The 144,179-nt window shown below is 40.0% G+C and overlaps 2 protein-coding genes across 3 annotated transcripts; one reads left to right on the top strand and one right to left on the bottom strand.

The window, feature by feature from the left end:
• The first annotated feature begins 37,569 nt into the window (after positions 1–37,569).
• LOC134533312 (tetratricopeptide repeat protein 5-like) lies at positions 37,570–130,364 on the top strand. 2 transcript variants are annotated; one of them, XR_010075306.1, is made up of 10 exons: positions 37,595–38,051; positions 41,790–41,922; positions 47,612–47,829; positions 49,894–50,133; positions 61,334–61,387; positions 67,945–68,130; positions 81,499–81,620; positions 115,143–115,287; positions 129,117–129,289; positions 129,371–130,364. XR_010075306.1 is itself a non-coding variant. In XM_063370797.1 (9 exons), exons 1-9 carry the CDS (start codon positions 37,986–37,988, stop codon positions 129,234–129,236), a joined length of 1,284 nt encoding a protein of 427 aa, XP_063226867.1. In that variant the 5' UTR covers positions 37,570–37,985; the 3' UTR covers positions 129,237–130,364. The 2 variants fall into 2 exon arrangements, 1 of the variants encoding a protein (XP_063226867.1); XM_063370797.1 differs by having other exon boundaries at positions 37,570–38,051; positions 129,117–130,364.
• Positions 74,698–77,670, bottom strand: LOC134533313 (uncharacterized). The gene has a single exon (XM_063370798.1). The coding sequence runs from the start codon at positions 76,294–76,296 to the stop codon at positions 75,343–75,345; it is 954 nt and encodes a 317-aa protein (XP_063226868.1). The 5' UTR covers positions 76,297–77,670; the 3' UTR covers positions 74,698–75,342.
• Positions 130,365–144,179: the final 13,815 nt, after the last annotated feature.

Here is a 144,179-nt window from a genome sequence, read left to right as displayed (position 1 = left end):
AAACCATAAAATTACAATTTACGATTCAAAACCGTGTGTTTTCAACTTTACTCTTGTATTGGAACTCATGATTTTGTTAGGTTATATATTAAGCCAAAACTAACGAAGTAATTCTATACCAACAAATAAATAGGGATGACATTTTTGCTAGAGAACACTTATTTCTTTCATAAATTTATTTCATAATCAAATAATATAGACCCCGTTTCGGGAAAATACTTGTCAATTTTCATTTCACTGGTGTAGGTTTCATTTTTGTACTAATAGTTTCGTATCACGTATCCAAATAAATCCGATCCTGATGGAATTAGTTTGTGGTATAGGATGTTTGCTGTTTTAATTTAGTAGGTCGAGAGATCCTAGATATATTCACTGGGGAAATAATTATGATTGTAAAATGTATACGAAAGAAATATATTTTTACAAGACCTGACATAATTTGTTTGCATCGTGATATGTTAGGTATTTTGTGTTGTGTACAGGATTTTTCAACATTCTAAATTAAAACAGCAAGTATAATGTAAAACAAGACCAACATATAAAGGGTCATGCCGATAGGATCAAGGGATAAACTTGGATACGGTAAACAGAATAATTCCAGTGCTGTTTTCGTTTTTCACTTGCGTGGCAGGTAGATAATAAGTACCTAATAGTTTGTAAAATAGGGAAGGGATAATTGGGTAACATTTATTTTCACATTCAATTGCATTCATTGAATTATAACCACGTCTGAAGTCGTATGAAGTGCATTTCATTCCCGGCATATGTCCACTGTATTACGAATAAAAATTCACAGATACAACTTCCACGAAAACACGCATTTTATAGGTACCTACCGGTAATAATAACCCTCGTTTTGCAATTTTAAAATTCACTTATTTACACATATTCTTAAGCAGGAACATTTAAATTTATATACTTAGCATACGTTTATGTACTTCGTGATCAATTAAAGTCAAATAATAATACACGACTCGACGAGAATAGAAAAGCGTGACTACACTTTCATGCCATGTAATTTTTAATAAAACTTTGACGAAAGCGAAGCATTTTACATTTAGTAATAAATTATTCCATCGCATCCTGCAAATATTCAATAGAATTCCTCAAATAGTCATCATCACTAACAACAACTAACCTCGCCTGATACATCGCCATTTTATTTTCTGTTGCTTAGCCTCCGGTTAAGCAGCTAGCGGCCGGTTCATCCACCCGCTAGGTTAGCCGGGACTTTAACTGGAAGGTAGACGTTAACAGGGAGTCATAAAACCGAAATAAGAGCTAGCCTGCGGTTAAATTTTAGCCGGAACTTTAGCCGGAGGTCATAAAACCGGCCCTTAATGCAATGGCAAAATTAGCACCTACAAACATTAATTAAAAAAAAAAACTACTACTGCTTATAAATACAAATGGTAACAAAAGTTAACAGCACTTAGCTCTTAATGTTTCTCAGGTAGATGTATAGAATATAAACGTGTGGTGATTGTAGTAGTGACTGCATTTTGCGATACTGTATGCAGCAAAACTAAGTGAGATTAATGGCAGAACAGTAAATATTTTTTGTGTAAACTTAAGACAAGCAGCCAGAAAAGTAGGTGGTTTATTTTTATGATTTTATAAAATGTTATAGTAATTAAGTAGTAATGTTTTGTGTTCATTGTAATTTTACAGTTTATCAGATTTTTTGCAAACAAGAAAATAAAAATTACAAAATACCTTTTGCTTCCTGAAATGCTTTGGAATCATTTTGTAAGACAGCACTGTGTTACATCAAGCAGTCTACCAATAGTTTTATAGTTTTAACATTCATGATTGCGATATCGCAAGCGCCGCCATGTGCGAGTCCCTGCTGTGCTTGCAAAAAGCTTGCTTCAATAAAAACAAGGGCCTCATAATCATATTTTGTCCCATATGGAGTTATGTGTTTCTTGCTGCAAGTATTGCTCTCTTGGGTAATGACTGAAAAACATATCAGGAAGTAAAAAAAAAAGTTATAATTTTTACTCTTCTTACTTTTGTTGATTAAAACAAACTTAATAAAATCTTGTGCAGTTTTAAAAACGATAAACAACTTAAAGTACCTCAACATTCTCTTGGGAAATATTTCGATACATGTCAGGATGTGAGAAAAAGTTTTTCAGAATTTTTTCTTTATTCATTTAAAAGCCGCAAAACAATACAATTACTCTGTGCATTTTATTTGCTGTTAGGAGAGAGGTGGGTAATAATCTTACGTTGTGGCTTTTCCACAAACTAAAAAAAAATTAGACAAAAACTTTTTTTGACACTAGTCATAGCCCTGAATTTATCCTGAAAACAGACTTTAAATTTCTACAGGTTAGCAAGTAATCAAAGTTTAAAGCTTACATTATAATACCTGTGCATTCACACATACCTGTACGTTCTTAAAGTACAAACACTGGGAAAAAAACTTTTGGACGGAGGACATTCATATGCTTCTGTTACATCAGATATATATCTTGAGAAATAATAATGAAATGTAATATATCTTCAGTATGGTGTTCTATTATACTAGTACAGGTAGGGCTTGTTCTTAAGTATAGAATATGATACCACAGGTAAAATATATACTGTAGTAGGTATGTTCTAAATCTAGAATAAGCATGGCCATAGCATAAAATATGTTACCAGAAAGCTAGTTTAATACACAAACATATTTTGTGCAAAACAAGCATTAGAATACTCCCAAACTAAAACCCCCATATAATCATACTAGTGACATAATAATGCAGAAATGGTAATGACATAAATGTGCCATGTTAATGTCATCATTAATGTGATAATGATATTGTGATACATACTTGTCCCGAAAGTGAAATTGGTAAAAGTTCCGTATAACATATTCAAATTCATCCCTTGATCCAGAAGGCATGATCTTGTATACATTGTTCCTGTGGTACATTTTGCTTGATGTATTGATTTGGTACATTGAAAGAACATGGGCATACTAACTTGTGTTATTACAATTTATATATGAATGTAAAACAGTTACAAAAGAAATTATTTCACAACACCTGAGATAATTTGTTTGTCTTGTGATGTTCTAGTATTTGTTATGTCCATACTCTTTCGACGTAACAAATTAAAACAGCAAGCATCTTGTACCACAAAACCAAGGGATCAATTTGGACACGTGATACGAAAAAAATTACATCAACCTAGGCTAAACTTTAAAACCTGCAGAGAGAAAATATGAACTAAATGATGATACATATCTCTTAATTTACACGCAAATCTGAAAGTTAGTTAAAGTTCAGTATCTCATATCCAAGTTTTTCACTTGATCCCGAGGTACATGATGCTTGCTGTTTTAATTTAGTGCGTTGAAAGATCCTGAACATAACGAATACTTGTAATATAACAGTGAATAATAATCTTAAGATTATTACTAAATATGCACTTTCTTTCTATGAATTAAACACTTAACCTCACAATTATTATTAATAAGTGTTTTTGATATCCACCAACATGGTCGTGCTGTTATGAAAATAAAAACAAAGTCACGAAGTTGTCCGAAGGTGAAGTCTTCGGGCATGTTCGGGTTGGTCCTCAACCCTTTGTGAAATGTAGGCTTCCCAGCACAAACAGCCCTTTTTCCAGCACCTTGACGCCATGTTTTCTTAAGCCAAATTCATTCTTGTGGGAGTTTGTGATTTTCAACATGCATTAAGCATCTTTAAACCGCACTAAGTGGTAAGTTTTGTAGTATTTTTTATTAAGAACGTCTAGTAATGTTTGTAGCGCCGGGCGTGTTAATATTCTTTGATTATTATGTATGTTATTAGCGGTCCACGCTACCGGCCATGCGGTTTGCTTGATCCTCCTTGTGCTGTGGTGTTGAGACCTGTCCTCAGAGGCCCTGAAGCAAATGAAGTGACCGCACCAAATCAGGAAAGCCGATGGCTATTTTTCATTTTTTGGGACATGAATTACTAACCTTTTTACTACGTTACCCTAAGTGGAAAATTTTTTGTGGACTTAATCTCATCGGACTTTTCGTCGACAATGTTTTCTCCTCTTTTTAATTAACCTTTTTTGGACCAACGAAACGTTTTATCTAATTTATAATTTTTGAAACAAAGAAACAGCTGAACGACTTGGACTAAAAATATGTTGATATATTTATAAACAAAGAAAAATGTAATAATTAATTTATAAAATTAATCATGTAGTAGAAATTAATATTTTTGTTTTAAAAAGTTGTCTTAATAATTATGTGAAAAATTTTGCTAGTGGGGCCCCTGGTTAAAAAGAAAAAAGAAAAGAAAATATAAGTATGTCTAAACAACTACTATGTTAAGGTGTTAACAACAACAAAAAATGAATCATGAATGATATTCAACTTTTGAGATTATTGAAATAGTCAAGGTGTAAAAAATTTTTTTTTAATAATTATTCAATAAATTATTTATCTGAAATTTTTTTAATCATTAATTAATACCTCAATTGTATATTGTAAGTGTGCATGATCAGTCAACCTTATTTACACTCAAACTAACCTCTCACCACATCAAAACACTTCATGAACCTTGGTCCACGATCTTTCAGCATTCTCCTACCTCCATTCTTAACCTAACTTAGAGTTGTGAAGAGAGGTAGAGAGTGGTGCAGTGCCCATGGCGACGTCAGCCACCCTGCTCTCCCCGGGAAATGCCAAGTTTTTCCTGTACAAGAGCTCGGCAGGGGAATGACCGGTGACGGCGGTGCGGCGCCGGAGAGAATAGAGCAGCTTTGGCAGGTGGATGTCCCACTTGGAGTGGTCGTCTCCCAACCTCAGCCGCAGCTGCGCCATGACCTCCTGGTTTCTCCTTTCAGTGGGGTTGGCCTGGGGATGGTAGATGGGAGTGGTGTGGTGGTCGAGGCCCCATCGGCGTCAGTCAGCTCGCCAGCACCTCCTGATGAACTGACAGCCGTTGTACGTCAACAGCACGCGCGCGAAACCATACCGCGGGAAGATTTCATGGTCCAGCAGGACGGCTATGGTCCCGGCACGCTCGTTGGACACCAGGAAGGCCTCGACCCACCGGGTGAAAATGTCAGTAATGACGACCAAGAATCTCTTTCCCCAAGAGGTCCGCGGGTAGGGCCCCATTATGTCCAGGGCCAGGGTTTGAAATGGGTCGCGGGGCCGGCGGGGACGCTGCTGCTCCACTCCGTCAGACCGCCTCGTCTTCCTCTGCTAACACTGCTGGCAGCGCCGCACCAGGTCCCTAACGTCCTGCGTACCCCTGGCCAATGGAAGGTCTTACGGATGTCTAGTTGTGTCTGGTGTGTGCCCGGGTGGCCCGCCAGTTCGTGCGTGTGGTGGAAGCCCATGACCTGCTCACGGGCACCGAGCGGCACATGGAGGCACCAGGCGTCCATGTCCCCGGGTACCGGGTCTCCAACACCATGTCTATGCACCTGTGGTAGGGATAATACTGCTCCCCACATGACCGCACCTCGGCCTGTGTGGGGTCGTCGGTCCGCTGGGCCTGTTTCACGAACTCTATTAAGTCGCTCTGGGTCCCTACAGGCAAGGCTGCGGGATGGTCGGGGGCCCTTGGAATGTGAAACAAGGTTGCGGGAGCCTCCCCCAGAGTGACTGGCGGCGTGACTATCTGGTGGCAACAGGCCTTCCCAATCCTGGTCGTCCTGAAAGGTGATGTGCGGGTCGGGATGGCGCAGAATTTCGTCGGCGAACTGGTTGTCCCATCCAGGGACATGCCCGACCGCGAAGTCAAAGTTCTGGAGCATCAGCGCCCACCTCGTGAACTTTGACTTGCGACTCTGAGCGGAGTCCAGCCAGCGGAGACACTGGTCGTCCATCCGCAGCGTGAACCGGCGGCCCTCCAGGTGATGGCAGTAGCGGCGCATAGCCCAAATGACGGCCATGCACTCCTGCTCGTTCACATGGTACTGCTGTTCGGGCTGGCCGAACTTGGTGCTGGCGTACTCCACCACCCGGTGCCCACCTTTGTCCCCCACCTGGTACAGGATGGCCCCCATCCACTACTGACTGGTGTCCGTCTGAAGGTACAGGGGAAGGTTAGGCTGCAGACGGGCGAGCTGGTGGCACTCACGGAACTGCCGCTTTACCGCGGCCAGTGCAGCATCCGCCCCACTGGTCAACTGAAACCAGAGCTTGGGTGACAGCAAGTCTGTCATCGGGGCTGTGATACTGGCGAAATGAGGAATGAATGAGCGCAACAGTTGAGTAGGCTCATCAACTTCTGCAGCTGCTTGCGGGTTCGTGGGGTGGCTTTCGACTCTATCAGGTCCAGGTGCTTTTGCAGTGACCGGCAACCCTCGGCGTCCACTATGTGCCCCAAGTACTCCAGCTCGGCTGCGCCCACGTGGCACTTCTGTGGGGCGCACGTGAGGCCGTGTCTGGCCAGCCGCTCAAGGACCAGGCCAAGGTGCCGGGCGTGGTCCTCCCACGACGTGACCAAATGATGATGTCGTCCAAGTACTCAGTGGCAAACTCGCCTGCGTACCCGTCTAACACACGTACCATCCTGGGTTGAAAGGTCGCGGGGGCATCCATCAGCCCGTACAGCATGGCACAGAACTGAAAATGTCGGCCGTCAGGTGCAGTAAATGTGGTCTTCGGACGGTCCTCCGGACGTACGGGCACCTGCCAGTACCCGGACTTGAGGTCTAGGGACGTGAAAATGCGGGCGTCGCCCAGCCCTGCCAAAGCGTCCGTAATATTGATAAGCGGCGGTGGGGCAGGTATGGTTACGGAATTTACAGGTTTGAAATTAACACAAAAGCGCATGGCGCCATCTTTTTTGTTCGCCATGACAATCTGACAGTTGTAAGGGGATTCACTGGGTTCGATGACTCCATCGCATAGCATTTCTGTAATTTGGGTCTGGATGACGTGCCTCTCAGTTGGTCCGAACCTGTACGGCTTCATGAACTGGGGTTGGTGAGGTCGGGTGGGGATGGTGTGTTCTGTTGTTGTGGTAAGGTTGAGCATGTTCGTGGCTGTAAATACCTGAGGCTGTTGGGACAGGACACTATTTATGAGTGCTACATGGGTAGCTGGTACACCTTTTCTCAGGTCCGCGAGGTTGATAGGGGTTCCCAGTTCGGCGGGTGGCTGATAGCCCAGGCTGTAAACCGTACGCCGCTCGTGATGGCCAACGTGCAGTCTCCCCTCCCTGACCACCACAGTGGCATCCTCCTGTGCAGTCCCAGGATTAGAGTCTTTTATAGCCTCTCTACGACTAATACTGCTGTGTGGCTGACATGATCCCTGATGGAGAGGGTGATGTTCGCACGACCGACAATACGAGCTGTTGCCCCTTTCGTCGCTTAATGTACCTCCTCCGCACATGAGTCAATATCCAGTAAGCTCATTCACTGGTCTGACACACACGTATGGCTGGCAGCCGTGTTGACAAGGGCATGCACTGGCTGTCCATTCATCCTGACGGGAATCCTGAGTAACTGGCCAGCCACAGGTCCCAACTGCCCTAATTGGTACGACTCACCGCACTGCTCCAGGGGCGCTGTCACTGCTGTCAGGCGGTCCGCAGGTGCTGCTGGTGTCGCCGGGGCCACCTGGTCTCCGGTGCAGCTCGCCGACGACCCAGTGCAGGCTGCTGACGGGCCGGGTAAGCGGCATCCATCCATCCTGAAGGGGCGCGCTGATGCGTCAGTGGAGGCCGGACTATGGTTCCAGGGACAGTGGCCAGCCAGGGCACCACCCCCTAGTGGGCGTTTCCCGACATGGGCCCGCCATCCCGCGGGCTCGCCAGACAGCTGACCGCGTGGGGCAGACGTCGTGCCAGAGGTACCTCTCCTCGCGGCAGTACTTGCAGCCCGGGCCTCTCTGGTTTGGTGCCTTGGTGGTTCCCCTGGTTGCTGCATGTCGGTACGGGTTTTCCCCCTGTTGCCTCGGTGCTGGCGCCGCATACGGTACCAGGGCCCTGGAGTCCTCGGGTGCCGCTAACGCCGGTGGTGATGCCCCTGGCCATCGGTTAGGTGGCTCGCGTCCACTGCGAACGATATGCACGTCGCGTTCCACCTCGTTCGCCAGCCGCACGAACGTCTCCAGGCCCCTGTCAGTGGCAGCTCTGAGGAATGGCCGCAGTTCGGGCAGTATGAGCTGGACAGCTACCCCTAACATGCTGCTGCCATCCTCGCCTTCCGCCAGCCATCGGTGGAGCCGTGCCTTGGATCTGATGAAGGCTTCCGCACTCTCGCTGTGGCCCACCAGTCCAGGGCACACCCTCTCAGCTGGTCGCACACCTTCTCCGTCCACTCGTCTGTAGGAACCGAGTATCGGGACAGCCTGTCCCAGCATGTCCCTAGGAATTTTACAGGGTCCTCGTGCTCCTGCCCCGTGAACTCCGGTAGCTTGAGAATGCCGCCGGTGCGCAGTGTCATACGGGGCGCCGGTACTACTGACAGTCTGTCTAGCGCGAGCTCGCACGTGCGGCACATAAATAGCCCATCTCTGAAGTTGAGAAACTCACGTGCCTCTGTGCACTAGCGGTGTCTCACGGTACCGCATTGGTGACATAACGCCACCTCATCGGGCCGCCTATGGCACCCCACCGCGCTGCATTAAAGTGTCGACGTCGGCCCCGGGTTTTCCATCGTCAACATGTGTTTTGGGCTTCCTCTCCGTGTCAAGGTACAGATGGTGAATGTCCCTGCTGCGGCATGATTTACCGGCAAGCCTGGCAGTAGGCATGCATGGCATACCCCTTCCATGTCTATGCTCACGGCTCATGTCGATTCGCGCGGCAGTGACGCAGCTGCGTCACCCGATCTCTGTGTGAGGCGCGCGGACTTCCGCTCCCACAGCCATTATCATGCCTGGCGTGTAACTTGATGCGCACCTTTATCGCGCTTTGCGTTTAACTTTATGTGTGCCTATCGCCAGCGCCCGCTCCTTTGGCCATCTGTGTGTCGCGTCTGTTTACGCGCGATTCCTTTGTCCCTACACGAGCCCTTGATGCTACACTAATTTTGATGCAAAAAAGAAATTTGTAAGTTAATAAAAGCCACACTAGTTGAGCGATATTTTGACGCCGTTCCCACTACCTCTATTGAATTTACGTGATTTTAATACTGTTTGGGATCTCAGGGTAGGTTCGGCCTTGTGGCTAGATGTAGTGGTTCAACACAAAATAAATTTGAAAGTTAATAAAAGCCACACTAGTTGAGCGACATTTTGACGCTGTTCCCACTACCTCTATTGAATTTACGTGATTTTAATACTGTTCGGGATCTCAGGGTAGGTTCCGCCTTGTGGCTAGATGTAGTAGTTCAACACAGTAGGGCCCCCCGAGCTGTTATGGCCACTCGGGACGTCTGAAAGAGAACACGAAAATACTGATTAATGTCTGACGAATTTATTACGGCACAGCCCTATACATAGTGCTGACCGTCCTGACCGTAACAGTTGTCCCGAATTGAATAGTCTTACACGCGACCACTTCCTCAGTGGCGGCTCACAATATTATTGTGCGGTCATACACTTGGACACGATGCTGTGATTACAGAATAAACCCTAACATGACATACTATACCCTGACCAATAAAACACTTCACAATTACACGTTACGCATTACACTGAGCTAATAGCATGTAGGCCCGTAACTCCGGTGACTCTACCTGATTCTTAGACTTGTCCCAGATATTGACTCGTTAGTAAGCTTGCTTGCATGGCATGATGCGACAGTTACAGAATAAACCCTAATATGACATACTATACCCTGACTAATAAAACACTTCACAATTACAAATTACGTATATTACACTGGGCTAGTAACATGTAGGCCCGTAACTCCGGCGACTCTATCTGACTCTTACACTTGTCCCAGATATTGACTCGTTAGTAAGTTTGGTTGCACGTATCACCTACTGGTTGCCCCGTGCGGACTGAAAACTAGTTATCCGGTTGGCTAGGTTATTGTGTGAAGTGCCGACGTAACTTCTCGTAGAACACCCACAGTACTTACATATTACGCTGAACACTCATCTTGGAGCACTGAATTATTTAAGTGAAATACCACGTGGTAGGTCAGGCTGACCACGGAACTGTACGAAAAGGATTGCGAACATTATAACTATTCAAACTACATATCGGTGAAAAAACAAATTGCTGGTCCCGTGTTACGCGGAGGCTGCCGGCCTCTCAGAGCTCCGGAAGGATACTGCTGCTCTCACCGAACGCGACCCCCCTCTCCCGCCAACCCTCCCGCGGAAACGTGTGATTTTCGCAGGAATCTGAATCGGCCAGGTTCGGGACAAGGCGCACAGTGAAACATATTTTTGAAGGAATTAAAATATTAACTGATGAAAATAATGTCTAATAAAATCCTGTAAAAAATACATATATTACATTTGTTGTAGTTCGGCGGAGGGATATGCCACACCCGGCCGGATCCTTCCGCCAACGTAGCACTTGTTGCCTGGCGTTCACCTTCTTGCAAGATCTACACTTTGGTGCATGCACGAGCGCGTTCGGTGCACACGCCTTTGTGAGACGTTGATGAGGCATTGCAGTCTATGCGACATAGAGGAGAATTGGCGGTCGGTGTCATTATGTACTTTAATTAGTCTTAATGTTTTGTATGAATTTTATTTTTAGGTCGAGAGGGAGGTGTGGGTAAAAATTTTGTATTGTGTATCCAAGTCTATCCCTTGATACTAATAGCATGATCCTGAATACATTGATCCTGTGATAATAATGCTTGCTGTTTTAACATTAATTAAAACTGTAGCGATTAGGTCCGCCAAGTTTGAACTGCGCGCAACGCCGCGGGCCTCTGGCACTCCGCTCCCTTCCTATTTCTCCCTCTTTTCCCCTTCCTAGTGCTTGTTCAATTTTGACTTGTTCCCTCCCCCCCCCCCCCCCCTTTTTGATCGGCGCATGCACGCGCTGCAGCGCGATCTTATAAATTGAGCTGCAACCATGTGGGAAGCATTCTTCTGCTCGTTTGTTTCGTCAGGCTCGGTTGTCAGTGGTAGCTGATCTGTTGTACTTCTAGTAGCATGTAGTCCGTTAAGTTCTGTTTGAACTACGTGTGTGTGCGACCTCAGGGAAAAAATGTAAGTTGGTTTGAGTCGTGAGTGAGGCGGTGGCCCTTACCCTAATGTAAAGTCATTTATTCTTGAATTTGTTCTGTCTAAATTCCTTTTCGGCCACCACCAAGAAAAATATGTTTGGATTATTGCAATAAATTAACTTCACCTTCGATTCCATTTTTGTTTGTAACTGTCTCCCCCTGAGACGTCGTCGCACATATTTGTTTATTATGTAATAATGTAAATTCTTTCTTTAATTGTACCTGCTCTTTGCAGTAGTTTTGTAAAACTTATTGATGTGAATTTAACTTCATACTTGGCACTGCTTTTGCTTCGAGTCAACTGCGCATTGTCCCCTTTTGATGGTCCATTGTTTGGATTGCTTATGGTGTAGCCGGCTTACCTTTGAAATTTATTGATGTTAACACGCACGTTTTGTCGAAATCATTGTTCCCAATTTATGTATTCAGCCTTGCCTAATTTGTTTTCACTTAACATTATCAGTAATGTTAACGTAATGTTTTTTTTTAATTTGAATAAAATGTCTGTGTACCTGAAACTATTTACCTTGCATACCTGATATGCTCCATTCACGTATACCCCAGTCAATGCCATGTTCTGGCCTCCCATCTCGCCTCCAAAGCTTATTTAGGCTTTTCAACTGCGCAACTCTGCTGCAGGACTGTGAGTGTTAACATGTTTCTGTTTTATTTCATGAGCCATGGGGACTCCGGCAACTGGGTGGATATACCATTTACGGAGAGACGACCACCTCCAGGTTTTGACGGAGGAAGCCGTTCCATTCAAGAAGGAAGCAAATGTGGCGAACCTTCGTGGATTGCTCGTCAGGCATGTTCGCGGCGCCTGGGAGTTGTCAGACGAGGTACCGTCTCAGCAAGTCCCCACCCCCGCTAATCCTGTTGAGAATAATTCCAGATTTAACAAAAAGATTTTTTTTTTAATTTGAAACTTCTCCCACGTCTTGATAGTTGTGAACCGCGTGCGGTTCTAGATTTTCTGAGTGCCGCGGCATGTTTGGCTGGTTTAAAGTTAGTCAGTGAGGCTGAGTTTTTGAAAGCTCTTTTGAGCCTGTGTGGAGCGGCATTTTTGCCACTGCTCACTGACGTCATAAATCAGAATCTGACATTCGCACAGTTCAAGACGTCTGTGCTACAGTTTGCCTGTCCGCCACGTGTGCTGAAAATTGAGTGCAAGCAGCCCGCTGTGAGCCGCGAGCTGCGAAAAATTTTTCGTTGTAAGGCACTGGGCATTACAGAAATCAATGTCCGGGAAACGGGCCCTGACCGGGCGTGCGAGTAGTCGCCACCGTCGTCGCTTGAGGAAAGCCGCTCATTACTTGTACAATAATTTTGTACATGTTCGTCTGTTTGGAAATAATATTCCAGCTTTAATTGATTCCGGTGCTACTCATTCTTTGATTAGTTCTGAATTGTTCGATGCATGTTGCATCAAACATCCGCATTTGTTAAGCCTTGTATGTACCAGCTCTGACGTGAAAATTTGTGTCGCCAACGGCATGATTGTTACGTCAGATGTAGAAGTGGAAATGCATGTAAAGATCACGGGTTTATCTTGGAACTGGCACTTTAATGTTGTTCCCGGGTTATGTCACCCGCTTATTCTAGGTTCAGATTTTCTGGGGAAGACGCGATGTTTGTTAGAACTGGTTTTTGGTTTTCATCCTGCACGTAAAAGTAAACTTATTCATCAGGACTCTTCTCCTATCGTCATGTCGTGCGCCGACAAGTCTGACGTCATAAGTAGGGATGTGGTCATTGCTGACATCATGAACAGGTATTCTGATGTAATTTCCAACCGGATAGGCAGGTGTGACGTCATGCCCTTAAATTTTTATTTAAAGCACACGACTCCTGTTAGGGCTAAAGGACATAAAATTTCTTGTCCCAAATTTCAAAAGTTGAAAAACATTATCGATCGACTCCTAGAAGCAGGAGTTATTGCTCCGTCTGTTTCCGATTTTAGTTTGTCTTCCTTTTTAGTCCCTAAAAAGGAAGCGGGGGAATTTCGGCTGGTACACAATTACAAGGAACTGAATGATAAAATTAAGGAGGACAGCTACGAGTTGCCAACCGTAGAGAGCGCCCTCCAACATTTAGAGAATGCCGCCATATTTTCCATCATTGATTTAAATGCTAGTTTCCACCAATGTTTGTTGCATCCGGATTGTCGTAAATATACGGCATTTTCTACCCAGTGGGGGCAATTTCAGTTTAATCGTGTGTCTTTTGGTAGCCAGGCGATGAGTCGAGTGCTACAATCATATTCTAAGCGACTTAAAATTTCAATCAGTCTTCAATTACATTGATGATATTATCATCTACAGTGATAACCTGGAACAGCACAAGCAACATTTGTGTCAGGTGTTTGATCGTCTCAGAGCCACTAACTTGACAGTTAATACCGACAAAATTCATCTGGGAAAAGAGTACGTAAAATTTTTAGGTTACATTATTTCGCAAGGCAATCTCATAATGGATCCCGATAAAGTTTCCCCCATTGTAAACTTTCCTCCTCCTAGGAATGTCAGTGGAGTTCAGAGATTTCTCGGCATGGCGGGATATTATGCTCGTTTCATCCCCGATTACGCCACAGTATGTTGTCCGCTTAATAGGTTGCGTAGAAAGAATGTTGTTTTTGAGTGGGGCGACGCTCAACGGAAGGCCTTTGACGGTCTTAAGGCCTTGATCTCTTCTCCCCCTGTCTTGGTTCTACCAGATTTTCAACGTAGATTCGCCCTCCAGGCAGATGCATCAAGCATCGCAGTAGGTGCTGTATTGGGGCATATTGAAAACGATAGGTTGCGCCCTATTGCCTATGCCAGTAGAACACTTACTGATGGGGAACGACGTCTGGGTACCTACGAGAAGGAAGCTTTAGCATGTCTGTTTGGCGTCGAGAAATTCGTGTCTTATCTCGATTGTCACGAATTCGATCTGTTCACGGACAATCAAGCGCTCAGTTGGCTGTTTAACCATCCCAACCAGCTCGGTAAACTAGGGCGCTGGGTCTTAAGACTGTCCTGCTTCAAATTCAAACTGCATCATATTAAGGATAGTGACAACGTTGTGGCAAATGCACTTTCGCGAATGTTTTCGCCTGATAAGTTTGCGACTCGTGTTTCGTCTGCGGATGAAACACAGCCGATGTGTCCAGCTGTTTGTAAAGTATTTCCGGAATAATTTCTTAGTATTCATCAATGTCAACAGGAGGATCCTTTGTGTGTTCAAATCCGGAAGGATTTGAGTGCCGGTAAAGCTGTGCCATATGTTGAGGAACAGGGTGTTGTATACTATACCGGGACATCTGGGAGGCAAAGGAAGGCTGTTGTTCCTGCATCCCTCCACCCTATGGTTTTGAAATATTTTCACGATTCCTTATTGGGTGCACATTTGGGCATCGACAAAATGTTCCGTCGAATTAGTACTCATTTAGCTTGGCCTGAATTGCGAGCTGATGTTCAAAAACACATGCGAACTTGTCGAGATTGTCAAGTCTCGAAACCGTCGCAGTGTGCCAAAGTCGGCTTGTATTGTGCTGATGCTCCAGTTGCCCCCTGGCATGTGCTTCACATTGACATTTTTGGTCCCCTAACACGTTCTAAAAAAGGTAACAACTGTATTTTGGTTATTCTGGACATTTTTTTGAAATTTGTGTTGCTCATCCCCTTAAAGAACATGAAAGCAAATAGCATTGTTAAAGCCTTACGAGATCAGGTGTGGAAATTTTTTGGTGCGCCTGCCTTGATCACATGTGATAACGCACGTTACTTCCGCTCTGTACTGTTCAAAGACATGTGTTTTCAATGGGCCATTAAGCCTATTTACAGTAGTCCTTACTGCCCCCAGGGAAATCAATCAGATCGAGTCAACAAAGTGCTTAAGAGCATTCTTACTGCTTTCTACAGGGATGATCAGTCACTATGGGACAGCGACCTGGATTTTATCAATGTAGGGCTTAATTCTGCTGTGCATCCGCTACTCGATTCCCTCCTTCAATTCCGTTTCTAGGTAGGGAGCTGACCCACCCTCTCCTTAACCTGTGGGGACTGCCGCCCCTGGTGGCTGCCTCGGATGACGAGTCACTGGAGGCCATGCTGGATAGTGTGGCTTGTAATCTCACGAAGGCTCATCAAGCAGTGGCTAGTTCATATAACGCTTCCCGGAGGCCTCATGGTTTTTCTGTTGGACAGCTGGTCCTAGTAAAGAATTTTGTGCTGCCTAATTTAGCTGAAAAGATTAATGTTAAATTAATACCGCCATTTGTTGGGCCATATGTAATTAATTGATTCCTTGGTGAGAATACTGTGTTGATGCATAGTACATCTGGTTATAAAAAATTCAGAAAGGCCCATGTCGGGCAGTTAAAAAAGTTTAATACATAATTAAAGGGTTTGCTGTTGTTTTGGCATGCGCGTCTGGTTTTGTGTCCTTTTTTTCAGTTTGGTTTGGTTATCGTTCCTCCTCCTTCCTGGTCGTGGATGCCGTGCCCTCAAGAGGATCTGCGCCGCTACGGACCTGACGCTCCTTGGCCTGCCCGCTCCGTCGTGGTCACTGGTGCCTGCCCGCTTTTCGCTGCGTCAACGAGGCCACCCGCCTCTTTCACTGTCTGAGTCCATGCGACTCCGTCATTCGGAGTTCCGCATCAGCATGCTGCTGTGCGGCTCTTCCCTGGCTCACCCTGAGGTGCCTACTTGAGTCCCCGCGGTAGATGGATGCTGTCCCTGGTTGAGCAAGCGGCCGGCTGCTCTGCCGTGCTGGCGAGATTCCGTTCCGCCAGTCTGGAGCCATGATGCATGCCGCATGCATGCCGCATGCGAGCCTGCTCGATGCACGCAATTGCATCTGGAAGTCCTCGCCCCTGTGAGCATGCAACCCGCTTGACAGGGGTGCGAGGTGAAGAGTCGAGCCTGCCAGGCGCCATCGGCGTCAGCTGCCTTGGGGACGCCTGCGGCAGTTGCGTCCAGAGATGCGTCTGTCTGTCGACGTACGAGCTATGGAGCTCGTCGCAACTAATTGTTTGAAAAATGAACTTACCTGGGATGTCCCTCAAGATCAAGAAAAGTCTTCAGCGCTGAAGATGCTCCCTTTGGTCTTTGTATTTGACCTATGTAATCCTTCAAGAATCCTTGGCCATTATATATGGCGTATTAATCTTGCACTGGCAGTTAAGTTTCTAATAATTGTGTGTTCGTCTTAAAATTGAACATTGACATTGACATTGTCATGAAGCTGGAGAAGGCGGCGGGTACCGTGGTTTAAGGGCAGGGGAGTTGTAGTGGTTAGGTCCGCCACATTTGATCTGCGCACGCCGCTGCGGGCCTCCGGCACTCCGCTCCCCTCCTATTACTCCCTCCTTTTCCCCCTCCTAGTGCTTGTTCAATTTTTAATCGTCCCCCCCCCCCCTTTTTGATCGGCGCATGCGCGCGCTGCGGGCGCGATCTTATAAATTGAGCTGCAACCATGTGGGGAGCCTTCTTCTGCTGGTTTGTTTAGTCAGGCTCAGTTGTCAGCGGTAGCTGATCTGTTGTACTTCTACTAGCATGTAGTCCATTAAGTTCTGTTTGAACTACGTGCGTGTGCGACCTCAGGGGAAAAATGTAAGTTGGTTTGAGTCGTGAGTGAGGCGGTGGCCCTTACCCTAATGTAAAGTCATTTATTCTTGAATTTGTTCTGTCTAAATTCCTTTTCGGCCACCACCAAGAAAAATATGTTTGGATTATTGCAATAAATTAACTTCACCTTCGATTCCGTTTTTGTTTGTAACTGTCTCCCCCTGAGACGTCGTCGCACATATTTGTTTATTATGTAATAATGTAAATTCTTTCTTTAATTGTACCTGCTCTTTGCAGTAGTTTTGTAAAACTTATTGATGTGAATTTAACTTCATACTTGGCACTGCTTTTGCTTCGAGTCAACTGCGCATTGTCCCCTTTTGATGGTCCATTGTTTGGATTGCTTATGGTGTAGCCGGCTTACCTTTGAAATTTATTGATGTTAACAAGCACGTTTTGTCGAAATCATTGTTCCCAATTTATGTATTCAGCCTTGCCTAATTTGTTTTCACTTAACATTATCAGTAATGTTAACGTAATGTTTTCATTTGAATTTGAATAAAATGTCTGTGTACCTGAAACCATTTACCTTGCATACCTGATGTGCTCCATTCACATATACCCCAGTCCATGCCAGGTTCTGGCCTCCCATCTCGCCTCCAAAGCTTAGTTAGGCTTTTTAAAACAGCAAGCATCATGTGCCACCGGATAAATCATACATGATCATGCAACAGGATCAAATGATAAACTTGGATACGTGATACGGAACAAATACCGAGGTGAGGGTTGCGATAAAATGAAGTGTCTTTTAAATTTTTATGTTGAAATTAAGATTTTTTTTCCCCCTTAACAATTGCTATACACCTGTCTTCAAGAAGTGAAGATACGAGAAAGATTTATACTTGCACCTAATCCATAAAGAATTAGATGCCATTGGTAACAGCTTCATTTCAGTTTTTGTGGAAAAATTGTACATCTTAGGCAGTTAAATTTGCCAGAAATACACATTGCCTGTGTTAATGATTAAATACTTCTTCACGTTTTTATGCATTAGTTTTGTTTGCGATTTGTAATGCAATTCGGTAGGTACCATAACCTGGGGTGAATAGGGACAAAAACTGGGAAAAACTATATTTATAATATATTTTGCTTAAACTAATGAGTATTAAATTTATATATAGTAGACTACGTTAAAAAATTGTTTGTTTATCTAAAATAGCAAGTGCAATTGTATTTTGCAGCTTTTATTTCATGTTGGCAGCCCTAGTTAACAGCTGTTGAATTGGAAGGCCATATTGTGCCATCACAAATGTTGTTTGCTACAAGCTTATTTCAGCTTCTATGTTTTCTTGAAGTAAATGTCAGCTTTTAGTGTAGTCTGGTAAGTTTTTACACAAAAAATATTAAAGATCCTCCTATTTTTAAAAAAATGATCAGTTGATTTTTATCAAGCTTGTAATTTCTTCATAAAAATGGGGTGAATGGGTTCATAAAATCAACTTGTACAAATCACTTACAAAAATTTTGTTGTTATAGTTTTTGTTATTAGTCATATTATTAAATTAAATTTATTATTATAGTTAACATTATTCAGTTCTATATTTTGTTTTGTAAGTTGTAATTTAGGACTTTACTTTCTTTTTCAGTGATTAAAATGCCTAGAAAATACAAAAGGGATCCTCGTTCAAAAGAGCATCGTCCTATAGACAGGAAAAAGGTGAATCTGGCAGTGCAAGCAGTTAAAAACTGGCATGACTATTAGGAAGGCTGAAGAAAAATTTGGAGTTTCAAAGTCTGCCCTGCATTATTTGAAGCAGTTTAGAGACAATGAAGGTAAACATATTTATTTCCAAGAGTAAAGGTGGTCAAACTTTGCTCCCTTCAGATTTTGAGAAGGATATTGTTGAGTGCCTCCAAACTTGTGCTGGATGGGGATATCCTCTAGGTGCGTTCTACTTACGCTGTTTTGTCAAATACCACTTAGACAGAGAGGGCAAGACCATAGCAAAATTCAAAAACAACATGCCTGGCTATGAGTGGGCACTTCGCTTCTTAACTCGACACAAAACTGACCTCTCTCAAAGATTATGTCAAAACATTAAAAGGAGCAGAGCAGAAGTCTCACCTCCTGTCATCAATAAGTTCTTTGATGAACTAGAAGCGACTGCAGATGGCATACCATCACATTTAATAATTAATTATGATGAGACAGCACTCTTCGACGACCCAGGCCGGCGGAAACTCATTTTCAAAAGAGGCTGCAAGTACCCCGAACGAGTAATGAATCAGAGTAAAGCATGTGTATCTGTCATGTTTGCTGCAACTGCTTCTGGGAAGATGTTGTCTCCATAAGTGATTTACAAGTCCACATATTTGTACGATTTGTGGAGTGAAGGTGGACCTCCTGGAACCTTTTACAATCGTAGTAAGTCCGGTTGGATGGATGGCAACTGCTTTCTCGACTGGTTCAAACGAGTTATCATCCCATACTGTCATCGATTCAAAAGAAAGAAACTTCTCATAGGTGACAACTTAAGCTCACACTTATCTCCTACAGTAGTCAGATTATGCGAGGAAAATGAAATCTTGTTTGTTTTCCTTCCTCCAAACTCGACACATCTGACACAGCCTTTGGATGTCAATCTATTCAGGCCTCTCAAGATGAGCTGGAGAAAAGTTCTAGAAGAAACGAAGGCCAAGGCTCAAGGAAAACACAAGCCATTTGATAAGAAATATTTCCCTTCCCTCCTGAAAAAGATCATGAATTTGATGGAGAGGGAACTTGAGCATAACATCCAGGCTGGATTTGCTAAGGCAGGCATTTTTCCTCTCAACAGGAAAAGAGTGCTCGACAAGCTACCTTCTGGACATAATAAGGATGAACAAAAAGAACAGACTGTAGACAGCAGCCTAACAGAATTCCTAAAAACTATGAGGTATGGAACTTCTGATGAAGAAGTAACAAGGGGCAGAAAAAAGAGACTAAATGTCCCTGCAGGGCGTAGTGTGACAGTTGCAGATTAAGAGGGATCTGATACAAGTGATTCTGAATCAGAACATGTGATGTCAGAACATGATGAATTGGTTTTAAATAGACACGCATCCAGTGAATGTGAGATACCTAACGGCAAGGAAGGAGAAAAAGATCCAACAGAAGTGGACTGGGTAAAAGTCAGATTCGCATACGATCGGGGCATCAAGATTTTCATAGGAAGGATAGTGAAGAAATTTGAGACGGATGAGCACCGGTACATTGGAACATTTCTGCGGCAATCAACCAAGTGCTTAAACATATTTGTTTTTCCCAATGTGCCAGATGAAAGTGACTTCTCAAAGACTGACATTTTAGCTGTCCTGAATGAACCAACTGTGCGCAGGGGACGTTACTCATTCACTCCAAATTCACTTTTGACTTGAACTCAGTGTAAATTTGAGAGCAGTTTCATGATTCTTATAATTATTGACATGTGTTCTAAATATTATTAGTGTGCATTGATCATTGCTATAAAGATTTTTTTTTGTAAACAGAACAATATTTTCAACATTTCGTTAGGAGCCTCCTTTCATTAAATAAAATAGAAAATACCATGTAAAATTAAATAATTGCTATTTCCTTATTTGGTACAAATGTAAATGTCTGCTTAATGCTTTGTAAATTATGTCCCTATAGACCCCAGTGATTAAAAATAGGGACTACCATTAATGATACACTATTGTCCCTATTAACCCCGACATTGGGGTGAATAGGGACACCAATAAAAAAATTAATATATGTTAAATGACCACAGGTAGCAAACATTTATAACAGGCTATGAATAGCTTAAGGGTAGTGCAAGAAGGAAAAAATACTGCCTGTTCACAAAAAAATTACATTTAAAAGTTACTTGTAAAAACAATTAAAAACTGTCCCTATTCACCCCAGTTTACGGTACCTACGAAAATCCTAACCTTAACTTCAATCAACGTGATTCTACTAGAACAGAAATTATTCTTGGACATAAAAAAAGGCAACAATTTATTATAATCCGAAAATATTTTACATGTTATGCATTTTAATTAACAAATGTTATGCTACGTAAACAAAACATTTTTAACCGAAATGAGGTTAAGGCAAACACTGTCCCGAAGGTAAGAAATTTACTTATTGTTTTAAAAATATGGCTCTCCTAAATCATTATAGGTTACGTTTACCGATATTTAGTTAAATTATTTGCTTATAAGTGAAAAAAATAAAATCAATATTTTTATAAATATTAATGCATGCACGAAACAAGTCACAAGCTCGCCAACATTCAGTTGAAGCTGCAAATTTCCCTACTATTCAAATTACGTGTTTTAAGCATATTAACTGCAAATTGTACTTTCTAGGATCAATGTTGTATTTAAATTAAAATTTACTTATAATTTGAAACGTAAATCTTACTCCAGAAGGTACTTTATCTCGGTTTCAAGCCATTGCAACTTCGTTTTAATGTTTGTCAAGTTTGCATTTTTGTTTAGCAACTAGGGCATTTCTGAATTTAAAAAAACGTAGAACTCCAATAGAATTGAGTGTCCACTCTGTACTAGTACTTTATTTACTCTATGGATCGGTCATCATGTTTATTTTCTTGCCATCACCAGGTTAAAACCGAGGCCTCCATAATGTAAGTGTGTTTTTAAAATAACATATTAAGAAAATTTGATTAATTAAATTTTTTTATAAATTTTAAAAATTTTCCTGATTTTCTGGCATAAAAAATACACATCTTCAAGATGTCAGCTGTAACGAAAATTGCAGTGTTTACATATTAAATCAATATTTCAGGTGTGAAGTCATAAATCTATATTAAATTTGTTAAGATATTTAAAAAAATTAATCACTTGTTTACTTTTGCCGAGTATCGAACCAAGAAAGAATTTTGATTAAGTAACTAACCATTTGAATTAAGCAATTTTTTTTTTAAATTTTGGAATTTTTCCAGAATTTATAGGTCAAAATTTAAAGATATGGATTTTACAGTCAAGGTCATCCCAGATAGCCGTCAGATGCTTAAAGTGTGGTCATTTTAAGATTTTCAAATTCCAAATTTTTGAATTTACAAAGAAAAAAATGGGAAATTTTTCTCTCGAAATAGGGACATTTTAAGTAATTTTCGGTTAATTTTAGTCCAGTATTGCCATCTTATAGTCATAATACAAGATAGCTCAACTGACTCATATCCATGAAGCCAAGCTTTAGAACTCCTATTATAGGCCTACACTACTCCTGAGTTATGGCACTGCTCGGTAGTAAAATGTTTATTTTGTAGTTGCAACATCTTTATAATAAACTAAGATTATTAGCAAAACTTTTGGTGTACAAATTTAAACGAAACACATAAATTTTCTTGAGTCAGTAAAGTCAAAATTCCCTCAGCTAGATCAGATCGTAGAGCAAATCTAATTATGTAACTAGTATCTACTGTGGTATCCCGTGGGTATATATTGAGTTAGTAAGCACATACAGTTATTGTGTAAAATAGTGACAAGACAAAAATATGTAGCAAAACTATAATCAAATATAACAATCAGAATTATCACTGACAACGCTCTGGCTGTATTCTTGTCAGGGCCGGCCCTACACATTTTTTAAGTGTAAGCGAACAACATTTTGGCGCCCCCCTCCCCAAAAAAAAATTTCAAAAACATCGAAAATGATAACTTTATTAAAAGCGCTTTTGATAATTTTGGTTTACAAAGCAGTACCACGTGGTTATCTGTAATATTATTTATAGATAAAATAATTTAAAAACTTGCATCAATTTTTACAAGAATAAAAAACGCACATATGTTATAACTGTACATAAAATAGAGAATGTAAATGAATATAACTACACTCATATTATAAGAACGTATGGCAAAAATAAAAATAAATCATTAAAAAGAGATTTTTCTGGCTTTCATTTTTGCGAATTCATTGAGTATGAAATCGGTGTCCATTTCATTAAGCAACTCATTTTCAATGGCCATTGTTGCCATCCCACTCAAACACTCTTGAGACAAAGTTGATCTTAAATAAGTTTTTATCAGTTTTAACTTAGAAAAACTTCTTTCACCACTGGCCACTGAAACCGGAAGAGTCAGAAGAATTCTCAGCGCAACAAAAATGTTTGGGAAGGTGTCCATATAACCATTTTTGGTTATGAACGACAACACTTTAGCTGGAGAACTTTTAGATGGCAGCATAAGTCCAAAAATTTGTAGCTCGTCAAACAGTTCAACTTCGTTTATATCACGATCTGCTCCATCACTGAGAACACTGTCTAGAAAATTACAAGCATCCTTCAACTCATTTCTATCCCAAGTGTGTAAATTTGTAATATCATAAAGAAATTTGAAACTCTTACTTTGGTTCTCCATAAGTTCAAATCTCTCTTTAAGTGAAGATATTGCTGTGTCAAGTACTACAAAGAAGAAGTTCACTTTGAACGATGTCCTCCCAGCCTGAATAGGTTCATCTCCAGTCTCGTAGGAGAATTGCTTTATTGTTTTCCTTGGACGGACTTGAGTTTCTTTTTAAAAGTCAGCAGCAATACCGACTTTTTCTGCAAGCTGTTTTGCAGGCCTTTATCAGATCTCATTTGCTCTAGAAATCTCTGTACACTTTTGACGAGATCCATTGAGCTTTGCAGGTCAGTTGTAACCTTTTGCAAGACCTAACTTACCATGTTTATTTTGAACAGAATCTCATACCAAGTTACTAAACAACACAGAAACTTGAAACTTTGCAGTTTTCTTGCGATTCCTAAAGCAGCATTTCTGCCAAATGCATCGAGTTTCTGGTCTTGAGAGGCTTCATACACAGCATCGTATATTTCCTCAATATGATATCTTAGAGGCAATAAGGCCTCAATCCTACTCTCCCATCGAGTGTTGCAGAGAGCTTTTACAGTAAGATTTGGCGTGTGTTTCATCAAAATACTCCATCGATGAGTTCAACATGGGAAGAAATTAAAAATTTCTTGAATAATGCTAAAACTGTCAACTGCATTAGGGCAAGACAGAGCGGCATCGTTAACCACTAAATTAAGGGAGTGGTTTCCACATGGCACAAAAAATGCTCGAGAATTCAAATCAAGTATCCTTTTCTGAACTCCAACAGGCTTTTCTTTCATATTGGAGCCATTATCATATCCCTGGCCTCTCATGTTCTTTAAAGGAATGTTCCGTGTAGATAGCTCATTGAGTAAAGTTTCTGTGAGGCCTTCGCCTGTAGAATGTGTGACAGGTACGAAACCTAAGAAATGTTCCTTAATTGACACTTCTTCATTTTCTACAAATTTAACAAACCTTACCACTAATGTCATTTGTCCAGTGTGACTTACATCGGGTGTACAGTCCAGTATTATGGAATAATATGTAGCCTGTGTTATCTCATTTAAAATACGATCTTGGATTTTAGCGGACAAGAGACCAATAAACTCATTTTGAATATTTTTGCTTAAGTAATGAGCATGTATCTTTTCAGAAGTAACTCTCCTAACGTGTTCAGCCATGACAACATCAAATTTGGCAATGTATTCTACAAGTTTCAAAAAATTTCCATTTTTGGGACTGAAAAGAGTTTCTTTTGTTCCTCGAATGGCCAGTCCTTCTTTCGCATGTTGTAACTTCCTTTAGGGGTTAAATGTTTTTTTACTAGGTACTCGACATTATGTTATTAAAAATAATTACAAGAACAACAACACGAAAACCACAGCTGCACAGCATTATTAGTTTATAGGCAACAAAATAAAATATAACATTCACACAACCAATTCGTACAACTATGTTGACACAACTAATTTGGGAATGGCATTTCCATTTCACGTCAATATCATCCTATTCCCACACTGCCGGGCCGAGGTATTAAATACGGACGAGTTCATATTACCTAACAGACGGGTTGGAAAAGGGGTTTGGCGCCTGGCGGTGTGTGTGTACATGTGTGAGAAAGAGAGATATTGTCTGCTCTACAGTGCTCTGCTGCATCATGCGTCTTGCGTGATGTGAAGTTGGGCCCATCAAATTCGTTCCGACGAGACGTCACACTTTAGAGGCCGTGGTACATAAGTCAATGATAAACACCTTCACAGTATGTCACGAGAATGTGCAAACTAAGCAAGAAAAAATAAGTAATGCCATGAAGAAACACTCTACTCTAACTGCTTGTTTATTAACAAATATTCTCTTCTCTTTGATATTAGTGCTTATTATTTTTTATTTTCGCCGCAGCGGCCGAGCGGTTAGATCGATCGCCTTCCACCAAGGCAATCCGGGTTCAATTCCCGGCCGGGTCACCTAAACTAGGTACTAATATGTACCATGGACAAGGCCGGGGGTTTGACACCTTCGGCGGCTCGGCGCCCCCCTTTGACTAGCGCCCTACGTGGCCGCATAGCTTGCTTATACCTAGGACCGGCCCTGATTCCTGTAGAAATTGTGAGTCCTTAAGGAAATAAGTAGATCCCAGGTTTTGGTCCTACCATGTACCAAAAGCAGAGGCATGCTAACTGAAGGACTCCCTGGGACATTCAGGCTAACCAGAATGACATTTCAAATGAACAGACGAATACACAGATAACTTATAGTGGTTTATTAACACTGACATGAGGTACATGGTGCTATCGTACTCCTGATACTTTCTGTTATAGGATCGACGTCTATGCACTAACGTGGTCCTTCCCGGTGGACTCTCACATTATAAAATTTCAACTTCCATGTAGAACTCATGTCACCTCTGGGGTCTATATGAATTTGAATTTAAGTGACAGCAAGTCGGTCTTTGAGGCTGTCACTATGGCAAAGTTCGGTATGAAGCTCGTGAGCCAGTTCAGCAGGCCCACTAGTTGCTGGAGATGTTTTCGGGTACGTTGGGCAGGGATGGATTCTTTTAAGTCAAGCTGGGTTAGCAGGCCATGCGCATTTACCATGTGCCCCAGGAACTCCAGTTCCACCATGCCGACATGGCACTTGTGGGGCGCGCAGGCCAATCCGTGTCTCCTTGCTGCTCGAGGACTAAGTCAAGGTATTGCGCATCTCCTCCCAAGTCCGCGACCAGGCGATCACAGCAGAGATATAGGCATGGCAAACCGGCCCATGAACCTATGTAGCACACGCACCATCATGGCCTGAAAGGTCGTGGGAGCGTCCATCAGCCCGAACAGCATGATGCAGAACTGGAACCTGTGGCAATCAGGAATGGTGAAAGTGGTCTTTGGTTGGTCCTTGGGGCAGATAGGCACCTGCCAGTACCCAGACTTGAGGTCCAGGGAGGAGAAAATGTAGGCATCTCCCAACTCTGCCAGCACATCTGTGATGTGATGAGTGGTAGAGGGGCGGGGATGGTGATTGAATATGATTGGCCCAAAATTTACACAGAACCAGAGCGAGCAGCTCTTCTTTACCATCACCATAAATGCGTTGTATGGCAACTCGCTCGGCTCGATTATTCCTTAGCGAAGCATTTCTGCGATCTGTGTTTGGATCGCCTATCGCTCATCAGGTCCGAAACTGAACTGCCTGACGAAGCGAGGCTTATGAGGAGTTGTTGGTATAATGTGTTGGGTCACTGTGGTGAGCTGCAGCCTTTCTGTGGCATCAAATACATGTGGCTGCTGTGCCAAGGAATCATTGAACACGTTGGTGTATTCTGGCAAACATCATTGTAAAGGTCATCTAACCTGACATCAGGTGTGGGTTGGGGCATCACCCTTCGGCTGTTGCTGTACATCATCTTGCGAACCTGGTGTAACACATGCAGCTTACCTTCACTAACATCTATAAATGCATCCTCTCTAATGAGCCAGGGTAGGCCCAGGGTTAGGTTGTCCCTAAGGTCATGTAATACCAAGGCTTTGATCTGACTGGACATGTCTCAAACAGTGATCGTAACCTGAGCATGCCCAGACGTGAGCACGCAAGTCTTCTGGGTGGCCAGCTGGACGACTTCCTCGCCGCACTCCAGGTCGGCCTCCAGCACCAGGTGGATCGCGACATAGGTGTGAAATGCCATGGTGTCCACCAGGTCATGGACTGGTCGGCCTTTCGACATGACTGGAACCTGGATCAGCAGTCCCACATTGTTGCCCACCTGTCCCAGCCGAGAGGGTCATTCGCCTGGTCCCACAGGTGGTGCCAGGGTCGTCGGTGACACCTGGCAATTGGTGTCACTCGTTGACAACCCAGTGCAGGGCTCGGATGGGCGGTAAATGTCACCACCATCTAGTCTGATGGACTGGAGTAGTGCTTGGTCCAGCCCCGCAGGTGGTGCCAGGGTCGTTGGTGATACCTGGTGCTCGGCATCGCTTGCCAACGACCTGGTGCGGGACTGGAATGGATGGTGTATGGCACCACTGCCTGAGCTGATAGGTGGGTGGCTCTGCAGGTGTTTCTGGTGCTGTGATCCAGGAAACCTAGCCCAATGGTATTTGTCTCCCTAGTTGATATTTCCCACCAGAGGTCCTCCTTGACGGTGTGTCTGCCACAGCATGGCCCAAGTTGAGCATACATCATGCCAGTGGTACATCTCCCTGCAGTACCTGCAGTGTGGGGCTATGTCTCGCTTTCCTTTGGAGTGAGGGTTTCCGCACTCATCCCTCTGGGCTCTCTGACTTGGCTGAATCGTGTGCCCTGGTGCTGTGGCACCGCAGCCTTGGGTCTCTCCTGCCTATCTGGTGGTGCCTAAGGCTGCGGACACTACATATGGTACCACTACCAGCTGCCTAAACCTGTGTGGGCGACATCTCATGACATCGGGTTGGGGCATCTTGTGGTTGAGGAGACAGGTGGAAGTATCGTTCGACCTTCTTGGCCAGCTGGACAAAGTCCTCGAGGCCTCTGTCCACAGCCCCTCGCCGGTTCGGGCGCAGCTCCCATCGCATCAGCTCCACCACAATGCCCAGGGTGATGCTGATGTCTTCTCTGGGGGCCAGGCTTCGGTGTAGTAGAACCTTGGTTCTTATGAAGGTCTCCACATATTTGTCTGCCCTCTGTGTCTCTCAGAATGGGGAGCATTGACATTGTGCATGTGCGCGCGCATCATTGAATCGCCCCTCGAGGCATGTGGCTAAGTCGTCCCCCTCTATGATGCATTCGCCAATCATGACCCACCAGATTTGTGCACTTCCATTGAGCTGGTCACTGACACACTCTATGTATTTGTCCAATGGAATTGCTTATCTGGCCAGGGAGTCACAACACATCCTCGTGAATTCCTCGGGTGCTCATGCACATGCCTTGCGAATTGATGTAGCTTGACATTAGTGCTAACTCACCAAGGATCACACACGATGGTCATTTGTGCTATTTCTGCCACTCTTTCCTCTCATGGAGTATACATGAACATACCATCCCAACCCCTATGCCTAGTTCGGTGGAAGCATTTGTCACAACTGGTGGAGCGATATGGCCAATGTGGCCAGTAGCAGCGCTGTCTTTGTAGCACTGCTCACACCTACACTATGCTGCGCGCACGGGCGCGTTCGTCACACACGCTTCTGGACAGGTGTTGATGATGAATAACGGCCTGTTCGATGAGAGGAGCACCGAGGAGTGGCATCACTATGATGATTTTGACGTCGACCCAAATGTCGACCCAGCTCTCACAGCCCGTTATGCCACGCCAACGCCTTCTCCTGCCCGGTGTTGCATGTGCGCCGAATAATGCAGTGCGGCTCGGGCAGGGGGGGGGGGAGACAGATTCGTGCGCCAAGGGAATAATACATAAGGACTGGACGCTGTGTTACAGCTTGACTAATTATTGTAAATATTCATTAACATTCTTTTATTGTAAATAGTTTATTATATTATTTGAAGTGTTTATGTTTTCCTATCATGTTCACCGGGCGACGACGTCCCACCCACCTGCGACACGTCAGGGGTGGCGCGGGACGCGAGAGAGGGGAAGGGATGAGCAGCCGCGCGCCGTGCCACAGCGCGGAGGGGAAGTCAGTTGAGATCAGGCCGGCACGAGGAGCGGTCGCATCGCTGAGGAGTCGTGCCTCGAGACAGTCTGTGAGGAGTCGTGCCTCGAGACGGTCAGTGGAATCAGAGTCGTTGCCAGGCAGGCGCGAGGAGCGGTCGTGTCACGAGAGAGTCGTGCCTCGAGATGGTCGCTGAGCTGTAAGCCAAAGAGGAGTAAGTGCATCGCGACGCAGACATAGGGGCAGCTAGGCGTCAGCTTCCTGATTATAGATTGTTTTTTACATGGTGGAGAGTAGTAACTTCTACAGTGCATATAAGACCTCGCGGGACATTAGGCTTTCATACAGTAGCTCGTGACATAGTGTGTTAGTGTCGCGCCACCTTTCCGGGTGCCTCTGAATTGCCGGACTTAGCACGGTGCAGGTTAGCCAGAGCGTTACGTGTAGCATTCAGTCAGGGGATAAACCTTCGCGTCGCCACGCGCCAACCAGACTGTCACAGGCGGTGTGGGGACAGCCCCATGTAAAGGGCCCTGTAACAATAAATCGGGTGTTCGTCGCGGACTGGTGGATATTAATTCTACATCCTAGCTTGTCCCTCCCGGGCCACACTGGCCGAACCCCAATCTACCTAGTACAACTGAGCAACCGGGCGTCGAGCGACGAAGGGAGGGCGAGCGGAGCGACGACAATTTAAAGTCAGGATGCTAATAATTGTCAAATATACATGCACATTTTCATACATGAATTACCCCTTTACATATATTTTGGTTTATAGATAATATTAAACCTTTAGGAGTCTGATTTATCAGTTTATCATACAAATGTTAATTTGAATTGTAATTGTTCTCTGGACAATAGTTCCGGAAATGCAGTAGTTGAAGTAGTCCTAGTTTTATGAACCAATGTTTCTAATAGTCGTAGTACATAAATCACCAATATTCTATCTATATTCCACAATATAACTGAAGTTTCTGGAGTTTATTTAGTGGTTCTTGATATATCTACTATTTTATACATATATCTTTATCAAGATCTTCTCACAGTCGTCACAATTTTGTTTTTCTTGATATAACATTCGTCAATATATTTGAAATAGTCCATTTCTAAAATAATTCTTGTCGATTCAGCACTTATATATACATCACAATTGAAACCAGTTCAAGTCCGCCAGAAAATTGAAAATTATTTCAATATGAAGGATCACTTAACACATCATTCTGAAAATAATTTTCCACTTCGATGTTTATCTTGACAATATTAATATAAATTCAATATTAAGGATGTTAGTCTAAATAGTAATTCTTCGTTTGAAGAATACTATAGACTATATATGTATTTTCAATTATAGATGACTTAATAATCATATCTTGACGTCCCCAGGGCCCTTAGCCCCTTCCCGGTCCCCGATTTAAGTCTAAAATTTGGATTATTAACCAATTGCTCGACTAATTCAGCGAGAGCATTGGGGTTCAGGCCCGCTGTGGCCGGGACCAGGAGCTGAGGAAAGTGGGGTTTAGACAGACTGGAGGAGTACGATGTTGGGTCAAAAATTAGGAAATGTCCGCTAATTGTTCACACACTGATTTATTTTGCAGCTAGTCCATTTAAGCCCTGACTGCAACTGTTCCGTGGCAACGGAAACACACACGTCCCGCTGCACCGCGAAAAGAATCTCCCTCCGATAATCTTGTTCGTCCACGAAGATGAACGAATACTTTAAACTCACGAAGACTATGAGACGACTCAGCCTGTGCGTGGCTGCGGACTTCGGAAACTCGCGGAGCGTGGAGTCGCAGGTCCGCACTGCTCGATAGCCAAGCTGCGACTGACTCTCCCATCCCGCCTCGCGCGCTCCCTGCGTAGCGCAGGGGTTTGAGAAGGGGGGGGGGGAGTCTGTGCGGAGATACTGCGTGTTCACTGCGAGCCAGGTGCGGCCCCTACATAACTACACATAAACCCTATTGAACTGTAACCAATCCTCTACTGAAAGGATTGACTACACATGTTGCGTAGCAGGAGAAAACACGAATTATCTAAGATATTAAGGCAACAGTCAGAAGTGTTACTATGAGAAGTGTAACTGGCTACAAAAAAAACATAAGGCTAGGTAACGATAGCGTAATATATTTTCTTTATATGAAATTTACAATCATCACAGCTGAAGTACAATAAAGAACGAACATACGACATCAGAAAGGTATCTTTATAAAAGATTAACTGCCATCTTTTACTATATATCAATGCTTAACAAATGAAGGCAAGAGACTAACATCACAATTTTTCCTAGTGATACATCCCACGTATATACATAACCGTAACGCTTCAATATACGTAAGAAATTACGTGTACACTAAAAGTCTAATAAATGTGCCTCCTGAAATAACGTAAGGCTATACCAAATTCACGACTGCTTGTTCTAGGCTTCACGATAATCATACATGAGTATATAAACAGGGACAAACACATATATTTAAACTAGAGCTCTCAAAAAGTGTTCTAAGACCACCAGCTCTTAACAAGAATATATATATATATATATATATATATTTACGCCCACACTAAAGCCAACCGCCTCCAAGCAGGATCACTAGTACATAAAATATGTTTACTCGCGAGTAATAGGGCAGCTCTACCAGTAAGTTAACTTTCATCATACGGATTAAAATGTGTAGTAGTGTAAGCCGTACGTCGAACACGCGCAAATGTCACCTATGCTAACACGGAATATTAAATGAATCAAGTAACATGCGCCCAGTGTAACAGCGCCGCACAAGAACCACCACAAGCGACTGATGAATCGCCCTGAACTTATAGCACCAAGACTGAGGAAGTAGTTACACTGACTATTACCACTCGGCTGCGGGCAAATCTACGTGAACATAACGTAAGAATGAGCATGAGCAAGACTAAGTTCGTTCACTGACATATTCATGCGACGCGAGACTAAGACCGAAGGTTTAGCGACCACCCAGGGTGAGTAGAGACCATATCTACAGCCTATCGACAATAGTAATCGCGCCGAGAAAAGGAGGGGAGGACCTGGAGAGGGAAGAGGGGGGATCAAGGGGAGGGAGCGCCGTACCAGGGGCCATGCTGACTAGCGGTGCAGAACATATAATTATTATTTAAGAAATATTTACAATATATACAAGTGACACGAAGCCCTCTTCCTCCATGCGAATTTAGTAGTATTATGTTCTGTCCGGAATCTCGGGGTAGGTTCAGACTTGTGGCGGGAGGCAGAGGTTCGACGCAGCAGGGCCCCCCGAGCTGTTTAGGCCACTCGGGATGCCTGATAAGTCCAAGAAAACACCGTGTTATAACTTATAAATTTAATCCGGCACAGCCCTTTACATGGTGCTACCCCTCCTGGCCGTAACGGTTGTCCCGAAACGAATCTTACACGCGCGGCCACTCTCTATAGTGGCGACACATGATTTTATTACACAGTGATGTCATTCAGTTCTGACACGACAAGATGATTACATATACGAACCCTAAACATAACACGACTAGAACCCTAAGCAAGATCACACTTCAAAATAACATTTACGTATTACACTAGGCTAGGGACATATAGGTCCGCTGTTCCGGTGTCGCTACATGAGTCCTAAAACTGTCCCAGATATTGATGCTTTAGGAAGTTGGTTACGTAGTGCCTACTGGCTGCCTCATGCAGGCTAAAACTAAATAGCCGACTGGCTAAGAAAACGCGTGAGGTGCCGACGGACCATTTTCCAGTCCTTACACAGTACTAACATATGACGTAGCATGCTTGTCTTGGAGCACTAAATTTTTTAAGTTACATACCACACCGTAAATCAAGGCTGACCACGGGACTGAAGGAAAAGGTTTGAAGAATTGATTAATTATGGTAAACTACACGTCGGTGAAAATAAAGAAAATGCTGGTCCCGTGACGCGTGGAGGCTGCCGGCCTCTGTGAGCTCGGGAAGGATACTGCCGCCCTCACCGCTTGCGACCCCCCTTCCCACCAACCCTCCCGCGGAAAACGCGTGATTTTCGCAGGAAACTGAACCGGCCAGGTTCGGGACAAGGCGCACAGTGGAACATAAATTTAAAAGATATAAAGTGTTAAACAATGAAAATAAAGTCTAATATGTTCCTGTGGTAAAAATACATAAACACTCTTGTAGTTCGGCGGAGGGATATGCCACACCCAGCCGGTCTCCTCCGCCAACATGGCACTAATTCCGTGGCGTTCGCCCCGTTTCACTTCCTACACTCCGGTGCGCACCCAAGCGCGTTCGGTGCACACGCTTTCGTGAGACGTTAATGAGGCATAGCGATCTATGCGACATAGATGAGCATTGGCGGTAGGCATCACAAGAAATATCCGTCTTTGAGCAGTTCTTATTGTCGTAGCCCCGGATATCACACCCGTGATGCGCGTTGCGTAGCATGCTCAGGTAGGGTTCAGGCCTCGTGGCGAGGGAAATTATCACTATCCAAGCTACAATGATGTTACGACAGTTTGACTTTATGCATTTATTCAGCCCTTCACGTATGCTAAGTACATGGGCAATCTGCGGCACAACACCCGTCCCTCCGCGGAGTGAAGCTCGGCTGCACGTGTTTGGGGTTGAGCAGACGCCAAGTGCAAACTACACCCTCTGGTACTTTATGCGAATGATGAACGGTCTCTCTGCCCCTTCCCTAAGGTAGTGAGAGCCGATTAAGTTAAGATGCCGTCGCTGGCGACGCGAAGTCCGGCCCGTGGCGACACGCACGTGTCCGCCGATGCGCGAAAGTCCCGACTCACCAAAACCAACAAAATATTTAATTATAGTTTGAACTAGATTCGATGACGGCTGAAAGCGTAATGCCTGCAAACACGGCAGTCCCGATCGCCCGGTTACAGTCTCACCCGTTCTGGCCCACGTCTCGCTGCCGCACTCGTCTTTCCGTGCGACCGCCTTCCTCGGCCGCCAGATGACTACTGCCATGTTGCCCAGCGACCCTAGTCCCGAGACACGTCTGTCCTCTGCGGCCGCCAGACTCCGACTCCCCCCTCTCCTGCCGCACGTCTGCCTATCCGCCCGACCACCCCCCACCACCGCGACACGTGCAGCGCTCGGAGAGATTCTGGGTGTTGGCCTCGGCTTCGTTGCCCAGTGACAACAATTAAAAATAATATTTGGAAAGACATTTAACACAAATAAAATTACAAAAAATAGTGAAAAATAATACATAAAACAATACATGACCCTTATTAAATAAAAAGTGCGTTCTTAATATCTATAAATTAAAATGTCATACTGCACGGGCAGGTGTGGTTCAGGAGTTGGCGCAACATAACGGACTTTATGAGCAGGGGAGACACCTGGGTCAATGTCAAATGCCCCCCCCAACGAGGCCGTTATGTGCACCAAAGCCCCTCATCTACTCGTATGGACGTGATGCACTGGAGCCGCCGCACTGGAGCACTAACCTGGTGTGTCCGGCGACGTCGTGGTGTCCGTGCGGACCGTACCGGTCACTCTGGGGCGAACGAGGTGGGCGACGTCGGCATCGCGGCGCCTTCAGCCACAGGCAGCGGCATTTTCCAGGTGGCTCATGTGGCGGGCGGCGGTGGTGTGGTGGTCCCTTCAGCGGCATGCGGAGGTGTGCCCCAGGTGGCACGCGTGGCAGGCGGCGGTGTGCCCCAGGTGGCACGCGTGGCAGGCAGCAGTGTGCCCCAGGCGGCACGCATGGCAGGCGGCGGTGGTGTGGCAGCGCCTTCAGCGGCATGTGGCTGTGTGCCCCAGGTGGCACTCATGGCAGGCAGTGGCAGTGTGGCAGCGCCTTCAGCGGCAAGTGTGGTGGGTGGCAGTGATGCGCCCTCCATGGCAGGCGGTGGCGTGTCGCCTTCGGCGGTGTGCATAACGTGCGTAGGTAGCACGCCCGCAGTGGCGTACATGGCAGCGGTGCATCCTTGGTGACGTGTGTGGCTGGTGCGAGTGTCATGCCTTTGGTGACGTGTGTGACTGGTGCGAGTGTCACGTCCTTGGTAATGTGCGTGACTGGCGCGCGTGTCACGCCCTTGCTGACGTGCGTGGCTGGTGCGAGTGTAACGCCCTTGGTGACATGCATGACTGGCGCGAGTGTCACATCCTTGGTGACATGTGTGACTGGCGCGCGTGTCACGCCCTTGCTGACGTGCGTGGCTGGTGCGAGTGTCACGCCTTGGTGACATGCGTAACTGGCACGAGTGTCATACCCTTGGAGACATGCGTGACTGGCACGAGTGTCACACCATTGGTGACGTACGTTGTGGGTGGCTGTGGCACGTCCTCAGTGATGTACATAGCGGGTGGCTGTGGCACGTCCTCGATGACGTACGTTGCGGATGGCTGTGGCATGTCCTCGGTGGCGTACGTTGCGGGTGGCTGTGGCACGTCCTCGATGACGTACGTTGCGGGTGGCTGTGGCATGTCCTCGATGACGTATGTTGCGGGTGGCTGTGGCACTTCCTCGGTGACGTACGTTGCGGGTGGTTGTGGCACGCTCTCGATGTGCGCGGCAGGTGGTTGTGGTAGCATCGGGGCGGCGTCTGAGGCGTCTGCGGCGTTGGTTGCAGCGGCATCGGGAGTATTATCGTCTCAAGCAGTGACATTGCGAGCAATGTGTCGGCGTCCGCACAGTGTGACCGCTCGGCATTCACGGTCGTCGTGACGATTGCGGTCAGCGTCTACACACAGCTTCGCTTGGCACCGGTGACACGTAAACCCAAACATCCACGCCTCTGCTAGATTGGTCGGATGTAAACACTGCGCATGCCATAGATTGCCGCACTTCTCGCAGAACCACCCATCAGGTGTCCCGCCGGGGCATGAACGTGCACCGCACATTGTCTTGCCATATGCCCGGTATTCGAAACAAAATCCACATTCATAATCTGAGAAGTGAACGAACTCTTTCCCAGCTCTGGAAAGTCCGCGCCAAATTGATCGCAGCTCTCGCCGGGCTCTGGAAAGTCCGCATCGGCACAGGATTCATACGCCTCTTGGAAGTCGTTCATGTTTGTCGCGACGTGTGGACTCTGTCTCGTGGTCGCGGCACCCCGAACTCAGTGACGAATCCGGCATCTCTCTAAGGCGCGCGTAGGATCCCGCTTCACGCTCGACTCCAATTCGTCCTGTCTCACGGTAATCCACACCACTCGTACACACTATCTTCCCGTGAATATCAGTCCCGTCGGCATCCGCTATCTTCCAGTTTCTATCTTCTCGGTGTCACCGCCCGGCTCCTCTTATGCGCCAGCGCCGTGGGATGCGTCGCAACTCGATCCGCTGCTATCTCGCAACGCCGCCCTGTCGCGCCGGCCTGTCGCGCCAGCTTCCGCACACAGCTGCGTCTCCCATGCTCAGCCCTGCCGCGCCGCGTCTCAGCCCGGCCCGCTCAGAATTTAATAAAAAGTTCGTAAAAATGTTCAGCATGAATTTCTTAAGAAATTAGCCACACAAATTGGGCGACACTTGTCGTAGCCCCGGATATCACCCCCGTGATGCGCATTGTGTAGCATGCTCAGGTAGGGTTCAGGCCTCGTGGCGAGGGAAATTATCACTATCCGAGCTACAATGATGTTACGACAGTTTGACTTTATGCATTTATTCAGCCCTTCACGTATGCTAAGTACATGGGCAATCCGTGGCACAACACCCGTCCCTCCGCGGAGTGAGGCTCGGCTGCACATGTTTGGGGTTGAGCAGACGTCAAGTGCAAACTACACCCCCTGGTACTTTATGCGAATGATGAACGGTCTCTTTGCCCCTTCCCTAAGGTAGTGAGAGCCGATTAAGCTGGCGACGCGAAGTCCGGCCCGTGGCGACACGCACGTGTCCGCCGATGCGCGAAAGTCCCGACTCACCAAAACCAACAAAATATTTAATTATAGTTTGAACTAGATTCGATGACGGCTGAAAGCGTAATGCCTGCGAACACGGCATTCCCGATCGCCTGGTTACAGTCTCACCCGTTCTGGCCCATGTCTTGCTGCTGCACTCGTCTTGCCGTGCGACCGCCTTCCTCGGCCGCCAGATGACTACTGCCTCGTTGCCCGGCGACCCTCGTCCCGAGACACGTCTGTCCTCTGCGGCCGCCAGACTCCGACTCCCCCTTCTCCTGCCGCGCGTCTGCCTATCCGCCCGACCACCCCCCACCACCGCGACACGTGCAGCGCTCGGAGAGATTCCGGGTGTTGGCCTCGGCTTTGTTGCCCAGTGACAACAATTAAAAATAATATTTGGAAAGACATATAACACAAATAAAATTACAAAAATTACTGAAAAATAATACATAAAAACAATACATGACCCTTATTAAATAAAAAGTGCGTTCTTAATATCTATAAATTAAAATGTCATACCGCACGGGGAGGTGTGGTTCAGGAGTTGGCGCAGCATAACGGACTTTATGAGCAGGGGAGACACCTGGGTCGACGTCAATATAAGATGCGTTAAGGCGCACGCGGGTGGGTCTCTAGTACATAGCACTGCACTGTATTGCACTGGGGGGGGGGGAAGGCGGTCCCCCCTCAGGTACCCGGCGATGGGCAGAAACGGCCTCTAAGCCTAGGAGGGCACGACGACTGTCGTCAATCTGTTTCAGATCAGGATCGAAAGCTTACTCAAAATGTCCTAAAAATGGAACAATTTGAAAACTGTAATATTTGCAATTTTGTTTTACAAATACAAAATTTTTTCACATCTTAAATTAAAAGATTTCAAAACAAATTGTCCTGAAACTATTCACATTAAATCATAGAGAAAACATAGTTATTACTTTTGTAAATGAAAATTTTATTACTATTTGGACTAAGTTAATATAAATATATTTTGATTTTAAAAATATACTTTACATTTAAAAAAAAGATCATTTTTATATAAAACTCTCTTTAAAATAATATTAAGACCGGGCTTCTGCTACTACTAGCGTCGTTAGTTCTCGTTCCAAACCAAGTTTTTTTCACTCCGTCGGAAAAAAAGAGGGAGATGCCAGACCTATCTATGGCCGTGTTTACAATTCATGAAAACAATAAACAAAACCCTTTATTGAAACATTTATTTGGCAGTGTGTATTCTCTGGCCTCAAGTTACTGCATTAGAAAATAGTGGCACTGTGGTGGCACATCGTAGCTCTGGATTGGGTGTTCAGGGCAAGGGGTGACGTCATTACACTCGGATAAGGACACGGACCCCCACAGTTTCGGACTGTGCTGACGGCGTGTAACTGTTGTGTTTCAGACTTGTCTCAAACCATATTGTTGTTTATGTTAAAATCTTAAAATCGAATTATTTCGAATCTGTGCTGGACACATTTATTTGACAAGGAGTATAGGAATGATTTTCTAAATTTAGGGCTGCGAGTAATGCTTTTGATGTCACGAGATAATTGTTAGGATTCGTTGAAATCATGTTCGAAAGTAATAAAACGTTTTCTGGTGAAAATAAGTCAGATGAAATTTTTTTGGTGTTGAAAGTGAGTATTACTGAAATTTTAAATTAAGTTATAATTGAACAATTTTTTGCTACTAAGTTCAAGTTCAAAATCTCCTTAAGTATTTTGAATTTCTTATCTCCACCGGGTTTAATGAAAAGAGGAAGTTAAAGAGCACAGAATAAATGTATTTTCGGAATTTAATTTTTTTTTTAACAAATATCGCCCAAATATAATTAAAAAATTCAATATCTCCTAAAGTAATTGGAATTTCTTATCTCCGCAGGCTGTAATGAAAAGAGGACGTAAAAGAGCATATAATGAAAGTTATTTCAGATTTTTAAAAAATGTTTGATGATAATCCGTACACTACATATTTACCATAGTTTCTACTCTACAAGCAAGTTGTTGCCGTCATTTGAGAACTTATTTAATAAATAGGAAGATGTGTCAACTAGATTGTGCCCAGTATTTTATTTTGTTTATTATTTCGGCATGTTGGAGTAAAGCTGTAAATATTGTGTACTCTACATCAAATTAGCACAGATATTCTACCTTACCCTCTTAGATTTAAATAATTTTTGATTTATAGCTTAAGTAATTGAAGTAAATGAAGTAGATTTATTAAGTTACCGTACTGTTTTTTTTTTTTCCCCAATTAAATTGCAAAACTTTCAAAAATTCTTCAGTTTTGCGTTTCTGACTCACAAAAATAATTATCACTCTGAAACAGTTGGTGTTTGAAAGTTCAGATTGGTCCCATTTGAAAGATATTTTTTTACTGCTAAGCTTTCATATGACATACAATTTGTTTGGGGTTGCTTAATTTAAAAAATGCCAAAAAATGTAATGGGATATTTCAAATTTGGTTTTCTCAAAAAGTTAAAGGTTTAAAAATTCTCAAAAATAGGTAGTATCATTCTTATTTCACCTATTAAGTATCATTGGGGAATCATGATGAGTTTTGAGACATGAGGCATAAAACAGTGGCATGAATTGAGAGCAGGGAATTTTCTTAGCGCCATTTTTACTAAACATTTATTAATTTTAATTACTCTGAGGTACAAATATTGTTTAAAGTACTTACTAAGCCATTTTTTAAGAACTTACATGTGTAATACTAGTATATACTTAGCCTACTAACCAATTTTAGCCTAGATATAATTTATATTAATGATAACAGTAGGATAACCTTGTGTTCTGTTATGAAGTGCCTTCATTGTGCATTGACTCGCTGAGACACTTGAGTGTCAGGAGGCAGAGCGACTGAGGACATCCAGAGAATATCAGATGGTGATGGTCCTGCAGTTTCACTTCGTCTGCCTCTTTGTGTTTCAAACAGCAGCCATCTGTCACTGTGTAACTAGCATATCAGTAGGTACTGTATGTCTCACAACACTAAACTGAACCCGGCCACACATCGGACTCCTGGGGTACTGCGAACCAGTGCTTGTTCCGCTCTGGCCATAGGAAAATCTTACTAATAATTTGGAAGAGTGAGGAGTCAGTATCCACCTCATCTCTCCATGAGTGAAGCCCTCCCAGTTAGGGGTTCTGTGCTGAATCATAATGTGAGAAACGTTATCCAAAATAATTTGCACTATCTCTTTCAGACCCAACTCCAGAACTTAAAAATATAACACCACATAATTTATAACTCTTAACAGTGGCTCATTCGTGTGCTAAAAATGGAAAAAAAAAATTCACGTCTACAGCACTCTAGGACCTGCGGGGGACGGATAAAATACAATACTCGCCTTTTAAACTGCACGAATGTAAGATTCTAGCAATGGCCTCTGTGCCTTACTGCACGTACTCATCTGTGTCTTCATCAACTCGATTTCTCCCACCGGATTGAGGTCTCGCGAGCACAGTTTCGGCTCATTGCTTTTGAGCCTTGGAAGCATTTTTAAATTCAAGGAAAATCATTTTGTGTTGGAACCAGCACCACCATGTTTACTGAGGCGCGGCTCTCGCAAGGCAGGCACGGTGCAGGTGTTGAGCCAGGCAGGATCTGTCTGCGTGGCCTTGTAACTCGACTCATTCTCCTCCACCAGTGTAGCGCAGACATCATGATGTATGTGAAACAAAAACAAACACCAGTAATTCCTTGCCTAGTAGAGTAGCGCAAGTTGAAGTGTACCGAGATCCATTTGCTTTCGACACCCTCCAATCTGGCTCTGCGATCTAACGGCAAACAGGCAGAAAACTTTGCTGTGTTTTGGGGAGACAGCAAGACCATTAATTGTTGAACAAAAACTTACTGAAAACAAAGAAACTGAGGTGACCAAAGAACTGACATTTTATTACAGACGTAAAAATATTCATTAACAATGTGGCAAAGCATCAATAGACATTTAGAAACTTGAACATAGCCTCAAGAGAGAGTTGATAGCACCAACTAGAGTAAACCATTTTAGGGTCAAAGAAATACTTTTACAAACATGAAACAGTACATCAAAACTGCAATAAGCTTAAATTTGTTCAAGCAGTCATGGCTGTGATACAAATAAAGAAAGACAAAAATACCTACATAAATTAACTGAAGGGCAGTAAATATACATTAACAATAATACAACGCTCTCTATGTTTAGAGTGAGAGTAAGTTAAACTAGACTGAAAGATCATTTCCACAAAATAATAAAAAATTAAGCTACTTTAATGGGAAGTAACCAACCTCAACAGAGAACACGAAGCTGAAGCAAATCTTTGACTATAAAAGTCATCGTGGAACCAGGACGCAGGACGCAGGTACAGGCAACAAGCAAGAACTAGCCAGTAGCAAACAATCGTGATGGCCACCTCTGCCACCAGCGCTGCGAGTCGACACGTCAGTAACTACGGCGAGGAAATACAGTTTATCTTTTTACCTAACTGAAACTTTTATGTTAACACACCAGTATGCGAAAAAAATTAATATTTACGAAAATATCTGTATTGTCTAAAAGTTCATAAATACAAAAATATAAATTACTCTACTCTCATAAATCACTAGATCATTCCAAAAAGTCTGTTAGAAAAGCCTTAAAAAAATTAAAGAATGGGAGGGGAAACAAGGCATGGTTTTGGGGGAAGAGGCACGAAGAGAGCCGCCGCAACGTCTTTAAAGGCCTTTAATAGTTAAATAGAATAAAATATAGTTTGACATAATGGTAAGAGATGCACTATACGTAGGTACCGAACCCTAGCAGTAGTCGAGATATAGGCCTAGTGTTGCGCAGTTACATGCTGACACAGTGGTGACACCAATAAGCTTTTGTACAAGTTGATTAATACAAAAACACTTTGTGTTTTGATGATTGTCCATGGGCCATGAATAAATAAAGAGTGGCTGATAAGCTCCGTGACACTCCGGATCTTGGAGCCGTGTCCTGATGCGATTGCATGCTGGGTTCTCCGTGGCAAGGAAGCATGCAGTTAACAGCCATGGAAAATGAATACCTAACATATTGTTAACTAATTAAAACTGAGTTGTTACACTTTCTTCTCCAAAGACGGTTAGCACGTGGTTCACATTGTCACATTGCGTGTGGCGACACAGAAGCGATGGCAGGATGGTGATTGGGCCGGGGGTGGGGCGGAGTGGGGGTAATGGCCTAGCCTGGGCCTGTTGTCAAAGTAATGGAATTACATCCAGTGAACCATTATTTGTGTCGTGTAGGAACTTTTTACCTTTTCATCCTGATATAAATACTGAAACCCTAATCTATTAAGCCTGTAGAATTGCAGTAGGCCTGCTGTATTGTGAATGGTAGGGCCTATGTCATGTCTCACTTGCAGGAGAAGGTGGAGCGGTTACACCACTACAGTGATCACTACTTTGAGCAGAATGCCGCTGCGGACGCCGCTCAGAAGACTGCTGATGTGGAGGCGATGTTGGCAGAGACCCTTCGCTTCTTAGACTCAAAGAAAGGTGGTGTTTTTTTGTTTGTTCCTTTCTACATTTTACATAGCTTAAAAGTGTCGAACTTAAAATAAAATAATAAAGTTCTATCAATTTTATCTTACAGTTATACTGTTCTTGTAAGCTTTATATAAATGTAATTATAAAATCTGTTTGATTTACAAAGAAGCATCATCAGATTTTAAAGAATTTATGACCTCAAATTTTCTTCGCAGACATTCAGAACTGATAATATAGAAGCCTCCAACAGTTCACTAGAAATATAATTGAAATGTTAAGAGATTTACATTTGTAGGGTAATGTTTTGAAGATTTATATGTGCCTGAGTTTTACCAACTATTTCAGGCCAATCGACATGCAGCTAGTCATAATAAAAACGTTTATAAATTTCTTTGCATTACAGACAGATTTATGCGTGCGTGCGTGTGTGTGTGTAATTTTTTGTCCAATTATTTTTTTATAATTTTATATTTATATCAGAAATAATTTTCATTTGCATGATCTTAAAAGAATTTTCTTTTTAATAAAAACTTTGTGTATATTAAATTAAAGTGTTTATTGTATATTATCATTTTTCGATGGGTGCCTTAGGTAACCTTACAACCCTCAGTTTCAGCATAGGCTAATCCTCCAATGTTTTTATAAACCGCATAGGGTTTTCATGCGCATGAGCTGAATGTACTGACATAGTCTCAGCCCACTGTCGAGTGTGATGTTGCACCTTGGTCACCTGGTCTCCTGGTCACCTGGTCTCCTGGTCACCTGGTCACCTGGTCACATGGTAACCTGGTCACATGGTCACCTGGTCACATGGTCACATGGTCACCTGGTCACCTTGTCACCTGGTCACCAGGTCACCTGGTCTGGTCACCTGGTCACATGGTCTCCTGGTCACCTGGTCACCTGGTCACCTGGTCACCTGGTCACATGGTCACCTGGTCACATGGTCTCCTGGTCACCTGGTCACCTTGTCACCTGGTCACCAGGTCGTCTGGTCACCTGGTCACATGGTAACCTGGTCACATGGTCTCCTGGTCACATGGTCACCTGGTCTCCTGATCACCTGGTCACCTGGTCACATGGTCACCTGGTCAATTGGTCACCTGTTCACATGGTCACCTGGGCACCTGGTCACCTGGTCACCTTGTCTCCTGGTCACCTTGTCACATGGTCACCTTGTCACATGGTCACCTTGTCACATGGCCACCTTGTCACCTGGTCTCCTGGTCACATGGTCACCTGATCACCTGGTCACCTTGTCACATGGTCACCTGGTCACATGGTCACATGGTCACCTTGTCACCTGGTCACCTGGTCAATTGGTCACCTGTTCACCTGGTCACCTGGTCACATGGTCACCTGGGCACTTGGTCACATGGTCACCTGGTCACCTGGGCACTTGGTCACATGGTCACCTGGGCACTTGGTCACCTGGTCACCTGGGCACTTGGTCACCTGGTCAACAATCGGGGCTGTGTCATAGCCATTGCAGGTTGCTCTGATTGTGTTCCAGAGGTAGTGGTGTGTGGATAATCAGTGTCTGACTTTCACTGACCTGCAACTCACTTATGCTAACTCGAGTTGTTGGTGTGCAACATGCTCAATCCGTTAGTCTACTCTATTGTCGACACCTGTTATTTCTTGAGTTATGGCCTCCTGCACTCTCTTGCATGTTTTGTACACTACTGTTTGTCAGTCATATGACGGTACTGGACTTCTAGCGGCTACCTCAAATTATTGTCTTTCGTTTTTATTTCAGTGCGCAGTGTGGCCTGTATAATAGTTTGCAAATCAACCTTCATCTGTTACTGTCCTTTGGTCAGCTCTTCTGCTAAATCCATCTTAATCTGATCCTGTCCCTTGGTGAGCTGTCCTGCTAAAAATGTTTGTTGTTTCATCTTCTGTTCCTGTAGTGTAGTGATAAATGCACTTAGATAATCATTTCCAACACTACTAGAAGTGGAGACAGTGCCTGGGTTTGAACTGGGGAAGTGTGGAACTGGTTGTACCTCTGACATTACCTTCTCAGGTGTTGGCATATTACTCCCTGCTCGCCTCTGTAGTCATTGTGCCGGTTCCCTAACCCTAACACAAGTGTCTGACCACATGTGTTGATTCTACCATTTCTGCTGACATGGCATCACTGTTAGATCATTCTGGATCACTAACACTCGCCTACCAGCCTGTGATCTTACTCTCTGCATGTACGGCCAGTCATCATCACCTTTAACGGTAAATGCACACAAAAAAAACACAACAAGCTATCTTTACAAACAAGACAAACAATACAAAAATATAACTCAGCAATAGTTTTAGCCTATCTTTTCCGTATGTTGTGGCACCGCTCTGAAGTTGTATATATGTATATGTATGTACCTAGTATGTCATGTAGCTATTTGTAGTAGTGATTGGACTCTACTATTACTATTTTTATTGTGTATGTTATATATTATTTATATAGTATGAAGTGTGTAGAAGGTAAGTATTGATACATGTACTTTAGTAACAGAAACACAAAAACTTATCATGTAGCGTACACTATTTATTCAATATCCTATGCATTTAGTTTAGGATTACATTTATTATTAATACTATTATAAATTTTTGTTATTATGAAAAACAATACTTTCCACATTCATGTAAAACAAGAAAATATTGACCTCCTAGCTAATGAAATTGTGTAGGTACTCATACCTCAAAAGTTCAAAACTTAGTTACAAATAGTTCATTAAATAATTAAGTAACTTTGGATGCTTGATATAAGTTCTAAATCCTCATTTTCTCGAGCAAAATAAAATTGAAATTGGCCTAGCTCAGTCAGTATGAGACAAAGGTCTCTTAAATCACAGTTTTTAACCACTGAATCTGGCTGTCTCTATTGCAGATCAATTTGCTTGCTGATTAAATTGTGTCAGTTCAAACAGCCAAAAATAATGATGCAAGTTCAATAGTGGAACAGTTAGACTCACCAGAAGATACATAAAATGGCTTTGCCATTCGTACAATCAAGCAATGATTTATATAACAAAATACCTTCTGAATTGCACTTTTAACTCACAATTTATAAGTCATAGATTCTTTAGGCTCTATTGGCTTCAATTGTATCCCCTTTTTCCAGGATATTTACCTGGAATATCGTTATAGGCTACAAAATATGCCAAGCCAACTTTTACTATTCCTTCCTTTATGATGGTGGAAGAGCCTTCTTTTGTTACTCTCCACCTCCTGGTTCACTGTCACAACAGTTACAACCACGCCAAACACACTAGCAACCAATCAGGTTGATTAAGTTAGCTGAAGGCCATATCACCTGAAACATATTAATTAATGCAGTTTTGATACTTACAATGAACAAAATGTATACAGATAAAATATGGGGAAAAAAATACACTAAAATAAAATGCATAGAAATTCAGTTCCAAAGAGGTAAGTATTATAAATTTAAAAACCAAAAATGTGTTCCTTTTTCTCTACACAGTTGAAGTAAGATATTAAAATAAATAAAGTTTCATTAAGTATCTGTACCTATGTAAAAGTACAGTAACATTTCTAATGGTGTAAGTGCTATAACTTGCAACATTATATTAGTAAATAAATTCAATCAAAAAAGGAAAAAAAAAAAATATCAAAGTAATCTATTGAATGAAAACTGTGTTATTGTAAAAAAAATAATTAGGCCATTATTTTCAAAAATTTAAATATAATGATTGTCTGAAAAACAAACACACAAAAAAATACTGTATCATTGGATAATTCAAATTTTTAGACAACCAGTTTTTTTATATAACTCCATAGTTCCTTGTTCTGTAGAAAGATAATTGTACCTTACTTCTTTCCCTGTGACCACAGTCTTAGGAAAAACATATTTGTAAGGTTCTTGAGTTTTACTCCCTTGTGGTAATAAACTTACAACAAGCGTTCCGAATCATTGAGGGTGTTTTGGATCTAATTTACACCTGGCTGCTTAGAAGTCACTCAAATCCACTGTACATTTGATATTTGTTGTATCTACTTGAAGTCCATGACATTGACCACAGAACGATTTTACTCTCGTTATTTTCAATCATCCGGCGTATAGCTATCATTAACTTTAATGTTTATAAAAAAAATAAAAAATCCTTGTGACAGTTGTAAAAGGAAAATTCAGCTACTAGAAATCAAAGTTCCACATCTTGGTGTAAATAAAGTAGATGCTTGGAAGTATAATTTTATTTTTAGTTAGTCTTCAGCAGTCCAGCCAGTTAAAGACTATCAGTTTAGCAGATTAAATAGCTGTGAAAACACACAATGCTTCTTTGTTGCCATCTCTTCCTGTCGGTTGTTTGTGTAGCAAAGTCACGAACATGGTCTTGAATGTTGTAGAGGGATTGCGTGTCGAACATTTGGCATGAGAAGATCACCCGCAGGTAGTTGACTACTGAGGAGGTGGTGTTACAGAGCAGGTGGCGTCAGAGAGGTGCCCGCAGTACCACTACCTGGTGGGCCGTGCCCTGAACGTGCGCCCTGCACTTCCCCTAGGCGCAGGCTGGTGTGTATATCATGAGATGGGGGGTGGTGTTACAGAGCAGGTGGCGTTGGAGAGGCGCGCGCAGTACCACTACCTGGTGGGCCGTGCCCTGAACGTGCGCCCTGCACTGCCCCTAGGCGCAGGCTGGTGTGTATATCATGAGATGGGGGGTGGTGTTACAGAGCAGGTGGCGTTGGAGAGGCGCGCGCAGTACCACTACCTGGTGGGCCGTGCCCTGAACGTGCGCCCTGCACTGCCCCTAGGCGCAGGCTGGTGTGTATATCATGAGATGGGGGGTGGTGTTACAGAGCAGGTGGCGTTGGAGAGGCGCGCGCAGTACCACTACCTGGTGGGCCGTGCCCTGAACGTGCGCCCTGCACTGCCCCTAGGCGCAGGCTGGTGTGTATATCATGAGCTGGGGGGTAGTGTTACAGAGCAGGTGGCGTCGGAGAGGCGCGCGCAGTACCACTACCTGGTGGGCCGTGCCCTGAACGTGCGCCCTGCACTGCCCCTAGGCGCAGGCTGGTGTGTATATCATGAGCAGGGGGGTGGTGTTACAGAGCAGGTGGCGTCGGAGAGGCGCGCGCAGTACCACTACCTGGTGGGCCGTGCCCTGAACGTGCGCCCAGCACTGCCCAGTAGCGCAGGCTGGTGTGTATATCATGAGATGGGGGGTGGTGTTACAGAGCAGGTGGCGTCGGAGAGGCGCGCGCAGTACCACTACCTGGTGGGCCGTGCCCTGAACGTGCACCCTGCACTGCCCCTAGGCGCAGGCTGGTGTGTATATCATGAGCTGGGGGGTGGTGTTACAGAGCAGGTGGCGTCGGAGAGGCGCGCGCAGTACCACTACCTGGTGGGCCGTGCCCTGAACGTGCGCCCTGCACTGCCCCTAGGCGCAGGCTGGTGTGTATATCATGAGCTGGGGGGTGGTGTTACAGAGCAGGTGGCGTCGGAGAGGCGCGCGCAGTACCACTACCTGGTGGGCCGTGCCCTGAACGTGCGCCCAGCACTGCCCCTAGGCGCAGGCTGGTGTGTATATCATGAGATGGGGGGTGGTGTTACAGAGCAGGTGGCGTCGGAGAGGCGCGCGCAGTACCACTACCTGGTGGGCCGTGCCCTGAACGTGCGCCCCCAGCACTGCCCAGTAGCGCAGGCTGGTTGTATATCATGAGCTGGGGGGTGGTGTTACAGAGCAGGTGGCGTCGGAGAGGCGCGCGCAGTACCACTACCTGGTGGGCCGTGCTCTGAACGTGCGCCCCCAGCACTGCCCCCAGGCGCAGGCCGCGCTGAGCCGCGCAGTGAAGCTGGACCGGGCGCTGGTGGCCGCCTGGAACGAGCTGGGCGACTGCTACTGGAAGAAGGATGACGTGAAGGAGGCGAGGGCCTGCTACGAGGGAGCGCTGCAGCAGGCGAGTGTTCATCACGCCAGTTTGCAGATATTCTTATCTTGAGTTACATATGCAAAAGCAAGTCTTGACTCAAGGCCCCAAGTATTAGTGTCTCAATTAAAATAGAAACTCTACTAATAATAATAATAATAACATAAAATATAATTTAGTGAGAATTATGTTTTAAGTTCAAACCTAGAAACAATGTTTAAGGGTGGTATTCCAATAAATTTTTATATAGTAGCTACTAAGCATTGCAAGTTAACCCCTTAGTTAGGACATAAACTTACACTTCATATTCCTGAATGTGTCCAAATCAAATCCAAATAAGGTGACAGATGGGCTGACATTAAAAACAGCCAGGAAAATAATGCCTGGTCCGTGGTAGACATTGTAGAGACTTGTTTATTTATGAGTGGGGTCTTGTAGTCCGGTGTACATGTTCCTGTTGCCCAGATGTCTAGCTAACTTACTACGACTGATGAAGTTACTGATATGTAAGCTGGCTCTCACCTCTTCAAGACTTGTATAATAGCACCGGGTGTTATTTCTGATCACCACTGCACCATCGACAACGATGGCCCGCGTGTGGCCTGGCTGCTGTCGGAGCAGTGAGGGGTCCCAGAGGTCAGAGCAGAGTTGTGAGGTGCGGACACGTGTCAAACCTCGAGTGTGTACAGCGAACAGCATCCCTGCAGGTGATGATGAACCGGTCCAGGATGCTGGAAATGTTCACTCCGTACCTCGTCCGTGTGCGCGTGGTCACCGGCCCGGGGTTGTGGAAGATGCCATGTCAGAGTGCCTGTAGTAGCTGTCGTGACTGACACGTCGCAAGTGGATTGTCTGCACACTCTTTCTCCGTTACTGCAGGTTTATTTAGTTTACAGGGTGGCCAGCCAACCGGGAAATCGGGAAATACGGGAAATAGCCAGAATTTCTTAAAAAAACCAGGAATACCTGGAATCAACCAGGAATTTTTATTAGAACCGGGAATTTTTTTTTATGAAGTAACGATCGCAAAAATATACGGCTGTTAAATGAGCACGTTCACCACCCGTCGAAGCACGACAGTGTGCTCGTGAGCTATATTTTGAGAAAGTTAATTTGTTCATATTGCATTTAAAAACTTTTGTAGTACGTAAGAAACCGTTAACAATTCAGACTTCCATACTTATTATGTTTCTGTATTCAAAAGCAACAGCATTTTGGCTGAAAATGTTGTTGTAGGGTGGTAGTAATTTCTCGCACGGCATGTTGGTAGCACTAGTTTTGTATGTATATTTGTTTTTACTTTGCGCTCATGTTGTTGCGTCACGGTATCACGGATACTTTTCTCGAGTTTTTTTAAAAGTTTAGTTGTGCGGGACGTTGTTTTGAATTTTTTAATATAACATGTAATTGGCGCAGACTATCAAAATGTCAACGAGTTCGGTCACCACATACAATGACAAATATACAGAAGAGTTTGAATGGGTGGAGAAAGATCCAAAGTGCAGGACAAATGCTATTTGCAATTTGTATAATGTTAAAATCAATATCGGTAGCATGGATGGGAAGAACAGCATTAGGCAGCCACGCAAGAGGGGCAAAACACGTGCGTTTGGTGTCAAGTAATTTTTGTGACGTGAGATTATAAATTTTTTTGTTGGTGGTAGGTTCTGTTTTAAGTAAGTTCATTGATTTAATTTTTAAGCCTATAGTTAAGTTGTCTATTGTTTAACGCCAATAAAACATCATATTGTGTGTGCTTTGTGTAACAAAAATACAAATTGTATGCAAATATTGATAAAAACAACCCTTGAAAAAACCTGGAAATAACCAGGAATTTTATTATCCCAGAAGAGTGGCCACCCTGAGTAATGTAATCCTCTGGTGTGGAACATTTCCAACAATCGTAGATGCTCAGTAAACACATCCATGTAGCCAAAAGTGCCATTGATGTTGACAATGATGTGCACTTCAACATTTTAGAATACACAATACACTTTTCGTATCGCCCTCTGCCAATTTTGGTTATGTCATTAAAAGGCATTTACGAGAACAGAGAAAACTAAAGGCAAACACTAGTTTATCTGTTGTTAATAGCAAAGAAACGAGGTGTCTCTGCGGAACCTGTCGATGGTGGCGCGGCAGGAGAAGCACCCGTCGGCCGAGAAGCGCGCGGAGAGCGTGGAACAGGGCGTGACGTACGCCAAGGAGGCCGTGCAGCTCAACCCCCGGGACGGCCTCTCCTGGCTCGTGCTGGGCAACGCGTACATCGCGCGCTACTTCACCGTGCAGAACCCAGACACGCTGAAGCTCTGCATGTCGGCGTACCAGCATGCCGTGAGTCCATCAACAATACCAAACATGTAATCACATCTACATTACTTTTTCCAGGTACAGTGAAGTTATTATATATATTCTGTTTCAATCACCTGAATATATCTTAAAAACATTCTCATCTGTTAAATATATATCTCAAGTTACTTTATAACAAATGTTTTGAGCCATAAGGTTTTAAATCTCTGAAAAATAACACAATATAGAATTACAGATAATGTCAAGGCTTTGGAGAGTTGAAGTACCTTTTAATTCTCTGAAACAAGTATGGCCACCGAGTAAACAGCCAGAAGGTGCAGAAAGTGTAAACGAGTGCAGAGAGAAAACAGACTACTATTATGAGCACCAAAAACTAACAAAAAAGTGTCAGAAAACATTAGTGAAATCTACACGTAACCTTATACAACAGTAACCATTTAGACTTAGAAAAATTCCCGCTCATTGAAGAAAATAAACACAAAACTTATATGTACTTAGCTCCCCTATAACCTCTCTCTCTGATGTCATGGTTCATGGTGGTCCCTGCCGCTCCATCGTGAACCACCTTAAACCCCGAGTACTGCCTCTCAACCTCTCTGGGATGAAATAGAATGTCAGGGACAGTTACAGTTCTTCACTGTCGTACAAACAATGGATACACAAGCAAGTCTTCTCGTTGTATTCTTCTTCTTGGTAAGATCTCATTTGGCACCCCTGAGTTTGAAGCTGTTGTGGAAGGAACCCACATGGTGTTGTTGTAAGGTTGAGTATTGAACAGCACACAGCTGGAAATGCAGCCCTACTGACAGTACCACAGATCCTGTACTTACCAGGGGCCTGGAGGTGCCCTGTAACTGCATGCTTGGAGTGTCAGATTCCGTGCTGACTTAAGTGTTTGAGATTGCAAACCAAAAATACCAAATTATTTGAGCAGTTGTTTGTGGGCATGGGGTGGGGTATTGTTTACAACCACGTTCAGCTGTTCTTCTGTTGGACGGTTCCTCGCTGCAATTACCATGAGTCCAAGAAATCACTTTCGGTGGTTCTCAGGTGATGTTTCGCAGTGTTGGTGAGACTGTGAGTTGCTAGTATCTCTAGAACCAGCGTGAGATGGTGAGCGTGTTGCGACCCGTATGTGGTGGCAAACTTTCCTGCACACTTGTCGTCATTGTTTGGAATGTTAGAGGGCATGGCACAGAATTGAAAGCACCGCCTGTCAGGTATGGTGAAATGATTTTTGTTCGGTCTTTAAGTTTAAATGGCACTTACCTACAGCCGGATTTCAAGTTCAAGGTTGAAACTATGTGTCTCCTAGCCCAGCTATGGTTTCGGAAATATTCAACAGAGTCCGGGATTGTGGCTCTGCGACTTTTTGGGTTACCGAAGGCTGGCAGTGCGGAGTGCTCTGTGGACGGTGGGTATGGGATCCCAGTAAGCTTGGCGACCTTGCTGGGGTGACTGAATAACCAATCCGGCTCGGTGGCAACGGACGGTGGATAAAGATCGGCGCGCCGCAGGATGTAGTTTCTTGGACGAAGGCCCCGCAGGGGATCTCAGTGTGGCCTGGATGCCAAGTGTAGCAGACTGCGGGCTGCGGAGTGCTGCGTGCGCATTGGAACTGATAATGTCGGAGCTCAGGAGGAAGACAGCCAGTGGTAGCCTCGAGCAGCAGGAGTGGGGGGACCCGAGGAGTTGCGTCCCTCCCCCGCCGTGGCACGTCCGTCGACTGCGAAGAAGGAAGACGGGCTTGCCGGATCCTCATACGCCCGTAGTTCCAGCCGGTTCACTGGCTCGTTTGCCCACCGCGCTAAGCACTCGTGCTCTCTGCCATCGGTGCCAGGCACGCTGGCGAATCAGTGGGTTTACCCGCAGCCTTCCCCGAACGAGGCTGTCTCGAGGCTTGGCTCGGCTCTGGTGCTAGGTGGAGGGAATACTTGCAGTACAGGCAGCCGACCCATCGCTTCCCTGAACTGGTTAACTTCAATGATGCTGGCTGGAAAGCCCAAGTTTCCAAACCCCTCATGGCAGCTTTTCTTCTGCCTCATGCAACTCTTCTATCTGGACCATTCTTCCTTGGCCAGTTGTGATCTTGATGCTTTATTGCATGATAGTTGATCCCCAGGGCTTTCCGTGTGTCTGTGCAGGTTTTACCTGGGCCGCAGTAGCTAGCGTTCAGAGGGGCATCAACTGCTGCAATGACTGACCAAACACTCCAGTAGCACCTGATGCAGATGACCTCTCAAGCATGGTCCCTTCCCACACACATTTACATTAACTATGCTAGGTTAAAAAGAAAAAGGGATGGGAACAAAATTGGAAAAGTAGTACAAAAGAAAAAAAAACAGATTGTTTGTGTAAGTACACCTAGTGAATCACCAGGACACTGCAGACTAGGTGTGGGGAGAGTACAAGGCTGACTGGTCAAGAAGGTGGCGCGATGCCGGGTTCACGGGACACTGGAAATACTAGGGACGGCACTGGTGAAACCAACGTTTAGTGATTGGTAAATGGTATGCTGATAGAAAACCTGTATATATTTTTCAGGCTGAGAAGCTTTAGAACAAAAATGTAAAACTCAAAATATTAAACTGCTCACTGAAAATTATAAATCCATAAAAGTAAACTGCATGAAAGAATTGAAATGTGATAAAGCACGGACCACGGACATGAGGGTTCGAACCCGGCCCCTCGGAGACCTGTACCTAGTGCCTTACTCCTTACTCTGCGCATCTTGCTGCGTTGTTTCAAGTAGAGTATTCTGGTAACCTGTGGTTTATGTTGTTGTTAGTGATGGGTCAAATCCCGATTTTCCCGAATCCAAATCTCAATGTTGAATCCCTTTGTAGGGAAATATATTAAAGTTAGAGTTGAAATTAGTACTTAGTATTTTAAGTTTTTAATATTGGGACAAGTTGATGTGGTGTATTGCCATACAACTGATACAACACCGCACAGCATGTCAGTATCACATAACACCAAAGTGCAACTTAATACACCATTTAGCACCGAAATTTAACCATAAACATGAAATCAAACGGCCTTTTGATAAATTGATTAAATTACAAAAAACTTAAATGTTTCATCATGGTAAAATTATTGAATTTAATTTATTTAGCATGATTGGATTGGAAAAAACATTAGTACCATTATATTGTTTGAACTTGCATGTCTGGTATTAGTAACACGTTTTTACATTATTGATGGCACATATTTCAAACACAATAATTTTTCTGAATAATTGTTATTTTTCTCAGTTTTGTGCTAGACATTCTTATTACTAATGATTTAACTGTATAAGTGCATCAGGTTTAAATTAAAATGAGACTATTTTGGTAAAATCAGTATTAAAAAATATTTTAGATTCATTTTGGTGAATAATACACTTTTTTAATAACTAAAGATATTGTATAAAAATAAAAACAATAACACAGAAAAGTCCTGTTTAAAAAAAACTAAATTGTCCTAGAAAAAACCATAACATCTTATTCCTATTAATATAATGACAGCTAACCATACCCCTCAAATCCGAATCTAGGTCTCAAAAGTTCACAATTATATACAGTAGAACCTCGATGATACGTTCCCGTTTCATACATTTTCCCGTGTCATACGCCGATTAATTTTGGTCCCGCCGAAACTACTATGTTTACAATGGTTTACTTTCCCGGAACATACACTTATAAAATCATTAATTTCCCGTTTCATACGTTTTTACGAAGCGTTAAAGCCCAAAATTCACAAATTTTTTTGTTATATTCCTCCTGATAAACTACGTTTTAATGCTTTTATTTTGAAAAACGTTCATTGTTTACATTTGCAAACGTAAGAAAATAACTTTATCCCACCATAGATATTGATAGTATCAGGAAGACTGTGCACTTCGCTAGTAGCATCTATGGCCAGCACCAAGCGAGACTAGTGGCGCAAACTAGCAATGATTATGAAAATGGTGCACGCGCTTTACCAAGGCACGGATCTCATATTTTGTGCATTCATTAATCTTTGAACTGAATATACCCGTTAGTGATGGGCAGAACGGATCTTTTGACCGAATCGGTTCTTTTGGATCAGTACCGTGAGATGATTCGTTCAGAACGATTCGTTCATCTCGGTCAATTCGTTCTTTTCTGTGTATGGGATCTGGCTCTTTTATCAGGTGTCGTAACTCGTTCATCCTTTAGAGTATTACGTACGTGTTTTTGTATTTGAATTTGAACATTGCTTTCCGTAGCCAGTGAATCACAGTTGCGTATATGAAACAAGATTATTTATATTTTATTACTTTTTAAGTTACAAATATTAATATATATGCTATTTACACTCTAGTGACAGTAAAGTGTTTACATGTAGACCAACACATTTAGAGAAAAAAGACAAAAATTTAATACTACTGCAATTCAGTATGAAGAGAAACAAATGAAGTACATTAATTAACCCAAAAATGGTAAGTGTGAACATTTGTAGTTACTTTCCCTGTTATTTTTTAATTCATACGGGTTTTTTTTTGTTTTTTTAGTTTTTTATTTCCAAATTTGTGTATGTGAATGTGAAAAAGCAATTTTAAACCACTACTTAACAGTTGACATTTTCAGGTATAGATACTTTTCATGTTACCCTATTTTATTTGATCAGTTATCGTTTGCTCTTGTGAACATGCGCACGCTGTGATTACTAATTCTTCAGACTCCTGACGTCATGAATCATTTTACGAACGAATCAAACCGGGCGCGTGACCAGTTCTCTCATCTCGTTCTCTCGTTCTCTCCGCGTTTTCGTTCTTCCGAATCTTTCAAGGTACCGGCTCTCAAAGAGCCGGTTCTTTACATCGCGAACGAATCGCAAGATTTCGTTCTCTCAAAGATTCGTTCTTTTTGAACGAATCGTTAACGAACGACCCATCACTAATACCCGTTTGTTATTGTTTTCTTACGATCGGAGTGTTTTCTATTTTACGTTTCTCAAGTTAAAAATATTATTGAAAATTGTTCTGTTGCATACAGTTGTTTGTAAAAAGAAACAAACAAGCATAAATTCCTGATTTTCTTTTTACAATAGCCTAATTTTTTAAATTTCTAATTTAGGCTTGGTGACTTTTCCTGCCCTCCAAGAAAGGACTTCATAACATTTTGTAAGGCCACTGTTTCTCATGTCAGCTTTACTTGATTATGGACTGTATTTTACATTTCTGGTGGTTTTATTATAGGTATATATAATTATGAATTCCTATCTTTCTTATAATGCAATTATTTACACATTATGTATTTGAGTTTAATCTGACATTGTGCTTGTATGCTAGATTGAAAAAAAAAAATATTATTGCCATTCCCTTTTCATACACTTTCCCGCATCATACACCATTTTTGTGCCCTCCGTTGAAAAGTGTATGACAGGGGTTCTACTGTACATAATGTACAAAAAATGAAAAATATTAACAATGGTGTTGAAACATTTAATCCTTTAAATTTTTTATTCCTTGACTAAGTTTCCAGAATCAATATACATTGTAATTATGTTTGGGTCATTCCATGTCAGTTCATCCAACAAAAGTTGAAAATGTAACCATTGTTTTTTAATTTTGATAAAAATGGGTCATTTGTTTGGTGACATAAGGCCACTTAAAATCCAAAATTTCAGATTTTTATCTCAAATACTTCCTGAGAAATCGAAGGTTTCGTTGTGACCATTTTTGGCCTAAAACAGGTTGTAATGACAGCATAAATTTGTCAGTATCTGTGTTTCCTTGCTTTGTATTTCACTGTAATACCACTATTTCAGAATAAGAACTTTTTTCCTTGTGTAAAATTCTCTAGAGAATTCAAATTAGCCACCAAATTGCTATATCTAGAATGGTTTGTAAGTTATAACAGAATTATTAACATGACTTATGTTTCATGTATCATCTGCATCCTTTATTAGAAAATAGACTGTATCTCAAAAGGCAGTCCTCACAAAAAAATGAGCTTGGTACTATGTGAAAGAAAAGGAAATTTCCTATAAGATACATTAAAAAAAATATTGGCTTTCTGCTGGCAACATGTAATGTACTCGATAATCGCTTACTAATGCTATATGTACACATAAAAATATTTCCTACTTACACAATGCCAATGAATTAGAATCTACAGACACAATCCTCCAATTTTTGCAATTAGCAAACTGCATTGCTTTTCTGATAAAGCTGCCATTCTATTTCACACTTGCACAAGTCTTCTTTCTGCCAGAGCTGCTTGTTGATGGTGCCTGCAAAAGGAACCCAGCACACATCGTCTCGAGGTGAAGGCCAGTAAAAGGAAGCACTTGGACCGGCAGGGTGCATGAAGGTTACTTGAGCATCTTCTTCTGACCTATCAATGTTGTTTACAACACCAACAAACCATTTTTTGTCATACACACAAGACACATAGCAACCAGTATACAGTTTTGATATCGTACCACCAGGGTCTTTGCTAGCAGCTGTAGCGAAATTTAAAACTAAGGAATATGCATTATCCTGACTTGTTTTCTTCATTCCTATTTCATACTGGAATATTGGTGAAGCATTGTGAAACCCTCTTGTGCCTGGAATTGTCTTTGCCATAGTATACCGTTGTTGTAGAGTCGAACGAACGTCATCCACATCATTCTTGTCAATGTAATGAAAGATAATACCTGTTATGTGTTCATTGCAGTAGGTAAACATCTTAGACACTGATGTAATTTGGTCTTGGAATGATAGTTGAAGACTAGCTTTTGATGTCAGTCGCTTAACAGTTCCCCCAATTCCATCGCAAGATGATTTATGATTTGCCATGGCTTGTGGCAAAGAATGACCAAGAAGCTGTGAGCTGAAAATCTTGTGTGTGGTGGCACAAATTGAGGATATTCTTGCAGTTCTTGTACTGAGCAGCACAACCATCACTGAAATAATGTATGTGTTTTACATGAGGCAGGTGTCTTTTAACATATGTGACTATTTCTGACTGTGTTTTATACACCATGGAAACATCATGATCCAAATCATTTGACAAAAAACAATGACTGCTTGTTTTCAAATTAGCATTGTCTGAATTTTTGTAGTAAATGACTAATGGATGAACTGTACATTGACTATTGGTCCAATGGTATCCTTGTGCTTCATTTTGGATAACGAAGGAAAAATTTTCACTGAAATCTAATAAAGCTATAACTTCTCTTTCACTTATTTTCTCTTTCAGCTGCTTGAGGTAGTCCGATTGTTTCTTTGTGGTATAGGAATGGGGTATGAGGAGTTCCATTTTTTGTACTAAAATTTCCATAAAGTCTTCTATACTTGAGGTAAGGGTTTGTTATTGTGTTCGGTCTGTACTGACCCACGGTTGACATTCAATCACATCATCTGGATCACAGTCTATAGTATGATATAGATGCTGCTTTAGAGTATCTGGAGAAGGACATTGCTCACATTGTCTTAGCATACAGGCAGGGTTTAAAATGTCACATACAAGATACAAAATAAGTGAACTATACTTTTCACCTACACCAAGACAGTGAAGAAGTAATTCAACATTTTGGTGTATAGTGCACACACAGCGGTATGGGTTCCAGAACTTCCAGCTAAAACGCACCATTTAGGACGCAACTTACAAAACTTTGAAAACCCCACCTTGAGAGATGGATATTTTGCCTTAAAAGAACAATACAGCTCATGCAAGTTGCATAGCAAAAGTTTTTTCTGTTTGTAAACATTTTTGGATATACGTACTAACTTTATCTTTCATTCCTGGCATTTCCCTGGGAAACTCATCATCTTGATAGAAATCTTGAATGACTGCACAGTTTCTTCAGGTAACTTCTTCCCACCTGTGGGATGAACTAATGCACAGATTCCTTTTTCCAGTGTAAGTGGTCTTGCTTGTCTTACCATGTACTCAGAAACACCAAATTCTTGTGCTGCCTTCTGTCTGGACCATGATGATGGATAAGGGTAAGAATTTGTAATTTTCTTTGTCTATTCATTGTGGGCAGGTTTTGCCTTATTAAAGTTACCAAACGGTCCAAATCGGCAGCCTTGTTCCACTTCATGCCTCTGTAATTCTGTACTTTCACTAGTTGATGTGGCTGGAAGCTTTACATCTAATACTTTAGATAGTTTGTCTGCTACAGCTGATGATACTTCTTGTAATTTACGTTTCCCATATTTTTCTTTTGCATGTTGTAGTACAGCATGCAGTTTTATTGGTAACTGTTGCAAATATTCCAAACTTTGGTCAAGTAAGCTACGGGTTTCTTCTTTTGATGCTTGAATCTCTAAAACCTCTGCAACGTCACTTTCAGATGAATCTGAAGATACCTGTGCACCTACTTGTTGAATATTATACAACCTAATCCTACATGAGGAGCATAATTTTTTACCAGGAATTAAATTAAGTCCCTTGTCTGCTGCTTTTCTGTAGCACTGTAAAGAGATTGTGCGCAAAGAACGCTTAACTGGAACACTATGCACTTTCATAGGATCACAACATGATGTCTGAAACATTTCATACTTCTTAATATAAAACAATTCGTGATGAAAACATATGGTGTGAAGATTATGTTTAGAAATACCTGTTCTCAGCACAAGAAGAGTTTGAATATCTTTGGAAAGTGATTCCAATCTTTTGATTACTTTTGTTTTAATATAACACTCTTTATGGCATTCTTTATGCATATCATTCCCAACAGAACAGATTTCTAGTTTAGTAGTACTGGTAGCCATGTAGTTCTCATCCAACTTATAATGAACTAAGACTTTCCACTAACATTATACACAGGCAGCGCAGTGAGACTGGCCTACACAGTGTAGTCTGCATGGTGGCAGACACAGGCTCTGACCCGGTTATCTTTATTGCTTTCCTCCCCTCCGCCCCTCTGTTCATGGGCCACTATACTGCATTTGCTGTGACAGCCCAGATATTAGGCCTATCTCTCAGCTGCCTCTGAGGAAGCAGGAAAAAAAACCAATGCCAAGGGGAACAGCGCAAGTATCAAAGAACCCATCTCTTATAGCTAGCAGGCAGACTCCATGCAGAAATGACATATGTACAGTCACATGACATGGCTCTGCAGATAACACAGGGAAGGTAATTAGAGGCTTTGAAATTTGCACAAAATCCTTGTGTAATATGCGGAAAATATGGGACATACACAACCCTTATATTCGATCCTCTTTGCTTCCATCTTCTGGCTGCCTTTTGTTAGGGGCCCCATTTACATCACCAAGTCATTTTCATTTTGTTTTTGAACACTCCAGCAGAAAGCCACTATTTTTTTTAATGTATCTTATAGAAAATTTCCTCCTCTTTCACATAGTACCAAGTTCATTTTTTTGTGAGGTCTGCCTTTTGAGATACAGTCTATTTTGTAATAAAGGATGCAGATGATACATGAAACATCAGTCATGTTAATAATTCTGTTATAACTTACAAACCATTCTAGATATAGCAATTTGGTGGCAAAATTTGAATTCTCTAGAGATTCTCTGAAATATTGGTATTACAGTGAAATACAAAGCAAGGAAACACAGATACTGACCAATTTATGCTGTCATTACAACCTGTTTTAGGCCAAAAATGGTCACAAAGGAACCTTCGATTTGTCAGGAAGTATTTGAGATAAAAATCTAAAATTTTGGATTTTAATTGGCGTTTTGTCACCTAACAATTGAACCAATTTTTATTAAAATCAAATAACATGGGTTACATGCCCTGGATGAACTGACATGGAATGACCCGTTTATATAATTACATGTTAAAAGTACGTACAATATCTTGGGGAATGGTAACATAATAGGAATTAAGAAAAAATTGACCTAGTAAACTTCATAGGTTATCCTTATCAGTGTTAATATTTTTAAATTTACTTTATTTCCTAAAATATTTTTCTCCAAATATTTTTTTCTGGAATTGGAATCCATTGAATACTAATACTAAGGATTTGATGGTATTTGAGGATTTTATTTGCCTATCCCTAGTTTTTTTTTAACCTGTTTAGTACTGAAGATATCAACAGAAAATAATAACAATAATGTATAGGTAAGGGCCATTCCATATGAAATCCACACACTAAAATACCTATAAACATTTACTTGACCATCTCAGAATTTGATGAAATTTGGTATGAAGATTATCCTTATAAAGGCTAAGGAAAATGCTCTCTTTCTCTCTCTCCTCAAATATCTCAAACGGTTTCAAAATTACGGCTACGTAAATTTTCCCAAAACCTGCCAAAAAATGTAACCAACATATTTTGAGATCACCATAACCATTCTCCTCATTGAGTTAGAGAGATGGGAGTGGTGTCATTTTACTAAGTTTTAAATGCACTTTTTTTGATATTCAAACTCAACTTACCTTGTTATAAAAAGTTCTTTTGAGAAATCAAATTAAAAATTTCATTTTGATTTTCTCAAAAAGTGAATTTTTGAAATTTTTTTTAAAAATTCATATAAATAGTTTATACTTTTGGTAAATGATCCTCAAAATTTCAAAGTGGGAGGCTAATGGGTTCATAGTTAAATAATAATTGGTTGATTTGATATGGAATGACCATAAACCAACATACTGCAATACAAAAACCCTAATTTAATGGGAATAACAACAACAATAACAGATACCAACAAGAATAATAATTAAAATCAAAAGAAACCAGGAGACTGTATTACATTGGAAATCAATTTAACAACAGAACCCTGACACAGAAACCAAAATATTACATAAAAATAGACAAATGTTCATCTAGATATCAATTAAAAAGCCTTCAAACAACATACTGTCTTAAAACACAATCCAACAAAATACCATAAACCAGAAATCCACAAAATCCAACTGAATCTAGTGTAAACACAAATCATGTCCAATAAATACTACTGATATATTATTGACAATTGTAATTAAAATAATCAATAAGTGGTTAGTTCCATCTTTAATACCAACAAAAAAATTGTTTTGTTTCCTGTTATAATTTTTTTGGGTTTTTGTTGTGAATTAATTGGATTTTTATTTTCAATTGTAAATGTTTGAAGAGATTAATTATGAATAGAAAACTTGGGATTTTATCTGAAAGCTATTGATGACTAAAGAAAAACTTAGTTATTTTCATTAAGCTGTTTAAAAGATGTGAGTTAGGTTTATAAATTCAGGTGGGATAGGCATAGTTTAATGATTGTGTCAGTATTGGTGACAGAACAGTGATGTCCTCAACACGCAGCTGAAGCAAGTCTCTGTTCCAGCTGAAGGACCCTGAAGCGGAGTGCCACGCAGACCTCCACTACAACATGGCTATCGTAAGTCACCCTCACGTTGGAGTCTTTCTGCCCAAAAAATAACGTCCAAAAATGTTATAAATGCAAATTTAGATACCGTAGTGTTTGGTGGGCCGAGCTACTAACTAGGGTGGTGGTGTTTTCTGGGTTGGAGGACACATCTGTGTAGTTGATGGTGCCTTGCTGCAGCCATCTTGGAGGCTAATAATGAGATGAACATTTGGCAAAGGATGCATCATAACAGGGGCGTAACCTGACAAATTTGGTAACGCATGCAATATAGAATACATCCAAACCCCCCGGAAGAAGGGGTCCGGGGGCCCTATCCCGGAAAATTTTGGTTTTCAGGGAGCAAAATGGTGCTGTTTAGGCAGTTTTTTTAAAAAAATAATTAAACATAAAACTGGTAACAACATTAAATTTTTTGTGATAAACTTAGAGAGAAATATTAACAAAGATATCAAATTGTCACTCACCATGTATTTACTTATAATGGAACTCTGCTCTGCGGTTTTTCCTGCAGAACTGCTCCGTGACTTAAATGTCCGTACAAAATTTTTAGTTTTGTTATCTGTTTTTAGATTGCTAAGTGCTGGCGTCTGGCGCCCGTTTTACGATTTCTAACTTTTCATGAAATGAACATGATTGAAAAGGTTTATTAAAAATAGTCTCTACGACATCATTTTTACAGTTATTCATCTTGCAAAACTACAATTTTACAACAAACTTAATTGTAAACTTATCACTAAATCACTAACCATCACACAATCTACTCCTGTTCATGCTGAATAAAATGTCACCTTCAAGCACCTGCAACCTCCCACGTGACACATAAGCTTAACACAAGCTGCGACAAGCACCCACGCCGCACGCGTTAAGATTGCAGTGAAAAGGAAAAATAGTAAAATTAAGAGTTGAATTACAACTAAATGTGTCTACGAATGTTATATAATTCTAACCCAAAAATTTAATTAAAAAAAAAAAAAACCGACTGAACAGACACTAAATGGACTCGTTCGCGGCCGCGCTGTGTTACTGATCAGTGAATGCAGAAGCAACTAGTGCATGCATGCGACCCCGTCTTCGCGAGAGTTGGTAGTGACGTCACATCTGGAGAGTGGCTGTTGAGAACACCACAGCGCCGTACCGCGGCAATCTGAGGAACTATTACAAGTATCATTCACGCTGTAGTCAATAGGTAGCGCTAATGCATTTGTTTGCCACACGTCGCACAAATCGTAAACGGAACGAGATTAGCTATAAAGAAAAGGGAATAACTTAAGCAGAAAACAATTACAGAACTAAACAGCGAGATAGTGATCAATGCCACAATGCCCATAAAATATTAGTTTCATTTAGAGCATGCATTGCATGCATTGCATTCATGGAGAATACGCCCCTGCATCATAAGAATGTCCATAAAAGAACGTCCCATTTTTAATGGTATATTATAACAGTTTATTTTAGAAGGCATGGTATATGTGATAAGATATACATGTAAATAAATGTAAAACTATTTTAGAGCACACATCACTTTTGATTACCGACTTTTAATAGCAGAGAAAAACAACACAAAACATGGTTCTGTAAGGATACATAAACAATAAAAAAACACTTCCTGTACCAACATGACAAACATTAACACAAACTAATATAAATGTTAGAACCATACATAATAACAATAATCATGTAAACTAAGTCATACATAATAAATTGTATTGTTTTTACAAATGTTAAATATGTATGTGCACTTTTAGTTACACGGCACACATCCAACCTAAAGTCCAATTCTTCTCACACTTTGGCTAACACGTCCGGAGTAGTGGAAATATAGCCTCTTCAATTCTGTTTCTCAACTGTGGCAAACCATTAGGTAGCGGCAGAATGTAGACAAAATATTATATAAAGCATTAAAGGGAAATATTGCATTGTGTTATGTCAGGTGAACGTGGAGGCCAGCGAAAAAGGACTCGTACAAAGAGACTCCAAGGGGAGGGGCTCCATCCTGTTGCCAAATAAAGTTTACAGGTTCACACTTGCTAATTGGGGAAACAGCTATTCTTTCATGCTGCAAGTGAGAAAAAAAAAGCAGTATTCACACATACGCTTAACTGAAACTGATTGAGTTACTCTTTAATTGTAACCTTGAACCAACACTACAACACTCGGAGTTGATGACGACGACAAGTCTTAGCATCATAGCGTCGTCGCCATCATCGACGACAACATTCACGTGTGGACTGCCTGTTTAATGTGAATCACGATAGTGGCTCATAGCTCCTAGGGGTGTGGGAATAGAGGTGTCTCTTGCTGTGACAAGGTGGTGGCATGTGGATAATAAGTGTGGTGTGCTCTGAATGTGAATGTGCCTCAAGTGAAGGGGACAGGGGAGGAGGGGGTGCCTTCAGTGAAGGCAGTCTGGGTTTGATTACCAGCGAGGTCAAACCCAAATTCAAAACACATCTGCCGACGGTAGATGTTGGCATGAACTGAATGTAATATTACATGTCAAGAGGACCCAACTGGACATGACTCAACACTAATTGTAATTCTTAACCCTTGAATGTTGCAATTTGGAAAATGTTGTGGTTAGTATTTTTACACTCAAAAAGTTTAAATGATCTGTTGATTAAGCAAAAGAGTTTCTAACTGTTTTTACTCTCCGCCAAAACTTAACGAACCAAATGAATTCACATTGTCACTGAATGCAAACTGAGCTACTGTGTCGTTTGGGGGGGGGGGGGGGGGGACCACTATTCCCGGACCTGTGCAGAGAACCAGGGTCAAGTTTCTAGTTGAGAAAGTCCAAAAGAATGGTACCCAAATGAACTAACGCTTGGCCCTAACCAGTAGGCGCAAAATTGTCTCTTCACAATTTACTTCACATACTTTTTGGTTAGCTGCTGATGAGGTGACAGGATGGTACAACGATTGAGCAACGTGATCACCTCTGCTTGTCACTCTCATCCTATATGCTCGACATTGGGCATGACCTGGTTGCAAGGCATGTCAAGAATACCCAAAGAAGGCCTTATGGCTCAGAGACGCTTAGTCCGTATGTTTGTAGTTGGAACTGTAGTAGTCATGAGTTGTACCAGATATGGCCTCCATGGCAGGCATAATGGCAGTGAGTGACATATTTATTCCATATGGTAGATGACTTGAATAGAGATGATAATGATGCTTGTCAAAATTAAAACAAAAAAAAATTATTTTGATAAATGACTTTTTGCACCAAGGATTGCAATCAATAAAATCAATATTTAATAGGCAAGTGTTTAATTTTTTTGTTCTTTGAAGTTATTAATTACTTCTTTAAATGTGTTATGAAAAAATTATAGTAATGAATTTTTATAATTCAATCTCAGCATGCAACAAAAATTGACTGGATGAAAAACAGGCTACATAAATGTTTGTTTTAATCATATTAGTGACTGAATTTGATTATTATTCCATATAATTAAAAACATGTATTTATTGTGAATATTAGTGATATAAATTTTATTTATTAATATTTTATAGTGTGTTTATACAAGGTATGTTCCCTTATGTATATTTATTTGCATTATATTTTTACATTATTATCTAATAAATAATTAAAATTAATACTTTAGAATATTTAGTGATTTTCATTATTAATTAAAATTTACCTGATTATTTTACTAAAATAATTAATTAATTTTATACACATGTTTATATTAACTATGAATACTGAGTATAAATTTAATTTTTTTAATTTGATTGAATTTATAATTTAAAATCATATTTATAATATCACTCCAGTATTTATATTATTTTATTTAAATGAATTATTTGCATGCAAAATATAAGTTAGTGTTTTGCTTTGCCAAGTAAGTTTAACTTCTAATGTACCTCTTTTTTTTGTTTATTCATTTATTTTTTCAGTAATTTACAATTTTGTTAAAGTGTTGGCTTGTGATAAGATTTTAAGATCAGAGAAGCAGTCTGGTAGATTAAATTTGAAATATTAATAATGACTTCAGACTTCATAAAACTTTATTTCACTTTTTTAAAAATTGATTTTCAAAGTGGGTATTTTAGTTTACAAGCAATCAACACTTGTGCACCTCTAGTGGGTAACAAGTAGTCCACACTAGCACACACCAGACAGACAAGAGGATCCAAGCTACCGGTGTCCAGTTTGGGTGCAGTGACGGTACAGTGGCTAGAATAATATAGGCTTTGATAAAGTGATGGAGGTCAGTCGCTCTGTAAATGTTGATGGGGAATATTATTCTGTGAATTTTTTACAAGTGTATCCGCCAGTTATCGAACTTAGTACTCTGATGTTCGTGATGAAGTTTTTTACTTTCATATTTTTATCGGTAGGCTATAAATTTTTAGATTTTTTTTTTGCATGTTCAAAGGTTAATGTCATGACCTTGGAGGTTTGAATTTTTTCATTTTAGGAAAAACTATGCCTCTGTGGGAAATACTAGATTTATTAGGTGAATTTTTAGGATTTTGTGGTGGGATATTTCCCTCTGATTGGAAATGTTCCTTGGAAAAAGAGAGGTTTTTAATCATTTGGAAATTATTGTGTTATCTTGGGGAATTTCGAGGTACATTTTGGAAAATATAAAAGGTCAAATGTCAGCAGAACCAAGAGGGTGACCTGTCATCAACCCACCACTCCACACTCGGAACCCTGAGCCAGTGAGTGTTGGAGTCAAACTCTGCCCCTCCTAAATAGCTCATTACAATTTTAAAAAAACTGTGATATCTTCTTGTCTTAAGGGGTGTGAAATAATCTCCAAAAAAAAACATTTTATAATTAAAAAGTTGTTATTTCTGTAGATGGTTTTTGCATATATAGCTGATGATGTCTGATCTGAGGTGGCTCATAATTTCAGAGAGTAGAATACATTTCATTCAGCCGTGAACTTATTTCTGTCCCTGTCACTGTCTGCAGCTCTGTGTCAAAATCCACTTTTGGTTTCAGAAAAAATTAGTATGTTGCTGCCACTGCAGAGAATGGTATCAGTGTACATGCTGATGGGTGTTTGCAGAGGGTGTTGGTAGGTCGTTAGTGCATATCTGCCAACTGTAGCGATTAGTTCCCTGGGCTTAATATTTTTGACAACCTTTCATGCCCTCACGTTTACACATATTTTTCTTGTGCCTTTTTAATAATAAATTTTTATTTTACTTAATTGTGTTTAACTGTTTTATGCGCACTAATAATCAATTTCTTGCATAGACACTTGCGTATGAAGTATATCTGTGGTTCATCTTTGTGCTTTTATGGCGAGCACCCCTAGCTCAGCCATACGATGTGTCGATGCAAGGTCAACTTAACTTCCAGCTGTGAAGTGGATTTGTTCACCATTTTGTATTGAGTCTAGTATAGGTTAAGTTGTAGTAAAGTGTTTTGAGAATGTGAATTTCACATTTAATTTGTTGTGTTTCATTATATCAGGATGAGAATGGAGTGGTAGTAAATTAAAGCACTACAAAACAACATGTAGCAGAACATGTTGGGATGAAGTTCCTAATACAACTGCGTTGCGTAAAGGGAAAGTTGTGTAGACATGCCAAGTGTGGGCCGGGGAGCGACGTTATCTCCGTAGCACAGTGCAGAGTACTTGCCAGCTGGCTCGGAACACATCTGCCTAGAGCACGACACCGGGGCTCAGAGTAAACTTACAAATAGACAATTAATTAGTAATAGAACACATGTAAATTACAGAACAACATCAAGGAACCTTTCGTTTTATGGCAATGTTTAGTTACAATATCAAATGCGTTTGCAGAAGAGACTTTGTGCGTGCATGCATAATATATCTCATTTAACACAATCCAGTACATATTACACTACTAGCATTAATGGGAGTGTTAACAATAAGATATCAGAATTATAAACACACAAAAGTATTTTAACATGCATACTAAGCACAAATAATTACACTAAATGGAAGTGGTACATGGAGTACAGAAAGTCCACAGATACAGTCTCAATATAAAAAGCTCGCCCAGGGATTACAGATAAATGTTGAGGCCCCAGAAAATCCAATCAAAGAAAGATTATATCTGAATTATGTAGAAGCAAACCAATTTTGCATCCTTATTTATTGAAACACTTAAGACAGTCAGTGGCTCGTGGACATGTTTCTTCGGAGCTGATAATGGCTGAACAAATCTTACGAATACAAGTACAGGAGAAGGCCAAACTAATTTTCATCAGGTGGTAGTTGAAACCAAATTTATAAAAACTAGTCAGAATTTAACACGAAAAAAGTTACTTACTGCATGCTGTTGCGAACGTCCAAACAAAACTACTTACACGTCCATGATCGGCTGCTGATGCACTATGCCACCAGTTACCGCAGTAATCGACAGAGCTCCTAGGACCAGTGATCAGAATGGGCGAGCTAGGGGCGCATGACCCCTTTATTCCTTTATTGCACAAGACCCGCGCATGCTCCGTGGCATGGGGTGGAAGGGGTAAATGACAGAGAACACTGAACCAGGAATGCGAGTCACAGAGATGGATGAGTCCTCCGGAACAAGAGGCGGGTGAGAAGGCTGGGAAAGGAGAGTGTGCGTGTGTGTGGCAGGTGCTGAAGTACCGGGAGCAGTACCAGGGGGCGCTGGGAGCCCTGTCGCGGGCGAGCGCGCTGGACCCCACCTGGCCGCCGCCTCGCCTGCTGGAGGAGCGGCTACTGCAGTACCTGGCGAGGGTGCAGGAGCTGGTGGCGCTGAGGGGCCGCCTGCGCGCCAGGAGACTGGCCCAGCTGCTGCAGGTACCTTTCCTTTGGATAACACCTATTAGCTTCATTGTATTAGAAAATAAAAGGGAAATAGTTTTCCAACATGATTCATAACTAGCAGGTATGGTTTATATCTTTATCAATATTTTTTTAGAATAAATGGCACATCTTTAAATGAATATCATATATCCTATAAAACATCAATAATGAAGATACATGCAAAAATCATCATGTAAAATATTTTGTAAATTTCCATTAGAAATAAGAATAATAAGGTACATGTAGTGCATAGCTATGCACAGAGAATATCTTGTACAGGGATCAACTCTATCACAAATTTTATTGAAATAGCACATAAATTTACAATTTTCACAATTGGATAAATGATTTCGCAAAATCAGCACAATAAACGACAGTCATATATATTTAAATATAAAATATATATAATTACAATGAATAGGCTTACATTTTTCAAGAATACATATGAAATAATAATTATGTATGGCATTTAAGCCCTGAGTACAAAAGGATGGAGGTAATCCACTCGAAAGTAACAGCTGGTTCAATTTACAGTTTGCCAGATACCTACAAATGCAAGTCAAACCAGGAGGGCAGTCGGATGTTACCATCAGAAAGCTCAATAACAGCCCTAATTACACAATGCTAAATTGTAAGCTGGAAAGCCAATGAAGGTGAATATTTACTAATTTTACAAAACACATGAGTTGGGTGTCACGAACTTCAGTAATGTCTTAGGCAATACTGAAAGGCACAAGAGAGCAAGACTAAGTGATCCTGAGTTGGCAGACCAAGATTCATTACAATCACAACGTTAAATACTGTGTTTTATCGCATAATTGTCGCACATTTTATTCTAAAATCAATTTTGAAAAGTAGGGGTGTGATATTTTAAAGAAAAAAATTTTTTTAGGTAAAATTATTCATAAAAACAAAACCCATTCATGGAAAGTATGTTTATTTAAAAAGTAGAGTACCTATACAAAAGCACGCCAAACAATTTAAATTAATAAGTCATGAAAAAAACCTTTCTTCAACTTTAAATAGAAAAACCAAATCTGTGACCCGAATGCGAGTCTGAACTAACGTATAACTATCATCATAGTACACACTCACCACGAAAGAGTGCGGGCCATCAAATGTAGTTAACTTGGCACTCGACAGAGAGTGCGCGTTGCATGCAATCAGCGAGATATCAATATCGATATTAGACAAGGTGTCTAGTGACCGGGAAAACCGGGAAAGCCGGGAATTGTACGGAAATTATAACTGCCAGGAAAAATCCGGGAATTGTAACAGGAATTTTTCATAAATCCGGGGATAAAAACAAAGTTTTATTAAAACGTGTTATGCTGCATTTCATTTCTGGATCATCATCGCTGACCAACAAATACCGTTAAAAACTATCAATAAGTTTTAATTGGGACGCGAGTCTTCACAGGTCCATGCGGCGCCCGGAGACAGCGCGATAGACTTGGCAACACTGCTTGTGTGACTCACCCACGCGAGCGCACGCACACACACCAGTTCACAATCTCTCGTTCAGACGTCTGGCGCCGTCTAACAGCATTCTGCCGCCGTTTTCCGCTATCCAGTGTTTGTGTTTCGTTGCAATGCGTGTATGTGGATTATTAAGTATTTACAGTAAAACGTAAGTACTGCTTTAATTTTCCAAAGTGGAATATTTGCATTCAGAGGTGGCGGAATTTGTTGCTAATAATTAGAGACCTGAAAAAATCGTGATCGCGATAAACTCGAAAAATAATGCGAGTTGTAATGTTTTGAAGTTAAAAGCGATTTCATAATTTTTTCAGACTTTTTCACGAATTTCTACGAATTTTGCATGAATTTGTGCATTTTCACGTCTTTCCCATCTCAGAATACAACACCAAAACCACCCGATATCGTCACGTACCAAGCTTAGCTGAAAAACTACACGTTGTGCATCGAAACAGCGTTACGTATGCCTATTTTAACCGCTGCTGATTTTCATAACCTCCTTTAAAATGTCCGGGAAGGTTGCTGTCTTTTGATAAGTAAATTCAAACATATTCTGTTTGAATTTTTATACTCTTAAGTTTTAAATTTAAAAGGTAAACCAATTACAAAACAGAATCTCTGTAAAATCTTATTTAAACATTTGGTTTCGGTTCAGTTTTTTTTAATTATATGCAGTCAAATAAAATTGCAAATAAAAGTAAAATAACCTCGCTTTTTGTTGCAAATTTTGCGAAAAATAACACCGCTTTTAAGAAAAAATAACCACTCTTTTTTCAGGTCTCTATATAATAATGTATGCATTGACAAAACACATTTATTTGCGTTGTTTGGCGTTCAGTTTCCTTGCAAAGGTCGTATCCCTATGCCTAAGCAAAATTAAATACTTTTCCAACAAATAAGTTACCTTATTTACCCGTGTAAACGCCCCATTCTAAACTTAAAATATTTTAGAGAGAAAATTTTTAATGTTCTTTTGTTTACTCTGGAAGGCACAGTACTCCATCAAACTGCGTGCGCACATACATTTCACTAGTCAGTAATTTTGTGAACATAATTCTTTTATTGATAGCCTCATTGATAAACGTAATAAATTGAAATAGTGATAATAGGCGGGAGAAAATAGCTATCACGTGCGTGCGCTTGTCCCGTTCCTGGGTAAACATACTGTATTTCTTTTGTACAAATTGTAAACACAACTTTGCAATTTTCGTGCCTTGTAGCTTCCAGAAATTATATAAAATTTACTATCTTGCAATATTATGTGGTTTGTTGAAACATTTTTTTGTCCGTCACCCGATGTCTGGGACATCGAGGTCTGAGATATATAGGGTTTACTGTATACCTGACAATACCTGCTACAGATATTAACATTTTGGCCAAAAAGAATAAAGATTACACTACATATTTGTTAGAGACATAGTATGAAGCATTCACACGAGTAAATATGGTAATGAAAAATTGAAGTTACCTAATAGTAATTTTATAATTTTTAGGGACTTGAAATGGCTCGTCGGGTGAGAGGGAAAATTTCGTTTCAAACGGATTGGAAAGTAGAATTCCCTTGGGTTGAAGACATCAAGGATGATCGTCACTCTGCTAGGTGTGCAGTCTGTGGGACTACTTTTTCCATTACTTCCATGGGAAGAACAGCTCTTACAAGCCATGCCAGTGGAAACAAGCATAAGAAAAATGTGAGTAGTGTAGATAAGACAGCGCCAATTCAAATTTGGGCTACTACATCTGCCCCTGAAACATCTAAAGCATCTGAACCTTCACCTTTACCATCTTCATCTGTAATTCAACCTTCGTCAGCTGCTGTTATTCCTGGTGCGAGTATGAATCTACCTGCTGAAGATTCGTTAATCACGAAATCTGCTTCTACAACCCGCTGTTTGGATAATTTTCTTCTTAAAGACGATGTGACTCGTGCCGAAGCTTTGTGGTGTCTTGAAACGGTGATGAATCATAACTCCTTACGCAGCGCTGCTAGTAGCGTAAACATGTTCAAGCGAATGTTTCCCAACGATCGTGTTGCAAACAATATGAAACTTCAAAAAGATAAAATTTCATATGTCATAGTTTATGGACTTGCTCCTTATTTTTATGATAAGTTGAAAAGTGTTTTGAAAGAGTGTGAACATTTCGTGTTGGGTTTTGATGAGAGTGTGAACAAAATTGCACAGAAACAACAGATGGACTTGTCTGTCAGAATTTGGGACTGAAATGTAAATAAAGTTATGTGTAGGTATGTAACATCCATCTTTTTGAATCACGCTACAGCTGAAGATCTCTTACAAGCCATGAAAACTGGCTTGGAAGGATTTGACATGATGAAGATTATCCAATTATCAATGGATGGTCCTAACGTAAATTTCAAAGTACTTAGGCTTTTACAGCAAGACAGCAGATCTGACCCAGAATCCCCACAGTTACTAGATATTGGTTCTTGTGGTTTACACACAGTGCACAATGCCTTTAAGACAGGCATCAAGAAATCTGGTTGGGAGATAATTGAGTTTCTTAGAGCCCTTTACAATTTGTTTAAAGAGGCTCCAAGTCGACGAGGAGACTATACAGAGGCTTCAAACTCACACGTGTTTCCTTTGAGGGTTTGCTCAATTCGTTGGATTGAAAATGGCAAAGTAGCAAGGAGAGCAATGGAAATATTGCCACTTGTTGAAAAATATGTCAACATAGTCAAAACCACAGCAAAGGAACCATCTTGTAATAGCTTTTCTGTTGTATGTAAAGCCCTGCAAGACAAACTCCTGCAAGCGAAAATAGCTTTCTTTGAGGCACTGGCAAGTGACGTTGAACCATTTTTGGTAGAATTCCAGTCTGATTCTCCAATGGCACCATTTCTTTTCGATAGTTTGACATTTATTGTAATGACTGCTATGAAAAGAATTGTGAAAACCGAGATTATTGAGAAAACTCCTCTTCACAAAATTGATGTTTTCAAACAGAATGCAGATAAGACTTTTGTAAATCTCAAGGATGTGAAACATGTTGAGCTTGGTTACAGTACCCGTGCAGCACTAAGGAAGTGTAAGAATGCCTCTGAGAAAGATATTTTAATTTTCAGAAAAGAGTGTCGGAATGTCCTGCAATTTTTTGTGAGTAACCTGTTGCTGAAGTCTCCTCTGAAGTATTCTCTTACCAAGGCTCTTACTTTTTTGAACCCTTATCATATTTCTTCCAAAGATAGTTGTGTAAAACAACTTACTACTGCTCTTGACCACCTCCTTACGGCCAATCTTCTGCCAGCTAGCACTGTTGAAAGGGCTGATAGAGAGTACAGGTTTCTTTGCTCGCAATCAAATGTCATTGAAGAAATGAAAACCTACTCTAAGTCTGAAACTCGCTTGGATACCTTCTGGGTGCAGCTTATAGAAGGAAAGAAGGAATATGAGAACCTCTTTAAAGTAGTCAAACTACTTTTAATTTTGTCTCACGGCAGTGCTAACATCGAACGAGGATTTTCAGTGAACAAAGAAATTTTAGTCGAAAATCTGAAAGAACCATCACTCATAGCCCAGCGTCGTATTTTTGATTTTGTTAGTAATGAGCCGGGTGGACTGATGAAGCTAGACATTCCTAAAGCCATGATTCATGCAGTGAGGAATGCTTATTCCATGTACAGTGAGGCACTTGCAGAGCAGCAGTGTGCAAATAAGAAAATTTTCAAGCTAGCGGAAGAAAGAAAACGTGCAGCTACTGAGATCAAACAGCTTGAGGCGAAGAAACTCATGTTGCTTGAGGATGTACAGCGTGCAGTATCTGCCATCGATGAGAAGGTGAAAGATCTTAAAAAATAGTATAGGGCTGTGTATTGCATGACACTATACAGTTAAACTTCTCACAGTTTTGTACTAGTGTGACTATGGACCAAACAAGCTGCAAGACAATTACTATCGAACCAGGACAAATGAAAAATTCCAATGTTTTAATAATGAATTTGAAGTTCCAACATTTCCAGTGAGAAGGTAGGCCTGCATATGTCTTTGATGTTTATAGCATCTTTAGATGATCATTTTGTTAAAATGCTTTTTCTCATTACATACAGTAGTAATTTAGTAATTTATTGCATTTGTTCAATTTTGCATGTACTATCATGATTTTGGGGTAAAATTTTATCGCGTATGATTTACATGTATTCTTTTCATTTTTGACATGTACAGGAATGTACAGGAATTGTACAGGAATTTTTTCTGATCATTTCCCTAGACACCCTGTTAGACTACGTGTGCGTACTGTATATGGGAAGCAACATAACCAAACATGAATGATGCGAACTAGCGCTGGCTACATGTTTATAAGCGATACACCGCAGCAATGCAGACGAACAGATAAAGGTTATAACTAGGGACATGAACTTTTCGGTAAATAAAATGACTCAAAAGTGGTAAAACAAAACCTAGAATGTGTTAAAAAAAAACATGAAAAGCGGTGAAAAAATATGCTCTCACGTCACTAAAAGCCGACTACATATTTACAATAAGGCTTCGCGCACACTGGATGCGTATGAACGTCGTCCGTATACGTATGACACATCGCGCGTTAAAGAGCGCGCACACTGATTGCGGTTTTGTACGACACGAACGTGCATAGTTTGTAGCTGTAGGAAGGCAGGAAACATGAGTAACATATTGCTTTTAGATAATTATCTTGTGAGACGTAGAATACATCGGCACCGCCAAAGAAAAGAGTGGGTGAATGTAATACTAGAGGTGTAAAAGTAACGAAAAAAAGTGTACCCGTATGTATTCGTTACTATAACAATCAGTACTCGTTACTATCGTATCGTTACTCGTTACTTCTGATATATACCGCATAACATGCAACAAATCGAGTCGTATTGCGTACGCGTACAGTATGACGTCGCGTAAATAATAATAAATAGAATATATACAATTAACAATATTTGATAATTAACAGTTTTTGTTAACCAAGAAACAATTAAATCTCATTAGAGTGGCTTTATTATATTATCTCTTTTAAGATAATAAAAAAAACGTGAAAATTCGCGATAATAAAAAACAAAAACATGCATATTTCTAATTTGTAAAAAATACTTTCTTACGTTGTTTCTGTTCCAATCTCAAACTTTGTCTACACACACAATACCTTTAATAAAGAGTAAAAATCTTGGACGACGAATTTCCAAATTATTATACTTTACTTAATAAAGACACATCGTTCTTTGTAACGTAAATTTATCGAATATGCGCGCGCATGCGTGAAACATACGAAGAATGCGAGTAACGAAATGCAGCCGTGTGTAACGTTTCGTTACTCGTATATAGACGGCGCACCCGTTACTCAGTAACAAATACATACGGTTTGCTACAGCTCTATGTAATACACATGAGAAGAGAAGAATTAGGTGAATTTCATCACATCTGGGACGATTTAAAAAGTGATCCTAATCGGTTCTATGGATATTTACGTATGACACAAGAGACATTTGAATATATGTTAAGTAAAGTGAGACCTGCATTGACAAAATACAACAACTTTCGCAAGACCATAACACCTGAAGAACGATTAGTGGTAACACTGAGGTGATTGAATAAGAGTATATATATAATTAATTATATTATACATATTTTAATCAACATTTTACATAATAATAATACACTACAACAATTGAGTGGGCTTTTGTCGGCTGGCTATTTGTGTACGTGAAAACGTAACTTTCCAACTGTGAGCACATACAAGAAACATTCATTTCTGCGGGTTATAATGAAGAATAAAATCCGTGAGTGACATAACTCCGCCTGATGACAACTGCTCTTGCGGTGTAGCGGTTTGTTGCACATATTCTTCTTGTACGTCCTGTTGCAAAATGCTTGATTGTTCCACACTTATTAATGTAGACACGTCGCTACGATTGTCAATACGCATTGCAGGCGAAAACTGTTGTACGCTGCACTGCAACGAATCACTAGATTGATCACTTGAAACTGTTGATACATGCACACTACAATCGGACGAATAATCAGATGGCTTGGCTTTGGATAAAAGCAAGTTTTGTTCGTCAATTAAAACCTGTTGTAACTTTGCTCGCGCAACTAATTTACGATGTTTTGGTAATTCTTTTAGATAAGGTGCAAGACTCATTAGAAATTGTGAATCGGAATCGTTTAAGGTTTCTTGAAAACAATGAAGTTTCTTTTCTTCAATCTGCAAAAGTTTTTCGTCGATTTCATCTGCCCTGTTCCTTTTTTTATGTTTTTTCAATGGTAGTTTAAATGATTTGTTAGGGGTTTTGACTGTAGTCAGTGATGAAGGTGACATATTGCTATTGCTTGCCACAGGTGAATCTGGAGATTTTGCCAACGTACCTGTATTTGCACTGTTGCCCTCGCTATCTGCGTCGTCAAGAGTTGGTGGAATGTTACCTTTTAAATCTCTTCGAGACATTGTGGGTTTCAGGAACAGTAGCATCTTAAAATATGGCCACTTACTTAAATGGTCTGAGTTGGCTTCTTGACCGGACTTTGTCGTTGTCACTTTCTTCAGCTCTCGCCCAAATGTATCCCTCATTCCTCTCCACTTCTTTTTGAGCTCTTCAACTGAAACAAATGAGGAATTTTGTTTCAGGTACCTAGCAACTGGCTCATCATTCAAGACACTTGGATATTCATTCCGAATTTCCAACAACACTGTTGGTAACATTGTACATGAGACATGCAAAGTGCTTTGGGACAGTCTTCACGACATGCATATGCAGTTTCCATCGGGAAGAGATGTAACATCTATCATTAATGATTTTTGGACAAAATGGCGGTTTCCTAATTGTTGCGGGAGTCTCGACGGAAAACACATTCGAATTAAAGCACCCGCATGTTCAGGTAGTATGTACCGTAACTACAAGCAGTACTTTTCCATTGTACTGCAAGCTGTTGTCGATGCGAACTACAAGTTTATTGCTATAGATGTTGGGGCTTACGGCAAGGAGAGTGATGGGGGTATTTTTTCAAATTCCAATCTCTCAAGGCAATTGGATAACGGAGCGCTTAATGTCACAGTTGAGAAACAGTTACCAGATAGTGATATAGTCTTGCCTCACTTCTTAGTAGGTGATGAGGCATACCCTTTGAAGACATACCTCATGCGTCCTTATCCACAATGGAACTTGGGCCCTGAAGAAGAGATTTTCAATCAACGCCTCACTCGAGCAAGACAAGTCGTGGAATGTGCTTTTGGTATACTATGCGGGAAGTGGCGGTTATTGTTGAAAACGATTGAGGTCAAACCTGACCAAGCAGATGATATAGTGAAGTGTGCGTGTTTGCTTCATAATATTATAATTGATAAAGAAGGTGTTACAGAGGTGACACAACAAGCAGTAACCACGAACATTGTTGGCGCAAACAGAAGGTTCGCTACTTTAGGTGAAAACCGAAGTGCAGTACGAGCTCATGCAATCAGAGACACTTTAAAAACATATTTTTCTCGCGACAGAACTCACTAATATTGTATTCACCATATGAAACTGTTTAACTATGTGTACATGTTGTAATGTTAACTTACCTGGTATTTTCAGTTGCTCTGCCACTTCTTTCCATGCAGTGCGTTGGTAATCACGTAAATGATAATTACAATCGCTTTGATCCCATAAACAAGTTCTTTCATGTATCATATTAATAAATATTTCAACATCCATGTTTCCTAGTCGTACGTTCAAATCCCAACAAGATGGGATCGTGTCGGACGTCTGATGTACACGTACGTATACGCACGACTAACTTGTACGCAGTGTGAGAGCGTTCATTGTCTTTCAACAGTTGAGATCGTTCGTACGTAGTCGTGCGTATTCGGACGGCTGAATTTCGTACGAATACGCATCCAGTGTGCGCAAGGCCTAAAACACTTATCTTTCAGCACAGATCCATATTTAAGGAGTGTTTGAATTCTGCACACATTATTTTGCCACTAATAAGTCACTTAAACACTGTAATATTATTTTACACCCTTAACAAACTGACAAAACACAACATGCATGTACACATAAAACTGGAATGAATCTTAATCAATGATGAGCTTCAATAAAAAAAATTTGTTGAAACTGTTTTTTTTTTTGCCAGGAAAAAGTTTAGAAATGTCACTAAGACTGGTCAAAAGAAAACATAGTCATTATCTCTGTGTTTTCCTCTAGTAAGTTGTGCTGCCTATCTGTCACAACTGTACCATAGGAAGAAAAAAACCTCTCGCTGTCAACGTTCGAACATGGCAGCCAAACAGCTCTCAGTACAGCTCTCAGTGCAGCACAAACAAAAGCAGGAAAGTCATGCTTCATGGAAAGAAGCACTTCCACAACATCAGGCTGTTTCTTTTCTGCCTCTACTTTAACGATTTCCTTAAATCGTGTGTAACCACAAGCAATGTCGGATGGTGTTAAGACAGTAAGTTTCATGCCAGGAAGGGTTTGAAATGATGTGACCAAGCTGCTGTTCACGTCATTGAGGACAACACTAGAAGGGTTGAACAGCTTTCCCACCACTTCTCATGTCTTCCTGCAAGGATCTCTTGACATTTGCTCTTGTAGCTTATCTATGGAAAGTGATGCAGTACGCTGGAGTGTCTGCTTTACTTCGGCCTGTAGAACTTTGCTTCCTAAATCTTCTAGTAAAGTAGCAGTTTCAGATTCAAAAATCCCATTTGCTGCTACTGAAAAACCATCTTTCAGTTTCGAAAGTTTAGCACAAAGAATATGGCTGGTTGGATATGAAGACCCCTCCAGTCAGTCTATAAGTTCCATCAACTGTGCAGCATGTTCTCGAACAAACACGGCTTGGATGTATACTTTCTGAATATCTGACTTCGGAATAGCATTGAAAAACTCTACTCCAGCATTTGGTGAGTTTTACATTTCGTTTGAACCGAAAAACTCAACTATGTCAGTCAGGTACTCAGAAACATACAACACTGACTTGAACCAGCTGTTCCAGCGAGTGAGGACTGGAACAGGAAACTGACAAATTTTCTTGTCAGTGCCTGAATATTTCTCTGTCAGAAACTGTGTGTAAAGATGTTTGCGTTTCCTAGTATTCTGAAACGCTGCCTTGCACTTAACAACTGCATTGTTGAGTTCAGTACAAACTTTCAGCCAGATATTGCCTACAATGCAGAGCTTATGAGCCCAGCACTGCACATGCAATACTTCGTCACCCAGAATGACTTTGAGACAGTCACTACACTTGGCCATGTAACGAGCCCCATCACTGACGAAAGCAACTACTGAATCGTAGCTAACATCATACTTTTTCAAAGAATCTAGCACAGCTCTGGAACAATGGGTAGAATTGGCAGCTTCTAGGAAATGAACACCAGCAAGAAAAACTTTCTGAGACGCATTTGGTTCCATGAGGCGGAAAAGTACAACAAAGACGCACTTCCCTCTTGTCTGTGGTCTCATCAGCCAAAACCGCTAGATATTTTCCAGCAATTTCAGCTTTAATGGTGGCAAATGTTTCCTCAGCTGCTATTGGTACGTACTTTTCTCTTAATGTTCTGACAGTTGGCAAATCTCCAGCCCCTGAAAAATAATCCCCAATAAATGTAGCTATTTTAATACTACTATTACTGAAAGAGAGAAAAAATTATGCTAGTATTTGTTGGCTTGTAACAATTTGTAAATGTCAAACCCAATTTGCAATAATTAGTAAATACATACGGCCTGATCTGTAGAGACTGTAGAAGAATTTTCGACAAAAAACATTTTACAAACTAACCTTCAAATAATTCATGCATCCAGTCTCTGATGCTAGGTTCCTGTAGTTTCTCAAGAGGAATATTTGCCTTCATAAATGCTGTTGTTGTCTTGAGTGCAAAATTATCCACTGCATTTTTTCTTTTGTTAACAACCTGGAAACTACTACCAATCGTTTGCTGAAGGATGGCCTTTTTTGCACTTGAAATTCTTTTATTATTGATATGCTTTTCACTTTTAATATGTTTTACTATAGTGTCTCTTCTTTCCCAACTCACACATGAGTTACAGAACTTGCAAAACAAAATCTTTCTGTCACTGGAATGTAAGCCTTCAGCAGAGAACTCATTTGCTCGAGTCAAGGCAGACTCTACAACTTTCGGCATTTCTGCCGATTTCTACCATACACGAAATCGCAATCACAACTTGTAACAAAACAAGTAATTATATGTGACGAGCCTAGTAACACCAACCTTTCACACAAAAGTTAAGGGAATTCAAAAAATTAATAACGCAAAAACATGTTTGTAAACATTGCACACAGCCTTAAAAATACAGCATCCTTAGGGATCAGTAAACGGTAATTACAGCTGATTAGTTAACAGCAAAGGTTATTCACGTTTGCACTTTGCAGCGAAACATTACAAAGGCTGCACGTTTTAAAATAATATTGAAAAAATTTTTACCATGAATCTCATTTTTCCATTAGATCAACTTTTTTTTTCCCTTCCATTTTATGACTACGTCCAAAAACTTTATTTCCCAAATGATACGAAGTTGAAATCCATTGCATTGTAAGTTAGAGTATTACAGTTTAATTATTTAACAGAAAAAAAATTGCTATGTGTTAATTCCGTTTCAAACACAATTTAAATCTTCATAAATTTATCTGTTTTGTCGCCGTATGAGAATGAAAATCCAGCCAGGCTGCAGGCTCTTCTGGCATAAACATCATAAATGTTTAGTTACATTGATACCTGTATAGAGATCGTGAACATAGCGTGATATCGATAGTTTTCTTTGCATGCACAGCGCGCGCTCTGTCTTTAGCCAAGTAAACTACATTTGAAAGCGCCGAATGCACTCTTTTGTGGTTAGTATGTACTACGACGCCGATAGGGCACGGTATGTTTACGTTTGTAAGTTACGTTTCACACTCGGGTGAAGGTTTTCATTTTCAATTCTTTTAATATGAAGTATGTTTTTGTGAAATGCCTCATTAATTTTAATTATTTGACGTGCTATTGTATTCGGTGATTATTAAATAAACGTAATTACCGTGCAGCAGTTCTGTTATGAAAAAAAATAACCTCAACAGAAATGGTTTTCAAACTTCAAATTTCGTGAATAGATTCCAAAATTAACATTTCGCGAAAACCCATCAAAACGATGAAATTCGCGTTTCCACGACGAAAATTCGCGATCGTGAAAAGTTTATGTCTCTAGTTATAACGTTTAAAAATGTCTTTAAAAGAAAATTTACACATCAGACAACTTTGTATTTCCGTTAATTAAATACGTACGTGGTAATATCCGAATAAATATTAGATTTCTAATTAAAAATACATTGTTTTATACAGAAAAAATACCTACACAAAGCGCTTTGAATCTAATAGCGGGACCAAAAACATCATTCGACGTTTACGCGAGTTTTATCCAAATTTTGACGCCCTAAAATATCGGTGTGACGATTATGCGCGTGCAGTGATTATATGATAAAACAGGGTAAATCAAAGTAAACCACAAGTTGTATAAAAGTTGCTTAAGGAAAAGTTGAACATACCTTACCGACACAAGAGACATGGCTCTGTTTGGCATGGTTTTTATACCATTTAACATGACTCGTTCGCAGGCTCAAGTAAATTTGATGACAGCTGCCTAAAGAAACATTGATATTATATTAAATGGTATTGCTGTTTGACACCTAAAAGAATTTAAATAAATAGCCAAGTTGAAAGGCGGCTAAGTCACAACTACATCGATAGACGAGGCAGGGATAAGCCAAACTGAAAATAAGTAAATACTTGAACAGAGCCCTGAGGAATAAGAATGAGAAGGCTGGTGACAGCCCATAAAGCCTAGCATGTCGGGTTGTGAGCACTGCTGTGCAGCGTGGTCAGTGTGCTGCAGTCGGAGGAGTGCCATGTCGGCGGTGGTGTGTGCAGGCACTGGATGACCAGCAGCCGGAGACACGCCCCTTGGCCAGCCTGCAGGAGGGAGCCAACCCCGCGGCCGTGGTGCTCGGAACAGTGGCGTGCAGTGTTCACACCGAGGATGGAGTGCCTTTGTAAGCTAGCAGTGTAACTGCTGTTATTTATTTATTTTTTAATTTTTTTAATTTTTGTACACTAGTGGCCTTTCGCTATTGTTACGAACATGAGAGACCAGACAGCGATGCCAGGTTCGGAGCTGGCTGGCGGCCCCAAACGGCCACTGGCGTGAGCGTCGGGCGCGGGTCGTCACAGCTGCTCTCGTCGGTTCCAGTAGAGTGCCACAGCACTTGAGCAGCGACGCCGGCCTGCCTATTGGGACTTGATCAGAGAACATGTATTGTAATCATTGGAATGACAGTTTTATTACTAATTTTAAAACTTGAGATTACTGTTTACTATGACTATTTTAGTTTACCAAATATATTCCTGTGTAGTTTCACTAATATAAAGTTTCATTTGGCACACCAATATGTTCGGTATGTCCCCTAATGTTCATGATAACTATTCGGGTTTATGTTGCTACACGTAGGTCCGCCATCTTTGTGACATTTCCGTTCATCAACTTCTGTTCCATTTTCACGATACTACTCCTACTATATGCCGTATACCAAGAGCCAAGATGTTTAAATAACAAAAAATAATAATAATTTTCGTAATAGTTCTACAAGCTGAATGTGTGTTTTCTTGGCACCCCCCGCCCGCCCCTGCGAGTAGGCTGGCTCCCGACTGCGGGGTTGCCCTCCCTAGGCTTGTCGTGTCGCGTGGTGCTCGACTGATGCACGCATGCTACCTCAGTCTTGTGAAAGACATTGTACCGTTTCACAAGTCCTGATGTTTCTTAGTTTGAAGGTGCTCAAAACTGTAGGAGGAGTAGAAGGTACTTAAAAACAAAAGAAACAAGTTGTCATTAGCAAAGAAGGAATGCCAATCTGTTCAGTGAGTATTATGTAAAAATGACTGTGACTTGGAAGAAATGCAATCGGATTCATTGGTGAGGTCGGCTGAATATGTTCAGCATTTCAGGACGAATTCAAGTTGTGTTTTGTTTTGTTTACAGTAGGTGCAAAATGAATTGTTGCCTATATCTCTGTTTTCATTTGTTATGTTACTAAATGTAGTAATTCTTGAATATTTACACACATGTCTTATTTAGTTAAATGTGAAAGTAGTTATTTCATGACCACAAAATATTTTCTTAGAAGTGATTTGGTGACTGATTTGCTAAGAACTTCAATAATTTATTATTGATAACTACAGACTAGTCTGACTTATTTGACTTATTTGCTTAAAATTTTATTAATCATGTTTTGTATCATTCCACCCATAAACCAAATTAACGTTTTCACAAGCCTAAAGACTAATGATCCCCCTGCCTGATTACTACATTACTACATTACTACATTACTACAAGACTTGATGTAAGTTTTTGGACATACGCCATTGCTAAGAACTTTTTCTGTTTGAAGAAAAACTAATAAATAAAATAAATAAATAAAAATACTCAAAAAAAGACAAAAAACACACAAAATTAAGCAAACAATTGCTGTTGTCAACAAGGATATGAACACCACAAAATATTCCGAAACAGGAATATGGTCAGCAAACAAACAAAGAAAAACAAAGAAAAATGTACTAAGAGAACGAAAAAATCCCCACAAATGATGACAACACAAAAATATTGAAACCCAAAATAATTCAGCACAACAGTTGAAGCGAGACAAAAAACATGACAAAACGAAAAGACAAACAAATACAATAGTTTTACCTAAACAGAAACAAGCGACGTTTCGCACCTGTGTTTCCGTACCATGTGCGTCTCTGCCTGAGGACGGGAGCAGATAGCAGTTCCCGAAACGTCGCTTGTTTCTGTTTAGGTAAAACTATTGTATTTGTTTGTCTTTTCGTTTTGTCATGTTTTTTGTCTCGCTTCAACTGTTGTGCTGAATTATTTTGGGTTTCAATATTTTTGTGTTGTCATCATTTGTGGGGATTTTTTCGTTCTCTTAGTACATTTTTCTTTGTTTTTCTTTGTTTGTTTGCTGACCATATTCCTGTTTCGGAATATTTTGTGGTGTTCATATCCTTGTTGACAACAGCAATTGTTTGCTTAATTTTGTGTGTTTTTGTCTTTTTTTGAGTATTTTTATTTATTTATTTTATTTATTAGTTTTTCTTCAAACAGAAAAAGTTCTTAGCAATGGCGTATGTCCAAAAACTTACATCAAGTCATGCACTCCCATTGCACAAATCTTTTAAAGATAACTACATTACTACATTACTACATTACTCACAACTTTGAATTATTATTTAATAATTTTTTCTTCTTGTTAGCTCATAGAGTAATGCCAGGTTATATTACAGTAAAACCTTTTTGTTGCGACCCCATTTATTGCGACCACCTCTCTATTACAACCCGATTTCGAGGAACCGTGAAAAAATTGCCGAAAATCCGAAGAAAATCGGACAGAAAATAAGTTTCTTGTGGTGAGCAGCGTGTTACTGCGTTTCTCTTGCCGAGTGCCGACTTGTTTTAACTGCCGCAGCGATGTTTATTTTGACAGCTCAAGCAATTATCTTTTCCCGTGAGTTGATAGAAAAAGGTCGCTTCTCCCAGAAAAAAAAAAAAAAAAAAAGGCTACGCCACTTATTCCCCACGCAGGAAACACACTGGCTGCCGTCTGTCTCCCCCGCATTTACCGTATTGGCCCGAATATAAGGCGACCCCGAATATAAGGCGACCTGCAGTTTCAGGAGGCCAAACAAATGTAAAAATTATTTTTGGTTTAAATTAATGTGAAAATTCATTAGACATACATTTTGTGTTGATAAATTGTTTTTGCATTTATGTATAACAATTAATTTATATTTATCACATTACTTATTTAAAATAAGTTTGAATGGCCTACCCTAAAAGTCAAAAGAAAACAATTAGAAAATATTTACATTTGTAAGTATTACACTAGAAATTTTTTCGTATGTTTACTCTAATGAAGCTGCATAATTGTCATCTTCAGAGCTGTTTATTTGTCTAGGGCTCGTTCCCCGCCGTTCCACCGATGTGTGATTGTTCATTTTTCACAGTTTACTGTATCTACGAATTTAAAATTTTTACAATGGCTATTAATCCCTCTTAAAATACAGCATTTAACTTTCCGTTTGACTTAAGCTACATATTACCACAGAACAAGGCGTATTACTATTTAGTAGTGTGTTAAACGTAAAAAAAGCAAACAAAGAATGCATCTTGCCGGAACAAAACAAGTGGCTAGCTGACATGATGAAGCATACGGCCAAGAATAACTTCGGTTACGTGACCGCGTATATTTGTCCATATTACTATCTGACAGAGAGAGTCTGTTCTATGAATTTGAAAGAATAATCTATTATAATTATGAAAGGTTTTTACATAAATAAAGAGTGGATTATTAAAATAGCTTTTGAAGCAACGTACCAAATTCGTGTTAATATGGCGTCTTCGTGCGTGTTCGGCAATGTTCGTTTTACAACAAAGAAATATTGTGGAAAGACAGTTGGCAGCCGTGAATTTCCAAACATTACATCCGAAATGTTTGTAAACGTAAACAATCGTTCTGAAAATAACTGTGATATTTTAGTACAAATATTTCCGTTAAAAATCTGAAGAAAAATTACCGTAAATGTTAACACGCGATTGTACACAAAGTAAAAATATGAATTGTGAAATAAAAGGTTGCCATTTTGAGATGCTTCAACATTCACGTTTTTACTCAAGAACAAATATTTTAATTTTCAACTTCAAACAATTGTCAATTACTGCAATATTAGGTGGATTTATTGTTTTTCCCCGTGTGAGGTAACAAAGTTTTAATATAAAAAATTGTGAACGTTTTGTTAAACAATGTTTCTACTGTAGCTTTCAGCTTGGAACTAATGTTTGCGGTTCTGACGTCTTGGGTGCGAAAATAAGGCGACTTCCAATTTTTGCATCTCTCGTTTATGTAAAAATGGTCGCCTTATATTCGGACCAATACGGTATCTTTCTTCTAACATTCCACGTCTCGCTCCTCGCGCGAGCAATAACGCAGCGACCACGCATTGGGCCGTTTTATGCTTTGTTTGGTGACAGCAGCTTGATTTTATTTGGTACAGTAGAATCCCGCCGATGCGACCCCCCTCTGATGCATCCATTCCGTTTATACGACCGTTTTTTGAGATACCGTGAAAAATTTGAGCAGAGAAAGTCGAAAATTTGAGTAAAATCGGCTGAAAAACAATTCTGTTACACTTTGTTGGGCGCTATGTGTTCACGTTTATCTTGGGGAGCGCTGTACTGTCAACACGGCAGTGTCTAGCCAAGCTCGGCACTTCCACTATCGCACTAAAACCAATCTCAGCATTCATGTTATCTTTAGAGGCACTGGAAAATCGTAAAAACGATATAGGCGCGAATAAAAGCAACAAAATGGTTTACAGACGAATAAACGCTACAATCCAGTTTTTAGAAGTAATTATTAAAATTTCCAGTAAATTTTAGGTTTACCTAATATTTTTAAATAAAACATTTCTTATTATTAACTGCCTAACCTCATACAATTAAGAACATTCTTTATTTTATGCATCTTCTTACCGCGTTTGAAGAATACCTAATAAACGGTGACGATGGCGACCCATGTAAACAATCAACACGATCTATGAATCTTGTAAATAACACGAAACACAATTTAAATACGCATAGGCTCGCGCGGAAACTTGGTTAACGGCAAACGTAACGTACGACCCAAACAAATGTAAACGATTAAAGAGACGTTTATTTACGTGCATGAATATTTTCACGGGAAAGAAGGTGAAGAAAACACTCATAGACAAAAGGTGAAAACATTGAAGCGGTCATGTTTGCCAACGCGTGCATGATATTAACACAAGCAATCAAATTATTTACTGTTAAATGACAACTAAAAGATAAAAATCCATTAATTTAAGTTTACAATACACGCAGCTTATATTTGGCAACTACAAAAAAAAATTTACGAAAATCTACTTCAGTAAAATTCGTTAGCACTTTAACGGGGAAAAAGATGGCAGCAATGTAGCTCTCCGCTTTTGCCGCTCATTTGTTGAACGTACCTAGTGTTTTCCTAATTTCCTAACCCGAAAAACAAACGGTTATCTGTGAAACTAAAATATTGTGCTGCTATTCTCAGTAAAATTAAGGTTATTAAAGTTGGTTTTCTGTATCGCGTTCGCGTGCAATGCAGTTAGAACTAGGGGAACCTTTTAAAATAAACACTTCCAGAAATGTTTTAGGTTATAATTTCATCCGTCCGTTTTCGCAATTTTTTTTTTTTTTTTTTTTTGTACGGACAAAATCTGTTACCGTGCAGTGTGCAGAGCAATACAAGTCGCACCATTTCTATGTGAGTGACACTAACATACTTATGTGCAAAGCTTGCAACATCCGCATAAACTGGGAGAAGAATTAAAATTAAAGCTATATAAATGCTGTATGGCAAAATATAAATGCTACGAACAGCCATTATAAACTCTCTTTTCCAGTGCCTCTAGTTATCTTACCCGCCCGCAGGAAAAGCCGCTGTGGTAGCTTCTGCGAGAGCGTAAGAAACTCGTCCGGCCAGCATTCTCCTCCCCTCCCACACCGCGTGTGACAAAAGACAGGTTGTATAGTCCATTCTCGGTAAAATAAATATTTTTATGGGCTTATACGACTGTCCTTCGCCGTTAATAAATACTTTATAAGTTTAAGTTATTATGATACAATTTGTTTATGAGTCACACAGCAGTTTCTGCAAAAATCACTAATACCTCGAATTTTATTGAATAGAAAAATTTAGCAGGGCTGTAAATATATTTATTTTACTGCCTAGTTACTTTTCCATCTGCATTCCGACGTGTTTTTTTTTTCTTCTTTTTTTTACGCTGCGAAGGGATGTGGGAAAGATAGTTGCTTGAGCTGTCAAAATAAACATCGCTGACAGCAAGGGCGGTAGCGCATCCTGTCGGTCTGTCGCTGTGATTATCTACTCCAAAAACATGTCACAGCATTTCAGAATAGCATTGTTCTTATATTGTTCGTTTATAGCCGAATGTTTTCTACCTGATCCACACAAGTTCCTTCGCCACGTTTTGAACAAAAATAACCACCAGCCGGCTAGCATAGCCGAACTCGATAGACGCGAATTCCTTTAGCGGGAGTATTTTATGTATTTGGATATATTTAGGGGAGGGGGGAGGGGGCGAAATTGGCCAGAATTCTCTATTGCGACCATTCCGTTTATAAGTCCATTTTTCCGGAAACCGTGAAGGGTCGCATCAGCGGGATTCTACATTCCTTTTCATAGGACCCTTGCTATTAAAATACATTTATATTTAAGTTTGAAAGCTTGTAAATTCCTTGCCAGAGATGACTAAACTTGAACTTGGTGTGAAAAGTGACATATTTTGACATACTTTTTTTTTGGTCGTGTTTTAGTGGGGAGGGAGGGGTCCGAAATATTTATTACGGTCTTACCCCTCCCTCATAATAGCCCAATTTTACGGGAGAAGGGAGGGTGAAAAGAGCATTTTCTCACTGAAGGTTTTTCAAAGGGGAGCGAAGTTGAGGTGTTATAAGGGAGGACACTAGATGGTTTGTGTGTCTGGGAGGGATGAGCTAGCCTTGAAGAAAGTAACCGAGGGAAGGGAGGGGTGAGCTTATGCGTCATGAAGCCGCTGCCGCCAGCCAGCCGGGCGAGCTTCGTGTGCGCCCACTTGCGTTGCAGAACCTACCGCTGCCATATTTTTAAAGGAAATGTCCCATTATTATTTTTTTGTTATTCTTACATGAACATTATTGGAAGTATTAAAGCCGACACAAAAATACCCTGTGTGTTAAAAATAACAGATTTTAATGATCTTTCATTTCATATCTTTTTTTTTTTTAAATTTTTTCTGATTTTCACATTTTGGTCAAAATGTCCAATTTTTTGACGGTTCCCGAGAATGTATTCGTAAAATCACTGCTTCGTTAAATCCGGGGTTCGTGACATCGGGGTTCTAGTGTATTTAACTACAGCAAGCAGAAAACGTACATGTAAACTAGTAAAAATAAACTGTATTGACATATTTTCTTTAGAGGTGGCCTGTAGGGCGACGGACTTGTCATGAAGGTTGAAGTAGGTTTAAAGCAAAGCCGTTTAGCATTGTGAGTGACAATATCCTGCCATTGTACGGCTGGTTTCTTAGCGAGTAGCGGTTTGGGAAAGGGGGGAGGGGTATAAATGAACTGAAAATTTTGGAAAACATCTATTACGACCCCCCCTCTATTACGACCCTATTCCTGGGAACCGTGAGGGGTAGTTTCAGAGAAGTACTTATGTGAAATAGTCTTTGGAGTATCCTTTCTCTATTAAAATTGTATAAACATGCTTGTTATATTGCAATTTACTGGACCTATACAATTTTTTTTGTTGTTAAATTTCACTTTTATTATTTCACTTAAAAACAACTGACAGAGTAAGAGCAACCAAAGAAAAATAAAAAAAATAAAAAAACATTCTGTTTGGAAGGTTTAGTTGAATTCTAACTTCTGGTGAACAAGAAGTTTTGCTCATTTGATAGAAACTTCAAATAGTTCTACATATGGTATGTGCAAGAAATATAAAGAAAAAGCACGAACATTAATTTTGCGAAGGACCGTTAAAAAACCATCGTTATTGGTAGACCAAACTTTTCAGTGAATTATTCCTCGATACTGAGTTATGGCATTAGTCAAGGTATAGACTCCACCAACATAATTCTACAGGACATGTGGATAATCAAGTCACGAGCCACTTTGTCAAATCACACTTGAACTACGAGGTTATGGAAAATGGTGACAATGACCTATCTGAGTGCTGTGAGTTTTTCGATGAGAGGACTCTCGGTGTCTGTGGCAAGCCATCTCCAACTTGGTGATTGGTGAGCACACCTCGTCGAACATTCACCGCTGCTGCGGTTCACAAGGTCAACCGACAGCCAGAGATTGCTTCTCTCCACAAGACTAGGGTGTGACTGTTTCCGACAGTTGGACGCGCCACAAAATTCACATTGTATTTTGGCAAAATAAGGTATTGTAGTGGGTAACTCTCCAGTAATAATTTAATAACGCCCAACTACAAAGAAAAACTTTATTTTCACCACATGTTTCACAGCTCCTCCCAAAATCACCGTTACAAGCCTCTCTCTCCCTCCAAAGACAAAGTTCCATATCCTTCCGCGGTCAATATTTGCACTTACTTCAACCAAATATACACTTCAAAGTAACATAAGTTTAACAAAAAAAGATACAAGATTTTAAACCACAAATTCATTTACTTTACCATTATTTAAACAGCTTACAATAACTTCTGGCAACCTATAAAGAAATAGTTCCGGCACAATATGGCGGCAGCATACAGCGATTTTGTCTCAAATAAAGTGAAACGTCACTTGGCCAATCACAGCTAACTAGGTCACACCACAACACTTTCAAACACCTGGCGCCAGCTGGACGGCCCTTCCTTACTCCTTCTTCCCAAAACACGGCTTAAACTTAAATTTATAAATCATCTCTGCCAGAAATCACCGACAGAAACAAAGGAGTTATAGAAAACATTTAAGGAATGCAGAGACAAATATTTCCATACAAAACATAACACAAGAATAAATATTTTTTTATCTTCTCAAAACCCCACGCTAAAGAATCAATGTTAGGGTAGGTCAGTGCGTAACCTCCTTACAACCCCCCAAGTTAAATGGAGTTTGAGTAAACAAAATTTAACTTTTGCCTGAGGTATGTGCAAGCCGGCGACCAATTCTCCCTTAGTTACTTCCTTCCAGCTTTTACACCACTTACCTCACAAAACAAGATAGCCATTTACAAGTGTTCAGTTTTACTTAATTACTTTCTCTAACACTGTTAATAACAAGTCACAGAATCCCAATAGACAAAATTACAGACTTGTAATTAACAAACAAACAAGAATATACCCTTAGCACAAATCTACTTGTACACAACCATCAATAAAATAAACCCACATTGGCTCTTACCAACAACCCCCTTATGAGAGTCCCAAAATGTTTCAAGAGATTTCCTGCTTCAAGCCAACATGTTATGCAGGTTATCCCGTTACATCACTAACCACACGACAAACATAAAATCAAACAATATAACATGAAACAACTCTCGAAACTCTAATCAACTTGAAAATGGCGCCACACGATTGGATTCACGTTTCACTAATGTACGGCTTTAACAAATATTGGTTGAAGCTCCCTCGAACACCCCTGCCACCAGTCAAGTGTCCAATCTCCCAGACATTTTTTCCTACTTCCCTAGTGATCCTGAACGGCCCTTCATATAGCAGTCCCAGTTTTTTCGTCTCTTTTAACATAAAATCACTTCTCCCACAAACTCTGAGCAGTACCAAATCCCCTACCCTGAAGTTACTGCTTATAACTCTCTGTTGTACTCCTCTCCTCAATGCTGCATGCTTAAGTTTCAGTTTAACTTCCTCTATCCTGTCACTAGTCTGATCCTCCTCCCCACTAGGAAACTTAAATTTTAGGGCTAGACTGTCCCGCTGAATTTTGCCACTGGTAAGTTCCTGCGGTGAAAAACCTGTACTGCTGTGAATGTGTTCATTAAAAAACCTATTTAATAGTGGTACAGCTTCAGCCCACTTGCTGTGCTGCTCATGGCAATAGGTGCGTAGCAATCTCCCTATTTCCCTCATAACACGCTCAATCGGATTCCCCTGCGGGTGCCTGACAGAGCTATAGATCACATCAACGCCCTTCCAGGCTAACTCCCAGCGCCAAACATCCGCAGTGAACTGGGTACCGTGGTCACTCAGTATTCTCTTAGGTACACCCATTCTTTCAAAATAATGATTGAGTAACTTGTCAACACATTCCGCTGCCGTGGCTTTCTTTAAAGGATAGCAAAGCACAAACTTGGTAAAAACATTTAATACCGCGAAAATGTACTGGACACCTCCCCTCGACTTGGGCAGTGGGCCATATAGGTCCACAGCTAAAAGATCCTCCGGTCCTGATGGAACAATCGGTTCCCATTTACCTTCCCAATTACGATTAGGGTATTTCGCCTTTTGGCAAATGTCGCAACTACTAATTATTTTCCTAATTGTCTTTTCCATATTAGACCAATAGTAGCTGTTACTTGCTAACCAAAATACTTTTTTGTTCCCAAAATGTCCAGTGGATCGGTGAAGATGCCATACTAATTGGTTGACCAATATCTTAGGTATACATAGTCTCCATTTTCCCGAATCATCCTTCCTATAGAGTACTTTACCCGTTATACAGTACCACAAAAGCAGCTTCTGGACTTGTGGTTGGTTGACATCTTTATTTTCATCTTCTAATACCCCTATGATCATGCCCCAGACTTCATCTTCCCTTTGGGCCTCCCCTAACTTGGTGAACTTCCTAAATAGTTCATCATCCTTTTCCACATTAATAATGGCCATAATGGGTCCTGCTCGGGGTTTCTCCTCCATAATTAACTCCCCTTGCTCTATTATCGTCCTACTTAGTAAATCTGCATCTCCATTCTCCTTGCCCGAGATGTAAACAATCTCCAAGTCATACTCCTGCAGAGCTAGGCACCACCTAGTCAGACGGCTCCCCATCAGTTTGCATGATTGTAAGAAAGCTAGTGAATGATGATCGGACTGCACTATGATTTTACTGCCTAACACTATATTTCTCAATTTCTCGAGGCTCCACACTACTGCCAGACATTCCCGTTCCGTAACAGTATAGGACCTTTCAGCTGCATTCAAACTCCTACTCAGCATGGCTATCAGGTGTTCTTCCCCCTCCTCCCCTAGCTGGAAGCACTTTGCACCCAATCCATAGCTGGAGGCATCTGTACTGATGTAGAATTCCTTGGTGAAATCAGGGTGCCGGATTACACAATTGTCCACGAAAAGGGTTTTTGCCCTGTTGAAACTACTCTCACATTGGTCATTCCAATCCCAAACGCCATCCTTCCTAAGTAAATTCAACATAGGTGCCACCACATCTGAGAACCGTTCAACGAACCTTCGGTAAAAATTACACAATCCCAAAAATCCTCGCAGTTCTTTGACAGTTTTGGGTCGTGGAAATTCTCTAATTAACCTCACCTTTTCCGGGTCCGGTTTTATTCCCTCTGCACTCAACCTAAAACCTAGAAAAATCACCTCGTTCCTTAGAAACATTGTTTTGGATACGTTCAAGGTTAAATTCACCTCCCTTAGTCGGTACAACAACTGCTCAAGAATTTCCAAGTGCTCGCCAAACGTTTCTGTTGCAATTAGCACATCATCCACATAGGTTCGAACTCTGGACTCTAATTCGGGACCTAAGGAAGCATCCACCGCCCTACAGAACTCCCCTACACTATTAGGTAAACCAAAAGGCAGTACCTTGAACTGGTATACACGCCCCTTGTAAAGAAAAGCTGTGTATTTTCTATCGTTGACATGCAGTGGCACCTGCCAGTACCCCTTTACAAAATCAGTCGTGCTGATGTATTTACATCCATAGAACGCAGTGAACAATTGGCTGGGCTCCACTGGACTCTGCCTATCGGGAACAATTCTGCCTTTTAATGCCCTTGAATCTACACATAGCCTCACCCTCCCATCTTTCTTTCTAGCACACACCAAGGGGTTTACAAAAGGACTGTTCCCTCTTTCGATTATGCCGCTAGCTTCCATCTACCTAATTTGGTTCTCAACCTCATCCTTACATGCCCAAGGGATCGGGTAGCTCCTACCTCTGAATGGCGTGTCGTCTTTCATGGGTATTCTGGCCACATACCGTATTCACTCGCGTAATGTCCGCCCTCGCATAATGTCCGCACCCTTTATTTATATATCCTTAAAAGAAAAAATTAAAAATTCGCATAATGTCCGCACCAGTCGTCTACGGCGGGCAACACAACTTTGGCCACCCCTAAAGGACGCAGTACGAATGGAAAGTTGACGGCTCTGTAAACAAAGCCGTGACCTTGAGCTGTCCTTTCTCTCCTGTTCTGAAAGGGTGGGGAAATTCGTTGAACTGAACAAAGCACGGTAACGGTAAACACAGCTGACCAATGACCAACACGCACGCAAGTTCAAGGCATGAGTGCGTAAAGGCCCCGCCCGCGTATAAGCCCCCCTCCTTGTTTTGTAAACATTTTTGAGAAAAAATGTAAAAACACATTTTTCTGGGTTTATCTGAGGGCAGGGCAGCTTGGCATGCATCAAACAAGCCATGTATTGTGAGCGGCAGGAGGTGATTTTGTAAGCGGCAGTGATAGAGAGACTGCTATTATAGTTTGTCTGTTCTCAGTAGGACCGTCGTGAGGCATGCCAGACGTAAGCAGTTAGTCCTATCTCAAACGACATAAAGATAAAGAAAGCTGGACTCGCGCGCTGCCGCTGTGTTGATGTGGAGTGTTGTTGGAGAAGTAGAGGGGAAGTGAAGGAGGAAGGGAAGTGGGTCAAGGATTCTAACACTCCTTTGTCTGGTTGGCTGGCTAGCTGGCAGGAGGGAGGTTAAGCCACGCCTCTGCCTCTCTCCCCTCCTGTCTCAGCGCTGCCTCTGCCTCTCTCCCCCCTGCGGAGTCGTTGCCTCTCTCTTCCTCCTGCCGCGTCGCTGCCTCCCCCGCCGTCCTCATTCGAACAAAGACGCACGACTTGAATAGAACACAAAATTTTTTATTTTTGTATTTTTCCTCGCATAATGTCCGCACCCCATTTTTTTGGCCATAAATGTGGTCAAATTACTGCGGACATTACGCGAGTGATTACGGTACTTGGTGGTCAGCCCAGGTTCTCCCCGAAAAATATCTTTAAATTCAAGCAACAGTCCCCTTAACTGCATCCTTTCCTCCTCACTTCCTACCTCACATCGCTCTAACATATGCTTCACCTCCTCCTCCCAAGGTGTAGCGGTGACCCTTTGAATTTGTTGTGGGTCCTTTTCTAACATTTCGCCTAGTTCTTCCTCCAATTTACCCTCCTTCCAATCCTCCACACACTGTACCCTCAATACCCCCGGACTCCGGTCCAACCAGTTGTCACTCCTCACCATAGCATAAGGGTCTCCTTTAATGAAAATCCTAGCCTGAACAAAATCAACAACTGTGTTGTGACTATGCATGAAGTCAATGCCAAGTATCACCTCCTTGGTTAATCTGGGTATAACCAGACAATTTGCACGGTAGGTCTCTCTCCCTAACTGAAAATCCAAAAAGATTTGCTTGTTTACCTTTCTGCTTTTACCCCTGGTGGCCCCAATTACCGTCAGCTGAGGTACGGGCAGTGTGGGATACGTGAATCCCTGCTTGTTTAGCTCTGCTAGGAACTGTTCGGAAATCCCACTGACTTCCGATCCCGAATCAAAAAGGACTGCTACCTCCTGGTCCCCTATCTTACACATTAGTTCAGGCACACATACTTTATTTGGTTTCTGGGCTCCTTCAGACAATAAAAATTCTCTATCATCAGTGAAGATTGCAGCAGCCATGTGAATAGGCCTACACCCACCTAGCGGCCCTTCAACAGATTCGATCGCCCTAGCCTGACTGCCTAGGCTCGACGATCCACTTCGTTTCCCGATTGGGCATTAGAACGGTGGTCGCCGTTGCCTCCTCTCTCATCTATCTTACCTTCTTTCTCACCCCTCTCTCCCTGTCCTGCACCCGCTTTTCTATCATCCCCATCTACTGGCCCACTACCATTCTTCCCGTATCTCCAGCTACCTTGCCCCCTCCCATTACCAGATCCTCCTCCCTTCCATGGCCTGGTTCCCCAGTGGCTGTTATTGGAGTCCTGGTTACTGTTGCTGGTCTTTTCCTGAAAATACCCACCTTGGCTCTGATACCCCCCACTTGCTTTGCCATGGCAAAAATTATCAACCCCCAAACTCTGTGGTTGTCCAGACGCACCTCGTGGCTCTCTCCAAGCATTTATACGGTCTAACTCCTTAAGTACCTTGCGCAGCTGCTCAACAGTGGATATATCCTTTCCTACCAGTGCCTCTTGTACATGTTCAGGTGTTTGTGAATACACAAGAGTAACTATCTCCTCCTCACTGAACGCTGTATCGTAATACCTACTACGCTCAACTACATTGCTAAGATGGGCCTCTAGCTGCCCTGCCACGCATCTCCCCTGATACAGATTCGCTCGATCTATCCCTTGCACCCTTTTCCCCCAGTATTCACTTGTAAATTCTTTTTCGAATTCTTTGAACGTGGTAATGCGGTTTTCACTTAGCCTCAACCAATTCTCACCTGTCCCCACAATGGATCTCTTTGCCACAAAAAGTTTTTCATCTTCCGAGCACCCATAAACTGCGAAAAATTCGTGTAGTTTGCCAAGATGCTTCTTTGGGTGTACCCTATCCTGCCCCGAAAATTTAGGGATGTCTCGGTCCTGATATGGCTGTGTGAGACGCCTATTTCGACACATACCGTTTCCACTACACCCCCCAGCGCTAAGTTCTCCCTCTATCGTAGCTAACTTTTGACTGAGGTTCCCTATCTTGGTTTCGTTCCCGTCTATCTTTCGCCCCCACTGGTTCATCTCATTGCGAGTTTGTGCCATGGCTTCTTCCTGCAACCTACTTTCGCTTGATAGTTTTGCTTTAGCCGTCTCTAGCTCTTGATTAACACGCAAAACTTCCCCTCGGCTGCTGGCCATCATTCCCTCTAGGGATGTCAGCTGATGTTCTATGTTTTTGACATCAAGTTGGTGAGTGTTTACTTCCTCCTCCACTTTGGCTATTTGCTCCCTAATGGCCACCTGTTCCTGGACTAGGCTGGAAACTTGGTTTTCCGCTTCTGCTAAACGACCAGCATACCGCTCTTCCAAAACCTCCTGCCTCGAGCGAAACTCTGCAAAATCCCCCCTGATCTCTGCTTTGAAATTTTCCAACTTTTGATGGTGTACCGCAAACATTTCTTTAATTAGTGACGCTAGATCCTGGTTACTCTCCCCTGCTGGCGGAGGTGGTGTGGATATGTCCCCGACAGATTGTTCCTCCCCTTGCTCTACTATTTCCCCTTGCTGATCGAGCACCCCAACACTTACTAGTGGCAGGTCCTCCAAACTAGCGCCTGTTGCGCTACTGGCTAGTGCCCCAGTTGATCGAGTATTTACTGGCGCCATGTTCAAAGACAAAGATATTATTTACTCAAACACCAGTTACTCTAAATATACAAAACAAAAAACAAACATTTTCCCTTCCACTAAACCCCACAGGATCTCGAACGTGTACAGCTAATCAACGATCAAAGAGTACAGTTCCAACTTACACCACTGCACCTTATCCTGTTTTGCACGTTTTTATGCTTTTTTTTTTTTACAAAGACCCTACATAACAAAAGTGCACAACTACTTCACAAAGAAAATTATAACACCGTCAATAGGCTATTAACACAAACCGACGAGTCGAAATACTTTGCTGATACTGTGTATGTAGGGGAGTGTGACAGTGTATCTCCGACCTTAATTGACGGGTTCCCTGGTGACCGCTGCGAATGCCGCCATGTCGTCCACGGAGTGTCCTAGGCCGTTGTCCTCTGCCGAGCTGTCCCACGCTGTCGCCTCTGCCGCTGTAGACACGTGGTCGTCTCTGCCGCTGTAGACACTTGGGCTTCACACGTAGAATCACACTTCCTCCAGTGATTACACCGCAAGTGACTATTTACGCCGCATTCGTTATTCTGCCCTTTGCAGACCTCCAGTCACGCTCCCTAGGTGATTACACCGCCCTTTGTTTCCGCTGCATTTGCCACGCCGACGCCGACCTTTTCACAAACAACTCCTTTTGTCCCTTTTTTTTTCACTCAACACTGTCTATTGTTTACCCGAGTACTCAACTTCGTCGGGTCCCTGTTCGGGCGCCAAAATATGTAGTGGGTAACTCTCCAGTAATAATTTAATAACGCCCAACTACAAAGAAAAACTTTATTTTCACCACATGTTTCACAGCTCCTCCCAAAATCACCGTTACAAGCCTCTCTCTCCCTCCAAAGACAAAGTTCCATATCCTTCCGCGGTCAATATTTGCACTTACTTCAACCAAATATACACTTCAAAGTAACATAAGTTTAACAAAAAAAGATACAAGATTTTAAACCACAAATTCATTTACTTTACCATTATTTAAACAGCTTACAATAACTTCTGGCAACCTATAAAGAAATAGTTCCGGCACAATATGGCGGCAGCATACAGCGATTTTGTCTCAAATAAAGTGAAACGTCACTTGGCCAATCACAGCTAACTAGGTCACACCACAACACTTTCAAACACCTGGCGCCAGCTGGACGGCCCTTCCTTACTCCTTCTTCCCAAAACCCGGCTTAAACTTAAATTTATAAATCATCTCTGCCAGAAATCACCGACAGAAACAAAGGAGTTATAGAAAACATTTAAGGAATGCAGAGACAAATATTTCCATACAAAACATAACACAAGAATAAATATTTTTTTATCTTCTCAAAACCCCACGCTAAAGAATCAATGTTAGGGTAGGTCAGTGCCTAACCTCCTTACAGTATGGTCCATGGTAAGTAAAACTGGTCATTTTATTTCAGAGTAAATGTTGTGTTATGATATTAGGTAACTAGCATTCACGTTCAAAAAGTTTGTCATTTTAACTTGGTGATTGTTTCTCCAATTTAACTCTTTACATGAATTGCTAATAGATAGGCATGTGCGAAGGTCTCTTTTTAAATGTGAAGCGAAGTCGAAGCGAAGCTTATATTGTGCGAAGGAAAATCGAAGTTGAAGGATTTGAAATAACATAATTTTTAATATAAAAAAATTGTTACATATGTTTTATCATGATTATATGGACTAAAGAAAATTCCATTGTACCAAACATCTTCAAAATATGTATGTATACTACATAAGTACTGTTAAATGTCTTAATCCACAGGAAAAATAAGTACTTTTCGTTTATTTAAAATTTGTAAAATTCATTAATCTGGTTTTCATTAGTAAAGTTAAATTCCACCTGGCTTTGAAGCGTGTGAGCCAGCCATTTGAGGCTTGAAAATTGTCAATTCCAAGCCCTAGTGCCTCTATTCGTGCTTTTTCTTGCAGTGCTGAGACCGAGATGGGTATGTAATCCAATCAAAAATATTTATGTCAAGGTCACTATCGATACATTTGATATATCTTTTCCTCTTCTGGTGCAGTTTTGCAGCATTTTCTTCAATTTTTGCTCTGTCTTTTATTATTGTGTACAAAGTTGTAGGTGCAATATTAAAGCTTTTGCAACATCACACTTTTTCTTGCAGTTGTCAACAGCTGTAAGAATCTCTAGTTTTCTTGCAATGCTGATACCCACACAGGGACGTAACTAGACATTTTTCCATCCAGGGCAACATCTCATATTGGCGCCCCCCCTCCCTTTAATTTTTCCCCAAACCAACAAAGAAAAATTTACCGACAACACGTCATCATATTACCACTACATATGAATTCCACAATTCCAAATATGTTTTATTAATTAGATAACAAGCAGATGTATTTATTTACAGCAATTTCATTTTTACTACAAGATAAAATACCCACTTATGTCTAAGCTACTTAATTGACATGTTATCTAAGAGTAGCATGTTTGATATATACTTTCACAATATTTACATAAATGCTGCAAATGAAATGAAAAGTTTATCATCAAATGACAGAACAATATGTGTTGACTGAATCGACAAAAAGAACAGGATATTTGATTATGATAAATAGGGTTAATATTAGGAATAAAAGATTTCACTCAAGTTGTTATCTTGAGAATCATAATTATACATTTGACACAATATCTTAATCTACTGGCTAATTGTGATAAAAAAATTAATACACACACAGAAAGCTTGAACTAAAACTTAACTTTACGGGCTCTTTTGGCTGCAAATGTTTTTGCAATGCCCTCAAAAGACAGCTTTGAAACTAACTTGTGCTCTATTGATATGATTCTCAGGTTGGTTAGTCGTTGTTGACCTGTTAAATTTCTAAGGTAATTTTTTATGATTTTTAGTTTGCTAAAACTCCTTTCATTAGAGTTGGTTGAGACTGGTATTGTGCAAAAAATTCTCAATGCTGTCGTTATGTTGGGGTATGCGTCTTCAAGCCCATTCTTATTAATGGCAGAAGATCTGCTGGTGAAGCTGTTTTCATATAAGGGCTTAAATCCAAGGCATGATACTTAAAACTTTCAACTTCTATCGCCAGCTCGTCCCTGTTTAAGTCTTATTTTTTATGTGGTAGCTAAATCAAGTGCCTGTTTCTTCAATTCTTCTCTATTTAGTGTTTCAAACAGAGCTCCATTGAGGAAACCAAATAAACTATTCATGTTTTGAATAGCTTGAAACCTTTGTCTCAGTTCACTCAGAATCTGATATATTATTTGTATAATCAACAGTCTGAACTTTTCTTCTTCTGAGAATTCATAGCTTTCATCATCACCCTTTTCATCAACCGTCCGCTTTTTCTTTCTTCCCCTTACTTGTTTAGAATGAGGATCTAGAAGCTTTTCTGCTATTTCTTTCGCTTCTCTGATTGTGTTTGTGGAACTATTTAACCTTTCTGATCCTAATTCTGAAATAAGACGGTTAATATGTTTTGCTGATAGATCGATAGTGATGTCATCTATTTGTAATAATTTATTGACGATATCAATACGGTTTAGTTCCCTATACCAAAAACAGGAGAAGACAATGAATTCAAACTTTCTGACATATCTTAGAAAAGAAGTTGCTTCTGTTTTTGTTTCAGCTGTTGCTATTGGGCTGGTCACGAGATCATTCAAACATCTATAATCTTGTCTAGATGCTTATATATTATAGCTACAGCTTCTCTCTTAGTCGACCATCTGGTATTGCTATGCAGTTTGAGAGATAAGGGAACATGTTGCACTAGAACCTGCCATCTATTGGTGGAGGAAGCAAAGAAATTGTAGAGACAATTAAGTTGGCCAAGGTAGGACTCTGCCTCTGGTGATAAGCTAGCAGCATTCGCCCCAACTAAATTTAGCGAATGTGCTGCACATGGTACAAAATATGCCAAACTATTTACTTATTTGATTCCAGATTGAACTCCTATGTAAACACCAGCCATGTTTGACCCATTCACATATGACTGCCCTCTGCAGTTCTTAATATATAATCCATCATTTCTGAGTTTTTCTAAAATCTCTTTTGAAAGAGCGAATACAGTTTTTTCACTAACTATTATGAAATCAAGAAAACTTTCCACTATCTCAGGGCCATTTTCGGTGATCTTCACGTAACGAAGAACTTCAGACATTTGTTCAAAATGGCTTAGATCGGGCGTGCAGTCAAACATAATGGAAAAGTATTTAGAAGCTTTGATGTCATTAAATATACGCGCTCTTATTTTTCCAGCGATAATTTCTAAAAATTCATTTTGGATATAAGGAGAAAAGTAGCTGACCTGGCCCTTTTTATGGCGGAGAATGTGCTCTCTGAGTTGGGGATGATAATGAGATACCAACTCTATTGTGTTTAAAAACTTGCCACATCTAGGATCACCAAAGTCTAGGGATTCATCAGAACCTCTTAATGGACTACCTTGTTTTGCTAAATGTATAATAACATCAATTATTACATACAAAACTCCTCTCCAGTGTGTTTCCTCCTGTGCTATTTGATCTTGCAGCTCTTTATCAATACCAGAGCATTTATTTAAGGATAATTCCAATGTTTTCCACGAGCAAAAACACTTGTTGTGATTAAGTGAATTTTCAAGCTCAGGAATTCTTTAACTCAACTTTTTCCACTGAGTGAAACCTTCCTCCTTGGCCAAAACAGATACTTTTTGTTCAGAGAACATGTAGGAAAAAAGTGTTCATGGTACACAAAACAAAGCATTTTTTGATTGACTGTATGTTAGCCATGTTCGGCGTACCTTTAGACCACCAGCCAATGTTTTGGTGAACCAGTCTTTGGTTAAATTTCTTCCATCTCTTGAGGTGTTGCTTAGATCAGGCTCTACCTTCCCCTCGTTCAATAATCCTGATACCATAAAGCATCTTTCTGTATCCGAAAAGGCTGCAGGCCTCTTTCCGGGGTCTCTGAAAACAAAACGAATAGCAGGCTCACCCTGGACGAGGTCCTTTGTTGGAATTGTAGAATCCAAAAAAAATGCCTTTTATGTTCCAACAGTAGTCGTAAAATGCTGCTCAGATACAGTGCATGGTTGGAACTCATCTTCATTGATGACTTGTGTTACTAGAATTTGAAGTTCTTCTTGATGGGTTCTTGCCCGCTCACTCTCTGTTCCAGTTACACATACCTCTTGAATTGAATGTTCTTCAGGAGCCTTACTGCTACTGCCACCACCTACAAAACAAAACCAAAATAATTAGACTTGTTTTATCAATGAGTAAGTCTAGATATGTGATTTATGTGTAAGCTACTGCTATACTGTTTTGAAATTCTAATTTGAGCTGGTAAATCCTATACTCTTTGTCTGAAACAATTTTTAGAAGACTAATCATTGCTGCAAAGGGTTGAAAAATAGGGGTGAAATTAAAAAATAAAATAAAATTCGTAACATTAACACTATTAAATTCATTACTTTTTATTGTAAAACCTAAAAATATTTCTACAAGCATCGTTTAAATTTATTTTTTATATGCCCAGCCATTACTGCAAGGGGCGGAAAAAACAGGGCTTTAAAGAAAAAAAATTATTACTCCCTTAGAAGGCACACTATTAAATCAGTACAAAGTGTTTGAAAATCATAACTTTCATCTAAAACATTTGTATTAAAATTCTTTTGATGATTCAAACCAATATTGCAAGGAGTTGAAAAAACTTGGGGTTGGAGTAAGAAAACAAATATTTTTTTTCAACCATGTACACTACAAATCCATTCCTTTTTTTAATTTCTAAATATTGTCTAAAACTATTATTAAAATAATTTTTTATCTGACCAAGTATTAATGCAAGTAACATGCTTTGAAATGAAAAAAAAAGAGGCAAATATTTTTAATATACCTATATACTATCGAATCCGTAATAATTTATTTATTAATTCTTAACTTCATCGAAAACTTTGGCTGTAACAATTTTTGATGAAACGAATTACTACCGCATACACAGGTTTTGAAATTTTAAAAAATTCAAAATATCCTTAGTAAGTATCAAATTTTTTCGAATTTATTTTAAACCGTCTTAATATTATCATAATCCTTGGTGCAAAGAAAATTTTTATATGACCACGTTTTTAGTGCAAGGAATGAAAAAAAAAAAGTGTTAGAAGTTAAAAAAAAAATAATTACCTACCTTAGCTGACACATAATATGAAAATCATTCTATGCTCTTTAATGCTGGATACTTTGAGTTAAAAATGAACAAATATTCAATCGATCATTTTGTAATATTGGAGAACATAAATAATTTAAGTACATTAAGTAATTAAAATGTTCCGGAAGTTTATAGGAGTCTTCAAAATACTTCCAGAGTAAATAATTATGTATTACTTCGAAATCTACATAGCTACGCCTGTAGGCTGTGCCGAAAGGGCTTATTTTTATAATTTTTATTTAAAAGGTCTATTTGATCCAATTTCCATAAAAATATTTTTATATCCTGGCTACCGAACTGGTATCTTAAGATTATTGCTAATCCATCCAGTATTTTTGAGTTTTTATAGTGAACCTTGCTCTCTCAAAATGCAGTCTGCTAAATCATTGATATAAAAATATCTGATTAGAAAATATTTAAATTACTGCTTTTCCAAGGATGTTATTATTAATTACCCAAAAATCTACAAAATAGTACAATAATTGTATACACATCAATATTAAGTTTAATCATACATAATTTTGCTTTACAAAGCGTTGAATTAAACATATATTACCGGCAAATAGGCAGATAGACAGACATGTGCAGCAAAGTACTAATGTCCTTTGTTTGCGTACGGACTTGAAAAATGTTGTTTAAAATTATGTATTAGATCTAACGGTGGCTCTTTTTAAGTTCTAATGCAATACTTTACTATTACAAAAAATAAAATAAGTAAGTAACATTTAAAAAAAAATATTGTTACCTTATTTTTTTCAAGTAAGTTAATAACGTACCTTCTTCATTAACGTCTTTGACATTAAGCCAATATGATAAAAAGGACGAAGACTGGCGAGCTTCTCTTTCTCGTTCTTTAGCTCTTCTTTTGAATTCTGCACCAGACGGTTTTTTTGACATGTTTTGAGACTAAACACGATCGTCAAACACAATTGAAACAGTTTACGAAATTATGTATTCACAAAAAGCAAAAGTGACATAACTGAGAGAACAGAAATGCTACACACATGAAAAGATACTCCCGGGCGAATGACCCTACTGGGTTGTGGTTGTGAACAACTGAAGCTATTTCAGACACCCGATGCCTGACCTGGCCTGGGCGGGGCGGTGGGGTTGAGAAATGTCGCGACTTTCCAAGGTCGGGTGGGGATTTCCCTCCATGGTTCCCACAGGGCCACGGCTGAGTTGCCAGACGTACAATCTAGAAGGTATTTGTACCTACCAAAATTCAGTGGTATGTACCTACCAGTTACCACCGTACCATCGCAAGTTAGAATGTACGCGAATAATATCATTTTATTAGCTTATATATTATATATCTTCCAATATGAATAATTCCATTAAACTGCCCTCGACTTTGTTTGTTCTAACACTACGATATTGAAGTAAATATATGTAGTATAAATTACTCTGCCAGTTCAGCGCCCCTCCAAATGCGGCGCCCGGGGCACAAGCCCCGTCTGCCCCCCTCTAGTTTCGTCCCTGTACCCACACGCTTTTGGGTACTCATAACTTCTACGGGTAGGCCTACCTACATATGCTGCCGTAATACACTAAATATAAAAATATAAACAGGTTATCCACGTCGTCACGTCGCCATTAAACAAGCTTCACGAAACGTCACAAAATGTTCACTAGCATCAGAAACTGTGTGCCACTAGAGCTGTTAAATAAATGTTGTATACGTATTACATTTGTGTACGATTGCGAAAGATGTCAATCTGAAATGATATTTACAAACAAATTATAGGTTAGGTCATTGTAACAGAAAACAAACGGTAACATAAAACGCATTAGTAGTCGGCCATTGTATAATCCACGTTCTATGTGGGAGACCTAAGATGCACACAAAGTTCTGCCATTCCCGATTACACCCGAACAATTCACCTTCGGCCAAATTCGGGATTTGTTTTATTTTTGTGCGCAGGAAAAATGAATTCAAATATTAAAAGTGGTCAGTTAGGTTAGCTACATTAAAACATTTTAAAACACTATGGATGGTTAGTTAGGTTAGTAAAGCTACATTAAAATAAACAGAGAAATATAAATATTAATAAATAAACCCGAGGTTGGCCGAAGGTGAATTGTTCGGGTGTAATCGGGAATGGCAGAACTTTATGTGCATCTTAGGCTTCCCGTTCTTGTACCTAGCTAGATATGGCCGCCAACGGCCAATATCCATTGCTAAAAATTCAAAAGCGAAAATACGCATTTTGTAGGATAAATATTATAATCAAATCTTTTTTTTCTTAATTGAAAAAGTTAAGCGTTTTTTATTTATAACTCTTGATTATTCTGCATAAATTTTATGTTGCTACACCAATCACACAAAAAACGGACATTTTTTTATACAAATGAAATTTATGTGTGTCAAGTTGGCGACCACACATTGGAATTTCAAGGTCAAAATTTCTCAAAAATTTGTGCTGAATTTATGCTAATTTGTGTCGTAGAAAACAGGTTATAGCATATAGTAAGTTGGTCGCCAACTTGACGTCAAGTTGGCGACCAACCAAGGAAAATATCATTTTTATTAACTGAATTTCATGTCACGAATTAGTGCTCAATTTGTGCTGCTCGACGCCAAAATGTTGAGATTTGTGCAAAGTAAACCTAAAAGTTATAGCCCTCAATTCGTTTTGCACATATCAAGTTGGTGACCACACATTGGAATTAAAAGTTCAAAATTTGTCAAAAATTAGTGCTCAATTTGTGCTAATTTGTGCCGTAAAAAAGAGAATTTGTGATGCATTACATGAAAAGTTATAGCCTATAGTGCTATAGTATGTTCGTCAAGTACGCGACCACCCATTAAAAATGTCAATTTTTTTGAAAAAACACTCCGCCACGAATTAGTGCTCAATCAGTGCTGATAATAGCCAAAATTTCATTATTTCAGCTGCATTATATAAAACGTTATACCGTATAGTACGTTCGTCAATTTGGGTACCACCCATTAAAAATATCAGTTAGTTTGAAAAAATTTTATATCACAAATTAGTGCTCAATTTGTGCTAATCACAGCTTTTATTTCATAATTTGTGCTGCATTACATTAAAAAGTTATTGTGTATATTATGCTCGTCAAGTTGGTGACTACCCATTAAAAATATAAATTTTTTAAAAATATTCTATGCTACGAATTAGTGCTCAATTAGTACTGATCACAGCCAAAATTTCATAATTTGTGTTGCATTATATTAAAAGTTATAACATATAGTATGTTCGACAAGTTTGGGACCACTCATTAATAAATATAAATTTTTTGAAGAAGAAAAAAATTAGCTACGAATTAGTGCCCAATTAGTGATGATCAAAGCCAAAATTTCATCATTTGTACTGCATTACATAAAATGTTATAGCTAATAGTATGTTCTTCAAGTTGGCGACCACCCATTCAAAATATCCATTTTTTTGGAAAAAAATCTATGCCAAGAATTAGTGCTCAATACTGCTAATCACAGCCAAAATTTCTTAATTTGTGCTGCATTTCACAAAACGTTATAGCATATAGTATTTTCGTAAAGCTGGCGTCCACCCATTGAAAGTATTAATTTTTTATAATTAATCTTATGTCATTAATTTTTTTTTAGGTTCTTGAAGTGACAAATTTTTTTAAAATTTTTGCTAAGTTAACCTAACAGTTTGAGCTTTTTATATGTTTTTATCCACCGAACACACGTAAAATAAGAAACTGATTTTGTTTCTAATTGCCATTTAGCAATTTTTCATAGTATTTCAGCGAAATCTACCACAGGTACGTTGTTGTACTGATGCACTTCCATATTTGTTGTCAGACTGAATCTTAATCTGATGACTTGAGACATACATTGATATCATCATCAGGTTTGCCTCTGTGGATAACCGGCAGAGTTTTTGCGAAAGTCACCGGTATGTAAGACAACCATTGCTCACATGATATCTGTAATATCTTGCAAGTTAAGATAATTCTTCTTAGTGCCTATATAGCCTATATATTTTTTGGGGTATTGTACTTTCGTCCCACACTTATAGTTAATTTTGTATTAGCATGAAATCTCGAGAGCTTAGTAGTATAAAATTGCAGATGGGTTATTTTACCTGTGAAAGTTCCAATGGAAATTTCAGCAAGAAATGCGTAGTATGAGCCTTGTTCAGTAGTGCAACAGCTATACGGAATGAAGCCTCGGCAACAGCAATTGTTTCGTCTTTTATTATGTAAGCAAGAAGTTAAGCAGATATGTTGTTCCTGTTCCTCCAGGGTCGTCGACTTACTGTAATTGTAAATGCTAACTTATGTAGGAATTGCTACCTCTTAAATTGTAATGCCTAATTATTTAGAATTATTGGGATGCGGGGAATCAAAACTCTCTCTCCTTGAGCGGCCTCGGTGAAAATAGTTACCTCTTTCTTTGCTTCAGCTCTCTGATGCACAGCCTGGTGCCGTTGCACAATCTCGGTGCATCAAAGTTACGCATCAGCAAACCTGGGACGCCAACCTTCAGCTCCATTTTATGGGAAGTTAAACCCTTTGGCAAGACGTGACGCACGCACCAAACGATAGCGCGTTTCAAATGAAAGGCAACGCCACGAGCTTCACTGAGCGAACGGATCTCGCCAAGGAGGATAGCAAGTTGCCAGACCTAAGATACAACCGTGCGGCAAACATAAAGAAACGAGACACACTCACTTTTTGAATGTCTATGACTTACCTCCTATTATGATCTATTATACAGTTATATCTATATCTATTCCACAGAAACCGTGAATTTTTCCGTGATAAAAAGTAGCCAATGTTACTACCTGGCTCATAAACTATCTCCATAAAAAAAATCATGTCAAACAGTTTTTATCTTGCTGCGTTAAAGAAGTACAAACAGGCAAGCACACTTCACATTTGTAATATTAGTAGAAATGGAAAGCTATGGACTAGGCACTATGCTTGCAGAACACATATAATACTGTATGAAGATGTACACAAAGTGTGTGCAAGTTTCTTAGTTCACTATGAAAATTTTAGTATTATCCTGACTGGATGTTTGTTACACGAGGTTCAAATAAACTCAAAAGAATGTTTTTTTTGAGATTAATAACAAAAATAAACTTAATGAACAGTTTGCAGTATGTCAATACAAATCGTTATACACTGTGTGTAGCTCACAGCAAATACGAACATAAACACAGTATAATATGTCTTTTTGACAAACCTTTGAGAAAATTATTATACGATAAAACCTTTTCCTTACGAACACGTGTATAGCGAAATCCTGTTTACAACGAAATCACGTCTTGGTACCGCCAAAATCCTATACAAATACATGTGTTTTTACCCTCTTGTAACGAAATAATTATAACGTGTGATTTTACAAAACTCCTCTATTATGAATTAACGAAATAAATGGAACTGTACAAAATACACACAATTTTGCGGTGAAATACTTGAGTTCTGCTGAAACATTAATGTAACGTAAAAAATTGTGGACTGCCATCTTGCTCTGCATCATAGAACTATCCACACTACACAGAAGAGAGCAGTACGTCGCCAAAGAAGCAGCCGAAACAAAGATAACATGGTACAGTTGGTCGACTGCGCGCGATAAATTAGTCGCCAGTGCTGTGTGTCGATCTCTAGAAAGCACGATAGTTGTGCATGAATTCAATATCGGCAGTTGGTTTAGTCTATGGGTTGAGTCCGTGCTTGTATGAATAATCTTCTTTCGTGAAATTTCTGGCTTTGTGTTCTGAGTTTATTGCTGCAAGTTTATTTCCGTCGTGTTCTCAAGCAATAAGTACAGCAAATTTTCTCTAGTACGTCCCTCTTGTTAACGTACCTACATTCCAGTATAACGTATAAAGCCGCCGGTCCCTTGAAACGCCATGCAAATTAATAGGCATAATAAATATATACCGTACGTTTTTCAAACCCTGGACTGTAATTTCTCGTTAATACGTATCGTTTTTCCGATATTAATACACAAAATATTAAACATTTTCTCATTTCATTCACTATTCTATAGCTTTGTTTAACGACAGGTCTTGTGGAAATTGTTTACAGGCATTTTCTTTATTTCGTTGAGTAAAATGGCAGTTACAGTGCTGGTAATCGTGCGGATAAAAATTTCATTCGTATAAAAAATGTCAGTTTTTTGTGTGCTTGGTGTAGCAACATAACATTTATGCGGAATAATCAAGAGTTATAAATAAAAAACGCTTAACTTTTTCAATTAAGAAAAAAGATTCGATTATAATATTTATCCTACAAAATGAGTATTTTCGCGTTAGATTTTGTAGCAATGGATATTGGCCGATGGCGGCCATATCTGGCTAGGTACAAGAACGGGAAGCCTAAGATGCACATAAAGTTCTGCCATTGCCGGTGGAACCCCCTTGGGAGGCTCTTCGTAGTTCCTTTTGGTGTACCTTGACGGTCTTCTGGCCATTCAGCCTCAGGTGCTAAACTTGGCCCTGTTTCCCTATTATTGGGTATGGCCCCTGCCAAGTAGGTGCGAGGCTAGCACATAAGTTATCCTCTCGGGATGACAGCGGGTGGGTTCGCCAGTAGACGATGTCTCCGACTTCGATTGCGGAGGTTATAGCCTTCATAGGAGTTGTGGGTTGGGTTCTTTGGCCTGGTTGGTTCTAGCAACCTGGTGTCTGACTTTCGCCTGGAGTTCTGGATTCGTAACTGGAATTTCTTTCTGGTGTTGGTTTTGGGTCGCAGGTATTTCCCAGCCTCCGGGTCGCGGAATGTTGTGTCCCAGTAGTAACATACTGGGACTACAGCCCAGTGGTTCATTATACCTGTTCCGCAGCGAGAACAATATGGCTGGGAGGTGAGAGTCCCACTGCCGGTGGTCCTCACGGAGCCTTCTTGATTTCCTGGTTCCTTCACTCTGTGGGGTTTCCTTGGGGGTGGTACAGAGCAGTGGTCCATGTTTGGGCTTGCCATCGCTTACAGGCTTCGTCCCACTGTTCTCCAGAGAATTGTTTACCATTATCCGTAAGGATTTGTCTGGGGTACCCCCAGCGAGTGAAGACTTCATTTTCCAGGGTTGTAATTAGTATTGGCGCCTTGGAAGTTTTTAATGGAAAATCTTCCACCCATCGAGAGAACAGGTCAGTAATCACCAGCAGGAACCGGTTCCCTCGAGCACTTTTAGGGTATGGTCCCATGAGGTCGGCCGCGACTGTTTCCCAGATCCGTCTAGGTTGGCGTGGTTGTAGGCGGCTGGGCCCTGCTGGGCGGTGGGCTTTGGTGGTGTTGCACAGGTGGCACTGTCCCACATATTCTTCTACATCCTTTTTAATCCCCTCCCAGGTATATCCCATTTGTATAGCTCTCCGGGTTTCGGCCATGCCGGGGTGGCCCACGAGATCTGCATCATGGTATTCCCTTAACACTTAAGGCCTGGGGGACGAGTAGCTGTGGATTGGCCTCGTTCTCCGGCCACCTTACTAAGCCGCTTGGGTGGAGGCGATGGGTTCTGACGAACTGATGATCGGCAGGTGATCTCTCGGCCGGTGGGATGTTGTATAGGTCTTGCAGATGGCGTACCAGCTTACAGATTCCTGGGTCTGCTTGTTGGCCTTGTGTCACAGTCTGATAGAGACTTTCCCCCGCAATTGCAGTTTGTTGAAGGCTCATCTCTTCCTTTCCTGATGTCGGGGGTTGTTCCATGTCCGCAACCATCCTATCACGATCCTGGAAATGTTCTTCCAGCTGTGGCCCTGAGGGGGCCCGGGACAAGGCATCTGCAAACTCATCTTTCCCGGGACAATGTTCGATGGTAAAATGGTACTCCTGCAGCATTAGTGCCCAGCGGGCGAGTTTGGCCTTGCAGTCCTTCATCGAGCCCAGCCAGGTTAGTGCCCTGTTGTCTGTGCGCAGGGTGAAGTGTTGGTCTTCTAGGTACGGTCGAAATCGCTTGATGGCCCACATGATGGCCAAGCACCCCAGCTCGTTGCTGTGGTACTTTTGTTCCGCATGTGATAGCTGGGCACTGGCGTATGATATGACCTTCCGGTTTCCTGGTATAGTACTGCGCCTAACCCCCGTTGGCTGGCATCAGTTTGTAGGGTGAAAGGCTGAGTGGGATCGGGTCGGCCAAGCTTCGTGATATGTGAGAATTGCTCCTGGAGAGATGCGAGGGTTTGCTTCTGTTCTGCTCCCCAGTGGAAGCGCACTTGGGGGCTTAGTAGGTCGGTGATTGGTTGGCAGATACTGGAGAAGTGGGGTACAAACTCCCTTACCCAATTGCAGAGGCCCAACAGTTTTCGGATTTGGCGTACCGATCTGGGGTTTTCGGCTTCCATGATGGCCTATATCTTCTCTGGATTGGCTTCGTTACCTTCTGACGACACTAGGTGGCCCAAATACTCCAGCTGTCTCTTCCCAAAGTGGCACTTATTTAAATGGCAAGTAAGATGATGGAGTTGACATCGCTCCAGTACTTGTGCTATGTGGGTGAGGTGTTCTTGCCATGAGTTGGAGAATATGATTATTTCATCAAGGTAGGCGAAGCAGCACTTTCCAATGAGGTCCGGCACCATCATTTGTTGAAAAGTACTAGGGGCATTCTTCAGGCTAAATGGCATGACCTTAAACTGATATCGCTCGCCTGTCAGGGTGGTGAATGCAGTCAGATGTTGAGAATCGGGATGCATGGGGATCTGCCAATAGCCAAATTTCAAGTCCAGGGTGGAGAATACACGTGCCATCCCAATGTCCTTTATGGTTTCATGGATGTTAACTGCCGGTGGTGCTGCACTGACAGTAGCATGATTCAATGGTTGAAAGTTAACGCAGAAGTGTGGTGTCTTATCCTTTTTGGTCACAATCACAATTTGAGAGTTATATGGAGACCGGCTGGGTTCTATGATATCTGCTGCTCACATTTCTGCCACCTGCTCTGCAATCAACCTTAGTTTGTGTTGTGATGGCGCCCCTGGTCGGCAGTAGATGGGGCGGTTATCTTTCAGTGTGATCCGATGGCATGCACTGTTGGTGCGTGGAAGGTTCCCATGGGGCATAAAAACGGATGCAAACGGTTGGAGAGTGTCTAGCAGCCGTATTTGGAGGTCTTCAGGAAACCCTTGTTGTATATTTGCCAAGGTCAGTACTGGTGTGGGGGTTTCAGCTACCCGCCGGGTTACCCAGTACAGTGTTTGGCGTGGAGTTTTCCCAAAACAGATCCTCTGCGCTTCGAAATCCATAACAGCCTTCTGTTCAATCAGCCAATCTTGTCCCAGTATCAGGTCTTCATGGAGGTCCTCTGCTACCCAGCAGGATATTACTACTTCTCGGTCTCCAATATGGCACTTTATCGAGACCCTGCCTTGGAGTGTAATACGGAGGTCTTGTTGCGCCAGTTGGGCATACTGTACTTGTGGTGTCGTGGCAGTTCGAGTGCGTTGCACCCAACTGGCTTTTATGTAGCTGGTGGTGGCTGCAGAATCCAGTAGCGCGTACATCTGATGACCCTTTAGCTGTATGGAGAGGCAGGGTAGAATCCGAGGGTGGTTGTGTTGTATACTCGTCACTTGCTTGCTGCCCTCTGCTGCTGCTGTGGTAGAAATCAGGTCCTGAGGTTCCTCCACTTCCTTGGGGAAGGTTCTGGAGGTAAGTTTCCTTCCCCTTAGGCATTTCCCGAAGGGGTCTTCTTGTCCTGAATACCCCGCTCCTGGTGTCGGACTGGGCAGTCGGCATTAAAATGCCTCTCAGGACAGTACCAGCATTTAGGGATCTATTGGCGGCTGGAAGACTTCTCCTTCTCCTGGATACGAGGGGTACTTATTCTGTTTGTGGAGGTGTTTCGGGTCTCTTGGCAGTCACACTGGACTGCTGTTGCTCGGAGGCGTAGCTCGGACCAATCTTGGGGAGGTGGGTGTCTCAGGAATTGTCGCAGGTTGGGCCTTACCACTAATACTGTAGAAAGGCATTCCTTGGCATTCCGATCGGGGTGAAGGTGCTCGAATAGCTTCTTCTTGCCGACGAGGAAGCTTTCTATTTCTTCTCCCTCCTTTTGCTTCTGGCCGAACAATTGGGCAGTAAGCGCAGCTACACGTTGTGGGCTACCAAAGCAGTTCGCAAAGCTAGAGGCGAAGTCTTCCCAGGTATCATATAAGCCCTCGTAGTTCTTCCACCATCTAGCAGCCTCCCCCCAGTATTAGCCCACCAATGTGGTCGACCCATTCGGCCTGGGGAGTACCCTGTGATCGCAGGGCCTGTTCCCAGTGTCGCAGCTGCTGGATGGGGTCCTCATGGTCCTGTCCTCGGAAGGGTCTTGGGGCTATCTTGCTTACGGTAGTTGGGGGTGGCTCCTGTGGTGTGCCTACACAACCCACACTTAAAGGAGAGTTCAGCGAGGTTCAGTGGGGTGTCCTCCCAGCCAAGGCAGGACGGCAGCTCTGGCAGGTAGTGAGGACTATGGCCGTCTGCGGGCAGTCTGGTTCCAATATGATTCTTTGTAGAAGTCAGAGAAGTGCTGTGGTGCCAACAGTTAAAAACCAACACCAAGCACAGCTCCCTCAGCCTATTCACCACACGTGTGCCATGCTGCGAGATAAGAAACCTGTAAAAACGTTTATTAATTATTTAGTGCAGCTAAATGATATGGAAAAAAAGGTATGATTACAGTGTTCAAAAAATCCATATCAAGAAGACTAACAAAAAACTTTAATATAATATAATTAAAATATAAACAAAAATCTACGTAAGCGTCTATAAACTAAAATGTGTCAACATATGCAAAAAATATATCCCGTGGTACCACAAGTATATGGGTGGATGCCAAACTTGTAAAATTACTAAACACTATAACTTTTAATATAATACTACACAAATAAAGACATTTAGGATGTAAGGTACAACTTGAGCACCTATGAATGGTATAAAATATATTCCAAAAAAAAAAAAAATATTGGAAATCATTGCCAACTTGTCGGACATACTATACGCAATAACTTTTTATGTAATGCAGCAAAAATTATGAAATTTTGGCGGTAATCAGCACTAATTGAGCACTAATTCGTAACATAGAAATTGTTCCAAAAAAATTAAATATTTTTAATTGGTGATATCCAAATTGACAAACGTACTATACTGTATAATTTTTATATAATGCACATGAAATTATGCAATTTTGGCATTGATCAGCACTAATTGTGCACTAATTTGTGGCATAGACCTTTATATTAAAAATTGATGTTTTTTAATTGATTGGTCACCAATTTGACGGACATACTATACGCAACAACTTTTTATGTAATGCAGCAGAAATTAAGAAATTTTGGCTGTGATTAGCAGTAATTGAGCACTAATTCTTGGCATAGAATGTATTTATTTAAAATGGAAATTTAAATGGGTGGTCGCCAACTTTACGAACATACTATATGCTATAAAATTGAATGTAATGCAGCACAAATTATGAACTTTTGGCTTTGATCAGCACTAATTGAACACTAAATCGTTGCTTATTATTTTTTTTTCATTAAATTGATTTTTAAAATTGGTGGCCGCGTACTTGACGAACATAGTATAGGCTATAACTTTTTATGTAATGCAGCACAAATTCTCTTTTTTAGGGCACAAATAAGCACAAATTGAGCACTAATTTTTGACAAATTTTGAACTTTTAATTCCAATGTGTGGTCACCAACTTGACATGTGCAAAACGAATTGAGGGCTATAACTTTTAGGTTTACTTTGCACAAATCTCAACATTTTGGCGTCGAGCAGCACAAATTGAGCACTAATTTGTGACATGAAGTTCATTCCAAAAAATTAATATTTTCATTGGGGTGACGTCTAGTTGGCGACCAACTTACTATATGCTATAACTTTTTACGTAATGCAGCACAAATTCTGTTTTCTACGGCACAAATTATTACTAATCAAGCACTAATTTTGGACAAATTTTGAACTTGAAATTCAAATGTGTGGTCGCCAGCTGTCAATTTGCTTCAAACATATCAAGGGCTATAACTTTTTTGTTTACTTTGTGATAATCTCGAAATTTGGGCTTGTGGCAGCACACCACAGCACGCAGCACTCATCGAGCGGGTTTGTGGTTGTCGCAGCCTCGGCCCAGCAGGAGAAGCAGCCGCGACAAACTAGATCAGGTCGATGGTGGGTTACTCCGACCATTAATCCCTGAACCAGGTGGAGGGGTAAAATTGCGTATGCCATGTTACCAGTTAAGTGATGTGTCTGACATCACCTTGCCCCTTGCAGATTCATGGCAGTAATCCTGGTGTTGTATTATGAAGTGCCATGTTGTCGGCAGCACGTTCTGCCTGGTGGACCGTGCCGGGACGTGCGTGGCCGTGACGCTGTACAACCTGGCCGCAGGGAAGGGAGTCATCATCGGAGACTCCGTGGCCATCCCACAACCCTTCCTCAGCCACATCAGCCTCTCCTACAAGGGCAAGGTGAGGTCTCCTGCAGTGCACGTGCCATGAGCTGTCTCACCGGGCAGTACTGTCCACGTGCCCCAACTAGCATAGCATTGAGTGAGCGCGTGTAGTAATGGATAATGTGTTGTTTATTATAAAAATTAGTTACCATCATAGTTAAAGTAAGTTGTATAAACTGTCATATTTTTTAGTAAATATTACGTATACTTTCAGAAGACCTTATTTCAACAACTCAATTAAGTAAAAACAGACAGGAAATAGATTTTTTTAACAGCAAAGTGTACAATAAAAAAAAGTTCAAAATTTTATTAACCATTATTAATTTATTCAAGAACAAAATTAAATCAATATAGCTGACCGCAGACAAGAAATAACCTTGGAAATTATTTTAATTAAATTCATTATTTTGCATTCAAGTTCTTTAATTTTTAATACTTCATCTGCTTTTAATACTGGTTGCATATTTTGCTGCATGGTCTGCCACTTCCAGTTAAAGGGCGTGTATTAGTTGTAAGCTTTTCTGATCAGCTTTCTCACCGTTGTTTTAACCGCAAGCCGGAGTGGTGTATAATAAATCATTGTACACTGGTGTCAATGTAAAGCAAGCTAGATATTTATGACTTAAAACAAAATACTTATAAGAATTCCGGACAGCCACAAAATTTTTAAGTTAAATATTAAATCTTTTTTGGTTTTTATATCTATTACACAAAACATTTAAACAACAAATGATGTATTTATGAAAAAATAACATTAATTAATTTTTATTTGTTTCTCCTCAATAAATATTTACTGGCAGTTATTTTTTTTGTAATAATACCAAAGTAATTAATACCAACAAGAACATTTTTTTTACAACTTACATAGTATATTATAAGTAATCCAATTTATTAATTTAGTAAAAAAAATTTTTTTAATATTATAATAACTAATATATCACCTTTGTAAAAATAGTAATTTATGCACTATTAATTTTTCTTAACTACGTAGCCTCTGCAGCGAGGGGCTGACCCAGTAGGGGGCCACAAAAAGGAACTGATGCATACCTTTCGTTGCTGGTGACTTGTCGGAACTCGTGCTTCTAGAGAAATGCACAGTTCACATCACCTTTGAGGCTGGTCTCAAGGTCCAGTGGCTAATGCGTTCATCCTTTTTTTTAAAAAATCGTTATTTGTTATGCCTACGAGAAACAAGTCCTTGATAGAACCTTTAAGTACACTAAACTGTCAGCAAATAAACTTGTGACTGACCTTTAAAACAGTACACATATATTCCATTCATACTGAGAAATAATGTTTAAGGTTTGGTATAATACTACTGACTTAAGTTTTAGTCAAAAATTATAATTTAGCTAGTTTGTGTATATCATGTTTACAGCAAAATAAATTAAAGAACAAATGTTGATGGACCTAGGTGGGGCCAAACCTGACCCACACGTAAACTAGTCCTGCAGCCACCGCGTAACACTACATGTCTCACAGCACAGCTCGCACTCGCCTCACTTTCATTGACTTCCAGTACACTTACATCCCGTTACTGTATTCTTTCAGGATTCTACCAAATGCAGATGTTTCCAAAAGTACCTGCAATACACCTTGTGAATCATATATGATCACTAATTAAATGCTTAGTCAGTTCTTCGGTATGACTAGGTTAATTAATTTTAGTTACTAGTGTTATGCTTTTAAAATTAAATAAGTTGTCTTGGAAATAGGATCTGTCTTAAATGTGTAGTCTTGCATTGTTTTACAAGCAATCTTACTCTTTTATTTTTAGATATAATCTCTACTGATGATGTTTTTGTATAGTTTTAATTTTTTCTTGTTTTGTTGTAAATATAATTTTGACTTCACACTAAAATCTACAGAATCTACAAAATCTAAGAATATTTAATGATATACAATTTTTAATCATTCAGTTACTCTTGTATGATGTATTAGCCCACTTTTTTTTATGTTTACAGTGATCAAATTACTAGCATGTGAAGCACAATAAATATAGTTAAAAAAACTAAAGAAACATGCTTTTAAAGATTATCAAACTAAAAAGTTAAAAATAATTTTAAAATTTAATTTATGACAATAGTATATAAGCAATACAGTAAACTCCCGGTATACCGCGCCCCGATAGATCGCGGAATCGGGTATATCGCGGGTCAAACCATGTCCCCCAATCAGAAATGAATAATAATAATAATAATAATAACAACACAGTAGAACCTCGTTAATTCGTGATGGTCGGGACCGAGATAATCACGGACTAGCGATTAAAGCCCGGAAGGGCTTGTCAAGCTTCTCAGATACCGGCGTGCAGCTGGGTTAAGGCCAAGGTCATGTGACGTAACATCTACCGAGGCTTACTGCGCCTTGGCAGCAGATGGATAAAAAATGGTAAACTCTCCATTATTCGTGTTAATTGGAACCCGCCGATGCCCGGCTAATTAAAATCCTGTAAAAAAAAGTAATAAACCCGGATAATCCGTTCACGGTAAAGACCGTCTTCGAATTAGTCTCGGCTTAAAAAAATACGGCACTGCCTAGCCGTTAGTTCACGGTCATTTACAACAGCCGAAGAGAGAAAGATAAGATCGTGCTGAACTTGCACACATAAATTTTGGGTAGCTCCCCCCCCCCCCCCCCTCCCCCTCCCTCTCAATCATCCCACTTCGTCCAGCCGAATGCCAGCCAGACACGTCACTCGCTACTCGCCAGGCGCCTGCCGTGCGTTGGCGGGTGGAAACAAACAAAGGGAGACGGGAAGCAGAAGTCAAGACATCCCCCTCAAGTTTAAAGAGTGACAAATGTGACAGCTGAAAGGGGGACGACACAAAGGGTCGGTACAAACAGTGTTGCAGAGTTTGGCGGCCCATGCGAAGGCTTGCAGTGTTCGCCGGCCGCCGGCCCGCGTGACGTTAATTTTAAGCGCTGACAATTTTTACTTCTTTTTTTTTTCTGCACTTTTAAACGTCCCGGATTATCCGATTCCCGAATTAGCGCGTCACGGATTAACGAGTTTCTACTGTAACAATAATGGAATAAATGATTGACAGCCGATTAGGATAATTTTGCGTTGTAACTCACAAACTAAGCATCGGGCAGAAAAAAGCCTAGGCGTAGAAAATGTCCGCAGTGAAATTCTAAACAAGATATCTCCGTACATTATTCCTCTATCTTGTAGTGTTTTCAAATTATGATCCAATCCAGCCCAGTGTTATTTTCTGAAACATTAGTTCTTAACATTTTTTTTAACCCACAAATAAAGCATCGGACAGGGGACCCGATAAAGCCCACCGTCCAGCGACATTATCCAGCGTGACTCGGCTGGGGATTGATTTTGGATAGGTTTGGTTGACGGCAAGCGCTGGGAGGGGAGAGGCGAGCCGAGTATATGCGACCAAGACACCCGGGTAGACGGGAGGAGTGGAATATAAGCGCCAGTGATGAGAGGGGCGATTAAGCCGAAAGGGGGGAAGTCTGGTGACCTTGAGTAGTTCACTCATTTCCGTCTGCACACTTCTCGTGGTCACGTGTGTTGACAAGCGGAGACACATAAATGTTTTGTTACAACTTGAACCTACAGACGTAATATTATTCGTTGTATTATACACGTTCATCTTTTTACTTTGGTATAATGTTTTAACATTAAATAATAAAGTAAATCAGCTAGCGTAATTTTAATCTTTGCCGAGGAATTCCCAGTGGCCCAATACTTACGTGAACCATACTGTACCACGTTTGCCGTGAGGTAGTAAACAAGCCCCGGAAATGTTTATGTGTAGCGGCCTCCCGACCTTTAACCAGAGGCTGGGGAATATAACACTTGCCGAGCCGAGCCACATACACTCAGCAACTCGACACAGCGTTTGATGGAATAAGTAAAGACAACGTTTAACAGACTTTTTAATACGGCGCCACTGATTGCGCTAAAATTATTTTGGCGCAATTTTTGTATCCCACATGTGACCATTTATAATTTACTGTAAGCATGGATAACAAAGTTTAACCACTTTACACGATAGACGATTCTTTATTTTATATTGTACGAATGCTAGAATAGTTTTTCACGTATCTGCTGCATACTTCTGCAAAAGACACGCTATTTGTAAGTACGTAAATCTAGAATTTTTATTTTGTCAATCAAACTCGGTACTTTGCGATTCATATTCGGTTTGAAGTATTACTATGGCCTTTCTATTTAGAAGACTTTGACCACAAAATCGTGTGTAACCGCACACACTGCACTTACTTTGTTACGGACACTCAGACGAAGCAGATACTGTGGCTGACACCACGAGACTGGCAGCAGCTTGTGTGCCGCACGTGTGTATGGCGGCGTGTGGCGCGCTCGTAGGCCGTGCGACAAACTGTGCGCGGCATGCGGAAAAATAAAAAATAAAATTCAACATTTAATATTTATATTTACAATTTTTTTTTTTTTTTTTTCACCCGCGTTTAGTGAAAACTGCGGATGCAAAGTCCGCACAAAGGCGGGCCGTCTATACTGTGCGTGCTTGCCGACCTATTAGAACACAGGCGGTGTTTTATGCCTTTTGACCTTGGTCACATCGAAACATCGCGGTTATGCAACAACGCGGGTAAAAGTTATGTCCCCCGACAACCGCGTTAAATAGGGAGTGTACTGTACTAGTATAAATGAGAAAAAAGCTTGAGGCACTTTGTGCCATATTTTTTGTATATTAAGTGCCCCATGCTTTTTTCTCATTTATACTAGTATTGCTTATATACTATTGTCATAAATTAAATTTTAAAATTATTTTTAACTTTTTAGTTTGATAATCTTTAAAAGCATGTTTCTTTAGTTTTTTTAACTATATTTATTTTTAACTTTTTAGTTTGATATTCTTTAAAAGAATGTTTTTTTAGTTTTTTAAACTATATTTATGTATAATTATCATAGGGAAATGAGTTACCGACACTACCTATTACCATCTGAGATAACTATTTGGAGTTGCAACGTCACAAAGAAATGGTAAAGTCTCTCCGAATCATTTACAGTTAGATGTATGGATATAATCTTAGAATTTACCGGGGGGGGGGGGGGGACATTTTTTTTTTCGGCGTGGCCGGGAGTAGAACCCACGATTGCTGAATCCGAAAGCTGAAGTCACAGAAGTCGCGCGCCTTAGACAGCTCGGCTAACGAACGTAATGAAATTGGTGGGACATTTTACAGTGATGAGCCACTCACTCTTAGTCGAAAGAGTTACAGACGGACAGACAAACAAACATACAGGTGAAGCTAATATAAAGCATGTAAAATGAGTTACTGTCACAAGATGTAAACAGTTCAACACCTGATTATTCACTGCCATGTATACTTAGTTGCTAAACATGTACATATTATTTACTGTGTTTAACTTTGTGATAAATATTAGTTAAAATCTTGTCATAGTTTTATGTATTTGAACATTCGTACAATAACCTATAGAAATACCTTGAGAAAGCTTAATATTAGAACACAGACATCCTTACTTTTTTGATGAGATCGGAATATTTATACTTTTATGTTAAAAACAATTTTGCAGGTAATAAATTCAAATAATGATAAGAAAACTCGTACTGAAAATTTTTGTTTCTGTCTTATGACAGAACGTGTTAACTTATTTAGGTGGAATTTAGGTGTCTTGGTTATGATGTCAATGTCATAATATTATTACATCATAAATGATCAGTTGCATATTTTGTACCATATCTTAATTATGTCACTTTATCATTGCAACAGGGCAAAATTATATCGGTAATCGACTTGTAGCAACACCAGGGTTCGTACTCCATTGCTAGCATGGCAAATAAGGACTTCTAAGGACTTTTTAAAAGCATTTTTAAGAACTATTTACGGGATTTAAAAAATTTACAGCAGAAAAATGGGCAATGAAAACACACAACTTGAAAAAAATATATACTATAATCTTGTGTACTTACCACACAAAAGATGATTTAACTCCTTAGTTCCCAATCAGTAGAAAGAGATCATAAGTAAAAAAGTACCCTAATAAATATTTACATAAGTAGTAGAACACTGTTAAAAAAAAGATTCCTTGTGCAAAAAAATTATAAAACATTATGGACTAAAACACTTGACACTATTTCACCACTCTTGACAGTTCACTTATTTCGGTTCCAATATCAGAGAGCTCCCTTTTCTTTTCAGAAATTTCTTTTCTAATTGTATTGCACTTAATGAAAAGTCCTATGTCTCTGGAAGATTCCGCTTTCTGTGCAAGATTATCAATAGACTTCTCAGATTCTTCTATGTCCTTTTCCAAGCACATCTTCTTCCTTTTAAACTTTTCAAGCTGATCAAACATTACCTTCCTCTTTTCCTGTTCACTCTCTGTATTTTTCTGAGCACGTTGATCCTTTAAGTACTGCATGTATCTGGATCGAGCAGACGAAGCTGACATCCTAAGCTCTTTTGTTATTGACACATCATACATAGATGGTACCACAATACATTATGTAGTCATAAACTGTGCGACAGGACACCAATGAGGTTTCTTTCAAGTTCTCTACTTCAGAAGCTTTATTCACAGAAAAACCTCTTTCTACTGAAGCTTGTCCATGTGACAAAATCAACAGCATTTTAATTACATCCCAAACCTTTTCATATGCTGCACCTATAAAGAAGCTACTAAGAAATGTGGCTAGGCCTTCTTTCCGGTCAAAATTCAAAAACTCGCAGTGTGAATGTTTGACAACATTCTCCATAAAGTCTCCAAACTGAATCAAAATCTCGTCACAATCTTCAGGTAAAATCTTCTTCTTTTGGACAAAGTACGTCAACACTTTTCATTTTGCTATTGCAGCCAACAGAATCTTTAGCCATTAGAGAAGGGTCTATACATGAAGCATTTTGCATAAGAGAGAAATTAACTGGACATTTTGCCATCAAGCTCTTCAGCGTAGCCAAAATAAAATTTTGACATTCATGCTTCAAAACAACTACTTGCTTTCCTTTTACATGTTCCTTGAAGAGTTTCTCTTTCAACAATTTGTCGGCAACAAATCCTAAACTCATATCACTTGGCGAAACATGGAATTTTTGCATGAAAAATCAAACTTACACAAATTATCAACTGTAGACACACACTCATCAATATGTGCAGGTTTCAGAACTTACAGCTGTGTACACTTCTTAACTAGCTGTAAAATATCATCAGCAAAGAAAGGCAGCAATGGTTTGTCACATTGGTACTGTTCTAAAAATTGTTTTACAATTTTTGCCAATGAGATAAAAACTTTTAGCTTCACTGTCATTAGTTTGTCTTTTGTTGCCTCAGCTACAATCCCAAATGACTTGCATGACACTTTTGGCAAAGTCCCCTTTTCAACTTTTTTGACATACTGTGAAACATCCTCCCAAATTAGCAATGCCCTTTAAGCTGCAGGAACATTTTATTGCCAGCGGCAACAACAAAACTTCACAGGCATCTTCTGTGTTTTGGATTCCTTTAAAAAGTCTTCTCTTCTTGCTGGGGCATCTTTCAGCAATGAACAAAGGGAGACAAGAACAGAAGATATATGCCACTCTGTGGCTGTTCATCATCTTTCTTGAATGCATTATTCAAAATGTGAAGACCACAACTCCCAATGTCCATGCATTCAAAATTATATTCTTTTCTGAGGTCTTCCTGCAAACGTTTGTAGAACTTCCAGTTTACAGATGGTCCATCCATAGACAATTGAATCAGTTTGGATAAATCCAACTTCTGTGTGGAACAGTAAAAATTCTTCAGCAAATCTTCCGCTGTGGCATGTCCAATGAATGCTGATGCAACACACCGTGTTCGGACTGTGTTGTCCGTGTACCAGAACCTAATGTGAATGTCCATTTGTTTCTGCTGAGTACTTCTATAATAACACGTAGTGACTGATTTATTGACAATACTTGAATAGAAGTATTTGAAAATGGGGTGCCAAACCAAAATGACACAAATATGCAACTTTTTTTTCACCACAAGAAAACTGTTGTGCTATTGAACTGTCTGGGAACATTAAGGAAAAAAGTTTTGAAGACTCCTCAGATGACTTATAGGAGAAGTGACTCTGAACACATTTCAAAGTCCACAAAATTTCTGCATCAAGTACTTCTTTTCTAGAAGCAAAGGAATCCAAATAAGTACTTCGATGTACGGTTGGCAAATCACATGCTTGAACAGTTGGAGTTGTAGCAGTTGAGGTAGAAGCCATTGTATCAGTTTTGTTCTCAAGCACTGTTGCTTTCCGACTGAGAAAATCACCTAATCCTAGTGACCGACTTCTCCATCAATGAACAGTGTTTTGCCCCTACAAAAAATATAGTATTGTATGACAATCATATTCAAAACGTTTTGAAATAGTAAAGTGAATTCGAAGGTTATCCTTTCAGCCAAGTACATCGGCTGAGAAATAATATTGAAAAATCTTTTTAAGTAGTAATTCATATTAAAAATACTTTATAGTTTTCTTACTTTTAACAAAAATTAATGATACATGCAATCATGTCTTGTATGCCTTTATAATTTGTGTAAGTAATACTCTTATAACATTGAAAATAGTGATGGCCCGATATTCAATATCCGATATCGGAGATCGGTAATATTGGCACATTTTTCAATATCGGACATTGGTAAATACTTGCGATATTTTTCACATAACCTTAACCGTAATTCCAAGCTTATTTTCCGCGGGAGTAATTTATCTATCTTCACGTCACCATATTACCTAGTAATTTCAAGCATATTTTCCACAGAAACAATTTCAAGCCTATTTCTTCTTTCTGATACTGCAATGCATCCCGACGGTACAATTCTTCCATGTGTACACAAATCCCAGTCATTAGTGCATATTTATTCGTTTCAGATATTCGCAAAATGTTTTCGCTTGATGAATTTTCGAAGTTCACTATGTGTACATAAATTGAAAACATAAACTAAAATAATTACGATATTTAATTTAATAAGTGGTGTAGCCGTAAGTAAACATGAAGAAGAATAAAGTTGCTGCTTGATATAACAGACATTTTCTTTCCGTGTCGTTTCATGGTCGCCAACTGCTGTTCTACACAAAAACATTACGTAAGTTTTTACAAAAGCTAAAATATGAAACGTTTACGTAGGGCAAGTTGCAGCAAAGGTATTATGTTGGCTATATTGAGTGCATTGAAAACAACATAAATAAAGATGTGTGGTTTTATAAACTCTGCAGTACGTTTCAAAGTTGTATTGAAATTACTTTACACTATTTTTAACGTGTTTTCGCACCAATAAATGGAGTGATACACTTGAACAATGGTCACAAAATTTACTACTTGAAGACCTTCCTTTCTAGCGTGTCGTTTACCGTGATGAAATTTTACAAAGGGTACAAAAGTTTGATGTTTTTCGGCGATAGCCTACAACTCACGTAGTTTAGGTTCCCTACCACGTTCGTGCAACTTCGGATTTCTCTCAAAAATTGAAATTAAAAAAAATCGAAGTGTTAGGTTAGGTTAGTCACAACATGCTTGAACTTCTGATTTAGCGGCTGAAGTGGCGTTAATAAACTTCGGAAATCTTCGGAAATTCTTGCAGGGAACCGAAACTACGTGAGTTGTGGGCTTCCCGTTTTTCGGACGGTATTTTTCGTAGATTACAGTTGAGACACTGGACTCAGTACATGCAGTGGCTTGTAATTCATACATTATAAGCAAATACACTAGAGACTAATACCGGACAGCTACAATATTTCTCAACATTTCTCCACAAAAATCTGAAATTTGTTTCCTTGTAGTTACAATATGTTTTTTGCATACTGTAGGTAATACCTACACCAGAATATTGCTTTATCTGGCCTTGAAAAACAATTTAAATTTTTAAGACCTTGAATTTAGAGAGCTTATTTGTAGGCCATTATGATAAATTCATTATTAGCTTTCATTTAATGTGAATTTACTATATTTTACATTTAATAAAAATAATATACATTCACATATGTATGTTTTATTAATATTTAACATTTTTCATTATTGTCTCTAACAATACTCCAGAACCACAACTTTATAGAATCAGTGTTAGAAATGAGATAGGCCTATTATCAGAATATCGGGTATCGGTTATCGGATCGGTAAATTTGGAAATATCGGAATCGGTATCGGGTTTTTGGATATCGGGCCATCACTAATTGAAAACCACTTGTTTGTTCAAAGTCAATAAGTGAACCAAGCTTACGTATAATGAAGTATAATATTAATTTTAAAAATATAAATAAATACACTAAAATGTTACACTCACCTGACGTGTGCTTTCAAGGCCGATTCGCCCATTCGGCCTATATCGAAAACTTTTCCGCACGGCCGACATCTTGCTTTATGCTTGTCTGTCGTTTCCCGGGACAGCCACAATTTATAACTTTCTTTATCAAGCCATAAATTATTAAAAATGCACTTCCCTGGCATGTTAGCGCACAAACATTACACCTCGGCCTACGTAAAAATGCACACACACACGTGGATCAAAGTACAGAGCGGAGAGCGCACACGCAGAACGTTGGCAACAACACAGTGTTGCCAGACCTTGTAGGGTCTCGTACGGTACAACAAAGACGCGATAATTGTCGTACCATACACCAAATTAAACCTCCAAGGTAGATACCAGATTTAAATTATAGTGTCCTGAGTACCATAAATATTGGTGCATTTACAAGAACGTACACACGTTTGGCAACACAGCGAGTCAGCAACAGCACACGTCACGTACACAAATTAAAACATCATGGTCAAATACAGCATGCAAATTTCTAGACATTATTGACGCTGCTCATTCCAAAATATTATTTTAAATACTTGAAAAGAATGAAGAAAACAAACGTGAATTTGATGAATAAAGTATAACAAAATAAGGACTTTTAAGGACCACCAGACAAAATAAGTACTTATTAGGGCCCTTAAAATGAATAGTAACAATTAAGGACTTTTTAAGGACTACTAAGGACCGTACGAACCCTGAACACCAATTTCAAAGTTGCCTTGGACGTCTCCATATTGAAACTACTGTAAATTTAAGGCCGTTATTTTCCATAGAATTTAAGATCAACACTTTTTGCCAAATGCTGCCAAATAAATTTATTTCTTTTCCCAAAGCTTTTGAAATTATTCATGACACTAACTCACACTGTGGCTTCCAGATACCCATCTTCTTTTGTTCACATATGCTGAATCTTGCAACTGTCCAACCTTTTGACACCATATTTTATGTATATAATGGAAATTCATGTTTCATTATATTTTATTTGGTTACTATTATGGAATTCCGCACCTTCAATTTTGCTATCGATTTGTATCAAAGTTCAAAAGTCAAAGCCCATAGAAACCAACACCTACTTGTAACATATACTTGGTCGGTCTAAAGCAATATTTAAATGTACTCTGAATATTAAAATTTGAGTATGGGTTAATAAATTACTTCCGGATTCTATGGCGCCAATTAACCTTCATAAACTGTATATCACTGACCTGTCCAGCCAAATCTACCATGAAATCTAAATATTAACTTTGTCAGATCTATATTTTAACAACTATCTGGCCAGGTTTCATTACAACCATATGAATACAAATTCCTGCATCATAGTCGATCAGCAATATCTTAACACACAAATGCTTATTTACATAACCTTTTAAGATAATACTAATATAAGATTTGATATTCCGATTTCCATCGGTGGAGATTAGCCAGTTTCAGTTAGTGATACAATTGAGTAGGTTTATATATATATATATAATTAAGTCAAACATTATTATTCTGACTAAGCTCAGTGTGAGTAAAGCAATCGCAAAAATCTATTTCTCTCTAGGGTACTCTAATAGGCTTTTAGTTAGTACAGAAATGAACTGAAGATTGACATTAAAATTGGTCAAACAAAGCATTCAACCAGGCAATTTAAGTTAGTTCAAGACAAGTAAATATTAAGTAATATGGGAAGGAATAATATCAATGTGTGGAGATGGAATTTGGAATATCACAAAATTACATAAACACTTTCAAAGTAAACATTTACATACACAATACACTAAGTTGAGTACATACCATTCGATGATACATAAAATTGGACAATAAATTAATCAAAGGATATATAGACAATTTTGTATGATGCTGTTCAAACGTCACGTACAATAAGATGTGTCGCAGTACAAGCTGAGTTGAAACAGCTCACAGCACGATGGAAGGAAGTGGAATCGTCAGCAGCAGTCCTCGTCGGGCGTACTCTTTGCATTGCAGACTTGTTCCAGACGATCGCTGCGACTTCTCTTCAAAGACAATTGTAGTACCATCTCTTGTAGAACGCAGTTAAATTGGTGTAGTTCAAAGTTTGTCAGCTCCTTCTCGAAGTTCCCCGTCGAATTTGAATTAAAAGTCTTTGTAGCTCAACTTCTTAAAACACAATTAGTTGACTAACTTCAACATATCTTGAGTTCCAGCTAGTTTCATATATCACATCATAGCAAATTATAATTGTATTTCACAATTTCTTGATGTGCATTCATATTTAATTACGTAGTCAGTACTTTAGAATAATACTTCATTTCATTACCTCAATGTCTTACTAACAGTAATTCATTTTCATTACACTTCTGATATCATAAAACGTTCTACCATTAATAAAATTTTCTTACACTAAAGAATTCCAATTAACAGATTGTCTTTTTCCTTTACATCATAAATTCAAAGCACTATTGCATAGAGCAATTAATATAAATGTTATTTTACAAAGAATTATCATTTATGGTTGGGAGGAACAAAATAAAATATTCAATTATGTGAGATGTAATATCACACTATGCACCAATCAACACACTATGACGACTGTCAGTAAAGCTGTCACCCACACATCTGATAGGCTTCTTGACTTTGGTCCACAAGCCAAGTTACAGTAATAAATATAAGCAATAAAAATATGCTATTAATATATTTGTCAGAGTGTTTAGTCACAGGTAATTTTATACTTGTGCAAAGTTTTTCTAACCAAGATTTAGCAAGACTTTATATATATACTTTAATTTGCCTGATGATTGTTCCATATTTCAGATAAGATGTATGGGTACATGTCTGTAATCAGCTATTTTTAAATAATGAATCTGCACTTGTCATCTTGCAAAAGTACCCTCTTTATCGCATAATTGTCGCATACGCATAATCGTCGCAACATTATTTTAGGGCGTCAAAATTTGGATATAAAAAAACCTCTCGCGTAAACGTTGCATGATGTTTTTGGTCCCGCTATTAGATTCCGAGCTCTTTGTGTAGGTATTTTTTCCCTTTAAAACTATGTATTTTAAAGTAGAAATATAATATTTATTCAGACATTACCACTTACTTATTTAATTAACGAAAATACGAAGTTGTCTGATGTATAAATTTTCTTTTAAAGACTTTTTAAACGTTATAACCTTTATTCTTTTCGTCTGCATCGCCGCGGTGTACCGTTTATAAAAATGTAGCCAACGCTAGTTGGCATGATTCATGTTTGGTTATGTTGCTTCCCGTATAGAGCGTGCACACATAGTTGAATATCAATATCGATATCTCGCCGATTGCTTGTCGAGTGCCGAGTTAACTACATTTGATGGCCCGCACTCTTTCGTGGTGAGAGTGTACTATGATGATAGTTATGCGTTAGTTCAGGCTCGCATTCGGGTCACAGATTTGGTTTTTCTATTTAAAGTTGAAGAAAGGTTTTTGTTGCATGACTACTTTTAAAACTTGATTTCAGTATAAAATGTGTGACGATTATGCGATAAAACACGGTAGTTAAAAATAGTGTGTGCGAGACTGGTGTTGACTGAAATATGACTGTTGCTTTTGCACTGCAGCAGTACCAGTTTGACTCGATACGTGTGGAGACGCCCTCGAAGCTGAAGGTGAACGGCCGAGTGCTGGGACGAGACAAGCTGGCGAGCGTGCAGCTGTCCTCCTCCAAGTTGGCCAGCTGAGTCCTGCTGCTCTGCTGCTCTTACTGTCGAGCAATCAACTCACTGCCCAACAAGTATAATAAAATCATAATTTGTTTGTTACTTTTTTACAACTTAGCTCAGTGCTAATTCACAGTTTCATACACATGTTGTAGGAGCAGCGGTCAGGGAGAACTTGCAGATGGACGGGGTAGCAGTCCGGCTTCTTCCTCCTATAACTCTGCACTCTCTCGTTCTGGCATCTCTCTCCTCCAGGAATCCTGTTCTGTAGTCTTACCAAGACCTTTGCATTCTGTTCCATATGTCCTACCCACATAGATCATGTGCCGACAGTTTTTCTCCATCTGGCTGTAGCTCTTCCTTTTTTTCTCTTTCAGCATCCAGAAGTAATGCCCGTCATGTGTGTGATAGAATACTCTTCCACAAAATGGGCCATTTAAAAGTCCATTGATGTCAATTAGTGTCAATTTATGCTTTTCGGGGGAACAAAGGAAAAAGTGTACATTGTGGGAAAGTATAACTTGAGGGAAAACTTCAAAACTCATCTGATACATATGTACTTCATTTCTTGTATGTATTCCTTTTCACCGCACGAGGAAGAAAAAGGGGAAGGAGTGGGTGTACCTAATGCATCCAAACCCTTGCCCCATCGGTTGCGTACATAACAATAACAATTCTGATAGGCCTATCACCTGCATGCTAATGTTGTGAATTAAATCCTTGTCAACTTAGACATCAGCTGAACCATAACTATATTTTGGCATTAACTACATCATTTAGACATGTTACATTCTGTTCACTTTCATATTTAATTTCAAAATTAAATAGAATTCTTGAGCCACAAGCACAAGATGAACAATTATTAGCTGATTACAGTCTACAAATTACAAATAACTTGATTAAGCATTGTTATACAAAAACGGGTAGCATTAATGTTCAAAGATAAAGCATAATCCAGACAATCCAGAGGTGATAATGCAATAAAAGTATTTGTGAGCAAACTTTGTGAAGTGCTAGATGATTAGCACTCAGAAAACAATTTTCAAAACTTAAATAATGCTTATTAGTGTTGGGCCGATTCCTAAAATATACCGATTCCGATTCCATTTTCGATTCTTAAATTAAAGGGTCGATTCTTCTAATCCGATTCCGATTCCTTAATTTTTATCTGACAATGTTCAACAGAGTAATATACTCAGAAAAAAAGGTTGTTTATGATTTTAAAAATGAAATTGCATTGTGTTTCATTTTCTGTGCATAAATTAACATTATATACAGCTAATTATAATGTTAAAAAGCATTTTCATTACCCTCAAGTTACGCTACCTTGAATTTCTAGAACAATTTGGCCTTTTAACCTTGCATATAGTTAGATGAAACACATGTTCAAACACTGCCAATAATCAAAGATGTCTTATGACGTAAATTGTAAATAATGTTATAACTTAACCAACTTTAGATACCTTACATTATCAACTCAATTTATTTATTGTAAAAAAAGAGGATTTGTACAGTTAGGTTAAGAATTTTATTTTCAAGCACAACTAAATAATGATCCAAATAAAATGACAATGTAACCTCGTTTTTACATATTTCAAGGGACCAGGGCCAAAAAAAAATAAAAAGAGGGAAATGTAAAAATAAAACTTTATCATCTCATTATGATGGAAACAAATATGCACCACACTAAAATAAAATAACAGAGATGCTTACTTTTTAATATATTAACTAGAACTTAATTATCTCACTTGGTGAAAAGAATAAATCCATCCAGTCTTGTAGTTCTTTACAACCGTAAAGAGAAAATAAATTTTCTGTTCTTGAGTAAGAAAGATCTGTGCATGTTTAAGCATCTCAAAATTTTCACATTTTATGGTGAGATTTTCGTAGACAAAATATTTAAACTCTTCAAATAATCGCGTGTTAACATTTAATTCATTTCAGAAATTTATCGGAAACAATTCTGTTGAACTAACACAACTACTTTCAAAAGATTGTTTATGTTTAATAATAAACATTTACAAACGTTTCAGCAGAAATGTTTGGAAATCAGAATTGCCAACTGCCTTTCCAAAATATTTCTAATGTAAAACGAGCATCGCTAAACACGCACAAGAACACCGATTTACAGCAATTTGGTTATGTTGCTTTAAATTTATTTTAATATGGTCGCAGTAATCCACTGTGAATTTTAGTAAAATCTCGTTAAAAAGTTATTTTATTTATAATTCTTTAAAGTTTAAAGTGCAGAAATGTGAAACATCTTAATTTTCACGTTCACGTCACCAAAGATTTGGTTCATGGCCGTATGGTTTACCATGGCAGGTAGTACAAACAAAAAATTAGGTTGTTTACAATGGCAAACGTAGCTGCCATGATCAAATAGTAAACGTTTATTAAATAAAATTTACATTATTTTCTTTAAACATTGATGTTTTTGTCTAATTTTTTTTGAAGGTTTACTATTAAATGCAGTGCTGCTGCAATGTAATTTCCGAAAAATGCTTCGCTTAAAGCGGGAAAGTAGGTACTGCATTTGTACTGTGGGGAAAATGGCGATGCAAGTAATTAAATACGTTAATCACCGAAATTCGTAAATCTCAGTTCCGTAAAAAAAGATTTTATTATGTAGTTTAAAAATAAAATTTGCATACATTTTAATAATTTCTTACGTTTCTTAGGAGATGTATTTTGGAAACTTACAAAAACAATGCAGGAATTGGTCATGGTCGATTCCAAAACAATTGTATTCCGAATCCCGCGATTATGGTGGAATCGGTGGAACTGACTGATTCCAGAATCGGAATCGACCCATCACTAATGCTAATGCTTAAGACCTCTGATGTCACACAGGACACGAAGCACCAAAGAGAAAATGTGTGTTAATAGAATACAAAACACGAACGTCTCACAAATCTTGTACGAAATGTAGTCAAAGGAAGGGATATATTACGTGATATATATTAGTGTTGTGCGAGATCTCTAACCTCGAGAAAAATTTCGAGAAATATTGCATTCTCGAACAGCGATTGAGAAAAATAATTTCTCGAAAAAAAACGAGAATTTTTTTTGATACCAGTAACGACTCATTTTGGTATGGAAACTAAATTTGATATTGATAGTTGTATTCTTATATGTTGAACATTACACACACACTGCCATATTTTAGTTTAAATGTTTTAAAAATACCAAACGTGTGTGCCTGTTTGGACGAAAAATGATTTGGCGGAACACAAAGCAAACATGATGCAATCATGAAGAGATATTATATTAGACTAGCCGACAGTCACCATCCAAAACCATGTCAATAACTGAAACTGTGAATAAAAACTGTCATGAAATTCCAATTTATCCTGAAAGAAAAACTGCCGTATTTAATTTTTAAATTACGTAAGCGTAATACATAATAAAATACGTTCGAACCTAACCTACAAAATTGGTTTTGTTTACATACACGTTATTAAGGTCAAGTTATTAAAAACATTACCTTTAATTTAGTCATCATATTTTGTTCGGTAATGTTTAATAGCATACTGAAATGTTGATTATTACGGCAAAATACAAAATTTACTTTTTAACGAACAAAAGGGAATGGTGGTCATGCTGCCAGACCGAGTCTGCTTCGCTGTTCCGTTTCTTATTTCATTTCCAATAAAAGACTGCACAAGTCATGTGATTGTTAAATGGACTGGAATGGAAAGGAATGGATTGAACACGCAGAACAATTCACGCCCTTTTATTACGTAAAATTACGTGAATGTGTATGTTCCAACCCGTTGATAAGGCAGAATAAATAGTATGTTCATCCCATTTCCTTTTTCACCTTTGTTTCACTCAGTCGTAAGACGTCACGAGTAATGAATCCCGCCGAAGCCTCCCTAGTATGACAGTAACATGAGCTCATTTACTTAAAGGGAAATCTAAATGTATAAAATACAGATACATGAATGAATTTAGTATAAAATTATTCCTAAATATGTTAGACTATGAGACTTGGTTGGATGTATATGAAATAACAGACATAAATCAAAAATTTAATCTTTTAACTAACAAATTGATAAACATTATAAATGCATCAATGCCAATAAAACAAGTTAGGAAAGACAGTAAGCCTAAATAAACCATGGATAACCAAAGGGATAGTCATATCAAGTTAAAAACTAAAAATCCTACATTTACTAAATAAAACTCAATGTCAGACTATCAATATGCAACATTACTGTAAGAACTACAAAAAAAATTATAGAAGTGTCATAAGGCTGGCAAAGAGGAAATATATTCAAAACAAGATCATACAGAGTAACAATAAAGCTAAAACAACATGAAAAATAATCAAATCTGAATTGGGTAGGGACTATAAACCTGAAAATGAAGTAAATAATCTAGAAATAAATGGTAAAGTAATACACAATAGTGATCAGAAGGCATCAAAATTCAATAGGTTCTTTACAAATGTAGCTGACACACTAAATGTAACTAATAACAATTAATGACAGCCATTGAGAACTAGAAAAATAGGTGCCCTTCTAACAATAAAACTATTTATTTACATCCTACATCGATAAAAGAAGTAATAAAAGTCATAAAACAGTTAAAAAACTCAAACTCGACAGACGTATATGGTATATCAAACAAAATTATAAAACTTGCTGTGTATCAGATTGCAATGCCAGATTGCCTAAAAAAAAAAAAATACGCTAAAATACTACCAGTGTTTAAAAAGGGTAATCCTCTAGATGTAGCCAATTATCGACCCATTAGCTTATTACCAATTATTGGAAAAATATTTGAAAAAGTGCTATATAGTAGACTATAATCATTCCTTAGAGACTGTGAAATTCTTAATAGTAATCAATATGGCTTTCAAAAAAACAAATCAATGCTAAACGCAATACACATTATACAACTTTACTAGTCAAGTTCTATAAACTTTGGAGGGTGGTAATGCAGCACTGGGAATTTTTTGCAATTTATCTAAAGCTTTCGATCTCGTAAATCACAATATATTATTGGAAAAATTGACTCATTATGGGTTCAGAGGTAAAGTGCATAATTTATTGAATTCATACTTGCTAAACCGTAAACAAAGAGTTGAAATAAAATCACACAGTAAACTAGATCTCGCAGGCTGGAGTGACATTAAACATGGAGTTCCTCAAGGAAGTAATCTAGGTCCACTCTTATTCTTAGTGTACATTAATGACATGCCTTCTCACATTTTACATGATACTTCAATATTAGTGGAGGGAAATAATGTCATACCAAAAGCTAATCTAAAACTTGGACGACTAAACAATTGGTTTGAAGCTAACAAACTTGTTTTAAATCCATCCAAAACCACCTGTATAAATTTTAATAATAAACGTATAGCATGTGATAAAAGTATTAATTTGAAGTTCAACGACAATGATCATATTAACTCAATAGTAAGCAGGCTCAGTAATTCATGTTATGTGTTAAGACGAATAGTGGATACGGTAGAATTAGAAACGCTGAAAACAGTTTACTATGCCCAATTTCACTCTGTAATGTCGTATAACATTGAAATCTGGGGCAATGCGGATAAAATCATAAAAATACAAAAAAGAGCTATTAGAATAATAACAAAAGATAAAAAATCATCTCACTGTGTAGACCAAAATTCAAATAACTTAAAATCCTGTCATAAATGAATACATTCTGAGAACTCTTTTATTCATTCATAAGGAAAAAAAATAAATAATTTAAAAAAAAAACATAGATATTCACACATATAAAACCAGAAATGTTAGTACATAAATTGAGGATAGTTGAACATAACACTAGGTGATTGGAAAATGGACTAAATTACATGGGAGTAAAACTTTACAACTTAATATCACAGAAAATAATTAACATAAACAGTTTACCAGTATTATAAAAAAAAACAGTAAAAGTGCTTATAGAATATCCTACCCTACTCTCTGAAGGAATTCTTTAATTTGATTGATAATAGAGAAATTGAACTCTTAATTGGTTGAATGGACTTGTGATAACACCTGCTTCATGTTTTGCATAAAGTATCAAATATCACTATACAGTTAAATTGTGTAACATGTTTTGTATATTTTTTTATTAACTTGCATCATGTAAATATTAATGTTTGCACATACATATTTGTATGTAAAGGGACATGTGACATGTTCTATATCCCGGAGCTTTGACTTCATGTGGGATCAACGGAGCAAAAATACAAAATAAATAAATAAATATCAATTACTTTGTTTTCATTACAGTGCCAGAGTTTCCTGTTTATGCGTGCTACTCTGCAGGTATGAATAAATAATGTGACACCTGTAAAATGTTATTAGGAATATGAGAATAATTTCCTAATACTGCTTTATGTCCAACTGCGGCATAACCAAGTGGAAAAAAAAGTGTTGCGGGAATATAATAGTTAAACAGAAGTAAACTTTGTTGTCAAATTAAACTTTGATGTTACGGTAAAATGGAAGATGTGGACATATCAGTGTGGCAGAATTACACAAAAAGTGGTGATAAGTCAACGGGAACGTGTAACATTTGTAGAAAAGTTATCAAAACAAAGTCCGGAAATACATCAGGTCTACTGAGACATCTTTCACAGCACTCTGCCATAAAAAAATTAATTTGATGACCTTCAGAAACAAAAATCATCACAGCCTAGATTTTCTAGTGTATCTGGAGAACCTGTGCCCAAACAGCTTAAAATAGAGGATACATTTAAATGGTCTCCAACTCATGTGAAAGCTGCAGCCATCACAAATTCAATTGGGGAATGGCTGGCTGATGCCATGTTACCTTATAACACAGTGGAGAACATGTCTTTCATAAAAGTTCTTGGTACTGCGCAGCCTCTACAGAGTACCTAGCAGAACAACGTTTTCACGCAGTGTAGTCCCCGGCTTGTATCTTAAAGTTAAAGAAAATGTGAGCAAACAAGTGGACGATGCATTGGCAAGTGTAGCTTCCATGTCTTCCACATGTGACTTGTGGACTTCCCTTGCCAATGATGCGTTCATGGCAGTGACATGCCACTTTATCAAAGATTTTACCCTCAAGACTTTTGTCTTGGGTGTCATCACTTTCCGGGAGGTCACACTGGTGCTGCCATTGCAGATAAGAGATAAGTTTATTTCAGTCTTGCAAGAGTGGAACATTGTCAAACTAAAACTGTGGTGCCCACAAGGGGGGTAACAACGCAGACTGCGGCATTAAATTATCGGGAGGAGGGGGGGGGGGGGGGGGTCAAAAGACGAGTGTGTATGTATATATATATATATCTATCATTTACACATACTTATAGCTTCTAATGTGAAAATACGTTTCTGGTGCTTTGATAATTGAAAGGGATATTGTATATCAAATTGGCAACCCCGCACTTTCCTCAAAAAAAGCAGTTTGGCATCTGTCGGTTCAGGATGGTCCCTATCCCCGCTTTGACAATAAGCACACACACTCACAAGTAAAAAAAAAAAAAAAAAAAAAAAAAATCTTCGCGCCTGCGCAGACCGTGCAACTGAAAGGAGAATCTGATGCATTCTATCAGGCTTGGAAATTCTATACCTCTGTTCAGTTCATGCCCGTCTGATAGTTGAGACCATATGTGTTATCACTGTACACGCATTCCTTCTCTTTTCATTGTTTTGCTTGTTATAGCTGGCAGCAACGCCCAAAATTGGCTGGACCACACTGAATTTATCAGTGCCAAGTCGGGTTGTGCTTGTGCGTTATTCTTATTGTTATCATCTTCTAATTAATTAGTTTTTGAAGTGTAATCGTGATATAATGCTGGCATTGTAGCCATGCCTAAAAAGCAAACGCAATATAAATAAAAATGTTTAGAGATTTTGTGTGAAGGGACTGTTAGACATAAGTGGGCAGACCATTGCAAGAAGAAGCATTTTTACCCCTGAACATGGCCAAAAATGGGTATTTCAGGCTTCTGTATCTTACTAACTATTCACGGGATGTATGTGGCACTAATATAAGGGCATGCGCTGGACCTTTCTACAAACTATGTAGAAATAAAATTATTAGGTCACCACATTTTATGCGATGGACATATCGTAGGAACAACAAGAAAGGGTGGTGGGGGGAGGGATGGAGAAAGAGAGAGAATTGCTCGCGGTATCAATTATCTTTATTTCCGCCATAAGAGCAGAAGTATTGGAGGTTTGGAAACACCCTATTACGGTTGTGACAATTCTTGGAAGGGGGAAAATGAATGACACTCCCGCCGAGGGTACGCGGCTTCAGCCTAGTTCCAGCACCGACCGCTGTCGCCCGCGAAGGCTGCTTAGATAGCAAGTGAAAGTTCGGAATGCGCTCCCAGGTAGGCGGGTGCCTAAGTACTTTCAAGACAACACGCATATTAGAAACACCTTTTTTGGGCCACGAGGCGGGCCCCTTCAGGTTATTTTCTAGTGCAATTATTACATGTTTTTTAAGCCATTAAAATAGGCATTTTAAAATATTCCCAATTGTGCAAAGTATATATATATTTTTTTAGGAATGTCGTCACACAAACTGGAGAGGAATATTCAGATATTCTGCAGGGCCAGTCAACAACTTATCCTGATACTTCTGGTTCACCCTCCATCGTTTTTGATAACACCTACTCTGCTGAGAATCCTCCTGCGACTGATGGACTGATGGTATTCTGTCGATGTCATCCACCACTGACATGTCAAGTGTTCCTGGGCCTTCGCATGGATTTAATGCAGATGAGAAATTTCAAGATCAAATACCTTTCAGCTTGCCCTCTAGCATTCAGCCTGAGTTAACTACAGAAATAATAATGCCGGACACTGAAGTGGCATCTGCTGAATTGATTTCCGACGAGAATAACAGTGATCCTTGTAGACTGAGTGAAATCAAACTGACAGCCAGAGACATAGAGTTTGGCTTGAAATTGTAAAATAATGAGTTTGATCCTGAATACGATTTTCCATTAGTCAACAACAGAAAATTCTCAATGAAGTGGCGGAAGTACAAACTTCCTGATGGCACGGTAAAAGATAGAAACGTAATGATTCTGCGTATTGTTTGCAGTGCCTTCTGTTTGCACTACCCAACCATCATTCTACTTGGGCATCTGGTAACGGCTATCAAGGATGGCGCACAGGTAATGCACAAAGAGATATTGAGGTTCACGAAACTTCTAAAATCCACTTAGGTTGCCAAATTGCGAGGGTCCAATGGATTGCAGGGAAACATGTTACCAGTACATTTTGTCTGCTGATGTCACTGGAGCAAATCTGAAGTCGAAGTTGGTAGACTCTTTGAAGGAAGTAGGACTCAACCCCTTAAATATGATTGGTCAAAGTATGGATGGTGCTGGCAATATGAGGGGCAATTGCTCAGGACTTAAAACTTTAATTCAAAATGAGTATGACACTGCCTTTCATGTTTGGTGTACTTCGCACAGATTCGCCCTCGTTCTTGATAAATCAATTGATTTTTGCCCCCAGATTCGAGAATTGTTTTCAGTGCTGGAAGAATTATATCGCTTGTTTAACTCTGGGCATAAGGCATTATGTTTTTGTTGAGAAAATGGATTTGAGAACAAAGTTGAGCTTCAAGAGGAAGCGATTGAAGAGGGTGCAAACAACAAGATGGTCAAACAAAGCCGAAGCAATAAAAGTTATAATATTGTGCTTCGAGGAGATTACGTCAGCTTTAGAGGATTTGCAGGACAGCAAAAAATTTGACAGAGAAATTGTGACTCTTGCGAAAGGGCTATTGAGCAAGCTAAACTCTTTTAATGTAATCACTGCTCTTCATATCGCCCAGTCTGTATTCACTGTCATGAATCCTGTGACAGTTAGTCTTCAAGGTGTAGTTATAGATTATGGGACTGTTCAAACAATCATTAACAGTGTTAAAGACTAAAATCAAGAACCTCCGAAGTGACGAAGGTTGGTCTAAAGTGTTAAAAAAATCTGAAGATTTTGCGAAAAAACATGACATTCATCCACTTGTACCAGTACCTGGAAGAATAAGGTTTAGGAAGAGGGCAATGGACGAGATTGGAGTTGACGAGCCCATAATAGACCTAAATCGTAGACTTAAAATTGAAACCAATGTATTTTAAGCTCTTATATTCTTTGCATCGTCAGCTCAATGTTAGATTTTCCGATCATTCCTTAAAAAAGGTTATGCAAATAAGCCACTTTTCTTACACAGGAGTTCTTAATGCAGAGAAAGATAATGTTAAATCTGAAGACATCAAAGAGTTGTGTGATTTCTACAAGTGGGATTGTGACTCGGTGGCTGAATAACTGAACAGCTTCAGTTATATATACCTTGCCACACATCCAAATATCTCACTATCCGATGTGGTAAAAGAAAGCCGAAGAACATCAAGAAAGGAAGATGAAGAGACCGAAGTGGCTAATGAAAACCTGGTAGATACAGAAGAAATCGATGGTGATGAAGAGGAAAAGGAAAATGAGGGAGATGAAAAGAAAAATGTTTTGTGGGTAACCCAATGGGTTTCTGAAACCTTATCGATGCCTCAATAACTTTTCTGGGTTTAAAGCTATTAAATTTGTTTATGCAATTTTACTCTCATTGGCAGTAACAAGTTCTTCCGCAGAAAGAGCAATGAGTAAGTCAAGTATAGTGAAAAACAGGCTGAGATCGTGCATGGGTGACAGATGGCTGTCAAATCTAATGGTTCTGTGTTCGGAAAAAGATGTGCTTGCATCCATTTCAAATAATGAAATCGTTGAGAACTTCTCTCGATCTATATCTTCAAGGAAGAAGCTTTTGTCAAGGATATAGAGCAGCGTTAATTTTTAATCATGCAATTGTTTTGCTAGTGAAAGTTGCAAGGAGACACAAATTCAATTTGAGCTAGATTTTCAAACAAGCGTTTATCTGCAGGGGCGGATCCAGGGCCGGGCGACCCGGGCAATCGCCCAGGGCCCCACGCCTAGTGGGGCCCCGCGTCTGCCCTCACCCTAGCACCGGTCATGTAAGGTGTACACCCCTAATGTCTATTAGAACCTCTTTTATATGTATTAACCGCAACAAGCAGGGGACGAGTGTAAGATAATCGGGTTGGCAATATGTGGATCACATTACCTGACACTTGCCAGCCGGCGATGCTGATTAGTGTTTGCTTAGGTTACAGTTATCACAGATACGGCGACAACAAGGCTTTGCTCTGAGTGTCGTTTTCCTCTAATTATCTCTGGAGAAGGGCGGTGAAAAGTACATACAGTTGTGCTTTTTTTGTTTTATATTTATATTATTTCTGCCAGTTATCAAAGGATTTGAAAGTATAGGTCGCTATGTAAACCCTAAACTTCCTCTCAACCTTCTAAATTTACGTGACTTTAGTCAGCGGCTGATAATTAGCATTCCCTTCCCTTTTACGATATTCAAAAGTGGAGGGGGTGTGAACGTACGCGTTACAGACTGATGTTGTTAATGCAGTGTCGCCAGATCAGTGGAAATATTAAGTCATGTATCGTGCAGTACACATTTTGAATCTCTATTCGTTCGTCCCGTTATTTGTTGTAACTACTTTCAATGATATTTATTAATAGGGATATTTATTTTTATTAAGAATCAAGGCTGAAATTTTTATTTGTTAGTTTGTCAGATTAATTTACAATGACCTCTCGTGATCGTGACCACGGACCGTGATCGTGACTTTGGTAGGAAATATGATTCTGGCAGTTCCAAACGGAAAAAAATTGAAAATCGCAAAGAATTTGAAAAAAAATTAAGCAATTCTTTAACAAAATATTTAAAGACTGATAAAATTACTGGAGATAAAAGGAACAGTTGAACTGTAATATTTTGCCTTGAAATGTTGTTGTTGGGTTTTTTTTTCCTTAAAATCATTTATTTTCATAAGTGAGGGAAAAAAATTTACCCATGTGATTTTTGTACCAAATTAATTTTACGACTAATTTAAATAATAGCCTAAACAGCTATATAAATTAACCCTCATTTACATGTGGCATATATTTGAGTATTTGTACAAAAACAATTCAAATTTATTTTCGTATTTTTATTTTTCTTCTTTGTATAATTTTATTTTATGTGAAAAAATATTGTATGTGTGTAAATGAAAAAAAGGAAATATTGTTTGTTTTTTTTTTGTTTTTGCTTTTGATTTTTTATAAATTTATTTTGATTTCACTTTTAAAAATATTGACAGCTTTTATGGACTAATAAAATGACCAGATTTCACCAGAATTAAATTGTATGCATTAATAAAACTAACCCAATTATAATTTCCACGAAAGAAAATTTCTTACCATCGTCGAAATTTAGGTTCAATGTAGGCTCAAAAGTTTAATTTTCTAACTTTCCGGGAGAGTGACCACAAATCCCCCTTTCCCCAGTGGTATTCCATACTCCAGTCTGATAAGACCCCCCCCCCCCCCCTCGCCGAGATACAAGGGCCCCGCTGAAATAAATTGTCCAGGGCCCCGCACAGTCTAGGTCCGCCACTGTTTATCTGTATTACTTTTGTTTGTTATGCTAAGATGAATATATATTATATATATCTCAATGTTAACTGTTTTTAATATATGTCTAATTCAGAATTTTTAAAATTTTCCATTGTACTACTGAACTATTATGAGTGATGCTGCTATACTAGTTCATCTAATTTTTAAGCTATTAAGGTATAAAGCAAGGATTGAAAAGAACATTGTCACATGTCATAGTATGCTTAAATTATAATATATTAAATATTACCTGATATGACCAAAATTATTATTATTAGAAAATCAGTTTTAATCAGAGCAAAAGGTAACAAAATATAAAAAATAAAAAAGTATAATATTATAAAATCATTGAGAAAATGGCACAATAAATTTCGCTGATGGGGAGGCATCATTAGGTTAGGGGGGGGGGGGGGGTGAGTCATATTGTTTAGGGGGGGGTGGGCACCTCTGACTAAAATATGCAATTGGTACCCTTATATTTATTTACAGATAATGGTAGAAACATAAAGCTTGGTATGTCAATGTGCTGTGTAGAACTTGTTCAACTTCAATGTTTTGCACATACATTGCAGTTAGCATTAAATGGTGCACTGAAGGAGACTGATGGAATTGGCAACATGTTGAAAAGTGCTAGGACAATTGTTGGACATTACAAGCATAGCTCCAGTGATACCGAGAAACTTCATAAAATTCAAACTGAACTTGGACTGCCAGCACTGAGTTTGATCCAAGATTGTGCGACTAGATGGAACTCAGAGTATCTCATGCTCAGCAGGTCACTAGAAAATAAAGAAGCACTTGCATGTCATTTGGCCACTCAAAATATTGACAACTTAACAGTGTGAATGGCAATTCGTTCAAGGGTACGTCGAAATTTTGAAACCGTAATATGAAGTCACAACTGAATTATGTGCAGAACAGTCTCCTTCAGCTACAATGGTAATACCGGTATTATTTTCTGTGAGACAATATCTCGTAGGTTATGTAAATAAAAATAAGGGAATAATGGGAGCTGGTGTGGTGTTTGCTAGAGCACTGCTTCAGTCTTTGAAAGCGAGGTTCCCTTTGTTTGAAAGAAGTGAACCATACTACACCGTCATGCTAGTAGGCCTAGATCCACGATTCAAGCACGTTGTTGTAGTAGTACCGAAAGATGAAAAAATTATGGCAGTTCAGCATTTGAAGCGAAAAGTAGAACAAATTTCACCTTCACAAACAAACACACCAGGTAAGCTCAAGTGTTGAATTGAAATTTTTTTAAGGCCTTCAAATATTGATCAATATTAAATGCATGTTTCAGGACACTTAACTTCAACATTACCTACATTAATGTTAAAAAACATATTTGTCATACTTTCATAATTTTTGAATGCCTACTTTTTTTTTTTTTTTTTTTTTTTTTTTTAAAAACAATGTGTACAGCTGTTTAAAGTTTGTATATCTACAAAGTGTGTATTTATTGAAGTTGTCAAAATGTTATATTTAAAGCAAAATATATTATCTCTGATTCAGAAAAACCTGAAACTCAAGAAAAGAAATCGTCTCTCTGGAATGCGTTCGATGAACTGGCACAACAGGCTGAAAATAATGACAACATGGAAGTGTCAGACTATCTTTCTTTGCCTACTATTCCAAGAGCGGATGACCCCTTAAAATGGTGGAAAGATAAGGGCAGTAGTCTTTACCCCCAATCGTGCAAAATTGCAATGCAGTTTCTTGGGATTCCTGCGACTGAGGCAGCCAGTGAACGAGTGTTCTCAGGAGCTAGGAACATTGTAAGCTGCAGGAGACAACTTCTTGCTACAGAACATGTTAAACACTTGTTTTTGTCCTTAAAAAAAAAGGTATTAAAAATAGTGTGTTTAATCATTCATGGTATTTTCATCATAATTTGTTATTATTGATACGATTATTGTTGTTATTATTATTCTCCGTTCACTCTTAGCTGAGTTCTGAAATAAACAAACACCGCCGTATCACTGCGCCGCGTCAGCAAGTGATAGGCTGAATTCATCTGGCGCGCCAAGCACTAGTTGCAACACACACACTTCAGTACAGTCGGTGCTAATAAAATAACGGAGACGTAATATAACAGGAAGCACCGTAGCACTTTGTTCAGCGTAGGTGGTTCATTTGCGAAGAAAAAACTATGCAATTTACGCCTAATAACCGTATTCACAAAATCATCACAAGTTTTTATAACAGGATACTCAAGTTACCTTTTCTTCCCGGAAGATGTTAATGTCCCGGTGTCCTGTAATTATTTCCTTGCAAGAAAAACACTGCTCTTCGAAACACGCCTAAATTCCTCAGTTAAACTCGCGATATCGTTCACACGACAATCCGTATATTTGTCTGAAAATGTTTTAAAAACATTCAACACAATAGTTTTCTGTGCACTTTTCAAAGGCTTTCCCGTTCTGTGTTTTACAAAACTCGGTCCGACGTCAGCCATAAGAAACCGTGCGCGCGCGAATCCGAAATGCAACTGTTG

The sequence above is a fragment of the Bacillus rossius genome, chromosome 6 (genome assembly GCF_032445375.1).
Source record: "Bacillus rossius redtenbacheri isolate Brsri chromosome 6, Brsri_v3, whole genome shotgun sequence".
In the NCBI taxonomy this organism is placed as follows: Eukaryota; Metazoa; Arthropoda; class Insecta; order Phasmatodea; family Bacillidae; genus Bacillus; species Bacillus rossius.
This window is presented reverse-complemented; position numbering and strand designations above follow the sequence as displayed.

Bases quoted from the DNA above. Each gene is read 5' to 3' on its own strand.
- LOC134533312 (XM_063370797.1), top strand. From the start codon at position 37,986: ATGTTCGAAAGTAATAAAACGTTTTCTGGTGAAAATAAGTCAGATGAA. The intron at 47,830-49,893 runs GCGAGTGTTCAT...TGTTGTTAATAG, and splicing joins ACGAGGGAGCGCTGCAGCAG to CAAAGAAACGAGGTGTCTCT. The intron at 50,134-61,333 runs GTGAGTCCATCA...TCTCTGTTCCAG, and splicing joins TGTCGGCGTACCAGCATGCC to CTGAAGGACCCTGAAGCGGA.
- LOC134533313 (XM_063370798.1), bottom strand. From the start codon at position 76,296: ATGTTACCAACAGTGTTGTTGGAAATTCGGAATGAATATCCAAGTGTC.